At 40.8% G+C, this 142,749-nt stretch overlaps 6 protein-coding genes across 17 annotated transcripts in view; 1 reads left to right on the forward strand and 5 right to left on the reverse strand.

Moving 5' to 3' along the window:
• The first annotated feature begins 2,444 nt into the window (after nucleotides 1–2,444).
• Nucleotides 2,445–65,355, forward strand: uggt1 (UDP-glucose glycoprotein glucosyltransferase 1). Of its 2 annotated transcripts, XM_049596173.1 has the most exons (41): nucleotides 2,445–2,502; nucleotides 9,544–9,676; nucleotides 10,029–10,108; nucleotides 10,434–10,564; nucleotides 10,669–10,781; nucleotides 10,869–11,043; nucleotides 17,912–18,008; nucleotides 18,104–18,182; nucleotides 18,396–18,496; nucleotides 27,539–27,638; nucleotides 27,747–27,807; nucleotides 31,073–31,164; nucleotides 32,520–32,670; nucleotides 33,409–33,528; nucleotides 33,659–33,744; nucleotides 34,209–34,344; nucleotides 34,530–34,661; nucleotides 36,642–36,806; nucleotides 37,835–37,955; nucleotides 39,922–40,020; nucleotides 40,246–40,269; nucleotides 40,800–40,894; nucleotides 43,704–43,910; nucleotides 44,090–44,221; nucleotides 44,351–44,481; nucleotides 44,586–44,681; nucleotides 47,067–47,169; nucleotides 47,311–47,390; nucleotides 50,484–50,673; nucleotides 52,079–52,237; nucleotides 52,326–52,411; nucleotides 52,514–52,598; nucleotides 53,389–53,477; nucleotides 55,125–55,229; nucleotides 55,394–55,478; nucleotides 57,323–57,505; nucleotides 58,690–58,850; nucleotides 58,996–59,110; nucleotides 59,917–60,033; nucleotides 64,355–64,511; nucleotides 64,595–65,355. In XM_049596173.1, the coding sequence occupies exons 1-41, from the start codon at nucleotides 2,472–2,474 to the stop codon at nucleotides 64,612–64,614; spliced, it is 4,623 nt and encodes a 1,540-aa protein (XP_049452130.1). In that variant the 5' UTR covers nucleotides 2,445–2,471; the 3' UTR covers nucleotides 64,615–65,355. The 2 variants fall into 2 exon arrangements, with proteins under 2 accessions (XP_049452130.1, XP_049452132.1); XM_049596175.1 differs by lacking the exon at nucleotides 40,246–40,269.
• Nucleotides 65,356–70,675: 5,320 nt separating this feature from the next.
• Nucleotides 70,676–81,462, reverse strand: LOC125900904 (transcription factor Sp3-like). 3 transcript variants are annotated; one of them, XM_049596177.1, is made up of 9 exons: nucleotides 81,281–81,462; nucleotides 80,898–80,995; nucleotides 80,063–80,293; nucleotides 79,385–79,975; nucleotides 77,662–77,871; nucleotides 76,677–76,881; nucleotides 76,377–76,566; nucleotides 75,434–75,630; nucleotides 70,676–72,662 (listed from the first exon to the last, which is right to left on the reverse strand). In XM_049596177.1, the coding sequence occupies exons 2-9, from the start codon at nucleotides 80,964–80,966 to the stop codon at nucleotides 72,412–72,414; spliced, it is 1,944 nt and encodes a 647-aa protein (XP_049452134.1). In that variant the 5' UTR covers nucleotides 80,967–80,995; nucleotides 81,281–81,462; the 3' UTR covers nucleotides 70,676–72,411. The 3 variants fall into 3 exon arrangements, with proteins under 3 accessions (XP_049452134.1, XP_049452133.1, XP_049452135.1); XM_049596176.1 differs by having other exon boundaries at nucleotides 81,321–81,450; XM_049596178.1 differs by lacking the exon at nucleotides 80,898–80,995.
• Nucleotides 81,463–83,708: 2,246 nt separating this feature from the next.
• On the reverse strand, nucleotides 83,709–93,647 carry LOC125900907 (obg-like ATPase 1). Its single transcript, XM_049596182.1, has 11 exons — nucleotides 93,524–93,647; nucleotides 93,094–93,191; nucleotides 92,846–92,989; nucleotides 92,613–92,740; nucleotides 90,812–90,987; nucleotides 90,595–90,675; nucleotides 88,870–88,967; nucleotides 88,602–88,742; nucleotides 88,317–88,413; nucleotides 85,825–85,947; nucleotides 83,709–85,701 (listed from the first exon to the last, which is right to left on the reverse strand). Exons 2-11 carry the CDS (start codon nucleotides 93,189–93,191, stop codon nucleotides 85,597–85,599), a joined length of 1,191 nt encoding a protein of 396 aa, XP_049452139.1. The 5' UTR covers nucleotides 93,524–93,647; the 3' UTR covers nucleotides 83,709–85,596.
• Nucleotides 93,648–95,483: 1,836 nt separating this feature from the next.
• On the reverse strand, nucleotides 95,484–101,277 carry LOC125900909 (transformer-2 protein homolog alpha-like). Of its 4 annotated transcripts, XM_049596186.1 has the most exons (9): nucleotides 101,088–101,277; nucleotides 100,507–100,548; nucleotides 99,771–99,904; nucleotides 99,482–99,641; nucleotides 99,032–99,220; nucleotides 98,597–98,712; nucleotides 98,322–98,486; nucleotides 96,578–96,648; nucleotides 95,484–96,453 (listed from the first exon to the last, which is right to left on the reverse strand). In XM_049596186.1, exons 1-9 carry the CDS (start codon nucleotides 101,118–101,120, stop codon nucleotides 96,443–96,445), a joined length of 921 nt encoding a protein of 306 aa, XP_049452143.1. In that variant the 5' UTR covers nucleotides 101,121–101,277; the 3' UTR covers nucleotides 95,484–96,442. The 4 variants fall into 4 exon arrangements, with proteins under 4 accessions (XP_049452143.1, XP_049452142.1, XP_049452140.1 ...); XM_049596185.1 differs by lacking the exon at nucleotides 100,507–100,548 and having other exon boundaries at nucleotides 101,088–101,276; XM_049596183.1 differs by having other exon boundaries at nucleotides 99,771–100,548; nucleotides 101,088–101,274.
• Nucleotides 101,278–103,475: 2,198 nt separating this feature from the next.
• senp2 (SUMO specific peptidase 2) lies at nucleotides 103,476–113,354 on the reverse strand. 2 transcript variants are annotated; one of them, XM_049596180.1, is made up of 17 exons: nucleotides 113,031–113,354; nucleotides 110,170–110,231; nucleotides 109,965–110,077; nucleotides 109,516–109,582; nucleotides 109,331–109,412; nucleotides 109,030–109,204; nucleotides 108,291–108,397; nucleotides 108,094–108,176; nucleotides 107,915–107,963; nucleotides 107,758–107,830; nucleotides 107,505–107,657; nucleotides 107,285–107,416; nucleotides 106,973–107,197; nucleotides 106,752–106,831; nucleotides 106,556–106,640; nucleotides 106,376–106,471; nucleotides 103,476–104,495 (listed from the first exon to the last, which is right to left on the reverse strand). In XM_049596180.1, the coding sequence occupies exons 1-17, from the start codon at nucleotides 113,207–113,209 to the stop codon at nucleotides 104,433–104,435; spliced, it is 1,824 nt and encodes a 607-aa protein (XP_049452137.1). In that variant the 5' UTR covers nucleotides 113,210–113,354; the 3' UTR covers nucleotides 103,476–104,432. The 2 variants fall into 2 exon arrangements, with proteins under 2 accessions (XP_049452137.1, XP_049452136.1); XM_049596179.1 differs by having other exon boundaries at nucleotides 107,505–107,660; nucleotides 113,031–113,353.
• Nucleotides 113,355–113,667: 313 nt separating this feature from the next.
• Nucleotides 113,668–142,749, reverse strand: part of pcnt (pericentrin) — a 57,133-nt gene continuing 28,051 nt past the window's right edge. For 3 of the 5 annotated variants that reach the window (XM_049596171.1, XM_049596169.1, XM_049596168.1), the window contains 30 exons: nucleotides 142,245–142,391; nucleotides 138,035–138,195; nucleotides 137,556–137,728; nucleotides 136,728–136,909; nucleotides 136,467–136,629; nucleotides 136,111–136,353; nucleotides 135,400–135,632; nucleotides 135,078–135,185; nucleotides 134,770–134,790; nucleotides 132,941–133,177; nucleotides 132,683–132,856; nucleotides 132,346–132,498; nucleotides 130,769–130,948; nucleotides 129,654–130,667; nucleotides 127,034–127,204; nucleotides 126,703–126,892; nucleotides 126,150–126,487; nucleotides 125,960–126,062; nucleotides 124,803–124,975; nucleotides 124,444–124,719; nucleotides 124,077–124,234; nucleotides 122,773–122,902; nucleotides 121,433–122,224; nucleotides 121,110–121,310; nucleotides 120,772–120,981; nucleotides 120,296–120,522; nucleotides 120,136–120,215; nucleotides 119,889–120,042; nucleotides 119,666–119,793; nucleotides 113,668–116,576 (listed from right to left, as the gene is read on the reverse strand). In XM_049596171.1, coding sequence (XP_049452128.1) covers nucleotides 116,536–116,576; nucleotides 119,666–119,793; nucleotides 119,889–120,042; nucleotides 120,136–120,215; nucleotides 120,296–120,522; nucleotides 120,772–120,981; nucleotides 121,110–121,310; nucleotides 121,433–122,224; nucleotides 122,773–122,902; nucleotides 124,077–124,234; nucleotides 124,444–124,719; nucleotides 124,803–124,975; nucleotides 125,960–126,062; nucleotides 126,150–126,487; nucleotides 126,703–126,892; nucleotides 127,034–127,204; nucleotides 129,654–130,667; nucleotides 130,769–130,948; nucleotides 132,346–132,498; nucleotides 132,683–132,856; nucleotides 132,941–133,177; nucleotides 134,770–134,790; nucleotides 135,078–135,185; nucleotides 135,400–135,632; nucleotides 136,111–136,353; nucleotides 136,467–136,629; nucleotides 136,728–136,909; nucleotides 137,556–137,728; nucleotides 138,035–138,195; nucleotides 142,245–142,391 — 6,561 coding nt within the window. In that variant the 3' untranslated portion in view covers nucleotides 113,668–116,535. The remainder of the gene's footprint in view (nucleotides 116,577–119,665; nucleotides 119,794–119,888; nucleotides 120,043–120,135; nucleotides 120,216–120,295; nucleotides 120,523–120,771; nucleotides 120,982–121,109; nucleotides 121,311–121,432; nucleotides 122,225–122,772; nucleotides 122,903–124,076; nucleotides 124,235–124,443; nucleotides 124,720–124,802; nucleotides 124,976–125,959; nucleotides 126,063–126,149; nucleotides 126,488–126,702; nucleotides 126,893–127,033; nucleotides 127,205–129,653; nucleotides 130,668–130,768; nucleotides 130,949–132,345; nucleotides 132,499–132,682; nucleotides 132,857–132,940; nucleotides 133,178–134,769; nucleotides 134,791–135,077; nucleotides 135,186–135,399; nucleotides 135,633–136,110; nucleotides 136,354–136,466; nucleotides 136,630–136,727; nucleotides 136,910–137,555; nucleotides 137,729–138,034; nucleotides 138,196–142,244; nucleotides 142,392–142,749) is intronic. The other 2 variants (XM_049596172.1, XM_049596170.1) reach the window with 1 other exon arrangement.

The raw sequence follows: 142,749 nt of genomic DNA on the forward strand, positions 1-142,749 counted from the left end.
TAAATTAATTTCTCTGTTCAGTCATTAATTCATTCTTACACAATACATCCTGTGGATGCTCTGGGATGCATCATCAGTCATGTACCCTGGAATCATTGGGTGTTTCAGGTCTTTTCAAACATCACTCTCACCCAGGGCAACCCAGTCGGGCGTGATCAGTCCCCGGCTTGCGTCCCAGCAGCAGTAGACCATGGGGCCTCCCTCCTCAGCCAGAGCGACCTAGTGGCTCTCTCTGCGGCATTGATGATACTCTTGATGGCCCTCTTCATAGCCAGCCCCGCTATCCCCAGCTTTGTGAGGACCCTGCAGAGTGACTGGCCTGCAAAGCCCCGTAACACAACTTTTCTGTCATGTTATCCCTGTTTTCATTTGCTGCCTGTTTTCTTGGTGCCATATTGTCTATAATGGACATGTTTGTGTGTCTCTGTGTGTGCAACAATTACTGCTAATTCTGGACTACTGCAGCTGACATGGACTCACTGCATCATTTTTAATGTGACAAAAAATACTAAAAATGCCTGTAATATTATAGAATGGCACACAATTGCATATGTCATGATTAAAGACACGTGGTGGCCAAAAACAGTTTTGAAAAATGTCCAATTTTGGGTTATTTTTTGTCACATTTTACCTGAATGGATTCAGTACTCACACAAAACCCTTTTTCATAAAAAGTAAAGTACAGTGTGAAAATTTTTTGATTATAAATCAAACATTTAAAATGCAACATCCTACAACCATTTTTGTAGTTATACCCTAATTGTTTTAGCTGCAGCACTCTTATTACCAAAATGAAAAAATCAACATGCCACATGATTTTCCTTGCAAGTTCTGGGACCAGTGATTTTCACTGCACTAGTTTTCTCAGACCTATTTAAATGATTGTTTCATGTAAAGCACATTTGTAGCAACAACTCAATAGCATGTCAGTGACTGGCTGCTAATATTTAAAGAGCCCAAGATGTATTAAGGCATCATAATTGTCTAGTATTGTATAGTAGTTGGGATTGGCCCCAGTGCACACCATTATGACGGGCTCTAGTACCAGATTTAGCGTTAAAACAGCTACCGTATATTCATAGCATTGTCACATGATCCTATACAGACTTGACATTGGATAACATCAACATACATATTATCAGTCATCCCTGCAAATCTATATATGACAAAAATACCATATAAAAATAAGAAATTATTAATTAAATGGATTTTAAAATAGTTTATTTATAGTTTATGTAAAAATAGCATATAATTTTGTTCGAGATTGCTACTGACTATTTCCCAAAAGAAAAAGAAACATTGACGGAGATGGTTTTGCCTTCTGAAGGACATATAAAGGATATGATAGCGTTTGTATTTTAACATGTTCTTCTTTGAATACAGGTGTATTTCTGAGGCGACAAGTTGAGTCACCCTCAAGGGCCCGTCCTCTGCTCTAGAGAGACCCAACCCGGTCTTACTCCGAAGTCTTCAAAATCCGGAGCTTGGGCAGTGACTTGCAGCGTCAGACACTGACGAAAAAAGCCATCCTTTAACATCAGCTTTATATGCATCAGGTTGCTGTTATAGTTTAACAACGTGCAGTGGCATCAGGGAGAAAGTCCAAATAGGAAGGGCAGGAGAGGTGGTGGATGGGTCAAACAAACTCCAATTTTCCAAGAGAGCGGCGTTCATGTCTTAGAAGATTACAAATCCAAACCCTGTTCTTTATTCCTTAACCCAACCGCCGCTAAGTTGTTGGTGAAAAACAAACATCAATTTGCAGTGTTGTACCGATGCAGTGCCTTTATTTTGAAAGAGACTGTATGTAAATGGTAAATTTCCTGTGAAAACGGAAGTGTATTTTGAAAGAAGACAATGCATGTAACAGGCAGAACTTGACACAGCGTCCCAGAACGTCAACAACCAACACACCCAGGGTACCTTTCACGTCCATGACCAAATGTTGATATGTGACGAGGTCGGAGTGAGAGGCAACGTGAGAGTGGGCAATCCAACCACCCCAGGGGCCCCAGTTCAACCACACGACCTGCACTGTCTGTATTTACGCCCCTGTATTTGTCCCGTGTTACCTGGCTTCACCCTGTTACATGGAGCAAAAACAGTGGCTGCAAACCTGTTCCCTTTTGTCCAAATGCGCTCAGCTGCTATCATTATTCTACTGGAAAAATAAAATTATAAAAGTTTTTGTTAATTGAGTAAAAAATAAAATAAGATATTATGTTTAATTATGTTTCTTTTTTTCAGTGTGGGAGGCAGGGGTGAGGCAGTAAAGTTAATGGCCAGATTAAGTTCAGCTTCCTCATACTTCAGTTTTTAATTATCTTTCAGTGAAATTGCCTGTTTTGTGTTCCAGTCACGTTTCAATGTTATGAAATAGTTTAATGCTCGGAGGAGCTCAGTCATTTTGAACAGGCACGGCTGTGGCCACCTAATCTATCAGGAAGGACCCTCCCACTCCCCAGCGGATCATGAATGCAGGAAGCTACGGAGCCGGCTTCGGTGAGCATAAATCATTCATTTTTTATGTGATGAAACTATAATTCACTGTATCCCGGGCTGTTTCTTGCTGCTTTCATAGACACTGTGACATTAGCGGACTGCGATTTAACCGAAATAAGCTCAGTGTAGCAGCAGAGAGCTAGCTTACTGCTACTGCCTTTTTGGCTAACGTTCATTTCCAGGTACTGTTAGCATTAGCTCGCTGTGAGTTTACCAACTTTTAACGGGCTCTGGGTGTAAATGTGATGGACGTTAAAGCTGTTTAGACAACTTAAACATATTTCAAACACATTAACGTTTCCGTACATCTCTGATTGTCATTGAAACAATACCGGATGTACAAACCGGGCGTTCATTGGATGGAGGAGACACGCTGAAGTTCCTCATTGGACAGACATCACGGAGCTTTCTGTTTACTAGAGACGAACCGCGGTGAGAGCGCATTTAACATAGTATTTGGATTTAGGATACAGGAAACTGTCAGAGCATGATGATGATGATGATGAGGAGGAGGAGGAGGAGGAGGGGTTCTCCCTCCCCCCTGCCATCACTTTCATTTTGTATCTTTATATCTGACATTTTACCATGATGCTGTCACTTTACAGTTAAGATAAGAGACAACATAGGAGAGACTTTAGTGAAGTTTCTCATTTCATTTAATTTATTTGACTCACGACCACATTCAATTCAGTTTTATTTATAAAGCCCAATATCACAAATCACAATTTGCCTCAGAGGGCTTTACAGCATGCAACATCCCTCTGTCCTTAGGACCCTCGCAGCGGATAAGGAAAAACTCCCCCAAAAAAACCCTTTAAAGGGGGAAAAAATTACCCTGGAGTTCTCGCGAGAGCACAATTTGAATTTGCTCAGCGAGTCACTCATTACTGGCAATCAGTAATGATGCTCATTACCTATGCCCATGAAACCGAGCTGCACCAATCACATTGGTGTATCTGATATAGGCGGGCCAGAGGCGAGCTAAACAGATGACGACAGCGCTGCGACGACAAAGTCCGGAATCAGTCAGTAAACATTGCAAGATGGCTACGGATCAGTTGTTTGAAACGGCTTTGGCCGCTACAATGAACGTGTTAGACTTGGCTTTTTCTCTAAAAGAGGAACAGAAGATGGCACTCGAGTCTTTCCCTTGCAAGAAGGACGTTTTCGCTGTTTTGCTGACCGGATACGCAAGAGTCTAATCTACCAGTTAGCTTTGCTGGTAGCTAAGCGTATACGTCACCCCGTGTATTGTTCTGATTGGTCGTAGTGTTATCCAATTGCGTGCAGTGATATTTTCAAATGCATGCTTGGTGCCGCCCCTCGAGTTGGTCCATTTTCATTACTCATGGCCAGACCCTAAATCTTTCTAGATTTGGGTCTGGATTTCCAGGCTAGGAAAAAAATGGTAGAAATCTCAAGAAGAGCAACTGAGGAGGGATCCCTCCTCCAGGACAGACAGATGTGCAGTAGATGTCGTACAGAACAGATCAACATGATAAATTAACAGTAATCCGTATGACACAATGAGACAGAGAGAGAGACAGAGAGAGATACAGGGCAGACAGTAATGACAGTAGCCTGCAACAACATTAATTTTAGTAATATTATTATAATGATAATAACAGTAATTGTGGTACAATATGTTGTAGGTATATATTAACATATGATAGTATATGTGTGTTACAATAATAGTGGAAGTGTGACTAATAATAACAGCAGCAGTAGGAGGCATCAGGCAGGACCACGACAGCAGCACAACCACGACAGCTGTGATACAAGTTAACCTGCGAGACAGTGGAGCACAAAGGCTCCAGAGAAGAAGCCGAGTTATAGACATGCAGTAATAGAACGTAAATGTTAGCAAATGAAGAAGAATCAACTTTTCAGAAACTAAGGAGAGAGAGAGAGAGAGAGAGAGAGAGAGAGAGAGAGAGAGAGAAGGTGAGAAGGTGCTTGGTGTATTATAGAAGGTCCCCCAGCAGACTAGGCCTATGTCAGCCTAACTAGGGGCTGGTACAAGACAAGCCTGAGCCAGCCCTAACTATAAGAGCCAGCCCTTACTATAAGCTTTATCAAAAGGAAAGTCTTAAGTCTAGTCTCAAATGTGCAGACAGTGTCTGCCTCCTGGACAGAAACAGGAATATGGTTCCACAGTAGAGGAGCCTGACCACATGTTATGGAACCCAAACATTACATACAATAACAAAATAATGGCACACAGTGTGGCTAAAGTACAACCAATGTTACTTAAACAGAGGAAGGACATTCTTCAAGAAGCACCGAGTTTACAAATTCCTTTTGGCTCATCTGATTGTAATAACTAAATAAATTTAAACATAGATGGACGGTTCAAATAACACTTTGGCAAATACCTTTGTCTTTAAGTCATTAAGCTTACATTCGGACATTCACTCAAAATATGATACTCATGTCCCACATGATCATCATCACGGAGGTCGGAAATCCTCTGGTTTCTGTCCAGCGCTTAATATCTTCCAGTGACTTTAGGAATTCATCTGTACTTTTGGTTTTCATGCAACAGATACTCCAGTTTAAACTCTTGTTTATATTGGCATATATATCACATGATGTCATACTTCTGATCTCACTTTGCCACTTCTGTATAGCTGATCTTTTAGCCTCTGTTCAACAGTTAGTTTGAACCAGTTGATGTTATTACACTTTTGTGTGAGCAAGAGGTAAGACAAGCCACATTCATCCAGTATCTGCTTAACCTGCAGGACCCATGGTGACACATATACACGTGAATTATGCAGGCTGAGCAAATAGTTGCATAGTATTTGACTGAGCTTGGTTTCTTTACTGTCTGTCAGCCTCCCTCAGTAGCCAATAGTTACTCTTCATAGACCATATTATTGCACATTGTCAGTTTAACACAGTACATAGAGGAACAGCTATTATAGTGTCATTTTACCTTTATATACACAACTCAGTGTTCTATAAACCATTTATACCTCTATCAATACAGTATATATTTATTACTCTTGCTATGTATATACATTTACTACATTCCTGTTTACATTCCATTTATTCACTTGGAATGCTGTCCACACAATTTATAACACTTTATATAATTATGTTTACATCTTAGCCCTATTTTTATAACAAAGGAATAACTTCACACATCTATTTCCGAACAGGTGCATAGGAGAGGGGTGAGCAGAACACAACTTGTAGGAAAACTCCCACACACTGTCTAATTTGCAAAAACAATGATTTCAGTGCTGCGACGTTTCAGCATCTAGACCTTCATTATTCAAAAACCTGCTGCTTTACCTGATAAGATCTAATTATGGAAGCATTGCAGCATTAAAATCATTATTTTTGCAAGTCAGACAGTGTGCAGGAGTTTCTCTACAAGTTGTGTTGAGTCCTGTGTTTATGCCTCTGTGCTGGCGGTAGCCATGGCCAGAGGCATTATGTTTTGGGGCTGCCCATTGGTCCATCTACGTATGTCTTTCTCTCTCGTGAATGCAGTATCTCAAAAACGGCTTGAAGTGTCCACTTGGACTCAACGATGAACTGATTTTGGTGGCCATAGGTCAAAGGTCAAGGCCACTGTGACCTCATCCATCTCATTCTTGTGAAAGCAATATCTCAAGAACATTGTGAGGGAGTTTCTTCAAATTTGGCAAAAATGTTTACTTGGACTTAACAGCGAACTGATTAGTTTTTGCTAGTCAAAGGTCAAGGTCACTGTGACCATGTGTCTGTCTCATTTTTCATGAACACGATATATCTAGAAGGCCTTGAGGGAATTGGCACAAACGTCCACTTGGACTTGGGCTAAACAATTAACTGATTAACATTTGGTGGTTGAAGATAAAAGGTCAAGGTCACTGTGACCTCACAAAATTAGTTTTTGGCCATCGCTCAATAATTCATACACAAACTATGGCAAAATTTCACACAAATGTCTGACAGGATATAATGATGAAGTGATGACATTTTATATGCAAAAGGTTAAAGGTCACCATCACAGAGACATAATGTTTTGCAAAAACACTTTTCTTGCCATTATTCAACGCCCTATCTGAGGAACAGAAGGGGAGACATTTGGTCAGATACTGAATTGGTGACTAATCTTTGGTGTTCACCTTGAAACTGTGCTGATTGTATAGATCTTCTGTGCTGCCAAGGGAAAGATGTGTGAGAAACATCTATGTTTTCGCAGACATGGATTTAAACTCTAACTACAACTTGACTGCTTCATGGAGGCGAACTGTGCATTCACACCAAAGCATCATGAGCGCCAGAGGTTGCTCAAGTTGCTAGCATCGCGCTGCCTGGCAGCTCTGGCAGGGCTTGCAGAAGGCTGCCAAGGGGCGGGGCTTTCAAGCTGCACTGCAGAAGATCTCTTTCTTTTCACTGTCCCGTCTTGAGAAAATTCACGGACTGCAATTGGCTGCTGCTCACTGCTGCTTCGGCGGCATCGTTGCTCATTTGCATAAAGTTGAGCTTCTCTCAACTTCACAGTGATGCTCCGGTCGCTGGCATCGCGCTGCTCGCTGCCGCCGATGCTCCAGACGCCCTTCGTAGCAAGCGTACATTGAAAATGAATGGCTGCCGGCCGCTTATGATGACGCTTTTGGTGTGAATGCACAGTTACAACCATGAGGCAGCAGTTCTAGTTTTGTTAACTTTGTTAACTGAGATTCAGATTTTATTTTAACTCGGGGTATTTTCTTCTTTTTAGAATACATATTTATAATAAGTATTGTTGGAGGGACCCTGAGGCCGTAGATTTAACCTGGAAGGGGGCCAAATATTTGCTGTTGGGCCTCTGTTGACCTTTGACCTCCCATCCCCTCTGTATGCATATTGTAGACTAAAGAGCTGTAAAGATTAGTTTATGAATTGATTGACAAATGTGACAATTTGCAGCTTCTCCTTGTCAAAACATTATCTTAGACATTAACTTTGAACTGTTTGACGGATAAAATGAGAAATTTAAAAGTCCAGTGTGCAGATAAAGGGGCATCTATTGGCAGAAATGTTACATGATATTCATAACTATGTTTTCATTGGTTTATAATCACCTGAATTGTTTTTTAGTGACTTTAGCATGAGCGGTTTGTACTTAGGGGGTCCTCTTCTACTGAGTTAGCCTTGCTGTTCTATAGCAGCCCAGAATATAGTTATGATATGGGCCATTAATGTTTTCGCATTTTGTGTTTTTATGTCTTCCACCATAGCTTACGTACATGCTCAGCACATGGGAGAATTTACTGCTAGACTCCGCTAAATCTTACACACTGGACCTATAATGTCGTCACTTTGGGCTCTAGAGATTTGTGTCAGTCATTTTTAATTTTTTCTAATGTTTTAGTAGAGACATTAATCAACAAACTAATTAGCAGGTTGTGAAAATAATCATTAATTGCTCTAGGGCTGCCCAAAAAATTCTGAAGGAAACCCTGAATAGTATCAGTAACATTGTTAACACTGTGCTACATTACAGAGAAATACAAAACCATACGAATGAACCTTCATTAATATAGGCCTATATTTTATCTACAAGTGCACGTCACACACTGAGCGAGCCGCCTGTTAATGACGCTGTGGGCTAATGGGCATGTAGCTACTTCCATGTTTCAGATGATACCTCATGTTTGTAGTCAACCAGTGAAGATGAGTTTACATATCACCTTGGGTTCGTCCTTCACCTTCTCAAAATGATCCCACACTTTGGATTTCCTGCCCGACATGTTATTAACTAGCCTGTGGAATAACCGCAGGTACCAGCCCTGGAAGTTAACCTGACTCCTGTCTGACTGCTGAGCATAGCCACTTCCTGTGTCTGTCCTTTCAAATTAAGCTCCCACATGGTCCAGTCATACAGGTTTTGATTAATTTGACAAGGTGCAGCTCCTAATAGAGTTTTATGTTGTTGTTTTTTTCTGTGATTAAGCGACCAATGAAATCTTGCTGTCTAATGACTTTCTGGTTGACTATTAGGGGGCAGGCCTAAGTTGCAGCCATAATAGGTGATACGTTGCTCCAGGTTCATGTTGCATCAGATAGTTTGCAGTGATTTGATCTAATCTTCATATAGAAATATGCACAATGTGAGCCCAACATAGATTTAGAAGAAATTTGGGCCTTAAACTTGAATCAGACTAAGGATGACAGCAAAATGAAGCACTGTAGGTGTAGGACACATACATTACTTTATCAGTGTAAATTTTCTTACCGCTTTCCAATTAATCAAATCACCACTAAAACTGAATGACACATTCATGGTGCGCTGGTGAAATTGTCCTCTTTTCCCAGTTGGTGGTTCAGCCTTGTTTACAGCAAGATAAGATGGGTTGTACTTTGTACCTTGCATCATAAAACATGCTGAAAGCATCTCCAGGCAACGCTGATGACCAGTTGTTGCCTCCCTCTGATAACAGGATTGCAGTGCTGAGTATAAAGGACATGGCATTCAGACAGACAGCGCACAAACAGCCCATGTTGAAGTTGTTTAGCAAAGGCACATCTGTGGCATCCTGCTGTGTCTGGCAGTGTGGCTGAAATCAGTATCACAGTGTTAATGATATGATATCAATATCACAATATGGCAGATGTATGCAGTATCACAGATTAAATAATCCCACTGATGTTTGAGGAGGGAAATGTGACCCACTGTTATGCATCATGTGGCTCCAGACAGGGCAAACATATGTCAAAAACAAAAATTTAAATCATTATTTTATCTTTTTTTTTTTAATCATATTGATATTATCCGATTGTTGCCCCGCCCAGTTATCCACACACCTCAAAGCTGAATAGTTGATCTCTCTAGTTGTAAGTGGATTGATTGACTGTGTTCTCTCAGAATGCTTTGGGTGCACTCACACCTTTATTTTAGAAGTCCATATGTCACCCAGAATGCTTTTAGGTGCCATAAATAAACAGGGCTGAGCTTGCTCTCTCGCCTCTGTCTCTGTAACACACATTGTTGTTGTGATTGTTTGTCACTCCTGTGAATCACCAACTCATTCGCTGCCACTCCCTCCACTCTTCTCTCAGGCTTGAGGATGTGGCTTCTGTCTGCCCTGCTGCTGTCGCTGCTTTCTGCAGTATCCGGGGGTGCGGACTCCAAGGCTGTCACCACCACCCTCACAACCAAATGGGCAGATACCCCTCTGCTGCTGGAGGCCAGGTACGACACTGCAGCAGCAGCAGCAGCCATTTGGCCGCATTACATCTGACGTTACATTTAGGAAGCAGATAATAGATAAATCAATGTCCTGAGGGCTTGTAGGGTCATTACCGAGGATGTCCTCTGAATGTGTTCAAACTTCTGTCTCTCTGATGCGTCCTTGAGCATGATGCTGAATACTTAAAGGCTTCAGATGCAGCACTGTGTGACCCCGTGCTCTGACTTTGGCAACCTTTTTTTTTTCCAAGTTCATTTTTCATCCAAATGTAGCTGTCTGCACAAAGTGTGTCATACATACTGTACATTACACAGCTTATGTAACTGCCACCTTCATCTTCTTCTTCCTTCTCAGTGAGTTCCTGGCAGAGGAGAGCCAGGAGAAGTTCTGGGACTTTGTGGAGGCTAATCGGAACATAAAAGGAGAGCATGATGGTAAAGTGAAGCTGCTTCAGCCGCTCTAGACCAGTTTTCACTTTTAGTCTCTGCGCTGGGAGCAGCTGAATTTATGATGTGCATGAAAGCCCCTTAGAAACAATTGCAGTGTCAGTGTTTTGGCCAAACACTTATGTAAGCAGTAACATGATAGAACAGAGCTGTGTGCTGTTTTTTTTGTTCTGCTCATTTGTGGCTCTGCCAGTGTTAAAACAGTTAGACCACAACTCCAGTGACAGAGTTAGACAATGTTAAATAGAGCGAGAGGAAGCATGTCAAGGAACACAATGTTGATGAATCACCTATGCTCGTTGCCCTCATTCAGACACAGATCAGGCCTACTATGACCTGATTGTGAAGAAAGCCAGTGCCTTGCTCAGCTCCGTCCAGGTGAACATGCTCAAGTTCGCCCTCTCCCTGAGAGCCTACTCTGCAACAGTGTACTCCTTCCAACAGGTACCAGGAGAATGATTTTGTGTTTTCTGACGTTGTGTACATGCATGTGAGGATGGTCATAGTCTCATGAATGTGTGTGAAAGACCCTGCTGTTCTTTTTTTAGATAGCGTCCAATGAGCCTCCTCCCTCTGGCTGCTCAGCATTTTTCAGCGTCCACGGAGAAAAGACGTGTAATGAAGAAAGTTTAGAAGCGCTGCTGAAAACAGCAGCTGAGAGGTAATTAAAGGCACATACAGTTCAGACATGAAGTTGATGAACCAGTTAAGTAACAACTGATCTTATAAGTGTGTCTCTCTCTTTCAGACCAAAGCCATACCTTTTCAAAGGTGATCACAAATACCCAGGATCAAATCCAGATGCTCCTGTTGTCATCCTGTACGCCGAGTTTGGGAAACCGGATTTCGACAGGCTCCACCAAGTCATATCATCCAAAGTCTACGATGGCCTGGCAACTTACGTGCTCCGCCATTATGTGGCGGTAGGTGTTTCTCACACACTTACAACAAGATTAAATATGAGTTGTGAATGCAGTGATACAGTTCACGTTACATAATGACACATCTAGATAAAGACTACAAGGTTTCACAAGCTGTTAGAAGCTAGCAGGTGGCAGCATATATAAATATATTCATGACACCTTGTGCATTTTTTGGATATTGTTGCACAATGAAATGTTAAAAACATGTGATCTGTATCTGGATGATCAAACAAAAGAAGTGGCGTGTTCAACTCAAATGTTTTTAAAGTATAATGGCACCGAAATTCACAAAAGTAGCAAGCAAAGTTGTCAGCACTTGCAACACTTTTAATGATGTACAGCAGCTGGAGGAACCTCACACGTTTTCTTTTTAATAGGGAACAAATCCTATTAAGCAACAGCTAGGAGCCTGATGTTGATTAACAACCAGCTGACAAAACAACATCATCAGAAACTAAATACTAGTATAAAAAGAAGTTTGCAACAACCAGATAAGTGACCAGTTGGCTTAAACACTAACAGAAAATGCATGCATGTACATATGTAAACTCATCGGGTCTCATTCATGAAACATGAGCAGAACGAATTTAAGTGTACTGTAGGCAGAAGGAAATTTAGGTGTATTTCGGCATTCATCAATATATAAGTAGCTCCGATCTTTTTGTAGGTACTAACAAAATCTACACCTGCTTCTGACTGCTCGTAGTGCTTGTAATAAGATATTGCACAGAAATGTTGCTTGTCATTATGAGAAATTAGAGTTTTAATTCTTATTGTGCTTAGAAAGAGATTAGAAATATAACACATTTAGTTAGATTATTTGGCAGTTAGCAGATTTAAGTTTCAGATTAGGGATCTTAAAACTGTGAATGAGTTATTTAAATCAACTTAATACACAGTGTTCTCTGAATGAATGAATAAAATAAACCGGCGCGCTACTCTTCTGCCATCTTTACGCACCATAGTAAAAAGTGCAGAGGAATGCATTCATAGGCGCGAATGTATGCTAATTGCTGACTTGCAGGAGCATGCTACCAATTTACAATTGATTGGCATTCATGAACATACACATGAGCTTTCGATTAAATCTAAGTTTTCCGCAGCGTTCATGAATCCAGTGTAGGTTTTTAGCACCATGGATTTTTATGTGCAGATCTACTCACAGATTTACCAACATTTCCTCCATAGAAAATACAAATAGATATACAATATAAACAACACCATCAAAAGATAAATACTACTAAGTACAATAGTAGTAAGGGAGAAAAAAAATCACATTCTTTTATTGTAACTCCTCGATAAGTGACCATTGATTTGCGCGCTAACAATATAAAAATGAATGCATGTAGATAGGTAAACCATACACTATAAAAATAATAGTGATGTCTTTGTGATGTCACCCATTGGTTTGTGGACCCCCGTTTTGAAGCCTTGAGTGCGGCACTCTGGCCATCTCCATCTTTGTTTTTTTGGAGCCAGATGTGACCATATTTGGATGAGAGGCTGGTGCTGTTTAGGGGTGAGGGGTGAATCTGACTAAGAAGCTGAGGATACTATCGGCAGACATCCCAGCAATCAAAGTGGCCTTCCCTTAATTATGCGTAACTTTAAGCCTTAATAAAATATAAAAAGCATGAGTTATGAAAAAGTAGTAGTTGGAGGGCCCGCTGTGAGCCAATCGAGGTGGGCTGCAGGGGTTTCCCAGGGCAGTGTGTGCACAGTGCAGGCAGGCTCCTTGGCATCAGAGGGTTACAGGAGAGGAAGGCCACCAGAAACATCAGTGAGGCTGCAGAAAGAGCCTCAAGATGGCTGTGGATCAAGAGGGCAGATCCATGGTGTTGTGTCGCTGCTTGGACACAAGCCGGGGACTCATCACCCCTGTCTGGGTAGCCCAGATGCGGATGTCTAATGATCTAATACCTGAAACACCGTTTGACCCGGGGTTCATCATTGATGATGTGTTCAGGCCACACCATTTAGGTATTAGACACTAAATAACTGTCATGAAAGACGAAATTAGCTATAGAGACTCAAACCAGGATTTTTAGCTCTTCAGTGTGGGCTTCATTTTTCAACCCTGGATGCTGCTGCCTGGTGTAGACTCAACAAGTGCAGAACCTCCATAGAAAATGCAAATACACACACACCAATAATACTCATCTGTATTCATAATAAACAAGACAACAGCAATTCATCATTTAAGCTCCCTGGATACTCTCTAAGTGGTGTATCCAGTGGCTGTCTCTTTGGAGAAGTTTCCCCTCCCTCCCTTTAACAGTGGCATAATAGCCTCAGTACATATGAATCATAGACTGCAAATTCCACCGCCAGCAGAATTTAATTGTCTGGCTACAGGAGACCTCTCATCCATGTTTCGGATGCTACTCTTATGCTCAGAAATCATAATTCTCAAGGACTTCTGTATAGGTGACTACATGTGTGTGGTCCTACATGTGATTCTACCTCGGACTTTAATGTCTTGTGCCTGTGTGAGGATGTAAAAAAATGGTCCCCCTCGATCACAGCGTTCACACAGTTCAAACAAGGAACGTTTCTTGTGGAAAGAGAGCTTAAAGATGTGTACGCCAAACCAAGAGATCTGTCAATACCAGACCTAATATGCTAATCCTGTATCTGGATAACGACATCCAGTCCATTGGTTTTTGCATTTACACCTGGTGTTAATAAGCATTCTCGTTATCTCTGTGCTGCCGGCATTGTGATTGGCTCTTAATATGCAAAATAATTATGCATGGCTGGCGGACTTTGTAAGCAGATGTGTGGGATCTGTGTGTGCAGGCAGAATTGCATTTAATTTTGGTTTAAGAGGTAGAAACGTTCAAGGACCAGTGTTGCTTTTGTTCAGTATAAGATGTGGAGGTTAAACTACATACAGTTTATAACATGTAATAAAGAGTAGTGGAACATTTTTTAACCTGACAGATATACACCCATCGACCACTTTATTAGGTACACCTTGGTAGTACTGTGTTGGACCCCTTTTGCCTTCAGAACTGCCTTAATTCTCGGTGTCATAGATTCAACAACGTGCTGGAAACATTCCTCAGAGATGGTCCATATTGACATGATAGCATCACACAGTTGTTGCAGATTTGTCGGCTGCACATCCATGATGTGAATCTCCTGTTCCACCACATCCCAAAGGTGCTCTATTGGACTGAGATCTGGTGACTGTGGAGGCCATTGGAGTACAGTGAACTCATTGTCATGTTCAAGAAACCAGTTTGAGATGATTTGAGCTTTGTGACATGGTGCGTTATCCTGCTGGAAGTAGCCATCAGAAGATGGGTACACTGTGGTCATAAAGGGATGGACACGGTCAGCAACAATACTCAGGTAGGCTGCGGTGTTTGAACCATGCTCAGTTGGTACTAAGGGGCCCAAAGTGTGCCAAGAAAATATCCCCCACACCATTACACCACCACCACCAGCCTGAACTGCTGATACAAGGCAGGATGGATCCATGACGCCAAATTCTGACCCTACCATCTGAATGTGGCAGCAGAAATCCAGACTCATCAGACCAGGCAACGTTTTTCCAATCTTCTATTGTCCAGTTTTGGTGAGCCTGTGTGAACTGTAGCCTCAGTTTCCTGTTGTTAGCTGACAGGAGTGGCACCTGGTGTGGTCTTCTGCTGCTGTAGCCCATCTGCTTCAAGGTTGGACGTGTTGTTGGTTCAGAGATGGTCTTCTGCAGACCTTGGTTGCAACCAGTGGTTATTTGAGTTACTGTTGCCTTTCTACCATCTTGAACCAGTCTGGTCATTCTCCTCTGACCTCTGGCATCAACAAGGCATTTTCACCCAGAGAACTGCTGCTCACTTTCGGACCATCCTCTGTAAACCCTGGAGATGACTGTGTGTGAAAATCCCAGTAGATCAGCAGTTTCTGAAATACTCAGACTAGCCCGCCTGACACCATCAACTATGCCACATTCAGAGTCACTTAAAATCACCTTTCTTCCCCATTCTGGTGCTCGGTTTGAACCACCATGTTGCTGTCATGTGATTAACTGGTCTGCTATTTGTTACGAGCAGTTGAACAGGTGTATCTAATAAAGTGGCTGATGAGTGTAAATGAATCTCTACACATTCACACATACATTAGATTAACACTTTTCTGATTACACATTATATGTAGATATATTTGATTTGTTTTGTCATTTGCGCATAGTCTTGGAAATACCAACACAACCTAAAGGTACAAATTGATGTATCACTACTGTGTGTAAATTACTTACTAAATTATATTCTAGTTCAGAGATAAGCCGGAGAATGTAAATGTCTCTCCCCCTGCTTTCACAACTGTTGTCAGGGTGTGTGGTAGTACTGCAAGCACACAAGTGAACACAATGTGTGTACCTGTCAGTGAACATGAAGCAAGGTGTTGATTAAAAAGCACCTGTCTTTTCAGTTATCTTAAAAAAAAACTCTGCGGTTTAATTGGGCTCCTCACTTTCACCTGGAATGAAAAGTGCTTCACCAGTTTATCATGTCAGGTTGAAGTTGGATTGCTTCTTGTCTCACATGCAAATACAGCTGAGAAGTTTTTCCCTGCAATTATGCTAAATTATTCTCACCATCTGTCTGTTAGGCACGGCGTCCTGGGCACCAGAGAGGTTGTAACACTTAACGCTTTCTCTTTTTACTTCTAAGCTTTGGGGCCAATCAGGGTACAGTTAATGTCTTCAGCACTTAGAAAGCAACAGCTGGTTGTCTGTACTTGAAAGCTGTCAAAGTAGTCGGCAATCACATGTGTTTTTGATGCAAGTGAGTCCTTTTTTTTTTTTTTTTTTTTTTTACAACAGAGTTGAAGATGAATACAAGGAAGTTAACAGAGCCTTTTACAACAGCAGACGCCACTCAGGCAAACACTTCTTCTGTTTACTTAGTTGTATATGGATTGGAAACATCAGGTTAGCTGTCAGTGCATCTGCAATCAAATGAGGTGGACAGCTTGATTGCTGACTTAAAGAGGACCTGTTACGCCCATTTAGACGTGCATACTTGTATTTTGTTTTTCTACCTGAACATGTTTACATGCTTTAGTATTTAAAAAGCACTTCATGTTCCTCATACTGTCTCTGCTGGAACACCTGTATTCACCCTCTGTCTGAAATACCTGTGCGTTTCCGGATTTTCCACATTTCCGCGTCTTCCGCATCTGCGCCCTCGGCATCTCTCTACTTTCATTTCATATAGTGGGACTTATTACTGTGAAAATCACCAATAAAAGCCTCTGAACGAACAAACAAACAAAAAAATCTACATCAAAAATCACAGAGCCTATTTAAGGGATCATTAGCACATAGTCTAAATTGCATGGTGCAACACAAGTGCATTTAAGGCGTGTCCAATTCCACTTTGGTAGTTAAACAGCACATTATCTGTGTTGAAAGTAAGGCGCAAGGGGCACTGGAATTAATTATGGGTGTGTTTTCGGTGTAACATGAATTAAAAAAATTTGAGTGTCATCTCCGTTACCTTTGAAAGACAGGAGCGCCTGCACCTGGCGTTCTGCTGTTTACATGGTGGTCCTGCAAATAGGATAAACGAGTAGTTTGTTGATGGGAGTGATGCAGTCAGAGCAGTAAGGTCAGTGTAGCAAATATTTTGGGACATTTAAGCAGCAAAACTAAAAACTGTTGTCATAAACCAAAGAGAGAATACTAAACTAAACATTAAGCTGTGCAGCTCTACTCTGCTCTCTGCTACTTTCACATTTTAGAGAGTCTGTAGGCAAACCCTGGAGATCTTGCCTCCGGAAGAAGAGCGGAAGAGCCCTGGTTTCTGGTTGTAGGCTGTTTGTAGTCCGCGTGATATTGATCAGTCACATTTGAGCCGGCTGCAGTTGTTGCCAGGTTATTCGGTCCATGTGGAGAACTAACGAGGCGGAACATAATTGGTGTCACTGCAAACTCTGAATCCATCGCAATGTTTCAGCATATTTACTTATATATAAACGGAAGTCAGAAACGGAAATTCACCTCCTCCGCCCAAATTAAGCCGGAATGTCAAAAAATCGGGGGTCTGCCCCCAGACGCTGTATCGCCGTCTGCCGGAAGTCAGATGCCGAATACAGCTGATGGGTTCCGAGAATGCTGTGTATGTAACAAGCAAAGTGTTTGCGAGTTGTGCTCCCACCAATGAAGGTGCATCTCACTATCTGAAAAATGCCCCAGGAAAACACTGCACCATTCTGACTTTAGGCCAGGCTTCTGTTGGTCGATGGTGCAATCGCAACAATGGCAATACAGCAACAATGCGCCTGACTACACCTCAATTACGACCTTCATGCTCAATCGGCGCACAGATGGGTCCTAGTTCATTTGCTACTTGCACAACGTAGCAGCTGGGCATGAAAATGTCAACTGCATTGGTCTGAAACTACCAGTGACAGTTTGCACTGGATGTTTTCCTGCTGTAGCATGTAGCTACATGTAGCAGGGTATGTAATGTAAACACTTAGAGTAGTGTGCCTGGAGTAGATGACCATACAAAAAAATCTGTATTGTATGTACTGTATTTAAAACAGTCTGAGGCTTCAGGTTTCTGCTCACGGGGATTACTTTTACTTACGTTTACATTATTATTTGAAACTTTGGCTGTGTTTAATATGAACATCCAACATGGTAATAATATATGTATATGATAGAAAACAATGGGGAAGCATAACAGGTCCCCTCAAACCACTGTCGGTGCCTTTTGAATTCATTTACACATGCGTTCCTCTCTCACTGAATATATCCTCAAGTGTTGTGTCAAGGGACATAATGGAAACCTGTGATAGAGATAAAGGTGACTTCACCCTTTTGTCTTATTTTCAAATCCTCCTCTTTTCCTCCCAGGATCCAAGTGGAAAGAAAGTCTATCTGTCGGGGTATGGAGTGGAGCTGGCCATCAAAAGCCAGGAGTACAAGGCAAAGGACGACACACAAGTCCAAGGTGCACACACACTCTATCGATACACACATGCCCACGATGGTGTAATCCCAGAGGACTCCTCATGCGAATAACGAGTTAATTGATTGTGGTTTCAGGGGCGGAGGTGAACGCTACAGTGATCGGGGAGAACGATCCAGTGGACGAGGTCCAGGGATTCCTTTTTGGCAAACTGAAGTGAGTGACTCTGCGTCAGCCCATGATTAAAAACTCAAAGCTAGGATCCGTTCCAGGAACTGGGCTGCACTCACACACCTGCCTTTTTCCTCCACAGTTTGTTCCCTCAAAGCACTGACCATAAGCCTTTATGTCTAAAAAAGAAACAAATCAATAGCAACTGCACTTACTCTCTTCTTTCTCTGTCTGCTTTGTCTGACATTCTTTCACCAGGGCCGTCTACCCAGAGCTGAAAGAGCAGTTACAGGAGTTAAGGAAACATTTGGTAGAAAGCACCAATGAAATGGCCCCTCTGAAAGTCTGGCAAATGCAAGGTGGGTCTCTTCTCCAGATTTTATTCTTAGGGCTGTAACAGTACACAAAAGTCTCAGTTCAATGTGAGTTCTGTACAGCAGAAAAAACAACCGAAATACAGGAGGATCTGTTTCTTTTCACTTATTGTAAAGAGGCAGTGGTACAAGTGTCAAAGAAAGACAGTCCTCCTGCTGGGTACTGAGGTAGCATTTTGTCCTCTGGCAACTTTGGTGAACTATTTCCTAGGCAACAGGTCATGACAGGCTATAAAACTGAAAAACTTATCTTATGCCATGACATCGGAAATACCAAAATACATAAAATAATGATGAAAAAAACTTGTGCATTAAGAGGAGTGTTTTAATCCATTCCATCATGGCTATATTTAAACATTCAAAGCACCCAAACTATCATCTCTGATCAGCACATCTGGGTAATGCTGTCAGATGTGCGTTAGCATGTCGGATATGGCACTGCCCTCAGCTTAGGTCCAGTATACACGGGGCACAGACGCGGTGGGCATAACGTAATTTTGCCAAGTAGGTCATTGGCAAGCTGACTTCTCAGCATAGCCTACCTAGTAACAAGCTAACTCACTAACCCTGCAGTAGCTTTTAAGGTTTTTGTTCAGTGTAACTGTGAATTTTGTTCAATCGTATTAACTTCAATTTGGAAAACTACTTTAGCTCTGAAGAGGCACAAAGGAATTTTGAAAGAAGCACAGGAGCAGCACACTGATGATGTCAGAGGGCTGTGATTGGTTGATTGCAGTGTTGGTCCAGGAAAGTAATGTGGGATGTTGATCCAGGATCATGTCCTACTTGGCAAAATGACATTGTGCGACGCAGCGGGTTGGTCAGGTGGAGCAAGGTTTTTTACCTGCTACACAGACACCATTTTTGCAGCGTGTGGTTGCTGCCAGCTTCACTGTGCGCGCATTGGGTTTTGCCAAGTGATTATGCAGTTGGTTATGCAGCATTTGGAAGTGTATGCTATAATAACTGGTATTGAATTAATTAACTGGATCATTTTAACAACAGGATGCATTGATGTAATTGCATTAATTTAATGTGAAATGTAAAAACACCCAGAAGGTTGCTCTGCTGCTGTACATTACCTCTGGTACAATAAGATATTCATTATAATCATGTTTAAACAGATGGTACTCTATTGTTACACAGCTCTTTATAGTTTTCACCTGTTGGAGGCTGCGCTGCCGCATGTAAAGAGAAAAACAATAGACCAGCTGTGTAAGAACAGAGAAAAGCTGTGCGATGCCTTTATGGACAAACGTGGCTTCCATGGTCAGTGATGCAGCTTCAGTTGATTATAATGGATGCGCTCTGCAGACGTATCACGCTGCATCTGTGTCCTATGTATTTGGGCCATTATACACAGCTCTCTGTCTCTCTCTGCTGCAGTTGTAAATGACCAAGAACCCAAAGATGGTTGTTCCAGCTCTGGCATTTTGCTTGCACTCGCTATAATGTGACTGACTCACACACCAATCTGCTTGTTGCACTAAAGGCCTTTAGAAATTTGTTCTCTCTCGCAGGGCTGCAAGAAAAGAATGGTGCCATTTTATTCTTGCAGCCCTGGTTTGGGAGTTCTTGCAGCTTGTTCTCGACACATCATCTGGGCAGAGCTTTTTTCTTGTGTGGTATCCAAGAACTGTTGTGTGATGGTCAGAAATTTGAAGTGGGTGGGGTTAATGCCCAAAAGCGCGAGTTACATATGCGGCAGTGGGAGGGGCCTATGAGGACTTCCCAGGAGTTCTGCACTTGAGTTTCTCGTGAAGTATGAAATGTTCTGGCCAGAAAGAACTTGTTCTTGTTCTTTCTTTGTTCTTGCGGAGTATGTGCAGGGCTTAACCCATAGACTGGGAAAAAAAAAAATGCACGTAGCTACTGTGACATCACCCATTTTATTGTGGACTGCCGTTCTGAAGCCACGAGTTTGGTATTTTCGCCATTGTCATCCTGGTTTTTGGAGCCAGAAGTGACTATAATTAGACAAGAGGGTGGAGCTGTGGAGGAGTAAGGGGTGGATCTGACTGCGAAGCCGAGGCGCACGTTGCAGACAGCCTGTCACTCAAAGTGTCCACGCCCTTAATGATGCATAAATCTAAGCCTTAATAAAATGTAAAAAGGGTGAGTTCTAAAAAGATTAACTCCCGTACAGTTGTCATGAATGTTGAAATTAGCCGTGGAGACCAGAACTGCTTTTGTACCAGGCTGTTAACATGTTTATTTCTGCTGTAAATTTAGGGCATTTTAACATGGGGATCAATCAGGACTGACTGGTTTCTGAAGTCAGCCTCAGGTTGCTATTTCGAGGAACTATAGTTTTTGGCACTTTGGCGATGGTTTCATTTTTCAGCCTAGGAAATTGCCTCCTGTTCCAACCTCAGCACATGTTGCTAGAAGTGTCTGAGCAAAACTTGTTAATTTTGTTTAATTTTGCGTGCCTCAGTTGACATACTGTGTATCCTGCATGCAGCTATGTGAACCAGACTGTGACCCCCATCTCGCCGTACATATTGTACCACAAAGTTTCAGTTTCTCTTTTCACTTCCTGCTCCAACACAAGAGGATATCTAGATACAAACAGTCCAGGTGAGAAATATGGGTTTGTTCCTTTTGGTATCACATCCGTTATAAATTGAAACAAATATGAAAACCTGACAGACCCAGTGTTTTCACAGGCTAACGAAAATAAACTGTGAGGCCCTCTGAGCACCAAAGCTAAACACTCCACAGCTTACTGTCAGCACCTGCAGGCATTAGTCCTGTCACTTAAATTTTGAGGGAATCGATTTTATGATCCTGTAAATACGCCCCCAGGACTCCGCCTGAGCTCTGTGTCCATTAGTTTCATAGCCACAGTTGACAAAAGATAATTATCTAATGGCAGAAATCCCAGATCTTCATCCCCATCGAAATGTAATCAATTGTTTCTTGACCCAGAAAGGTCTGTCACTCCCCGCAATTTCATAGAATCTGGTGGAACGTTTGAACACATTCCCTGTTTAAAACCTCTAAACCTCACTCTTTATGAAGTCAGACAGTGCAGCCAGACTTTGTTTAAACCCACAGAACTTTACTTTAAAAACAGCTCCACCTTGACAGACTATTCTTAAATTTCACTACTCAGTATTCCAATACCCTAATATGTAATATAACCATATTTATTTAAGAACATTTTGCTGATAATGCTTCTGCAGTGCTACTTGAGTCAGTTAAAGACTGCAGAGTATATGGAACTGTGCAAGGGTGTGTTTCATAAATTATGAATTGAAGTTTTTATTTGTAAGAGAAAAGTTACATTGCCTCGCCTGAAGTAAAAACTTTGAATGTGCCAACATGTACAGTCTGTTTAAAAAGATGTGCAAGACATTGATTAGTTCAATCAGTATAAACATCACATAATTTCAATGAAGAGCTGCAACAAGTTTATGTAGAATGCATCTATAATTCTGTCAGACAGTCTGGAATAACTGGACTTTAACATCCTTAAAAGAAGGACTAAGTAAAAGGAAAACATGATCCCCTTGGTGTAAAATATTTAGGACAAAATTAGATTTAGTTTTCTGTTGATTTTGAAATAGCAATCTGATTTCTCTTTGTATGGTCTTGAAACACTTTCTCATAATCCCTCCCTGACACACACAAAGTATTGGAAGTTAAAGGTTAAGTTTGGTGTTTTTCAACCTGTACACCCTGCATCCTCTTTGCCATGTTTTTGTGTCTAAGTGATTAATGAGAACAACAGTTTTTGAAACTGGTCCAGTATTGAGAGAGTGATGTGGCTGGCAACAGCAAAACAGGCTGCAGTGTACAGACCCAGGGCATGTTCACACTGTCAGTGTACATCCACAAACAAATGCTTGGTTATTTGCCACTGACAGACTCAGATTGTTATTGTGTCTTACTACATTATGGAAAGGATCCCTACAGAAATAGACCTTTTTAGCCCCATTTCCACCAAGCAGTACAGTGTGGTTCAGTTCAGTGCACATTTTTTCCATTTCCACTGTGGAAAGTTGTGGGTGGTACCAATGAAACCGTTCTGTACCGTCCCCATTTTTGGTCTCCCCTCTGTTGGGGTACCTAGCACACACATCTGGTACTAAAAGGTGGAGCTGTGAACACTGCATACTGTTGATTGGTCAGTAGAGGATGGCAGATGTTTTGCTGGCTCTTGCAGCAACTGTACTCTGAGAAAACATTGTAAATTGTAGTGTCACTCAATGCATGGGTTGATGACCTTTATCCATCAACACACCTTAAATTTCAATGTGACAACGTTACTTTAGTTTTTATTGTCTCTCCTTGATGACATACACTTTTAATAATGATTGGATCCTCAAGCATTTAATTATATACATTCATTTCGACCGGGTTATGTGAACTGCATGTATCCCAATCCTCACTCGGAGTAATAAAAAGCGTTGTGGAGTATCGTTCCTGTGGACTCCGGCAACACTAAACCCATGAGCTTGCCTGACAAGAACTAATTGCACAAACCTGCTATTTTTAAGGATCCCATTGAGACAGACTCTCACTGCAGCCTGTGTTTTGTCCTGAAAATGTCGGCATGCAGCGTCGTTCTGTGGACAGTAAACGAGGTGCAGACTGATAAAGGAGGAAATATAGTGAGTGAGTGTCGAGGTACCATGCCTGAAGGGTTACTTTTGGTTCCAAAGGTACCATACTGAAAGTGTTTGTTGGAAATGGGGCTTTAGTTGAGGAGTAAGATCTTGTTTGTTTGTTTGTTTAACTAGAAACAGCCTCAAAATCTCTGTCAGAAACCACCCAAACTCCATTCAAATAAAAAGTAAGTTTAGCGTGTATCTGGCCAGCATATTTTTTGACTGGGTGAATTGATTCAAACCAGAGTTGGTGGTTGTTGCGACAGTGGAAAGACAAAGGAAGATGTTTTTTGTCAGTTTTATTTAGTTTCTGTTAACTCTATTCAGTGATAAAATTACAGTTTTAAACTAAACTAACTAAAAGGATCGTACTCTTTAACCAAAAGGTCTATCTCTGTAGGGATCCATAATGTTGTCTGACACTCAGAATAACAATCTGAGTCTGTCGGTGTAAAAAATAAGCACTTTTAGTGGTCGTAAATTGACGATGTGAACATACCCTGAGTGTTTACATAGCAGCCCTTTTAACGGCTCCCAGCTGCAGCATTCTCTCTCAATACTCCATACTAATTTTAAAAAGACACGAGAAACACATGGGAAAAGAGAATCCAGGTTGAACAATACCAGATTACCCTTTAACTAATTCCAGTGAGAGAATTTGCATCCCTGGGGTAGATGTGCCGTCGACGCAGTTGTTTCATTAGTTTGATTTATTCCTCTTATGTGCTGATCATAAATAAATAAACAGAAATTAATATTGTCTTCTGTTGCTTTAACAGTGAGATTGTACCATCAGTGAATCAAACCTGCAGCAGAAAATTTATCTGTCTACTTCTGTAATCAATGGCGGCGGTCGATCAGTGTCCTCTTGATACATTTGAGCCATAATATCTTGAAGATATGAGAGCATTGTCTGCTGCATCATAAAAGCTTTATTGATCAGGGTTACGTCATTTATTGGATTAGGTATTTGAGCACATTTTCTCAGGTGTAATTATGTCCACTTTGAGTCCACCTCATACATATTTCAAACTTTTTTTATATGTGTTTTTTATAAACACACTTGCATGCAAATGTTGGCAGGATGTGAGTCTGATGAGGCTGCTTTGATTGTGGTGAATAAAGGATGTGAAGGGATGAGAGAGTCGGTCTAGCCCGACTGTCAGCCATGCCATGTGGGCGTCTGTCTTTATCTCCTACCCCACTGGGGCTCATTAGCTCAGCCTGTTTACAAAGAGAGGGAGACCTCCAGGGGCTAATAATCACACAGGCTACAACACCATTACAGAGATGCTCACTGCATTGAAATAGTCTTCACTACGCTCTCCGTCTCAGCAGGCTAAATCTCTACAGTATATGCTCCTATACTGTGTCTTCTCACTTCTTAACATATATGTCTATATATTCTGGTCTGTATTCTTGATCCTGCTTTAAATGAGATAGTTTTAATGAATACCTCAGATGTGAAGCCAAGCATGTTAACATGGGATTATTTGCTTATTAATAAGTTAATTAGCTTAACTGATGACTTTTTAACCACGCTAGCAATGTAGCTCCAGGGATGGTAACGTCTGTCAGTTGGTAGATCTTCAACTTTTGGTCCAGATGGATTGCCATGAAATTTTGTCCGCACATTCATGGTGCCGAGGGCCATTGATTTTTAATTATGTGGATCACAATGATCTGGATTTTGAAATCCGAATGTTTTGCTATCAAAGATCAGCTTTCGTGTTGGTTTTTCAAAGCAACATCGGATTGGATCACCTTGACCCAGATACAGACCCTTTGGGATTATCCAATCCATATTACCCATGCTCTAAATGGGACTATAGATCAGAATGTAGGCTACTAACGATGTAAAGAACAACAGGTAGAATAGCCATCATGGGGTCACTTTAAGCACTTTAATTTGGTGAGACAGAAAACAGCATGAGGGTTTCAGTTGATAGAAACTACTTCTGCTTGTGTTGTAATTCATTTAAATTGATAAATGAGAGTTAAAATGAAAGAAATAATCTGATAAACTGTATATTTATGCTGCCGCTCACTCACAGAACATCTGATGATGGGTTGCACATTCAAACACGCAGGACCCAGGGAGCCGTTTCAACATTTTATTGCAGACGCACGGTACTTGAACAGTTCTATGGTGGTTGTCGGATGATTTTTTAAAAAAAAATTTTTATAACAAGGTATATTAAAAGAAAATATTACTGCCCTGTTTAATGTTGAACAATAATAATTATGAAAATAGTAATTAGTATATTAGGTATCATTTAACTTACCTTAATGCATCTGCTTTGATATTACTTTTTTCCTCTGTTAACATCAGTTTAAACTCAGGAATCTCGGCACAATAGACATAAAACAATCTGTTAACTCAAAATAATACATACAGGATTAACAAAGTAAAACATTATAAAAGTGAAAAGTCCATTTGGACTCCCATCAGTCCTTTCTTTGTTCTACCTGGCATGTTTAGAGGAAATAGAGTCACGGGCCTGAAGGGTGGACTTTTATAGTCCGGGGGCGTGGTCTAGTCAGGAGTGCAGGTGATGCAGGGGTGGAAACTTGTGATTTAACAAAGATTTTAATTTGAATAAATGTATGTTACGTCACTATCAATGGCCACTAATGAAAGCTATTGAACTGAGGATCTGTGGCGACATTATTGAGAAAATATCGGGAAAAATCCTCAATGAGTCATTAGTAATTTGCTCTCGCGCTATCTTTGCTGTTGTAACCCTTTTATCTCGCCAGCTGCCGAGCTCATGAAACAAGCTGATATAAAAAATTTACCTGGTTTGAAGTCGTAAGGCCAGTGAACAGCAAGTCCAAATTTTTCGTCTGAAATTGTCACACATTTAAAAGTAAATAGAACCTCACATTGTATCAATCACGTTTACATGCTAACTCTGCACCTTTCCTCTGTCATTAAAGCTCTCAGAGCAGATTCAGTTTTCTGCATATAATTGCATCTGTCAAAAGTCTAAAGAGAGGGTGTGAAGAAAGAAAAAGAAGTCCTTTAGTCTGCCAACAAACACACTTAAATACCACTTATTGACAGAGGTGCCGCCAAACAAAACAAAATGGATATCTTCCAGATTGTAACTTTATGTATGTTACAATCCCCATACTATCACACCATACATATGCCAGGAAAAGGTTTAGTATGTCCCAGTACATAGTATGTCAAATGCAGTATAGGATGTTCTACTACATCCGGTCCGATATTGCAGTATACAAGCCAGCATGCTTATCCTCTGTGCAACGGACAGTTTGCATTACACTGACTGTCAGAAGTCGAAGTGATGGATGACGGCACATTCAGTTGACTGATGACCAGTCGATTAGTGATAATAGGAATATTAATTGTTTGATTGAATAAAATAATCATAAATATAACCGACAACAAAAGGGCATCAGTCTTAAAATATAATGTTAGAATCCTCAACGTATGCAGTTATTGCTTAGTGCAAAATAACAACATCAGAGTTGTCCAGGTTGACCTCCGTTTCTAGTGAGCTCGGTGTACGGCATTGTGCCTCATCCCCATGGTAACGGATATATGAATAAGAGGGTCAAGGTTCAGGGCGTGTCCCAATTGTGTGCATACTGCATTCAGCAGTAGGGTCTCCTTAAGGGCATCTGCGGTCACTGCTAAGAGTAAAAAGAAAAGGTATGTGATTCGGAACACACCTTATAAATACATTTTGTTAGATTTTGACAGATATTAAGGGAATTTATTTACAGGGATAAAACCCTTCATATTTTACTTTAGGTTACTGAAAGGGTTCATTAACTTTATCAGCTTCATTGCTAACTTAAAAATAAAAATAAAGTTACATATATTTGACCATTTAAAAGTTTCATTACATTTTCTTCCTGAAATCCCTGAATCCACCCTTCTGCTGGGATCAGGATAATCCTAATCCTGAATTTTGAACAACACATACTGAGGGTTTGATAGAAATAAAACAAAGACGTGATTATGCATCTAGTCTGATTTCACAGTGCTGGTTTTCTCTTGAATAACCCATTTTTAGTATTTAATCCAATCCAAAAGCCGACATCTGATGAGATTACTTATGAACGACTGGGCCTGATGTGCTCCAATGACTGGTGATCCACTGAAATCCTCTAGCGCCACCATGAGGTTGACATTTGCAGGGTCTCAAACAGCCCTTGGATATACATTTTGGTATATACATTCAAACATTATGTTTCTTAAGCTTGAGCCTTCAGAGTACAGACCAACAATTGCTCACACCGCTTTTATTTTGTCGAAACTTTCTCCGTACCCTCTTGTGTGTTTCCTCATCTCCTCTCTGCTTTTGTCCACTCACCTCCCTCCCTATTTTTTTTCGCCCTCCTTGCCTACCTTCCCGTCCACCCACCTTTTCTTTTATAGATCTGAGTTTCCAGACAGCAGCTCGCATTCTTGCTGCTCCCGCTGTTGATGCCCTCAACGTTATGAAAGACCTCAGTCAGAACTTCCCCACCAAAGCCAGGTAAAGACGAAACGCTCACAAACAGCAGCTACAGTAAGAAGTTTTGGTTTACACAGATATTGACCAGTCTGCAGTTTTACAGTTCTGCCTGCCCTTTTCCCCTCACAGGTCCATCACTAAAACTGTGGTCAACTCTGAGATCCGCAAAGAGATCGGAGAGAACCAAAAGGTACATGTTTTATTTGTTCGTCCATTCATGTAAGTTTTCACCTATTTATCCTCTTTAGCCCTTCCTCTATTATTTTTTAATGCAATGAAAAAACATTTCTTATTGCCAGTTAATCCACAGATATATAAAAACCCCTTATACAGATGTGCACTGTAGTTAAATCAGAAATCACTCAAACAAGAATAAGAGTGCATTTGTTGGGACTATTTTCAGCTGCAAATTTATACACATTTGGTGGTCTGGTGAGTATTTAGAGCAGCAGGACAGTGTTTTTGGGATTGACTCAAAATAAATTACAGTGTCCACGGTAATAAAGGAACAACACTGTGGCTCACTGATGTGTTTTCAATAGTTTCTGGACAACAATGGAGCTCAGAAACAGCTCAGTAAGATGTGTAAAGCTTTGCCACCTGCCACTATTTATGTGGATGTCCGTCAGTCGGTGTTGTAGCTATTACTTTGTTGGCCAAAGTATAACATTAGGTGACAAAAATACTCATTCAACGGTCATCTGCCCTCTCTGCCCTGCTGGTCTTGCTTGTCTTTTCCAGTTTATCTCCGAGTTAGAAAGAATGTCTCCAGAACACCAACCAAGTGAGGAGTAAAGCTTAAATGCAAAGCAACTCACACAGGCTCTGTCGGAGTTTTGATTAAAGTAAAGGCTTTTAGGAGGCCACCTGCTGTTTTTATGCATTCGATGCATTCAGCTTAGAGTCACCAGTTAATACGGCCGCTCGTTCAACCAAACACTGGCTATATTCTCTTGCACGGCAGCCTCACCCTCTCCCTGCTGCATTTTGTCATCCGTATACTCTGGCTCAAATAAATACAGTTAAATATCCAAATCAGCCAACACACTGTAAAATGTATCCTCGTCTATAACATAACCTGCGCACATATTTTGGGATGCCATTTTCGATGCTGGAAATATAGCTCATTTGTAATATGAGAATTGAGAACAACCCCTGACTACCCACAGGCGAAATCTAGCTTGGAGTTTTTCTTGCCTCCAACTACGTCACGGTTTTCAGATGAAGGTGCTACATGCAGGAAGTCAGACAGATTTTGCCGCTTCAAACTAGGCTTTAGTGGTATCAGGTTCTTTTTTATGCCTTCATACCTTCCTGACATTTCACCAGGGTATACTGAATATATTTGTGTTTAAAAAAACAAACATAAAAGCTAAGCTGCTGATGATATAACACATTGTAACATGCAACTTGGCTCACTCAGACAACTCTTGCTGGGTTGAAATACTTGTGGCCCATAGAATAATGAATAGATGGGAAATGACACTTGCTGCCGCTGCGGACACCCACACGAGTGGGCTGAACAGAGATGATGTGTTGGATAAAATCAAATGGCTAACAAACTTATTTTGTAGTTGGAAGAAGTCTTCTCAAGATAAACTGTATGTGGCTGAACTCCCAAACAGGGCCCAAGGCGTTTTTGTTTTTCACTAGTCCTGTAACATTATCCCCACCACTCACGGCTGCCATCTTTCTCAGCTCCAATACCTGTTTCCACCAGTAGAGACTGCCCTCTGGTGGCACGTTCTGTGCAGTACCTCGTCTCAATACAGCATCTCTGTATCCGTTTAGCAGAAAGAGGAGCATCTGTATTTTTGATGGTATTGAAAATCATACATTCAGGATTTCTAGATACCCCAGCATATCAAAACACCTTGATAAAGCCCAAGCCTTCTGCGAACTCAGCTTTCTTGGCCAATAAAGCATGCACTGAAGACATTTCGGTGAAGATTCTCAATCGTCCAGGTCGTGGCGATCATAAGTGCTATGTCGTAGGCAACTGGCTTGTAGAACTGAAGAAGCCTTTTGGATGAGAGGTGAAACTCAAAGCAAGTCCAGTTGCCTACGACATAGCACTTAGGACATGCACTGACGAATTTATTACTTTGATTGTTTATATTTACCATTAACATTGCTTGTTTGATGGACATCTACATTAAATATGGTGAATTTCCCTTTAAAAGGATCAATATATTGTTGATTGTTGCATAGTCTTTTGCTGATATTCTGTAAATATGTTAAAAATTGACGCTACATTTCGATGGAATCCTGGCTAGTGACTTGACGTCTTCATCCTCTTTCATTCCTTTGTCTTGTCTTTACCCAGCATGCTGCTTCTTTTCTCCTCCCGCTGACTGTGTTGTCCGGTAGTCAGGGATAATTGAGGTTTAGCTGTTTACCAATCTAATCCAATAAAGGAGGAAAATAAAGGAAAACACAAGATAGCATTATTGCATCCAGCAACAACCACAACCTCCACCGCCTCTTAGCCTTAAGTCTTTAGGGAAATATCTCGAAATGAGAACTGCCCTCCCTGTTTTTCCTTTGTTCCTCTCACCTTTTTATTATGTGATAAATTGTAAACAACATCTGACGTGAAAAGCATTCAGTTTCTGACAGTGTGTTTGGCTTCGGCCTGCTAATGGACTAGGTAATCACTCCTTTTTCTTGTCAAATATTTTTTCACTCCCCCCCATCTCCTGCCTCCTGCCTCCTCACCCCCCCCACTCCTCAAGCTGTGCTCACATTATCTTGGTGCGCAGACAGGAGTTTGGGTGGGTGGTGGGGGTGAGCGGCAAACGTCCTAATTACTGAATCGGTGATTCATTCGGCAGGCGCACTGAGTCCTGCAGCGAGAAATGATTATTGATTGAAGTAGTTTGGACACATGCACTTGCACGCAGACATTTCTCTCTGTCTCTCTCTCTCTCTCTCTCTCTCTCTCACACACACACACACACACACGCGCGCATATACACACAGTGTTTAAATGGGATGAACAATATTTGTGTTAATCATGTCTTGTTGTAATTGCAGTGTCTGGAGTATGATTAATCTGATGTCTTTGTCTTTCTGTAATGAGATTTGACTGCGCCAGAACGACTTTGAGCTTTCCTTTTGCATGTGCAGACACACAAACATTCGCACAGCTTCTCACGATCGTACACACACACCCTTTCTCTAATAATTAGATTTGTTTAGTGTGGGGTTTGATTGCTCTAAACAGACTGACTTTAAACAGAGCTGTCAGTGCTTGTTTGGAGCTGCAGGCGTTCCTTGTTACAGCTTTGTGTTGACTGTTGCCTCCAGTTTTATAATATAATTGACTACGCGATGGCCGGCTTTGACGTTACGTGCTGCACGGCCTGGAGATCAGCTCAACTGGAGTTGAATGGGGAGTTTAGGGTTTGATGTGAACAGGGTGTTTAGTCATGTTGATGTTTCTTCCTCCATAGTTTTTCAAAGGAACTCTGGGCCTGCAGCCCGGGGATTCAGCCCTGTTCATCAACGGGCTGCATATAGATCTGGACACACAAGACATCTTCAGGTACACACACACACACATACATCCATAGTCATATATTAAAGGTTAGCTTTGATATTTTTCAACCTGGATCCTATTGTAATGGGAAGAACACGTTTTCAGTTGGTCCAGTACTGAGGGAAGCTGCACTGGCAAAACCGGCTGTAATGGAACCACTCAGGGCATTTGGCATCAATTTACGTCCACTGAAAGTGCTTGTTTTTGCCACTGACAGGCTCAGATTGTTGTTTTAAGTACCAACATTATGGAGATGATCCCTACAGAGATAAACCTTTTGTTAAAGAGTAAGATCTTTTATGTTTAACCAGAAACAGCCCCAAAGTTGGTATCACCAATCACACCAGACTCCATTTAAAAAAAACGGTAATTTTAGCGTGTATAGAGCCAGCATATTTTCACATCTAACTGTGTGAATTGAGGGTTTATTTTAGCCAAACCAAAGCTAGTGATTGTTGACACAGTGGAGAGACAAAGCAAGACTGTTTTGTTTGCTTTCTTTTGGTTGTGTTGATGTTGAATGAAGTGTGTTTTACAGGGATAAAATTACTGTGTTTTGTTTTTTTTTTTTTTTTAAATGGAGTCTGGTGAGTTTGGCAGTAGCAAATTTGGGGCGGTTTCTGGTCAAACAAAGACTTTACCCTTTACCAAAAATGTCTGTGTCTGTAGGGGTCCTTGTAATAATGTTGTCAGACAGTTAAGATAGTAATTTGAGTCTGTCTGTGGCAAACGCAAGCACTTTTAATGGATGTAAATTGAATGTGCCAAATGCCCTGAAAGGTTACATTGCAGCCTGTTTCGCGGCTGCCAGCTGCAGTGCTCTTACTCAGTGCCGGACCAATTTGAAAAACTGTCACTTAGACACAAAAACATGGCAAAATAGGGTTAATCAACTGTGTGATATTTCTTTTAATCTATTTCCAACTGAAACTCATTTGCATTTAACTTATGAAATTAAATACTACATTCAGTCACATGAGTACTACAGTATTCTCATGCAGATATACTCACTACTGTATTTCTGGTCAAAATTAAATACTTATATTAAATACACATGCTTGTAGACACACCAACAGCCCATTATTAAACAATACGTGTACACAAGTCTTTTCTACTGACTTTTAACAAAGAAAAAATACCTGCATGTGATGTTTCTGTTGTTAGTTGTTTCCATATTTTTATTAATATAAAATTTTCAGAATGATACAGTATGACAAAAAACATTTTTATGAAAAATGAAAATATTTACACATTGTCAGATGGCGGGAGTGGTGTTGATGCTGTCATGCTCATGTCCACACACACATACACACACAGACACCCACTATAGATGACCTCACTCTGACTTCTGTCCCCTGCAGTGTGTTTGAGGTGCTGCGCAGTGAGGCGAGGGTGATGGAGGGCCTGCGCTCCCTGCATATCGACACGCCCTACATCCATGACATCCTGAAACTCAACGTCCAGCCCTCTGACTCTGACTACGCTGTCGACATCCGCAACCCTGCAATCAGTGTAAGAAATCACACAACCAAAATCCCCTTCTACAGCAATTTGCACGCTCAGATAAGAACCAATGCTAAAAATGCAGTTGTGTTGTACTGTGTCAGTTCTTTTTCCCACGAGTCTTTGAAAACCTGGAGGTGCTGAATTTCAGTGATACAGCCTTTTTTTAGCTATGGAAATGGAGAAGTGCCATAAATGTCATTAAAAAAAAAATAGGTTGCTCCAAGGAAGATTTTTACTGTGCAACCAACACTGGAGCCATTTCAAGCCCTCCTGATTTATATCTTATTTATGTCTTGAACATCTGACCACTAAAATAACAGCTCTGGTTAGTGATAAAGTCTGAATAGGTTTCTTTCTGTGAGTTTTAATAGCACTCAATGATTAGCTGAAAAATAGATCAGTTGATGGACAGAATAGATTAGACTTTATTGTCATTGCACAAGACGTACAGCCAAATTTGCTGTGCCATGCCTGCATATAAGAAAATAGAAAAATAGACAGTAAGAAATACACAACACATATGCATACTCAATTATCCACAATCGATAAATCTGACAGGGACGGAACAATTAAACGCTTGGCTAAAAAAGATAAAAGAAAGATTAATAGACAATGAAAATAATCGTTAGCTGCAGCCCAGGTTTTTAGCCACAAGCAGTAAAATGTAATTTCTTATTGGCACTGATCTGCTGTTGAGCTCCGGCTTCTGCTCTCAAACATTTCCTCTTAAATTTTCTTTTTTAGTGGATTAACAACTTGGAGACGGACCACAGGTACAGCTCGTGGCCTTACAACGTGCAGGAGCTGCTCAGGCCGACCTTCCCCGGAGTCATCAGGCAGATCCGCAAGAACTTCCACAATCTGGTTCGTCTGTACTTGATTAGTCAGTCGTGAATACAAATGGATCTGAATCCTTGTAGAAAATACCAACATGTGTGTGTATATGTTTGTGTGTGTGTGTGTGTGTGTGTGTGTGTGTGTGTGTGTGTTGCAGGTGATCATTCTGGACCCGACTCAGGAACACGCCACTGAGCTGCTGAGTGTTGCAGAGATGTTTTACGCTAACAACATCCCACTCAGGTTGGTGTTTGCTGGTGTCACCGGGGATGTGTTGGACCGTAAACTCACCAAAACCCATCAGGAGAATACACAAGGATATTTTAGTTGCTGTTAAAATAGATTCCTTAAATATTGGACACTTTAATGTGTTTTCTTGTAAATGTGAGTTACATCAGCATACCGATAATTCAGGGAAACACAGTTTTTATTGCTCCACAGTTACTGCAAAAAACAGAAAAATCATTAAAAAAGATGCCGCAGAGCCGTTGCAGTCAGCTGGGGCGTGTAGTTAAAATCCATTTTAATTTAGGAGTTTTGTCAGGCAGGTTTTGGGGAGACCTTTGATACCTCTCTGCATGTGGCATCTTGGGATGGTCAGCGTGTTTGAATACTGATGAAGCAGGCAGCACGCACTCTGCATTTTAACTGTCCAGTAAACACATGAGAGCCTGTTTCAGAAACTTTATTCTGTGTGTGTGTTTTAGGATAGGGCTGGTGTTTGTGGTGTCAGACGAAGATGACATAGACGGCATGCAGGATGCAGGTGTGGCGCTGGTCCGAGCGTACAACTACATCAGCGACGAGGTGGACAGTCAGAGCGCGTTTGAAGCTGTTATCTTGGTGAGTCGACTACTCAGAAATGCTTGTGAAAGACTTCTTACAACCCCTATTATCTTAATGAGAACACTAAGTTTGACACCAGTGACTCTAACATATGGTAAAGTTGTGTTACTTTTGTCTACCCGACTACTGTTCCCCTAAAATGTTCTTCACCCTCACCTTTACCTTTCCTTATTTCCATCAAGATGTTCAACAGGGTGCCCATTGGTGGGAAGTTGAGTGTTGGTGACGTGGTGAAGGTGCTGGAGAAGAGGTTCCCCTACGTGGAGGTCAGCAGCGTCTTAGGAGCTGACTCCAGCTACGACAGCAACAGGAAGGTGAGAGGGGCTGAACGCCGCCATCAGTTTGTGGGTATTATCAGTAGAACAACAGCTGAGGCCGGAGGCATCATATTTTCAAGTTGTCCATCCGTTCATTCTCATGATTGTGATATCTCAGCAAGGTTTCCCCCACATTAGTTTATTTGTGGCAGCCTGCCGAAGTATCGCCATTTGCTGCCACGCATTGATTTTACATTGTTGAGGCTGCACCGTTAATTAAGAGCGCTGTCTGAATGCATGTACATTTGGTTATTCAGAGCACCACACTCTTAGAGCGCAGAGCATACTCTGGACATAGACGGAGAAGCAGAACATCAGACACTCTAAAAGTGAAAGTTAACCATTTATTCATTTATATAGTAAGAGAACGCTGTGTTTCTGAGAACAACAGCGCTCTCGTTATAGTGTTGTCCATCATTTTCGGAACTTGTGTTGCCATGGAAACCATGCACCTGTGGTCCAGCGCTGGGTGTAAAACTTTGCTTTCACTCGCCTTTGCAGCTGCAGCTCCCCTAATCTTATCCATAGATCTGATCTGATCTGGTCAGTCCCGACTGATCCAACCACAAACTAACACATTAATTCCTCTCTTTGCAACTCAAACTCAACGAACTGCTGCTGAGGGGGAAAAAATGATGAGGAGTTTCGCCTCTGCCTCCGCTACTTTTGATGAGTGCCTCTAAACAATTTTTAGTGTTGCTCGAAAAAAATTCATGTCCGCACCTGGAGAATTTTGTAATGTTGCAGACACTGTCATGTTTTGTCACGCAGTGTGATTGGGTCATGTCACTAACATCACCATGGAGATAGTACTTTTCAATCCACATCAACTCCGACCTGCATTCAGCGTCACTGTCCACAGGAGCAGCTCCTGCAGAGTTCAGAGGACAGCAGTCGGTCAGACTGCCTTCACCAGGCTGACTGACAGCAGACATTTACTCAATCAAAAGAATTTTCATGTCCGCACCACACGAGAACAGAAATAGCCTTTCTATTTATTGATAAGCTTATTTTATTTCCCGGCCCGCCATGGCGAGGGAGGGAAATCTGCTGCTCTCTGACTGGGAGAGAGTTAAAAGCAAAATATACAGTGTTAAATATGTGTGATTTAGAGCTGGAACACATACAGCATCTTTAACCACCTGTACAATACGTGGTTGGGTGCTTGGTGCTACTCTGTGCCAACTTCAAAGGGTGTGGAGGCAGGTTGCGTCTGAAGTTACTAAGTGACCATAACAAGCACTACATCATAGTCTACTTATCAGAAATCACGAGTGCACAGCTGATCTTCCTCCAGGTGTTTGTTTTGTAAGCGTGTATTAGGCCTAAAATGTTGTGCATGGGACGGCTATAGAGCTGAACTGATCAACTTCTCCTCCATATTTACCACCGACTAATATTTACACATGGCATGCAGTGCATGTTGTTGCATTTCAAGAGTCGAACCGTGTTTATCTCGGGGCGCAGTCATGACTTCCTGAAAAACAGTCGCTTGGGAATGCTTGTGTGCCACGATGGCATCGCTTTCGCTTTTGAAGACGCCTTTCAACCAAATGCACTGAAAACAACAGATTTGAGGGCACAACAAACGCAGCATTTATGCATGTGTGCAGGACTTTAAACAGCTGTCTGTGCAGATTACGCTTCACTAGACGTGACAGAAATAAACTTGGAGAGTAAAAAATGCTGAAGCATTCATTTCTGTCCAGCAGCCTTCTATAACTCAGGTTTAATAAGACTATTTAGCTGTGTTATCTTACAATCAGTGTTTTGTAAATGTAAGTTAAGGTGTGTCACTGTCTTAAGGAAAGGGTCTTCAAAGTGGTCCTAAAGTTTATTAAATTTAACTTCAGGATCCCTGCATACACCCTGATAAGTTTAAGCATCGATCAGATTTTTCTTCTCTATTTTAGCATTGTGTTTGAGATGGTAAAAGGTAGATACAAATAAAAGTAACATCTCTTTCTCCTCTTTCAGGAAGGGCGAGCGTACTATCAGCAGACGGGGGTCGGCCCGCTGCCTGTGGTCATGTACAACGGCATACCTTACCAGCGTGAGCAGCTGGACCCGGACGAACTGGAAACGGTCACCATGCAGAAGATCCTGGAGACCACCACCTTCTACCAGAGAGCCGTCTACCTGGTCAGTTAGAGCATACACACACCCCCACACACACTTTGATATACAGTCGCGGTGAGCCAGTGGGGGTTTCATTTTCACGTCACGATTTAGAACTATTGTTTCATGAAGGTTTAATTTTGAAAAAAAGGCAATAAAGATGTGTATTTGATCATCTTCTGTACAAAATCAGTTTTCATTGCAGTCAAGTCACTGCACGAATTTCTGTGAGGACACACTTTACACCTTAGTGATGGGTCTTTTATTTGCTTCGCATAGATGCTGTAATGCATTCTCCATGTCCTCTTATGTACAAACAGCCTGTAAAGATTAGCTTCCCGATTATGCACATTTAACAACAAAAATGTCTTTAAACTAATTAAATAAGACTTAAAGGAACAAGTAACATATTCTCTGAGAGTTGGCCGATACCAGTGGGTGTATTTATTTGTGCTGTTGTGCGTATTTGTTTTTTAATTTTCTACAAAATAGAGTTTAATTAAAAGAGAAATGAAACGAGCAGAGGAGCTCCAGATGATTTCTTTGGGGAAGAGAGTTCATTTTTACAAGTACACTGCCTTGGATTGTAGTGAGTAATCATTTTTCTGTTGAGCTAGATCTTTGTGAGCATGCCATCTGCCGTGCTTTCCTGTTTTAATGTCGTTCCAGCACTCTGAGGAGCCAAATGTTTGAATTGTTTTTTGTTTTGTTTTTTTCTAAAGGCCTCTGCTTTTTGAGCCTTAAGCACAGATACAGCAGCACTGTTTTATTTAGATGCTATACCAGTTCTAGTTGTGAACACTGTGCTAGTCATAAGTCTTGTTTTTTCCTCTGTTTTTTAATGTTTAATCCAAACTTGTTGGAGGAAAAGTTTTCAGTTGATACACAACCTATTCATTCGTAAAGTGGCTGTTGTAACTGTGACTGTAAGGATGAAAAGCGTGCAGACAATAAAGCCTCTGCATCACTTTTGGGTCTGCAGTGAACAGTTACGAATATCCTCTCTGAGTTATTCTTTTAAAATCCTGACTCTGTGCTCGTGTGGCTGGCAGGGTGAGCTGGCCACGGATCACGACGTCGTGGACTTCATCATGAATCAGCCCAACGTTGTTCCTCGCATCAACCCCAGGGTGCTGTCCACCAGCAGAACATACCTGGATCTGTCTGATACCAGTGAGTACACATCAGGGATATGAACGGCACTGATTGACGAGCTGTTATTTTTACCAGAAACTGATGAGCTGAAATGAGTTTGCCATCTATTGGACCACTTTGGCAACTGTTTGACAACAGTATTAAAGCTACAGTAGTAACTTTTTTGAAAATAACTGCGTTATATTTGCTGAAACTGTCCTTATATTCTTAGAGGGAAACATGAGACAAATAGTTCATGAACAAAATCATGTCCCTCCTCTTCTTCCTACTGCCTCTAATGACATTTGCTAGAATCAGACTGCAGCGTGGTCGGCAACAACCAATCAGAGCCGAGACTATAACGCACCTGTCAGTCTCGTCAATCGCTGCTTGTGAACTACGGTCAAACTGATCAAATATGAATCAAGATTCTGTGACTGCATTGCCTGTTTCTCGCCTCAGATGTTTTCAGAAACATATTTTAGTATACTGTTTAGCTGTAAAATGAGAACGTTAGTTTGGCTAATGGGCTTGGTACTCTGTTTAACTGTTGCCTTATCACATGAAAAATATATATTGTGCTATTCTGCGATATTTTGGCTTGTTGACATATTGATGTCATACAACAAGACGTCAACAACAATAAGCATGGCTGAAAGCGAAATTATTACAGACTGGTGGTGGATCCAAAAAGAGGAGTAGCTTCAGTAGTGTGGAATAAACTGTGGCGTCCTGAATGTTTTATGAACAGCCCCGGACTTCTCAGACTCTTTACGCAGCTTACCGCTCAGAGGGAACTCATTCAGCTGCTCCTCTGGCAGCAGCACAGCGTCTCTGCCTCTCCTCTCTCACTGTGCGCACACAGGAGTCAGTGTCGTCAACTCCATATATGTGAATGTGTGATAGTTGTGGTATCATAACAGCCTGTCACAGGTTACAGCGTGATGATTAGTGGAGAAATGGCAGAGCATAAAGGTCCAGGTGGAAAAAAAACAACTCAATCATTTAGGAATTCACTGAAAGAAGGAAATCACCTGTTGATTTATATATATATAGATCCCAGGGCACACTTTTTGTATTTAGGAGCTGTTTAAATTTGTAATTTGTGGTAGATTTTATTTTGTTGAACTATTAATATTGTATACAGAATCTGAATCTCACTCTGAGTTACTGTTGTTGTTCACAAACTAAAGAAATGAGAGATCCTTTTAGTTTTTACTGAATATTTGAAGGCAAACTGTAAAACTATATCACTTATTTTGTTGCAATTCTTTGTTCATAAGTTAATTATATATATATTTTTTAACTAATTTGTCATATTGTCAAGAATATCATTATTGCAAAAATACCCTGAAATATCATGATACTATTTTACGGTCATATCACCCAGCGCTACCACTGGGGATTGGTACTGAAGTCCAGGTGTTGGCACTGGTTCAAACATAACCCCTACCTCACCCTACAACCACAACCTTAATTATTAAAAAAAAAAAAAAAGAGCTTTTATGGTTCGTGTTTCGTTGTTGACTTTCTAATTTTTTAAACTCTAGTCATAATCACTTAAAGACCAACAACACAATATGCAACATGGCTACACAGCATTTTTTTTTAGACTCAGTTAGGACTTACTTTTACTTTCTTTTAAAGGGAAGTTTCAATCGCAAATCATATCATTGTGTTATTTCATTAATTTTGGTATATGCCTAAAATATTTATGCACTTTATTTTCTTTGTATATTTTGCTGCCAGCTAAACTTCTACTTAAACTGTATGAGGAGAGTAAATGGCAGTAAGATCAATTTAACACAGAGCTGGAAGACATTTTGAAGCTTTCTAACAACTTATGCTTTAAATCCTGTTACAGATATTTTTGTGACATAAACAGATGGTAGCTTTGTGTTGCATCCTGGTACACATTGACACTAGCATCTTGGCAGTTTTAAAAATAATCTTTGGTGTTTGCTACATGAGCTACACTTCACTATATTTTCTCTTCTTCATGCAGACAACTTATTTATTGATGATTACGCTCGCTTCTCGACTCTTGACACCAAAGAGAAGAGCACCGCTGTGGCCAACAGCATCAACTACATGACGAAGAAAGGTAAGAGTGTCCAAGACAGCCTCGTTTGATAGCGGTTCATATAAAAACAAAAACTGAATGGGAGAGAAAGCTTGTGGAGGTTTTTTGTTGTCTCTAGTGAAGATGATTTAGTCACCTTCAAGCTTAAACTCTCTCTTCATGTATTCTCCTTCTGTCCTCTCCTCCTCCTCCTCCTCCTCCTTCTTTTCCTCCTATTCATGTGATTTAAAAATGCCCCTGCATCAGGGATGACCTCCACCAACAGGCATGGTAATCACCCTTTTCCTCCACATTATTTCCTTTCCAACTCACTTGCTCTTTTTTCTGTTCTCTGTGAACTGCATTGCTGGCAGTGTTTAGATGTGTTTGTGAATTCACCACCACTCCTCCATCTGTGTTGCTTTTCTCAGAGGAAACAAATTACTAATTACACACGTGATGATTGTGTATTAAGGTCTGAAATACGAATACTAAAAATAACTGCTCACCAAGTTCTAACATTAATTCTTCCATTTTTAGGAGAGCATGTGTCATTTGTCGTAGCTGCATGGAGAAGTTTGATTCATTGTTTGGAAATGACAAACAGTCTTTGCAGTAGATAACACTAAGAACATAGTTTATTTTGCATCTTGTTTTCTTGCAGCCCAGTATGCCACTCACATAGATATTTGCCTAATTACCAAACTTTTATCTTCACTGAAAACAGTATGGCTCGCCTCCTTTGCCTCATCAGTTCGTTGTGTCGCATCACCTCAGTGACTTATTCTGACAGTCTCTGTTTCTTTGTTTGTGGTTGTCAGATGATGGCTACATCCGTCCAGTGACCTTCTGGGTGGTCGGAGACTTTGACAAGCCCTCAGGACGTCAGCTTCTTTATGATGCCATTAGGCACATGGTAAAGAAATCTTTCTATACTGCCTCTTGGGGCCAGACTTTGATTCAAAATTACTGTTTTATTGTTGATAATGTTGTGACGATATGAACATATATCACTATAAAACATTCACATCCAAATTGTATTTTTAATCAAATAAGAACAGGTCTTTTATTGAAATAATTCAGTATTTCAGAAATACACATATCAGATTTTTAAGAATAGGAATCATATGTGAAGATTTATACTTTCATGTTTGTACGATAAACATAAATTAAGGAGATAGCTAGTGTAGCATATATAGGAAACAGTAGGCCCAGCTTGGTTCTTTCGTAGGATACTTTCACACCTGCCCTGTTTGGTTCGGTTTGATTGAACTCACGTTTGTTTGCCCTCTAAGTGAGGTTTGTTTGGGCAGGTGCTCACCAAAACAACCGGACGGAGACCTTCTTGAAGAGGTGGTCTGGGTCTGGTTACAAACGAACTCTGGTGCGGTTTGTGGTGAGAACGTGTTCCGACCTGGATCTGAACCAACTGCAGTCACATGACACATTGTTTGGGTTAAACATGAGCATGTTACAGTCCTGGAGGATTATTAATGTGCACCTCCTCCTGTACTGCCTTAATATGCACATTCAGCACATCCAATGCATCAAAACATTGTTTTCTAGTTGGAGCCGCGCCTCGTTTTCAAACTGTATGGTTTGACTAAAATGAACAATGACAGCAATATAGTCCACGATGAGCAGCGCTAAAATCAACCTGCGTAGTTGTCCCTCCATTGTGACATTAGAAAGTGTCACATTTATCTTGCAAGTGTACTCTTTTTGTTTTTTTAGTTTTGTTTAGTTTTGTTTTGTTTACTTCCTGGATTTTCCCCACATGGAAATTCTGACCAATCAAGAGCAGCTTTCTCACACAAGGCATTTGATCTGGTCCACTTGTAAATGCTGCTGTGAGAACACGAACCAACTCTAGGCAATTATGCAACTTTGTAACAAAATTAGTCCCTGATTCAGACCAAAGCAAGACAACACTAGGTCTGAAAGCACCGTTGAGGTAACAAAATCTGCCTATCATCACCTCCATGCTAATGGATTAACATGTAACGTCTTGTTTGTCAGTTAAAGACGTTAAAAACATCAAACCGTGGTTCTTTAAGTCTCCACTAGTTGCCAGACAAACTTACTGTGACAGCAAGACTTGAGGAATATACTTCGATTGGTTACTGTTTGCAAACAAAACATTCAACCTTGGCCCCTCCTCCCTACACTACTTTTATGTATACTGCAAGCTAATATTGTAGAAACGTTACATTTGTTGTAATGGAAAAGCCGAGACGTTAGCAAGCTAACTAAGCAAATTCCCAGCACTTACCTGTCCAACAGAAAACAGGTCACAAGTCTGTGTCATTCTTTATCTGCATCCTCTTCTTCATGGCTCATCAGCAAAGTGAGAGTGAAAACAAATCCCAGATTCACTCTGGTTTTGTAACAAGCTTTGTCCACTTGGCTTTCGCCTTGCTATATTTTCATGTTTTTAACGCTGTGTCTGCGAATCTCATTTCCTCTTGGAATTCCGCTACCACTACCTGGATGCTACCTTTAAATAAGGTCCCAACACACGACTCAACACAGCAAAATAAGAGGAAAATAAGAAAATACAGGCAGAAGGCAGAGAAGGATTACTTATGCAGTCCATACATTTTTTTAAAGAAAAATCCTGCATACTATAGGCTACCTTTTAAACAAACAAAATATAACACAATAGTTAGGGAGCTTTAGAGGTGCAGAGATGCTGGTAATTTAGTTTGTTGTCTTCGTACACAGCCAGGCTAGCCATTGCCATTTTTTGTGCTAAGCTAAGCTAACCAGCTGCTGGATCAACTTCTCCTCTAACTCTCAGCAAGAGAACAAATTTGCAAAAACATTGGACTATTTGGCAAAGTTTTTGCTCAACACATGAGGAGTTTTGTCTAATGTAAAACGATGCAACTGAAGAATATTTTTATTGAATTTTAAAACACCTGAACAAAATCTACACCGAAAAATTGTAGAGAGCATAACCGATATGTCAGTGTAACAGAGGACATCTGTGATAGAGGAGCACAACATGCAAGCTTGTCCTAATCGGCCCTCGTCCCCCACTAGCCCCATCTACAAACCGGAGTTTAATATATGAAACAGGAAGGGGCTGGAAGTAGAGTATCATATTTCATATTTTGGTTTATAAATTGATGAACTTGCACAGATTGTTTTACTGACAGAGATCAGCAGAAAGACAATACGATAATCGGTCTCAGCTTAACAGAAGGTCCTGAAAGTACTTCAGGAAATGTCTCCACACGTTTTGGAACTTTTAGTTTGAGTTACAAACTGAGTAGCAGATTTTTTCAAGGTTTAGACAGGATACAATGTCCCTCAGACACTGAGTGTGTGTGGGCAGGACAGCATCTTTCTGTCTTAGTCATACTGCATGTCTGGCCCAAAGAGAGGCGAAGGACAGCGTGCAGAGATTAATCATTTTTTTGAGTATTTTATATATACATTTGCCTTTATATTGATGATGGAAATAGGTTTTTATTGTTATTGTGGTATTGATTTTAAGAACATCTCCTACCCCTACTGTCTCAAAGACTGTAGATTACAAGTAAGACTCTGACAGTGAAGGTGAATAGTTGGGATCATTGAAAAAGTTGCACAACACCCTGACCAGGGTATAATTCTGAAGGGCTGTTATCTGTTCATTTTATTTTTGTCTCCGTGTGTTTTGAAACATCTGCTGTTTTGTTACTCTGCTCTGAAAGCGACACTCACTGTATCCACAACAGAAAACCAGCAACAATGTCCGACTGGGGATGATCAACAACCCAACGGCCACTCCCTCTGCCGAGACAAGCCGCGTGGCCAGAGCGATCTGGGCCGCCATGCAGACGCAATCTGCCAACAACGCCAAGAACTTCATCACCAAGATGGCTAAAGAGGAGACAGCCGCGGCCCTGGAGAAGGGAGTCGACATCGGGGATTTTGCTGTCGGGGTGAGGCAGCGATGGAAAGCTTCCCTTATCGTGATTGAAAACGATCATGTTTCCTTTTGTTGTTACTGCTGAAACATTTCACCCTTGTCAGGCTTTGTCACTTAATTAACAACATTTACCCTCATCATCTTAATGTTCCCTTTTATCAGCTGCCTACATGGTATCTTTATTCCCTCCAGGGTATGGATGTGTCATTGTTCAAGGATGCATACGATGGTCCCAAATTTGACTTCCTGCTCTCCCACGCTGCCTACTGCCGAGACGTGCTCAAACTGAAGAAAGGACAGAAAGCAGTCATCAGCAACGGAAGGGTGAGTCACAGTCTTGTTCCTTATTGTTCAGAGAACCTGCACTGAAAATACAGGTACAGGTTCATGAACAAATATAGTTTGTATTTATGGATAAAATCCACCAGTTACTGCATCAATTCTTATTTACAGATCATAGGTCCACTGGAGGAGGATGAGGTGTTTAACCAGGATGACTTCCTGCTTTTGGAGAGCATCATCCTGAAAACGTCTGGAGAGCGAATCAAAAGCAAAGTCCAACAGTTTGGGATTGAGGAGGACAGGTATATTATTTCCAATATTGGGTAGATTTTCACAAGGTTAAGAAAATAAATATATTTTTAGGCTGTGTTGAGTTTTGTAAAATTGAATGCAGGATTTCTCTCAGGGCTAGCGACCTCGTGATGAAGGTGGACGCTCTGCTCTCCTCTCAGCCCAAGGGAGAGGCCCGGGTAGAATATGACTTTGCAGATGACCGCTACAGGTAAGGTTGTAATACATGCACATAATTTGTACAGGCAAGCCTCTTCCACTCCCTGAGGGGAAACCCTGTGTAGCTCAGGGTCAAATGATTTTTGTAAAGTATTTAGCTGTATTGTTTTTAGAATTTTTGGGCTTATTAAAAATGTAGCACCAATTTGAAAAATCTGGTTTCCGTGCCCCTCACAGCACAGAAACTGCCCTCTTGAGGGTGAGTTCTTGTTGGCAGCCAATTTAGGTAGCTGCTCAATCCTGGTCATCCTGAACTTGAGCTGTGCCTTTGTCGCGCTGTCCTTATAAACTGGTGTTGCCCTAAAGTGGTTCACCTCCTGTCTTACTGGTAGACAGTGTGAGTGATTTTGTCATCCCCGGCTCCTACCTACTATGGCATTCCTCAGGGCTCAAATTTAGGTCCCATCTTTTTCTCCCTTAACATGCTCCCACTTGGTGACATCATACGAAACCCTAACATTCAGTTCCATTTCTACACCGATGACACACAACTCTACCTGCCAATGAAATGTAATTACAAAACCATCCTACAAACATTTCATAATTGACTCTTTGCTAACTAACTACACTCCCTGTAGAAATGGTATCATATTTTTGGAAAAATGAAAAAGCCATTGCAGAGGGAAGCAGACAGAGGGGTCTACAGTCTGTGTTTGAAGGATATGTCCACAAAAGGTTAAAAAGACAAAGATAGTTAGAAGCTAAAGCCGAACTACAGGCTACAGATCACAGTGTAAAAGTGAACCACCACATCACTGCTGATCGCCACAGAAGACAATGAATATAAAGGGAAACTTAGCTGATGTTGAACCAGCTGTGTGGCATCACAGTATGTGCAGATCAATGGTGTTTGGTGCTGCTGCTAGCACCCAGACCTGTGCTGTTGGACGGGCAGGGATCTACGGGGGAAGTCAAACAACATTCATCTGCGCACAATGCGATGACACACAGCTGGTTGAATACCAGCAAAGTTTCCCTGCTTCCCTTCGCTGGTTCCTGTACAGCAGGGTCAGTCTTTGTTTCACTGTTATAATCATTAAAAGCAAAAGCAGCATGTGTATACATTCAGTAGTCTATATCTTCAGTAGCTAGCTAGCTAACCCTACACTTTTCAGGGTTTGATTTTGGTTTTGGAACAGAGAAGAAACATATATCTTGTTCCAACCTCTCCAGGTAACGAGTACCATTAATACACGACGTGCCCCAGGCACAACATTTAGCTCCAAATCCACAAAACCAGCCTGAAAATAAAGGAAATCTGAAACGACTGCATTAGAGTCAATGGAGCACAGCTGTGTTGTTGTTGTTTGACCCTGGTCTGAGCCAGCCTGATGCTACGTTATGATTGGCCAGTCTGCGTCCAGGGGCGGGACTTAGCAAAGGGTCAATTGCTTAGCAGAAATTAAAAATTGGATGTCTGACGACTTCCTCCAGCTTAATGATACCAAATCTGATGTCATCCTTGTTTTTTCTGCTCCCCATGTTGGGATTCAGATTGATAACCTTGATCCACAATTTAAAGTTCACTACCAGGAATCTCTGTAAATATTTCACCTTAAACTAGACCTTCACATAAAAAAGTTGTCCAATCATGTTTTTATCAGTTACGGAATATCTCCAAAATCAAATTGTTTGTCATTCTCTGATCTAGTGACGGTTGTTCACGTGTTTATCTCATCATGTCTCGATTATTGCAAATACCTGTACGCACGTCTCTCCCATAAATCACTTTATAGCCTCAAACTCATACAAAATGCTCAGCTCTTAACTACCTTCAATAATGTGACAATACACCTATTTTAGCTTCTTTAAATCGGCTGCCCATGACTTTTAGAGTCAATTTTGAAATACTTTGAATCATTTTTAAGGCCCTGCCTGGTTTGGCAGCTCCTTAGGTCTCTGAGCTGCTCTCCTCTTATGACCAAACGGGCTGCCTGAGGCAAAACTCTGTTATCCGTTCCAAAGTCACAGCTAAAAAAATAAAGACTGTGACTTTGCTGTCAGAGCCTCCAGACTTTGGAGTGCCCTGCCTGAAGAGATCAGGCGTGTTGAATCAGTGCCCTATTTTAAATCACTCCTTAAAACACACTTGTATAAAGCTGCCTGTATTCTTGATTCCATTTTGGTTTTTGTCTGCCTGCTTATTTGTCTCTTTTAATTCATTATTTGGTTTTCACTTTGTGCCGTTTAAATAAAGTTACTATTAGGCAAATACAGTATCAAAAGGTTTTAAATTCTGTAATCTGAACCTTCAAATTTATTGTAAATACAGAATAACTAGTTGAAGTCAGTACATACTCTGCACCCCAGCAACAACACTGGAAATCTTAAGTCTGTGTTTACTTTGCTTAATTATTGATTTGCTGATTTTTGGCAGTGCTGTGAAGATCCGCCCGAAGGAGGGAGATGTGTACTTTGATGTTGTTGCGGTGGTGGATCCTGTAACCAGGGACGCACAGAAACTAGCTCCTCTCCTGCTGGTGGGTTGAATGTGCTCTCTCACTGAACTGCCTCTTTCTCACTGATCCGTCCAGTTGATATATTTGACCTCACTTTGATCTGGTCGTCATGTTATTTCTCACCTGTCTGTCTTGTCCTCTTGAACATGTCTCCACCTGCAGGTTCTGAAGCAGCTGGTAAACGTCAACTTACGGGTCTTCATGAACTGCCAATCCAAACTGTCAGAAATGCCTCTCAAGAGGTGAGAACTCTTTCTGTACTCTGTGAACACTCAGACCTTCTGTTTGGAGTTTTATCAGACTTTCTGCTCTCTCTGGCCAAAAGTTTACCATTCACCTTCCCAATGTCCTTATTTTACTTTAAATAAGGCACTGAATCCCTAAAATATCATAACCCTGTGTACTGTATATCACTGTATCCGTAGAGCTTCAGTTCCTTCTGGAAAAGCCAAGAAATTATTTATAATCCGAGTAACTTTTGATTTAAAAAATATATTGACAGCGCAAACTCTCCAGTATAAACATGGACATGGATAATATGTGGACTGTATTGCATAGTTAGAGGCTCATCTTTTAGGGTGGTAGCATGTCCTTAAAAAGTCTTAAAATGTCTTAAATCCACATTTACTAATAAGAGGTCTTAAATAGTCTTACAGTGTCTTAAGACACATTTATTAATAAGAGGCCTTAAATAATCTCAAAAAGTCCTGAATATACATTTACTCATAAGAGGCCTTAAATAGTCTTAAATGTCTTAAGTACACATTTACTCATAAGAGGCCTTAAATAGTCTTCAATGTCTTAAATATATACTTACAAATAAGAGGTCTTAAAAAGTCTTTTAATGTCTTAAATACAAATTTACTAACAAAAGGCATTAAATGGTCTTAAATTATCTTAAATACACAATCACTCATAAGAGGTGTTAAGTAGTCTTAAGATGTCTTAAATACACATTTGCCGGTAAGAGGCATTAAATAGTCTTAAAATGTCTTAAATACACATTTACTAATTAGAGGCCTTAAGTAGTCTCATAATGTCTTAAATAAACATGTACTCATAAGAGGCCTTAAATAGTGTCATAATGTCTTAAATATACAGTACAGGCCAAAAGTTTGGACACACCTTCTCATTCAATGCGTTTTCTTTATTTTCATGACTATTTACATTGTAGATTCTCACTGAAGGCATCAAAACTATGAATGAACACATGTGGAGTTATGTACTTAACAAAAAAAGGTGAAATAACTGAAAACATGTTTTATATTCTAGTTTCTTCAAAATAGCCACCCTTTGCTCTGATTACTGCTTTGCACACTCTTGGCATTCTCTCCATGAGCTTCAAGAGGTAGTCACCTGAAATGGTTTTCCAACAGTCTTGAAGGAGTTCCCAGAGGTGTTTAGCACTTGTTGGCCCCTTTGCCTTCACTCTGCGGTCCAGCTCACCCCAAACCATCTCCATTGGGTTCAGGTCCAGTGACTGTGGAGGCCAGGTCATCTGCCGCAGCACTCCATCACTCTCCTTCTTGGTCAAATAGCCCTTACACAGCCTGGAGGTGTGTTTGGGGTCATTGTCCTGTTGAAAAATAAATGATCGTCCAACTAAACGCAAACCGGATGGGATGGCATGTCGCTGCAGGATGCTGTGGTAGCCATGCTGGTTCAGTGTGCCTTCAATTTTGAATAAATCCCCAACAGTGTCACCAGCAAAACACCCCCACACCATCACACCTCCTCCTCCATGCTTCACAGTGGGAACCAGGCATGTGGAATCCATCCGTTCACCTTTTCTGCGTCTCACAAAGACACGGCGGTTGGAACCAAAGATCTCAAATTTGGACTCATCAGACCAAAGCACAGATTTCCACTGGTCTAATGTCCATTCCTTGTGTTTCTTGGCCCAAACAAATCTCTTCTGCTTGTTGCCTCTCCTTAGCAGTGGTTTCCTAGCAGCTATTTGACCATGAAGGCCTGATTCGCGCAGTCTCCTCTTAACAGTTGTTCTAGAGATGGGTCTGCTGCTAGAACTCTGTGTGGCATTCATCTGCTCTCTGATCTGAGCTGCTGTTAACTTGCGATTTCTGAGGCTGGTGACTCGGATGAACTTATCCTCAGAAGCAGAGGTGACTCTTGGTCTTCCTTTCCTGGGTCGGTCCTCATGTGTGCCAGTTTCGTTGTAGCGCTTGATGGTTTTTGCGACTCCACTTGGGGACAAATTTAAACTGTACTGTATACTTACAAATAAGAGGTCTTAAAAGTCTTTTAATGTCTTAAATACAAATTTACTAACAAAAGGCATTAAATAGTCTTAAAATGTCTTTAATACATATTTTCGAAAAGGAGGCCCTTAATAGTCTTAAAATGTCTTAAATACACATTTACTAATTAGAGGCCTTAAATAGTCTCATAATGTCTTAAATACAAATTTACTAACAAAAGGCATTTAATGGTCTTAAATTATTTTAAATACACAATCACTCATAAGAGGCGTTAAGTAGTCTTAAGATGTCTTAAATACACATTTGCCCGTAAGAGGCATTAAATAGTCCTAAATACACACCTGTACTCATAAGAAGTCTGAAATAGTCTTAGATGATTCAAATAAACATTTACTAACAAGAGGCCTAAAGTAGTCTCAAATGTCTTAAATACACATTTATTAACAAAAGCCCCAAAATAGTCTTAAGATGTCTTAAATTCACATTTACTAACAAGAGGCCTTAAATAGTCTTAAAATGTCTGGACTAGACACCTACTCATAAAAAGTCTTAAATAAATTAAATACACATTTACTCATAAAAGGCCTTAAATAATGTGAAAATGTCTTAAGGACACATTTCCTAATAAGAGGCCTTAAAATGTCTTAAATTTAGATTGGATGGGTCCTGGGCATGTTGGATGTTTTTAGTCACATCACTGCAAAAAGTTCCGGCACTATGAAAAACATAATTTTCACAAGAGAGACACACTATTTGACAAGGAAACAGACACAACACCTGTATGCATGCAGTGCCCCTATCTTAGCCCCTCCATTCATATCAAGCAATGAGTCTTCATTGTTAAACTGAGGCTTTGCGAGCCAGCATGCCCATTAATGTTTTATTCTTCGTGCACAGAGCACAGAATGTCATCAGAGTCATTTTGAACAGACATCAGTGTCTTTACTTGGAAAGATTATTAGTCACTTTTGGTGTGTATTTCCATCGCAAGTTTGGTCTTAGATTTAAAGTAAAAAACCTTTCATGTTTGCTGCTATACTAAAGGCATCCAGCAAAGGCAGATCATGGCATGATGACTCCTCCACCCGTTATTAAAGTCCCTGTGTTTTCCTCCAGTTTTTACCGTCACGTGTTGGAGCCAGAAGTGGCGTTTCAGGCTGACGGTAGTTTTGCTCCAGGCCCCATGGCCAAGTTCCTTGACATGCCTCAGTCTCCACTCTTCACCCTGAACCTCAACACTCCTGAGAGCTGGATGGTGGAGTCTGTGCACACCCGCTATGACCTGGACAACATTTACCTGGAGGAGGTAAAGTAATAAGTCTGTCTGAGGTCGATCGGCATCTGCAGTTGTGAAATATTTAGAGGTGTTTCTCGCAGTAAACTCTGAAGTGTGTAAAGTCTTAAGTTATCGCTCCACTCTGTCCTGCTCTCTGAGCAAATGTTTTAATCAGTAATTGTTTAAACACCGCCGGTCCCCCTAAAACTCAAACCAAACTGATAGTGTACGACTGAAATTTGGGGCTGTAGAAAGACGCTTTTTTTCTTTGATCCAAAATTTATGTTTTATGTCAGCTCACCTTTGCAATAGAGCAAATAGTTGCATCAAAATGAAAACTTTCACCGACACCATGGGTCATATGAGGACAACAGCTGTGTCTCTATGTCAGGGTTTTATGAATGTGTGTACTAAGATGGTAAAGTTTAAACTGGGGTACATGATTAAACAAGTTGTACCGATTTAACACAACAACACAACATTTTGTTGTTCCGTGCTGACATGTAGTGGAGAGGGTTTGGGCTTTTTATTAGGTGAAACATAAAGTTCATCACCCTAATAATGTTCATATTTTTTCTCTAATCATAATCCTGTCGTATTATATTTATTTCTGTCACTTGTTAAATTTTCTTTTTAAGAGTTACACCCTCACTTGTCCAAAAAATGGTTGTTTTCTTTGAATTCTTGAGATTTCTTCCATTTTTGCTGAGATACTGAGGATTTTTAGAGACCTTGGATTTATTTGGGAATCATTACTAATGTATGTCTGTAAAGCTCCTGGACTTCAGCTACAAAAAAAAAGGACTTCAGTCAGGAACACTTTCAAACACTTTCAGGAGCAAAGAAAACTTTATTTCCAGTTGCAGTATTATACTTGATGGTATGGCTCTGTTTTGGGGCTGCTCTGCCTTTCTTAGGCCTATGCAGAAAGCCTCTTCCACTCGCCTCAGGGAAAGCCTTAAGGCAGAGAGAGCACACCTCTCCGCCCCTCCATGCGCAAACAAGGAAAGCCTGAAGTAGGGAGAGCACACCTCTATGCCTTTCCAGATGCAAACAAGGAAAGCCTAAGGCAGATAGGGCACACCTCTTTGCCCTTCCACGTGCAAACAAGGAAAGCCTGAAGCAGAAGGAGCACACTTCTCTGCCCTTCCATGTGCTTACATGGAAAGCGTAAGGCAGGATAAAGCAAAGCAAAGACCCTCCAGGAACAGAACAGAGCAGCATCAGTGACAAACAGAAATGACATTGATAAGTCAGACACAGCATGAAAAGAAGGAGCTAGGGTGGAGGCGGGTTGCAAAGCAGCTTGCAGAGGAAGCAGCAACAGTAGGAAGTAGAAAGGAATCATGTGATCTATGAGCTGACTCCCTTCCATCAATCCGCTGTCCTGCCTGAACTAACGCTATGCTCAATTTTTCTTGTCTGACTTCTTCAGGTGGAGAATATTGTAGCAGCAGAGTACGAGTTGGAGCATCTTTTGTTGGAAGGCCATTGTTTTGACGTCAGTTCAGGCCAGCCACCACGTGGCCTCCAGTTCACCCTGGGAACCGCCTCCGACCCTGTCATTGTGGACACAATTGTCATGGCGAACCTGGTGAGTTACAGATGAGCCTCCCATCATGTTGTCCTCATATATTATTATTGTCATTAACAATGTGAATCTCTTGTGTTCTGCTCTGTAGGGTTACTTCCAGCTGAAGGCAAACCCAGGCGCCTGGATCCTGAAGATGAGGAAAGGACGCTCTGATGACATCTACAAGATTTACAGGTAAGAGCACGGATAACTGTCAAGTTGAAATGAGGCGTTGTGTCTCTTGGATCAACAAACTCAACCTTCTGTTTTTCCGATCCTTTCTTTCTTCCGTTGCAGCCACGACGGCACAGACTCTCCAGCAGACTCTGATGACATCATCGTCGTGCTGAACAACTTCAAGAGCAGGATCATTAAAGTCAAGGTCAGTTTATCTGTGATGAAGTGATGCGTGTCTGAAACAATAGCTTGGAAACAGTTTTTCGGAATCTGCCTGTCACTCAGTTAGATTTAAGTTTTGTCCCAAAATAAATGAAACAAATCCAGGACCGTTAGAGGCAACATTTTTCAGTTCTGTGGCATTCTCATAAATTTCAAAGAGCAGGAGAAACTGTAGTGTAAGCCAAGTATTTTGAGTTATGCAGAACATTTACAGTATGAACATAAATCATGGGTAAAATTAAACATCTCATTGGGACATTAACATTTAACCAAAACCAAGAAGCACATCCACATCACACCAGTTTCAGCCTCTTAACATTGGCTCCCTGTTTGTTTTAGACTTTTAAACTTACTGATTACTTTTAAGGCTCTTCATGGCCTCGCTCCAGATTACATTTCAGACCTGTTAGTCCCTTATGAACCGCTACGTAGTTTGAGATCCTCAGGCAGAGTCTAGACTGAAGTACAAAGGGGACAGAGCTTTGCAATCAGGGCCCCGAGGCTCTGGAGCAACCTGCCTGAGGATATAAGGCTGTCTGAGCCACTGGCTTCGTTTAAGTCTCTCCTAAAAACATACTTCTGTCAGAAAGCATACCCTGACTGAGCTGTCTGACTATTTTATTGCTATCTTACTGATGTTATTTCCCATTTATTATCTTGATTTTAGTTTTGGCCTTCCTTATTTTATTAAAAGTTTTGATTGCCATGTCAAATAGATGATATTTTTTACAGGGGTTGTTCAACTAACGAGGTTGAAATTTCATGTCACTCAGGTCCAAAAGAAACCAGACAAGTTCAACGAGGAGCTGCTGAGTGACGGGACCGAGGAAAACGACACTGGCTTCTGGAACTCTCTGACCAGGTACAGCTTTGATTCAACATTAGTAGTTGCTGCTTTTATAATAAATGGAGCTGAGAAATAAGTTGAATAATCAATTAGTCGATCAACAGATTTTATTTTAGGAATATTTTATTGCAAATAATTGTAGGATACAGTCCACATGAGTAAATACAAGCAGTGTCATTTTTTGACTTTGCATTCAATAACAGCGCTAGAGTGCCATAAATAGAGCATACAGTTATAGTTACATGGTAGATTTTATACACAACAATTTAAAAATAATCTGCAAAAATTTCAGTAATTGTTTGAGTTGTTTATTAAGCGAAAATGCCAAATATTCTCTGGTTCTAGCTTCTCAAATGTGAGGATTTGCTGCTTTTTCTGTTTTACATTAATGATTATGTTTACATGCACAAAATATTCCAGTTTTTGCCCTTCTTCCAAAAAAGACAATATTCCTACAAAGCTGTTAACACAGCTGATGAAAATTAATATTCCACCAATTTTTCAATTTACATGCAGCCCTGCAGACTCTGATTAGCGTGCTCTAACAGGTAGTTTCTCATGTCAAAATAAGGAGGGTGGAACAGCTGAAGCCGCTTGTGTCATTTTGCCAAAGAATGCTCCTAAAACCAGGATAATCAGAAAATGCTTCATTAGAAAAAAGGCCTAATTGGGAATATTCAGACTGAATATGCTGTTTACATGACCTTTGTCAAATTCAGAATATTGTCATATTGAAAAAATTATTCCCGGTTGTCTGCTGGAAACCAGTGGATTGCCCCCTCTGGGTTGGGAGAGAGTTATTTCCTCAAGCGAAGGAGTTGAAGTATCTCGGGGTCTTGTTCACGAGTGAGGGTAGAGTGGAGCATGAGATGGATCTGCGGTTCGGTGCGGTTTCTCCAGTGATACAAGTGCTGCGCTCGACCATCATGGTGAAGAGGGAGCTGAACCAGAAAGTGAAGCTTTCGATTTAATGGTTCATCCAAGTCCCAACTCTCACGGTCATGAGCTCTGGGTAGAGACAGAAAAAATGAGATCACTGATACAAGCGGCCGAAATGAGCTTCCTCCGAGGGGTGGCTGGGCTCAGCCTTAGAGATAGGATGAGGAGCTCGGACATCCAGAGGGAGCTCAGAGTAGAGCTGCTGCTCCCTCGTGTTGAAAGGGGTCAGTTGAGGTGGTTTAGGCATCTGATCAGGATGCCTCCTGGGCGCCTCTTGTTAGAGGTGTTCCGGGCACGTCCCACTGGTAGGAGGCCCTGGGGTAGGCCCAGAACATGCTGGAGGGATTACATATCTCATCTGGCCTGAGAACACTTTGGGGTCCCCCAGGAGGACGTAGAGGGACTGGGGTGCTTTGCTCAGCCTGCTACCTTCGTGACCCGGCCCAGAATAAGCAGATGAAATGGATGAAAAAGCAGTTAATGGATAATGACCATTATCGTTAGCTGCAGCCCTAACAATAGTTTTGCATCAAAGATTGACGTCATCAGTGAACTGTATCCTGCAAGTACCTGACAGACTGTTTAACAAAACATTAACGCTGACTCCCTCTGGTCAAAGAGGTCTTTTGATTTAATGATCATATCTGTTTTATGCGTATTTTTCTTTTTAAGTTTAATTTTTAAACTTTCAAAAAAAAAAAGAGCTTGTCTTTTATCTTTCAGAGGATTCACAGGTGGAGGAAAGGCCGAAGAGCCAAAGCAGGAGAAGGACGACGTGATCAACATCTTCTCTGTGGCCTCGGGGCATCTGTATGAGCGGTTCCTCAGGTGAGCATCAGAGATATGACGCAGAGAAAGGGGATTGCTGTATCACCCAAAATCCTTAAAAACTAACATCTCGTCTTCTCATGTGTACAAAGACTGTTGATTTAAGCACCTTTGTTCTCCCAGCTCTGTTGCCACTAGTCTTTTCATTCTCCCTTCCCTCTCAGGATTATGATGCTGTCAGTTCTGAAAAACACAAAAACTCCTGTCAAGTTCTGGTTCCTCAAGAACTACCTGTCCCCGACATTCAAGGTAGGATTTTTTACTTTAAGAAAATCAGCCGGCCACTGATCATTGATGTGGAGATTTTCTCTGACGGCTGCAGCTTTTTTCTCTGTCTGTCAGTGATGTGAGCTTCAAACAGGCGCTCTGAAAAATCAAGGTGAAACATGCAGCTGGGAAAAGATTCTCACTGTGGAGGAAAATCGCCGGATGAATGAGAAAGACTTTTGTGCTTTTCTCGGCCCATTCATCATTATCAGCGCTGTTTTTATGATTGTTTTCACTCTGGTTTTTAGTTGTTACGCCTCATTATGCTGCAACACACTGTGTTTTCTTTGTATTTGTAAAAGTAAAAGATTGTTTTGTTACCACTCAGCCTGTTTCCATAGTTAACTCCATAGAGGTCCAGTCTTGCAGTATAAAGGATTGATCTTTATTTTGACATTTACAATATGTCAGGACAAAGTCTACAGACAGCTGTGCTTTCTGTTATCTGTCCAAAAATATTATATTGATTCAGGATTATTTCTACTGTAGATTGTGGTGTTTTTAGATTTATGAAACTTTTTATATGGATGATGACAAATCGATAAGCTCAAACTTTTCTTTTTAGCACCTGTATCTTTACGGACATTGTCGCAGACTACCTCTCCATCAGGGTTTCCACATTCATGACATTCCAGGAAAAGTTATGAGAGTAGAAAAACTGTTTTCCAGGCCTGGAAATGTTTTGGGGAAGTTTTGAAGATACATTGTTTTGGCTGTCATTTAAAATATGATCAACCAATAGTCGTCATTTAGACCCATTAGTCGACTAGTCGCCTGCATGTTTATGATATTAATTAAATTATTAACTTATATATTTTGTGCGGGGCAACACAATGGTTTGAGTTGAAGGTGTGAGAAAGAATAGTATCAGTAACATTGTCAACACTGTGCTTCATTACAGAGAAATACAAAACCGTACTAATGAACCTTCATTAATATAGGCCTATATTTTATCTACAAGTGCACGTCACACACTGAGCGAGCTGCCTGTTAATGACACTGTGGGCTAATGGGCATGTAGCTACTTCCATGTTCCAGATGATACCTCATGTTTGTAGTCGACCAATGAAGATGAGTTTACATATCACCTTGGGTTCGTCCTGTATACACAGAGCAACCAGTCGTCTGTCTCTTTTTCTGCTTGAAGAAAGTCATGGAAATGGGGTAAAATATTATGGAAAGCTTTTGAAAAGTCATTGGTAAAGCGTGTGAGAACCCTGTTTCGTGCATGTCAGTATCAAAGTTTTGATACTTATTCTGGTTTTCAACAGATGGCCTGTTTATTGATCAGTGTATTTTAGACAGTTACAGTATGCATGATTTCACTGTGGAGCTGCAACAATAAGTTGAGTGTCAATTAGTCGATTTCCTAATTTTCTTCTGTTCTATGTCATTTTACACTGAATATTTTAGGGATGTGGATTGGGATGCACAATCATATCAGGACGCAATTGGTATCAGTCGATATCGGCCTTTAAAATGAACTATCAGAATCAGCCAACATGTTTTTTTTTTTATCAAGAATATTGACTGTTGCTACAAATGTGCATATCGGATATTGCCAAAAAATCCAATACTGTGCATCCCTAGTTGTAGACTGACAAAACAAGGCATTTGAAGACACCATCATAGACTTTGAGAAACTGGGATAGATGTTTTTCACTGTTCTCTGACATTTTATCGACCAAACAATTGATGGATTAATCTAGAAAAAATAAATGGATACTAAAAATAACCATTAGTTGCAGCCCTGCTCCATTGCACATTGCCTCTAGCATCCTTTTATAAATGCTGACCGTCCTGTTCTGTGCATGACCATCTTGCAGGAGTTCATCCCCCACATGGCAAAGCAATATGGTTTCCAGTACGAACTGGTCCAGTACAAGTGGCCTCGCTGGTTACACCAACAGACCGAGAAGCAGCGGATCATCTGGGGCTACAAGATCCTGTTCCTGGACGTCCTGTTTCCTCTCGCTGTCGACAAGATCCTGTTTGTGGACGCTGACCAGGTGAGCTCACACGTAGCTGTGCAAACACTGTAATTCATCCCGCCTGTGTCCAAATATTTGTTCTTAATACTGTTCAGATTGTAAGCTGATGATATGAAAGGAACTAGATGAATTAACAAACAGCTGATGCTAAAATTACGGTTTATTTAAATAGAGTCTGGCGCTAAAATCAACCTGCGTAGTTGTCCCTCCATTGTGACATTAGAAAGTGTCACATTTATCTTGCAAGTGTACTCTTCTTCAACGTTTTGTTTACTTCCTGGATTTTTCCCACATGGAAATTCTGACCAATCAAGAGCAGCTTTCTCATGCAAGGCATTTGATCTGGTCCGCTTGTAAATGCTGCCGTGAGAACACGAACCAACTCTAGGCAATTATACAACTTTGTAACAAAATTAGTCCCTGATTCCGACCAAAGCAAGACAACTCTAGGTCTGAAAGCAGCCTGAGAATAACAACCTAAACCCGTCAGTGGCAAAAACAAGCAATTTAGTGTAAGTAAATTGATGGTGTGCAACTGCCCATTAAAGTTAACAGTCTGTTTCTCAGCTGCTGGCTGCAGCGCCCACTCTCAAAACTGGACCAATTTGAAAAATCGTTGTCTCCATTTGTCACTGAAACACAAAAACATGACAGTCAGTTGATGGACCAGAATCATTGCAACAATTCTGATTCAGTTTATGAGCAACAATACCAAAAATTCACTGGTGCCAACACCTCAGATGGTTTTTCTTTTGGTCCAAAATCAAGCAAATATTGACAACAGCTTTCGCTCTTTTCTGAACTGTAATCAGGAAAATAATAATGAATATTAATAATAAGCTTTATTTGTAAAAACACAGTGACAAAGTGCTTTATGAGACAAATATAATAGTATATGACATCAGGATAAAAACAGCAATAAACACAGTGAACATAGGCTGAGACCAGATGAATCGGAGTGTAATAAGAATAAATAAATAATGAAATTGATAAAAGAAGGGTATGTATTAAGGAGTGTTGTAAACGAAGACACTGAGTTTGCTAACTCCAGTTCCTTGGCTGAGCAGTTTCACAGCTGCGGGGCTCTAACAGAAATTGCCTGGTTTCCTTTTGTAACGAGGTCGCTGTAGCTGCTTTATTAATTAATATTTAAAACAAGTGTGACACTCTGACGTGATCCATCTGTATTGTCTCTGCTTCAGATCGTGCGAACAGACCTAAAGGAGCTGCGTGACTTCGACCTGGAGGGAGCTCCGTACGGTTACACACCGTTCTGCGAGAGCCGGAGGGAGATGGACGGCTATCGCTTCTGGAAGTCCGGCTACTGGGCGAGTCACCTCGCCGGGCGCAAATATCACATCAGGTATACGCACTCTGACAGCTCGGCTGAGTTGTTGCCGTCCCTCTCGAACACACTCACACACACAGACACGCTCTCACTCTCTGTTTTTAATACATATTTCACTTTCATGCATATTTCATGTGTTACTGTCATTTATCCCCCGCAGCGCCCTGTATGTGGTCGACCTGAAGAAGTTCAGGAAAATAGCTGCAGGAGATCGACTCAGAGGACAATACCAGGGGCTCAGCCAAGACCCCAACAGCCTTTCAAACCTCGACCAGGTCTGTCTTTTCACCAGCTGTCCATATTTGTCATTTTAATGCACCTTTGGAATCTGATTTTAAACACTAGCACAGTTTTAAAGGACTGTTTGGAGTATCTCTACACAGCTTACATCATCACCCTCAACCTTTTTCCCAAATTACATGTTTTTAGATGTTAATTTCCATTTCATTTCACTGCTTTATGAAACCTAAAAACACTATCTGTGAACATTTTGTTGCCTTCAATTTATTTTTTGTGGTTGTGAGAAAGCACTGTAGTGAAAACGTACTCTGTTGTGTTCAAGGAACCTCTGAAATCTGAGATTTGAGAGTTTTTTTGTTGAACAGCTGCAGTTTAATGTGAGAAATGACACATTTCATCTGATCCTTTTCACAGTGCAGTTGTTTGCTAATTATTTTCTTCTCTGCTCATGAATTTATGACGGCATATCGTGAACACAACACTGTTGAGCAGACAACTTTCGCATTTCAGACTCTCCAATGAGCTTAACACAGCAACAAGGAGAGCCTTTAAAACAGCTCCATAATATTATTGTATTACCACACACCCACAGAGTGGTGCATGTTAATTAAGTAAATGCTTGTCTGCACATTGTAGATCCACCTTTATATCATGATTTTAATGGTTTGAAAAAGCTGATTTAAATGAATCGAAAGCTTTAACATACAGTGTCCAGGTTTGATTTAAACAGAGGTAACCATCACAACTGTTCCCATTAAATTCTCTTTGCAAAAATCTCTGTGAGACTTCCCGTCCCCACCTCCATCACTGTTCTCACTGTCTGTCTTTTTCTTTCCTCCAGGATCTGCCCAACAACATGATCCATCAGGTGCCCATCAAGTCTCTGCCTCAGGAGTGGCTGTGGTGTGAGACCTGGTGTGACGACACCTCCAAGAGGAGCGCCAAGACGATAGACCTGGTAACAACAGTTTGTCTGTGTGTGTGTGTGTGTGTGTGTGTGTGTGTGTGTGTGTGTTGATGTCAGGGACAGGATCAGGAACAAAATGCTCAAAAAATAACAGGGCAATTTCACAAGGCATTGATTGCAGCTGCTGAAAGCACCATGAGTTGCACATTACTCCATCTCAAGGTCTGATTCATAAAAGATATTGTGTTGATGATATTACGGCGCAAACACGGCCGTAAAGTTTTGCAGCTGAGTCCAATTTTCCCTTTTATTGTCTTATTCCAATTATGCGTGTGGCACAGTAAAAATGTCACCTTTGTGCCAGAACAATGGCAGAGAGAAAAAGAAATGGACGAGGTGCAGAGGCGCTGCAGGCGAGGACTTTAAACGTGACAGAGGATGGCATGATTTGCACTTCAGTTAACACCAACTCTCTCAAGACGCAAATAATGTCTCTGTAACTGTGTGTGGCGACCAGCGCTGATCTCTGTGAACTCAACTGGACTGTTTTTGCAATGAGGCTCATTTGCATAGAAAGGAGTCACCAAATGTATTCTTATTACCTTATTTAAATACTTGCAAACAGCACAGGAGCACCGAGACGTTATTCACCCTGCAGCACAGTTAAAGGTAACTTAAGCCCATGTTTTTTGTGTCCAAGTGACGAATGAGAGCAACAGTTTTTGGAATTGGCCCAGCAGTGAGCAAGGTGAGAAAGGCTGAAATGTGACGCCTGAGGCCAATCGACCTCCGCCAATTTTTGTTCACTAAAAGTGGCTATTTTGCTGCTGACAGGCTTAGGTTGTTATCGGAAGTGTCTGACAACATTATGGAACCAGCCCTCGGCATTTTCAAACCCACCAGACTTCATTACATTAACAGTTAGTTTAGCGTGTATAGAGTCAGCATATTTTCACATCTGACTGGGTGAATGAAGAGTTTATTTTAATCAAACCACAGCTGGTGATTGTTGGAACAGGAGAAAGACAAACCAGGACAGTTTGTGAGTTTTATTAATTATTAGTATTATTTATTCTGGTGAGTTTGACTATGGCGATTGCAAGGCTTTTACTGGTTAAACAAAAAACGTACTCTTTACCAACAAGGTCTATCTCTGTCAAGATCCTTTCCATAATGTTTTAGACACTTGGAGAAACATAATAAGCTTGTCAGTGGCAAAAAGGAAACACTTATAGTGGACATAACTTGACGGTGCTTAATTGCTTGCTGGGGTTACATTACAGGCTGTTTTGTGGCGGCTGGCCGCTGGGCATCGCAGCTAAAGTGAGAAATACCTTTGATTAATGGCAGCTTTGCCTGCAGGGGCAGGACGGGGTGATGCAAAACAAGGATATTTTTTCTAAGCATCACCTAAAGTAATGTGACAATTAATCCTGTGTTAGCACTCAGGTCGCAGGAACGTTTACCATTATAGCTAGAAAAAACAATACTTTAGAGTTTTCAGGTGATTTGCTAAGTTGGCAGTAGACGTGCGATCTGCCAGTTTCCTTTGGCACATCTGGAACTCGAATCTTTGGGGGTCATCTTCACAAATTTCATATTATTTCAAATGCTTGCCTTTTTTAACATCAAGCTAGCGTATCTCGAATTCTGTCTCAAGTGGTCAAACTGTCACAAATGATGCCTGTCACTGAGTTTAGATGTTCTTGTCTGAGAAACTAATAATTAATGTTGATGCATAATGAATTATGTTGGATCACTGTTTTTTAATTTATGAGCTGTTTGAGATTTTTTTTTTGGGTAATGGTTTAGAAAATTGGGTACTCAAATAGTGATTTGGACCTTGTTTACAACGTCAACAGTCGAAGCTTTGAAGCACTTGTGTCAGCTGTGGACAAATAGGGTCCAGGTTGAAAAATAACTTAGCCTTTAAGGGTGCATTTCACCCATTAAAGGGTTTATTTTTGCCTTATTTATGAAGGGTTAGTAACCAAAAAAGCCGCACAATCCTTTTGTGAAGTCGCCCAACAGTGTCATAGACCTGTAGCACCCTGCACAGTTCAGCAGTGGGGTTTTCTAAAGACTGCCATGCCTCTTAACAGCCACTAGAGGGCAGACAGGCCAACTGAGAGAAGTAACTGACTGAATATAGAGCACTGAGTTATTGAATGAGTTTGTTCCTGGATAAATTAAGTGATTCTCATATAAAAGCAACAAACACTAAGATTAAACATAATTCCATATTTAAGTTCACAATTTTATTCACAAAAACAGATATTAAAAAAAAAATATATAAGTACAATTCATAAGAAATATTGGAGATGTAAAATGGGACACCCTGATAAGCTTTTGAAAGCTTGATGATAGGCCCAGACATGAAGCAAATCGTATTTTAAAATGCATTTACTAACACTTTGTCTAGATTTAAGAAAAGGAAGTGCTTGTAATATACAGTAACATTTATAACCTACAGAACTCCCAAGACTAACCTAAAACCCAGAGACTAAACTGCCCTACTTTTAACTACTAAATGATCCTAAGACATTTTTCCATATTAATCATAAAGCGTTTACATTTGGGTTTAAACTGTTTATAATCTGTGTTACATTTTCAGTTAAACGCTAATAATTGGAACAGTAGAGTTATTTTTGATAGAATCTTAAAAAAACAAAGTGGGGCTGTAAGAGAGGAACATTGCCGCCACACATGCACACACACACACACACACACACACTTACACAAAAAGTACTTACCCTCATGATTCTGCCATGAACACACACTCTGACTTGTCAGCACAGGAAGTAACAAATCAACACTTCAGACTGAAATAAAAGTGAGCTCTCTGTCCAGATAACAGCTCGACTCCCTTATTATTGTGGTGTTTTGTTTGTGTCTGCTCACAGAATTTGTGACTTAAAGGACAACTTCGGTATTTTTCAACCTGGGCTCTATTTCCCCATGTGTATGTGTGCGTATGATCCATGGGTACCACTCGTTCTAAAATTGGTTCAGTATTGAGCTGCGAAACGAGCTAAAACGGTAATGGGGGCAAATGCGTCCTGTATAAAAGTGCTTTTTTTCGCCACTGACCGGTTCAGATCGCCAGTGCTATCTCTGTAAATAGCATATTGTAGCGGCAGAGGGGGAGTGGTGAGTGTGAATGAGTGGAGTCAGCTGTCAGTCAGTGTTGGAGCAGAAAGGCGGAAGGCGTCCCCGCCTGGTAATGTAAATGAGTATGTTGTTGTGAAGTGTGTGTTACGCTAGAAGAGTCAGAGGACGGAGTCTTTTACGTGCTACCCCCTGGAGTGTTACCGGAGTTTTTGGGGTGCTCAAATAAACAGGCCTTTTTCCTGAACGCAAGAACAGGATGTCGAGCAACACCCCGTACAGCTTTCATAGGCTGCCTTTGTCGGACGGCGAGATGCTGAAGTTGTGGCTAGTTGTGCTACAAATGGATGCTAACACTCCTCTGCAGACACTGCGCCTTGCAGACCATGAGGTCTGCAGTGCTCACTTCTCCCAAAAAGACTACTGCCAGCCAAAGAAGAGAAGACATCCAATCCCGAAACACCTCTTCCTCAAGAAAATGGCTGCCCCACGAGTAGAGAGAGCTACAGACACAGTGGAGCAAAGCTCTTGCGAGATGATGTCACACACAGCCCAGAGGTAAGGGAAAGGCTAATTTACAGAGCTATTTACAGAGATAGCACTGGCGATCTGAACCGGTCAGTGGTGGAAAAAAAGCACTTTTATACAGGACGCATTTGCCCCCATTACCGTTTTAGCTCGTTTCGTGGCTCAATACTGAACCAATTTTAGAACGAGTGGTACCCATGAATCATACGCACACATACACATGGGGAAATAGGACCCAGGTTGAAAAATACTGAAGTTGTCCTTTAAACGTTCCAAATCATTTCCACAGATTAAATAGATATATTTTAATAGATATATATATCTATAGAATTATCTTATCTCAAAACTGACTTAATACATTAAAGATATGTAAAACAAATACTAAAATTCTACCGCACACAGTCACATAATCAAAGTACATTAAGGGACAGCATAAAATAAAGTAGTATATTTAAAGAGTACACCCTGATACCATCATCGAATTCAATCATCTATGTTGGAAGACTCCTCATGAGTCAGTTGAACAGTTTGATGTTACAGTGGTGGTGAGACTCTCGTGATCTGAGTCTGTGTCCCGAGGGGAGCAGCTCAAACTTGAGCCTCTGAAATTTTTCCCTCGTGGAAAATGTGACGCAGATGCATAAATGATCACTTTAACAAGATGCAGCCTGTTCTCTTCACCTGCTGAGAGACCACCAAAGCAAGTAGTAACAAGGCTCATTTTTTCTGATCTCAGTGTAACAACCCCATGACCAAGGAGCCCAAGCTGCAGGCTGCGGTGAGGATCGTGGCCGAGTGGACTGACTATGACCAGGAGATAAAACGTCTGCAGACCAGAGTCCAGGCGGGAGTAAACAACACAAAGAAACAGAAAGGCACAGGCACAGGCACAGGTACTGAACACTCACAACCAGCTACGCTCAAATCTGCTCCCACATTCATCAACATGACTGATGTTTCTTTGTGTCTGTGTCAGATGTTCACATAGAGCTGTGAGGATCCTGAAGCAGCTGTGACGAGGCGGTGAACTGGACTCTGTTTAAAGAGTCTGCTTCATGAAGAGAGGCTCCTCTCCTGCCTTTGGGGACTGCTGGCACACTGACCACAAACCAGTGCGGCATGGTTTTGTTTCTGTTCTTTTTATAACGTGTGAAGGGGAGTCAAAGCAGTCAGGTTGAAGAGGTTTTTCTGTGAGCGTGTGTGCAAGTGGTGAGAATGTGTTTTGTGAAGCGATTCGTGGATATACTGTTTTTTTTCTCTCCGGTATAGATTTATTTCCCCTGTAATAGATGTCAGTCTGTACGTTTGCACTGATGGGATTCTGGTTCGGGCTGTGGTCGGACCACAAAGGGAGGAGGACCTTAGAAATCGTGCTGCTGGTTAACTTGGGTTTTAATCTGACAAACTGAACATTTGGTGTTGGGAGGGGTTTCAGCTCACTGACGGGAAGAAGGGCACGGTCACGCATGAGCATAATTAACTTTAGCAAATATTTGCCCCCGTTCACTTCCATTCAATACGAGTGAAGGCACGAATAAAAGATACACTCCTGGTATCTTTGCGCTGCATGGAGTTCAACTTTAGTGAAGTCGCAGCCTCAACCAACCGCAAACAAGTACGGGTGGAAGAGACGTTGACTGTTGCCATGTTTATCCAGCTGTTGTTGTATGGTAATGGACATGAAAAATACAAACTGCCCCACATGAGATGCTACCTGGCTGACAGAGAGTTAGGAAACACACGGAATGTAAGAAAAAGAATGTACCGCTAACATCATATTAATAGCAAGCCTGCTAACATTAGCTAGCTAGCTTGCTTTTCATGTGCCTCACACCCAGACCTGCCCCCATTCAACACAATTATGGCCTCAGCAGGCGATTGCTCATATGTGACCGTACCCTGAGGTTTTTGGGCCTTCCTTTAAATTTATAACGGGCACAGGTGGATTTACACTTGTATTTTACAGAGTCCATATGGTGAACAGTCATTGATCATTTGCCAATTTTCACACCTTAACACAAGAGCTGGGCAACATGTTGGAAATCAGTATCATGACATCCGTAAGGTTTTTTTAAATCGATACAGCAAGTTAATGCAAAATAACACTGGTGTTAAGGGAAGTGATGGACCCACTATGCATATCTTTTTAATCTCAAACTATAGTGCCCAACTTAACTTGGAAGCACTTAAAGGGATCGTCTTGATTGTTTTTTTTGTTTGTTTTGGAAGTGGAGTTGTATGAGGAACTTATCCAGAGTGCCATTATGGAAGCTAAGCAATGTACTGCTGTTGATGGAGACAGCAGCAAAACATATTTTAACCACCTTAAAAAGAAAAAAAATAAATAACAGTTGAAGTGCACGCTATATTTAGAATATTTTCTCAGCTTTCCTCAGCTCTACCTTGTGGCTGAAAGGGAACGGAAACCGTTATTTAGGCTCTCTTCAAAGCCACAAGACGCCTTTGACAAATCAGTAATTTGACCTCACTAAACACAGGAGCTGCTGGTCTCCCACTGTCTCAATTGGTTCGCTTGTTTGTGTTATTTTGAGTGCAAACTAACCCTTTAAAACACAGAAGTCACACAATAAAACAAACAAACAAACCGATCGAGGCAGTAGTAGACCAGCAACTCCCGTGGTCTACAAGGTGAAATTGCTGTTTTTGTCAAAGGAGTTTTGTGGCTTTGAAGAGCGCATAAAAAACTGCTTCAGTTTCCTGTCAGAAAGTGCTGTCTTAAAGCGGGGAAAATATTCTAAATATAGCGAACACTTCAACTGATATCGCATAGCTTTCTGTCTTCTTCTCCACGCTGCAGGTGTGCCGACCTCCCTTAACTGTAGGTAACACACTGACTATGGATACGTTCCTCATACAACCCTACTTCAAAAGATCCCTTTAAACAGATTGTGTATGGAGTTTAGAAATGAATGGCAACACTGTTAATGATGTTTACACTCATCATTATGAATTTGACATGAAAATTGAGCACAAAATCAGCAGGCTTGAATGACTCCCCTGTTTCTGTGGAATATAAATGTCACTGTGACTCTCAGGGAAAGGTGTTTGAAGCTTGTGTGGGTTGCAGCATAAAATCAAAGAGGGGCGAGAGTTTGTGGTACTGTAAGGGAAGAGCAGCCATGACATTAGAGTTTAGCTGAAAAATATCTGAATTTCTGTTTCTTGGTAACATCCATGGATTTGTCATTATCATCCTGTTTTGGCTGTCGGTTTTTGTTAAATAAAAATCCCCAATTAAAGTGGTCCAGTGTATTTTTACTGCTTTATGTATGTTTTCGGGTATTTGTCTAAATACTATTTGGTTTAAGATTTTAAGTTACATAATGTGTATACATGTGCCGACAAGGCTGACAAACTTACACCAAGTGGTATTTCTGCAGTGCCAGAGGGTACGTGGTAAACAACCGGTGATGAAGTCATAGTATAGTATGCCCATAATGTCATAGTATGGTATGTCAAAAAAATGCCCCAGTATATTATGCCAAGAATGTTTTAGTGCAGTACGTCTAAAACACGTTAGAGTAAAAAAAAAGCCTACTATATACAATGTCAAAAAAACATCATAGTATACTATGTCGAAAAAAGTGCAAAAAAAGTCATAGTATAGTATGTCGAAAAAAGTGCAAAAAAATCATAATGTAAAATGTCATAAAAAGTCAAAGGATATTACGTAGAAAAAAGTGCAAAAATGATCATCGTATAGTATATCGAAAAAAGTCACAATATAGTTTGTGATAACAAGGTGCAAAAAACTTATAGTATAGTATATAAAAAAAAAACCTGGAAAAAAGTCATAGTATGTCGAAAAAACGGCAAAAAAATGTCATAACATAGTACGTCGAAAAAATTGCAATTAAAGTCATAGTATAGTTTGTAAAAAAAAGTCATAGTATAGTATGTCGAGAAAACTTATGGTAAAGTATGTTGAAAAAACTACTAAAAACGACATAATATAGAGTGTCAAGAAAAGTGCAAAAAATCAGTAATGTCGAAAAATCTCAGTATAGTATGTTGAAAAAAAGTCATAGTATAGTATGTCGAAAAGAGTGCAAAAAAAGTCATGTTGAGTCAAGTATGTTGAAGAAAGTGTAAAAAAAAAAAAAGTCATAGTATAGTATGTTGAAAAAAGTGCAAAAAATTCATAATGTAAAATGTCATAAAAAGTGATAGGATATGTAGAAAAAAAGTGCAAAAAAGGTCATTGTATTGTATGTCGAAAAAATTCACAATATACTATACTATATATACTATAAAAAAAGGTGCAAAAATCTCAAACTATGGCATATAAAAAAACTGATAAAAAAAAGTTATAGTATATTATGTTGAAATAAGTGCAATTAAAGTCATAGTATAGTATGTAAAAAAAAAACTGCTAAAAAAACGTCATAGTATAGTATATCGAAAAAACTCACAATATAGTATGTGATAAAAAGGTGCAAAAAACTAATAGTATAGTATATAAAAAAAACCCTGGAAAAAAGTCATAGTATAGTATGCCAAAAAAAAGGTCATAACATAGTATGTCGAAAAAAGTGCAATTAAATTCATAGTATAGTTTATTAAAAAAAAAAAAAAAAAAAAAAGTGCTAAAAAAGTCATAGTATAGTATGTCGAGAAAACTCATGGTATAGTATGTTGAAAAAACTACTAAAAACGTCATAGTATAGTATGTTGAAAACAGACATAGTACAGAGTGTCAAAAAAAAGTGCAAAAAAATCAGTAAAGTATGTCGAAAAATCTCATAGTATAGTATGTTGAAAAAAAGTCATAGTATAGTATGTTGAAAAAAGTGCAAAAAAAAGTCATAGTATAGTATGTCAGCCCAAATCATGAAAAAAGTCACAGTATAGTGTGTCGTCCAAAACCATGAAAAAAAGTCATAGTATAGTATGTAAAAAAAAAAAGGTGCTAAAAAAGTCATAGTACAGTATGTCGAAAAAACTCATGGTATAGTATGTTGAAAAACTGCTAAAAAAACGTCATAGTATAGTATGTTGAAAACAGACATAGTACAGAGTGTCAAAAAAAAGTGCAAAAAAATCAGTAAAGTATGTCGAAAAATCTCATAGTATAGTATGTTGAAAAAAAGTCATAGTATAGTATGTTGAAAAAAGTGCAAAAAAAGTCATAGTATAGTATGTCAGCCCAAATCATGAAAAAAGTCACAGTATAGTGTGTCGTCCAAAACCATGAAAAAAAGTCATAGTATAGTATGTAAAAAAAAAAGGTGCTAAAAAAGTCATAGTACAGTATGTCGAAAAAACTCATGGTATAGTATGTTGAAAAACTGCTAAAAAAACGTCATAGTATAGTATGTAAAAAAAAAGTGCTAAAAAAGTCATAGTATAGTATGTCGAAAAAACTCATGGTATAGTATGTTGAAAAAGTGCTAAAAAAAACCGTCGTATAGTATATCGAAAAAACTCACAATATAGTATGTGATAAAAAGGTGCAAAAAACTAATAGTATAGTATATAAAAAAAAACCTGGAAAAAAAGTCATAGTATAGTATGCCAAAAAAATGTCATAACATAGTATGTCGGAAAAAGTGCAATTAAATTCATAGTATAGTTTGTAAAAAAAATAAAATAAAAAAAAGTGCTAAAAAAAGTCATAGTATTGTATGTCGAGAAAACTCATGGTATAGTATGTTGAAAAAACTACTAAAAACGTCATAGTATAGTATGTTGAAAACAGACATAGTACAGAGTGTCAAAAAAAAAAATCAGTAAAGTATGTTGAAAAATCTCATAGTATAGTATGTTGAAAAAAGTGCAAAATATAGTATGTCAGCCCAAATCATGAAAAAAGTCATAGTATAGTGTGTCGTCCAAAACCATGAAAAAGTCATAGTATAGTATGCCGTCCCAAATCATGAAAAAAAAGTCATAGTATAGTACGTCGTCCAAAACCATGAAAAAAAATTATAGTATAGTATGTTGTCCAAAACCATGAAAAAAAGTCATAGTATGCCGTCCCAAATCATGAAAAAAGTTATAGTATAGTATGTCGTCCAAAACCATGAAAAAAAAAGTCATAGTATAGTATGTTGAAAAAACTGCTTAAAACGTCATAGTATAGTGTGTCAAAAAAACTGCAAAAAAATCATGGTATAATTTATCAAAAAAAGTGCAAAAAAGTCATAGTATAGTATGTCGAAAAAGTGTAAAAAAAAAACAAAAAACGTCATAGTATAGTATGTTGAAAAAAGTGCAAAAAAAGTCATAGTATAGTATGTCGAAAGAAGTGCAACTAAAAGTACTCATACTAGTCATACTATACTATGACTTAAAAAAGTCATAGTATAGTATGTTGAAAAAACTCATGGTATAGTATGTTGAAAAAACTGCTAAAAACATCACGGTATAGTATGTTGAAAACAGACATAGTATAGTGTGTCAAAAAAAGTGCAAAAAAATTCATCGTATATCTTGAATAATGTCATAGTATAGCTTGTTGAAAAAAATGTAAAAAAGGTCATACTATAGTATGTCGAAAAAAGTGCAAAAAAAGTCAGAATAGTTTGTCAAAAAAACTGCTATAAATGTCACAGTATAGTATGTTGAAAAAAGTCATGGTATAGTATGTCACAAAAGGTACAAAAAAGTCATACTATAAAATGTCATAAAATGTCACAGTATATTATGTAGAAAAAAGTGCAATAAAAGTCACAGTCTAGTATGTCGTATATCTGAAATATAAGATCAAGTTACGCATCTATCTGTAAATCTATCGTGCAGACACTGAAGTGAATAGTCGCCTCCAGGAATTCAATTCTCCCCAAGTACAGATTCTGATACCTGAATTTGGCATTTGTCAATACAGAGTAACAATTTGATATTTGTGGGCTTTCAACCAGAGGCTTTCTGTTGGTCCAGTGGTTAAGATGCACACCACACTGCAGTTCAATTCTGGCTTTAATGCAAATGCCCAAGAAGTACTTAAAGAAGAAACCGTACCCCTGTCTGTGTGGAGGAGATAAAATCACTCTTATATGTGTAATGCACCCCGAAGCTCCCTGCGACACAAAACCTGTTACTGGAAGGTTTCATACTTTTATTGTGATCCATTTGAAAAAAGGTTTTACAAAAGGTAACATTCAATTTTTACACCAATTCTTTAAAAAAATCACTTAAAATAAGGTCTTGATACAACAAATTCAGTTAACTAAGTAATGGCTTCTATGAACAATGTGAAAATAAGATAATATACATGTAAATGAATGCTACAAACATGAGGACAAACTGAGGAAGGGATTACATTAATTAAAAACAAAACAAAACAAAACAAACAATGGCATGATTGTTTTCCTTTTGACTTGAGTGACATCTGGCCAGAATTACCAACAGAGCAGTTATTGCAAAACGTAACCGTCATCTGGTCTCCAACTGGAATGTTCGATGACAAACACACCCTCGGGGGGGGGGGGGGGGCTTTCTGATTGGTTGCATCCGTTTCTCTGTTTTCTTCACATGGCAACGCCGGTGCGCATTCTCCTCCTGCAGCCGTGTGCAGACGACGATGGCGAAGGAGAGGCCTGCAGGAACTTAGAGGTAACCACTCTATGCTTCTATGACCTCCATCATGTGGCTTCCATTTAGGCGACACAGATCAGCGGAGACAGTTTCAGATAAAACTGAGATACACTGAATTTACAACAAAAATATGCAAAAGGAAAGAAAAATAAAGATGTGTTTTGACGTGGACAAGCACAGCGGACGGCGTGCTCGTGAGGACAGATGAGACATTCTGTTCAGACTGACCAGATGCTGGAAGAAGTTGCCCCCTTTTTTCAGAGCGGCTTGCATCTATTTCCCCCTTGCCTCCAGGCGGAAAACAACTTCGGATCAGTGGCACTGTCGTCCTACTCTGACACCGGCTGAACCTCCTGCTCTGCTTGAAGCAGCACAGCATGACATCACAGTCGCCGCTGATTGGGCGACAGCTGCTGCGGCTTTATTCAAGGAGAGTTTGACATCGTTGAGGGAACACGCTTGGTTTCTTGCCCAGAGATAGATGAGATTGATTTGTGTCAACTTTCCCATCTTGCTCTCTACGAGAAAGCAAAAGAGCATGCTTCCCAAAATGGTGAACTATTCCTTTAAAAAAAACAGAAGCGGTCGTTATGGCGACAGCAGAGCAACAGTTCGGCGTGGATGCAGTGCTGCTTCAAACAGACCACGGTTCTGTCAGAACTCTCCACAGACAAAAATTCAATCATCCAAGAGAGGTTCACTACTTCCTTTTCTCTCTTTCAGATACTCCTCTCCTTCCTCCTCCTCATCATCATCATCATCATCATCATTTCACAAACACATGTATCTCCATTACAGTTACATCATCTGCAAAGCTTAAAAAAACACATGCACCTCCAGCATTTTATACAAGAGTATGATACAAAATAAGGCATTTCATCGTGTTGAGTATTCATGTCGCGTGTTGAGTGTTAATGCATCTTTCTGTGTGTGTGTGTATGTGTGTGATTGTGTGTATGTGTTTATGCGTGTACATAGCAACCACATTTTAATGTTATTTTTTTTTTGCCCGCCTATAAAAAGACTGCAAAAAACAAACATAAAGTCATGATAACTCTTACTTAAAATATATATATTTGTCATATATATTTACGTATATATTCATATGTAAAAAACAAACAAACAAAAAAAGGTAAGAGGGGGACAGAGAGAAGCCCAAGAGGTCCCTGTGATAGGCCAGTTCTCCCAAAAAAAAAATAAAAAAATAAAAAAAAAAAAAATCACCACCTCAGCCCCTCATTCCATAACCTCACCGGGCGCCACGGTGACCAGCTGCAAAGGGATCTCCTGATTGGCTACGAGGTCATGGGCGGCGGTCTGGAGGATGAGCGTGGTGCCATCGGCGGTGATGACAGCGTCGGTGGTGGGCGGAGACGTGGAGGAGGGGATGCCGCCTTTTTTATTCTGGTGAGTCTTTATGTGCTTGGCCAGGTGGTCGCTCCGCATGAACCTCTTGGAGCACTCTGTGCACACGAACTTCTTCTCTCCTGTGAGGTCAGCGACACACAAACATCAGACACAGAGCAAATAAAACCTTTACTGGTTCACACACACCATCAAACGCTGACTGATAAATAGACTGGACCAATTAATTTGTTTTATACGTTTGCCATTAAGTATCAATATACTGTGGCACAGACAAGCCAAAAACCTGATTAGGGGTCATTTAGAAACATTCACACCTTTGCAAAGTTTGACCACAAGAGAGCACCGATAGGTTTATTTTCTTAACTGTAAAGCGTCTAAAACGTACTAGTAAGTTCATTCACTTTAGAAAGTCTTGTAACACTTTTCCACCCAAATTATTTTGTGTACGCAGGTTTTTTAAAAACAGGTAAACCCACTTTACATAGATGATAGCCTATGCCAGTAGACCACAGCTGTGTACAGGGCTCTGTGTGTGGTTTTTCTTTTTGGTGTGTCATGTTCAACATCACCGACAGGCCGAACAACAGGTTAGTAAACAGTAGAAAGCAGCATGGAGCCTCAGTCTCTCTTTTAAACTCAGTGCAGATTAATTTAAATCAATGTTTGAGAGCTGCTTGAGCGATAACGGATGGTGTTCTGTGATTGAGCGTCATTGCATCTTGCCAGTTAAAGGGGCTAAAATTAGCCTATTCATGCGGGTGCTGTGTTTCCATCAATGACAATCACAGCCTGAGCTGATAAATACCTGTGACTACTGTAAAGTCATTTGACCCTAGTGTGAATGGGAAGTATAACCTTTCCCACTGCATTAAAAAGCCAGGTGCAAGCAGGTGTTAGCGAGTTTTACAGGTTTTATTGACGTGTTTTGTTTTTTTTTTACCACGTTTTTGTTATAGCATACTATATTATGTTTTCATGACATACTATATTATTTTTTAAAAAATGCATGCTTTACTATGATTTTTTTTATGACAAACTAAAATAAATAGATTTTTTTTTATTATGGCATACTATATTCTAAAGAGAAAATGGTGGCATACTGCCATTATACTATGATTTTTTTTTTTTTAATGGCATGCTTTTCCTTTTTATTGCACCTACAGTTTTTTTTTCAGATATTTTTTTGGGCATTTTTACCTTTATAGACAGGACAGTTAAGTGTGAAGGAGGGAGATAGAGAGGGGAAATGACATGCAGCAAAGGGTCACAGGCTGGAGTCGAACCCGGCCACTGCGGCAACAGCCTTGTACATGGGACGCCTGCTCTATCCACTAAGCCACCGACGCCCCCACCTACAGTTTTTAATGGCATACTATAATATGATTTTTTATGACATAATACACTGTCATAACATATAATGACACACTATACTATAATATTATACTATAATATGACATTTGCTACATTTTTATTTATTAAATGACATACTATGACCTCTTTATTACATAATCTGTTATAGATTTTTCATTATGGCGAACTATACTATGATGTTTTTTTGACATACTATATTCTAAAAAAAAAAAATTGGCATACTGTTTTTTTTTTGGTATACTATACTATCACTTTTTAATTACATATTACATATCTATTTAATGGCTTACTATAATGTGTATTTTTTATGACATACTATATATCTATACTACATACGTTTTTAAAGGCATACTCTTCACTTTTTTCATGACATACTATTTTATGAAATGTTTTCGGACATACTGCAGAAGGGGTTCCTAAAGTTCTGATGACTGAGTGCCATGTTGGGAAACCAGAATATGACTGACGAGTAGTGTATTAACTGTTAGCTATTGAAAGTACTGGAATTGAAGTGGACCACAGATGATTTACTCATAATGCATACATTTCACAGCATGTTCAGAGAATGGATTAAGAGTTTCTGGGGGCTGCCTTTGGCCTGTACGCCGCACTTTGAGACACTAATGATGTAGAGCCAAAACAGGTGACTAAGACTGTCCATGGAAATTAGACATATTACATCGTGATAGGGACATTCTGTGTTTGTTCCTACAGGGCTTTAATTAGAACGATTATAATCTAACTAAGGCTTTGTTCATAAATCATCTACAAATACATTTAAAAATAATAAATCTCCATCAGAGATTGTCTAGCAACAGCATCCTAGGATTCCTTTTTAAATCTGGGGGATTTAAAAGTCAAAAGAAAATTTGTCTTGCTGTCAGATGAAACACAATACTTCACAAGACTTTAAACTACACAAAAATATTGACATACATAAAACACTTGCGGTGTTACACTTGATAAATGATCAGTATAATTCTAGTTACTTTCTATTGTAAGCAATTATCAAATCAAATACTTGATAATAATAAATACTGTTCATGCCGCTGGGATAATTTCAGTAATGATTACAGACCATATATTCATCTCCTGTGACGCTGAACACCACCCAACATATTTACATCCTCTTAGAAAGAGGTCTCTACTAGTTACTGCCTTCATAAAACAATCAGACTTCGCAGTGCATATTTCAAAATGTCTGAGCATTTAGTTTTGGAGCTGCTGCAAGTTTTCATTTTCTCACTTCACAGATGATGCTTGACACCTCTTATCACTGAACATTGCGTAACCAAAAACAATGGAAGGGACAGCTGCGGACGAACATGAAAATATTTTGGTGACTGTTACATTTTAGCTGCAAAGTCTAACAACAGGAACATCTCCTACAAACTAAATATGTTCCTTTAAAGTTCATGTTGTCACTCTTCCAACATGGATTCACGTAACTCATCTACACCTTATAACTTGCACTCAACATAAAACCAAAGTGCCGTTGCTCATCTGAGCGTCGTCTCACCTGTGTGTGTCCTCCTGTGTCTCTGCAGCTCGTCACTCCTGGTGAACCTCTTCCCGCAGAACATCCAGTTACAGACGAAGGGCCTCTCTCCGCTGTGCCAGCGCAGGTGAGCTCGGAGGTGGGACGTCTTCCCGTAAACCTTCCCGCAGCCGGCGATGTGGCAGATGTGCTGCTTCTTCTTTCCCATGCCTGAACCTCTGTCAAGTGCCAGAAAAATGCAAAATAAGAAGAAAGCAAGCACAAACACTGCTGAACGCAGAGGCGGAAAATCTGCACTTTAAAGACATACACAGCTTATAAAAGACTCAACAATGCAAGGACTGCTTAATAATAAAAGAATAATAATCCTACATCACTGTGCTCACCAGGGAATAGCCAAAACATTCACATTTTGTATTTGCATGAATGTCTTCTGCATGCAAATACGAATTTGCAACTGAAGTTTTGATGCCACAAAAACAAGATGTAAAACCAGTTAAACTGCTTCGGTACAGAAATGTAAAGCTGGGTGCAACAAATCATTTCCAGTTAAATACAAATTTCTACAACTATAAAATAGCAATAAAAGAGAAGCATATTTGAGGTTGTGAGGCATCAAGAGTTTAGCACAGCCGCTGGAATGGAAACATCTGCGGGCATCACTGACAAGTGTCTTTAAATGGAATTTATGGCTGTATGAAAACTGGCTGTCGCTGAACAAACCTGCATCATATCGCTGTAATATTTTTTTATTACTGTAATTACGATGTTTAATAAAGTTTTAGGGCAACATTGAGTTAGAGTTAATTTTCTATCTTTTCTAATTAACAAATAAATGTATAATAATTTCCCAAATGAGAGATTACTGAAGCACTTCCTTTCCATTTCTCAGAGCTGAGCTGAACATCTACACCTCCTCGTATCTGTGTATCCGAATGTGTGTGATTCCGACAGGCCCACCCACCTTCCTCCAGACTCTTTGCAGTTGGGGCAGGTGCAGGCTACTCTGCGGAGCCTCTTGCCCTCCCCGCCCTGCGTCTCCATGTCCTCGTCTCCGATGGGGACGCGCAGGTTGTTCAGATCACTGGGGTTCAGCGTGGAGTCTCCGCTCAGCTGCCACTCCTCAGAGTCCGGCTCCTCCTTTATCTGGATACCTGAATCAGGGACGCAGACGTGATTTAGCATGGGGAATGTAGCATTTGCTGATTGAAATGAAGTGTAATGTGTGTGGGGGGGTTGTACAGCGTGTGCAGGCGTCCCATACCTGCCGGACTGTTTGCATCCTCCCCCTGTGTGTACTGAATTCCACTTTGTGCTACAGAGTTCACCGTGACTGTCTGGAGGTTGGGCAGGCTGACCTGGCCTGCCTGGCCCAGAGGGAGGGTGTGGACCGGGGCTAAGGTCAGCTGCTGGGCCTGCCCCTGCCCCTGGGGCAACTGGAGCCCCTGGAGTGACTGGACCCCCTGAACCTACAGAGAGAGAGAGGTGGGATCAGGGTTCCTATTAAAGCAAGCACATACACTTTCAAGCTTTTGCAGCACCTTACAGCTGTGGTAAATTACGTATTTATATACAGTACATACACTCATTGGCCACTTTATTAGGTACACCTGTACAATCTAGTTCAGTGGTTCCAAACTGGTCCAACCACAAGGTCCAGATTTGTCCTTAGCCATTAGTTCAAAGTCCACACAGTTTAATATATTCAGCATCATATCTGCTTTTCACCATGTCGTCGAGTGACTTTGTTGCCTTGGTCACACAGCTGTCTATTAATCACTCACTCTACAGCAGGAAATGACACTTCAAAATAAAAGCTCTGTGCTGGAAATTAACTGTACTCTAAAATAAAGTGTGTTTTTTACAAAATTGACATGTTCGTGAGTCATTTGCAGTCCATTCAGAATGGACCTGTGACCTACTTTTGGACCGCGACCCACCAGTTGGGAACCATCGATCTAGTACAATCTGACTTATTTTATTTCTTTAGCTGAAAAGCAAACTACTCGGTCAGCTAGTGATTTATTTCTAACGTATAGCAATTACAATTTCAAACATCTTCGAGGACTTTTTACACCTTGTAAACATCACATTGAGATCCAGCACCTGTGCGAACCATGTGGGATACAAGATTCACAGTGCAAAAACACAACATGCTACTTAAATACTGCCCAAAAACAACTTCTATAGGGCCACTTTGTTGCGTTAAGACATGAAGTTAAACTTCCCACACACTCCTTATAGGTTACCTGGAAGGTCTGCCACTGGATCTGTCCAGTAGCGGTGACAGTTTGGGCCTGGATGAGGAAGGTCCCCGGGTTGACCAGCTGTACGCTCTGAAGAGTCTGACCTGCTGCGGTCAGGTCCTGACCCTGAGCCACCTGGGCCACCTGGGCCTGACTGTCCCCGGACAGCTGCAGGATGGGCTGCGAGATAGTGGTGGCGTTAGAAGATGAGACCTGCGGAGAAATGGGAATAAATTACAATTATTTACAAAGGTTGAGAAACAGTGTTCATGTCTTGTTTCCACAGAATGTCGACAGGCATCCAACACTTACATTTAAAGGACTTTTTCAAGATCTTTTTTTTCAAAGCAGGTTTAAGACACATCATCTTTTTCTTATTCAAGCATTGCAGGTAAGTATTTAGGCGAACAGTATATATGTAGTCCAGTGTAAAGGCAGGTTTTATAAAGTGATAGTCTACATTTTGCCAACAAGTAAGTAAGTATAAGGTAAAAAAACACATTTTATGTTCTGTGGTAGGTTTAATGGTGTGTAACATCAGCCACGCTGAAAAGCTGGACTCATTCTGGCAAAAATAAATTAAAAGATGGATAAATTAAATTAGATTACATTTCTGTGGTGATTAAGGCCTCTCAAATTTAAATCTAAAACCATTTAAAGACCTTTAAGGCCTAATATTTTCAGAACTGAAGGCATTTTTAAGGGCTTTTAAATGACCTGCGGACAGCCTGCTCTACGTCAGAGGTCATGGTTTCACAGCACAGTGGATAGTTAGCTTTGATCATATTAATAAATTGCAAGCTAGAGCATTTCCCACAGGCTAAGAATTCATTTGTGGTTGCTGACCCTCAGGGAGGGAGGGTTGCACAACAGCATTGTATTCACCAGCTGACATTTGATCACAGAAGTACAGTCTGCACTTTAATATGGAGTTATACAGTATGTCAACATGTTCAAGGAAGAGGAAACAAACAAAAGATCCCAGAGTGGGAGGATAATCTAGGTGGATCTGCAAAATGAATTCTGGGAAATTTGGGATTCATATCAGACACAGTGAGAGGCCTTAAAGCAGCGGTTCCCGACCTTTTTGTCTTGTGACCTCCTCAATCATTAGGGCTGGTGTTTTAAATTTCTACATACTAGTGCCGATTCAATACCTGACAGATACCAGAAAGACTCTCACGATGCTCAGTAATGTTAAGTACGACAAGACTACAAGTCTCACATGTCATTGCTTATGTGCTCTTGTGTATTTGCTTTTAAAACCTGCCAGGAAACACAGATAAAATTAGCCTGCGTGGCAAAATCTGGCACATTTACATAATAGGCTTAAGTGTTCATGTTAATTTATGTGCATTGTCTCTTCTTAAATAAAATAAAATAAACACAAAATCCAAGTCTGATCAGACATTTGAAGCCAACATTCAGTAACTGACTGTTTCCAGTACTGACACATTTTGAATAATGATAAGAAAGTATTGTGGTTCAATCGATATCCACAAGACAACACCAGTTATGACCTTTGTGGGGACCAAAGAGTATTTTCCCCTCCCAGATTTTTAGGCCTAAAAAACAGAAAGCATCAAGCACCTCACAAAAAATATATATAATTTTGTGTAACATAAATATGTATTTTCCTTCTCAGAACTTAACATTCTTCTCCCAGATTTATCTTACAGGCCTGACACACATACACATGACATATTGTTAAAGACACAACTCTGACCTGGATTTGCTGCAGGTGGTTGTGGGAGTTGTAGTTCTCTGTAGAGGGGTCAGACACGCCTGCAGACACAGCAGTCGCTTGGGTCAGAACCCCGGTGCCGTCGATGGTTTCTGGAAGCTGGGAGTTGTTGGAGGAGGAAGTGGTGGTTGGCACGTAGAGTTCTTGGTTGGCGCCGCTCACCGTCACCAGCGGCTGCTTGACGCCTGTGTCCTGACCCTGATTGTCCAGCGTCTGGCCGCCCATGATCAGCTGACCTTCGGGTGTTACCCCTGTCGCGATGGGGACCGTCTGCGCTCCGGTCAGCCCTAGAGACTCCAGATCCACACTGTTTATAGGGACGAACGTTATGTTGCTGGGCAGCCCTACAGGCACTGTGCCGGTGTATGCCGACCCCCCAGCCAGTGGGACGCCTTGGATTGACTGTACTTGGCCCGCCTGCGTCAGGAGATCTGTGGTCGCTGTCGTGGCACAGCTGATTCCAATGCTACCCTGGGTCCCATCTTGGAGGAGCTGGATCTGCCCGGTGCCATCATCCAATCCCTGTGTGAATCCTGCAAGTGTCCCATCTGCATTTTGGATTTGGGGGATGACCTAGAAGAGCGAGCGACAGTTTTGAGCAGGAAGACAGAGAGAGTATAACCCTATTGTGTCTGAAAATGTCTTTCTGTGTCTTTTTACCTGATACTGAATGCCTGACACTCCGTTGGCTGCGGCCTCATTCCCAGATGCTGTAACATAAATGGGCTGGCTGGGCAGACTCCCAATAGGAAGCACGTACTGCCCGTTGGACGTGACAATCCCAGAGTTTGGAATGTGAACGATTCCCTGGTCTTCTTTCCCAGTTGAGACAGGAGTCAACACCTCCCATCGGTCTGAACCCGTCAGCTGAATGGCTGACATATCTGTCGTCTGGGAGTAACATGAACACTCAGATTAACACACTTCAGCAACAAGACTCATCTCAGCTTCAGATTACATCACAGAAAAGGGGAAGCAGCCTGGCTATTGTCTGCAAATCAGTAATGAATTCAGAGATTGTGCTGCTACATCAAAGGCAGAGTACATCATGGGGAGTGGAGGATCATGCAGGATTTACACTGATGCAAACGATGCAACAACCACAACCTAGATGCAACCACCAGTGTACAGAGAGGAGATAACAGGCTCGAGAGCATGGTGTGGGGGATGGGTGGCTATTGCAACACAATTGAACGCTACTGTTTTGATTATGGAGGCTATCCCTGCAATATTATCACACCCCGGCATCCTCCCAGCCCAAGGTACACCGGCTATCTTCCAGTGAGCCGACCCAAGTGACTGACTTCAGTGTCCTACCCACTATGGGCGGGTTTTACAGGGGTAAAGTGGGTGGCCGTTATTGAGGGGAACACAGGAAGTGTACGGCTTTCACCCCATGCCATCAAAATTTTAAAACGTGTGAACTTCATGCTCTCAAAAACACAACCAGAAATCGAAAGCGAGCAAGAAAGACGAGCTAGAAAATGTCGGATACCTGTGTTTCCGCTGCGCCGGCGGGTTGCAGAAACTCGCTTTGACTGCTGTCCACGTCCGCGGACGCCATTTCTCCTTGTTTCAGAGGCTGCTCTGGCGCTAGCAGGGAGAGAGGGGGAAACTCAGCAAAACTCTGTAATCTTCAACTCCTGCCTGCCAGAAAAGCCCGCAAAGCATCCCCACTCTCCAGTCCAAAAGGAGCTGACTGCGAAATTCAACTTTGCAGCGCAGATTCTGTGGCGATTTCGGCCCAGATTGACTGTTTACTTTGTCAACTCCGTGGCTAGCCAGCTAGCTCGGTTAGCTAACCATATCTAGCTAGTTAGCAGCAGAGCAAAAGATAAAAAGACGCAGCTTGCTTCGCTGTAGGTTGCACAAACTCACCGATTAGTTGCACGCTTCGATGCGCTAAATGTTTACGTACCAGTCATAGCGTGAGTGGTAGTAACCGGGAGGATTATCTGATAAACTAAACTCCAAACATGATTATTTTATCAAAGGCGGGCTAGTGTTGATCGGTGAATTCGGGTCGATTTTTTTCTATTTTGATTGACGGTGCGGGAAACACAAAAAGGTGGGACTAACAGGCTTGACCGTCGAATTTGCATCACATTACAGGACGTCCCGCCCTTCTTCTCTAACGCGATTGGCTGAGTGAAGGCTTCGCCGCACGCCATTGGCTGAGCGGAATGCCAGTCATTTTTCATGGGACGTGTGTTTCCTGTTTGTTGTGTAGCGAGACAAGAGCTGGAATGCAGTTGTTAAATTCCCAACAGAGATAGTTGTAAAACAGCGGCGTCTGTGTCGAAATTATACACTTTATTCAATCCTTTACATATACAACCAAGCTATATGTTCTTAATAATAGTCGTTGACTTATTTCAGTGCGATTTCTTGTCGTCGCAACACGTAAACATGCCTCAGACCTGCGACGAGAGTTAGTTTTTAAAGTTTCATGTTAACTGTATAACGTCTGCTGGCCTCCATTACTTCCCTGTAACAAAGCAGTTTAAAACTATGTGTTACTGACATGTATTAACCTGTAGCTGATGGTTTATTTCGTGTCCATATTGTCACATTTAACCAAAAGAACATATGCTAACATTAACATCTATAAATGAACATTTTAAATGACAAACTGTCCTCTCTTGATGTGCATCTTCTCACCATTATCACACATATGTTTCAACAGATGAAGTTTGCTCAACAAAACAAATTAACTCTTCATTTATGTTATTGATATATTGGGGAGAATATTAAGGGTTTGGTCCACAAAAAAGCTATTTTGCCATCTGAAATTGATTGTTAATAAATAAAAACTTCCACATGATTACATCCCTACCTGTGTGGAGCATGAGTGTGTCACTGCAGTAATGACTTTTAGTGTTTAATTATAAATTAATGTCAATGCATAAAGCTATATATTGAATTAACTAATGCATTCATAAACAAAGAAAAGAAAACTGCCCTTAAATTAAGTGAGCACAAAGTGTAAACTAATTTAAGGCAGGAAAAAATGTCAAGAATTAGAGTAAAAGTTCCTTTATGATCTCAGAAACAGCAGTTTCAAATATAAAACAGTCAAATACAACTTTAAATCTAAGTCAGCTTGTAGATCTGAAGTTGTTTTAAACGGGCAGACACAAGTAGATAAAATAAAAATACTTTTAAAATGCCTTTTGTGATTCCATTGTAAAACTCAATGAATTTAAAATTTAAATGAGTAAATATATTACATTTGCAAATGAAATTACCTTTATTTCTTCCCCCTTTTTCTTATATTAGTTTGCAGAGTGCCTTTTATTGACCTTGCATAATAGAAGACACAATTAAATTAGAAGTGCTACTCCTGTAAGGTGCTTACAGTTAAAACCACATCCTCCATATCATGGGTGCAGATCTGGTGACAAGTTTGGGGGGGACACAATCGGTTGTGATTTTTTTTTAATTGCATGTGTGCAAATCGTGCCCACAGAGCGCTTGAGATTGCCAGCATATTTCACGATTTCATAGAGGCTCATCACTGTCACCAAGTCATTCAAAAAGCACTACAAAGAGAATCATATGCTTACCTTTACTGTTTATTTCTCTTAAACAGCCAGTAGTACATGGAACCAGCCATCACCCTCCTTTTCACTGCTTCGCTGTTAGTTAATGCTACTTCTAGTTTCAGGGTCTCAGGCATGTTATGTCCACTCACGTTCTCATCTCTTGCCTCTCACGGATTCCAATTTCTCCTCATCATCTTCCCTTTCTCCCAGTATATAGGATTGCTGTATACATTTGTTCAATTTCAATCATTTAAGCTATTTAGAATTGGGGGGGACAATTTGTGTTTTTCAGAATTTGGGGGGGACATGTCCCCCCTGTCCCCCCTGGGATCTGCACCCATGCTCCATATATTCAACCATCCAATCCTCACACTAATAAATATCAGACAATAAATAAGTGCACTAGGTGAAGACCTACATAGCACGTCTGTGAATATTGCACATAAAGTGTAGTAATTACACTTACAAGAAAAGTTCATCCTGTGTATTTGAATTCATTTAATGTCCTTATTGCTGTGAGGAAAAGCTGTGTTTAAGTCTGAATAATCTCTAGCGTGTTGCATTTTGTGATAACTTTAGAGACAGCTGGGTTATTTTTTTCTTACTTAAAGCTTATTAAAGCCTCATTAAAGACAAATAAGAGTTATTAATCTGATAATAGCTTGTTAAAATATATCACTTCATTCATTGATTGTAATTAAACACTGTAAAAACTTTGTGTTGCATTTAACATAATGAGGGAAAATTAGAGACACAAAGCATTGACAGGTTTGTCTCCTTTTATTGACACATGCATATTGATGAGGATGACATATATTACATCCCGGCACCCTCGGGGTGACTGGATTTTCTATCTTCCACAGTATGTGTAATGACGGGATTGTTGGGTGCTTTTGAAAATAAAGACATTCACACTGTGGAGGCAGTGAGATGAAACAAGAGAAATGATGAAGCTGTACAATCCAGATGATCCACAGAGCATTCTTGTAGCTGATTTACAATGAAGCATTGTCTCGTAACACGGGGTTCATAATGTAAATGTCGTCTTGTTTTTTTCTTTTCACTAGCCCAAAGCAAAGTCCATAAAAGCAGCATGTACAACAACGATCTCCACTCAGGTGAGTCATCCTGCACTGTCAGGGATTCCTGCTCTCTTTAAAATAATAGTCTTCTTTCTCAGAATACGGCACAGTACCGACCCAAAGCGCAACACTGAGTGATGGATTTCATTTTCTCTTAACAGTAAACACAGCACCAGTCAAACTTTGATAGACACTGCATATTTTAGCTTAATCATATTACGTATTATGACTTAACTGTAATTAGCACACATCCAGGAATGTTTAACTGAGCAAAAGGCATAAATAAACTGAGAAACTAGTTTGTAATTTTAGGGACAAAGACTTAAACTTACTCATATTTTCCTTTTTTAATAAATGCTGATTAGGCACCTGCAGCAAACAACACATGCTGTATATTACTATCACTCATGGTGGCACTGTTTACCAAGTTTTTATCATATAGGAGCTGATTCACAGATTGAACACACCTGGCTGTATTAAAGCACCAATTCACCCTGTGTTCATGTGGTATCAAAATAATCAGAAAAATTAGTTCCTGACTGAGAAAATTCACATGAACACCTCCCAAAGTCAGAACAACTCGGAAAGATTTAGGGCAAGAGTTGACGTCATATATGCAGAAACATGGCGGACGAAAGTATATGTTCAATTGATAGTAATTATAAATTTACGTGTCACTTTTTTGCTCGCATGTAATTTGTAATATGGTATTAGGTTGTAACCATTAGTTGCAGTCCACGTAGAGTGAGCTAGATTATTTAGAAATGTTTTTTATTAGCATTAATCAGGAGAAGGAATATTTAAGTAGTTTTAGAGGATGTACTGGTGCAGCAACAAGCATGAGACAAAATCACTTTGTGATATAGAGCTTTAAACTGTCATAAATGTGTTGTTTAAATGCTTTGAGCAATAAAATACAGCGTCCATGTTGCTTTTACATCATGACTTAAAGCACATGAACACACCGAAGTCAGAAGAACGACTTTCCAACTCGAGAAATTGGACTCTCAGAGGAGCACATGTTGTTATGATGAGAGTTCGCCAATTTATCAGCAGTTAACATGACGATTAACAGTCAATTAATGACAGAAAGGTAAGCTGTTATTATACAGAGGAATTACCGTCTTAAAGATACATTAACAACAAAATAAACTGTCTCAGCATTGTGGTGTAAATGATCATAAAGCATCTAGAAAAAGAGGACAAGCTCTTATCACTTGATGCATATTAAAACAGGACAGGGCCAGCATCAATAAGAAAACAATGTGCAGCTCATGCTCTATCAAAAATACTATATTTCTCAGTTCAGCTATACCTGTTCTTCATTGAGATCATGAAAGCTTTAATAAAGTGTTTTCAGAGATGTTTGGCTGGTACAGTGTGAAAATTTGCTCCAAATATTACAGATAGGAATAGAATACCTCTGAGTGTAGAATACCTCTGACCAACCAGGCCATGACTTGATCCTCTGAATTCATAAGAGAAGAATGAAAACCAGCAGACAGCGCAGCTCTAAGGGGACCAGCTAAACAGTATTCTGAGTTCTCCCCCTGGTGATCAAGTGGTCTCATGGTTTCTTCTTAGGTGCGTTGGGTGTGTTGAATTTGAAAAAGATAATGTCCCCGTCCTCCACCACGTAGTTCCTGCCCTGTTGCCTGTATTTTCCAGCAGCCTGTGAAAGAGGACACAGTTGAATTGTTTTCAAGGATAGTTGTCAGGAAGTCAAATGCTGTTATTGGCAGAAATTCAACAGTGTGACAGTTTGAGATTAGAATTAGAGTTTATAAAAACTCACCTTCACTGCACTTTCACTGCCCTCCTCTTTGAAGTCATTGTACTTCATCACTTCTGCCATGATGAAGCCCTTCTCGAAGTCAGTGTGGATCTTTCCTGCAGCTTGAGGAGCCTTGGTCCCTTTCTGTTGGAACAAAACAATGAGAAAATTAAATTAAAAAAAAGAACTGAAAAAATAGAAACACATCTGCCAAACTGAAGAATTTTATCACAGACAAGGACAGACATCACAGTAAATGCTGCCCACGCACATTATGGTGTCAAAAAAAACAAACAGTAAATTCTTTTTGCAACTCTCCAAAAACATGCTGCTACAAATGCAGAATGAATTTTCAAAAAGCAAAAAATGTGATGTTAAAATAATGTTCAATGAAGCTTTGTATGGTGGCTCCTAAAGACTAAAGAGTCATGCTGTCGTCTATTTGAGTGTATATTTTAACACACCCACAAACATTTTTCGCTCCTATTTTTACGCCTTTTAAAATCCTACGCCAAGGATGTTTTAGAGTGTACACTTATTTAGAAACGTGTCATGCTGTTGTCTGTATGAAAGTATGTTCAAATCTTTGCTATTTTATTATTAGATTTTTATGATCATTATTATTTATTTCTTTTTATTTCTTTTTTATTTGATTTTGGTTTATTACATTAAATTAAATTTAATTCAGTTTCTTTTTATTATTTGATTTTATTTTATTTTGTTTTGAAATCAGATTCTGACCTCCATGTGACTTCCTGATTAAATACAGTACAGTGAAAATCTACACCACAGAAATGTGCTGCAAAATACTTTAACAACAATACTCTGCAAATTCAGAAACTCTGCAAGTATTTAAACACATGCGACATAAAATGTACAACCAGAAGTAAATAGTAGTCTGGTTTCACAACTCTGAATTGCTGCACACACCTCAGTTCTTTTAGCAGTACAGAAAGTGAACAATGTAAGATTAAATAAAAGAAAAGCCTACATTTCTGGTCAAAAGGAGAAACACACCTAATTCTGTAAATTAATTTAGACTTGGCTGTCAACATGTTTTTGGATGTGTGCAAATATTGCAGCGCCAAGCATTTCAATAAGGTGGCTGAAGGAATAAAAGAGGGAGGCTGTGTTCACACAACAAGTCTGCTGCTGATGGAAAAAAAAAGTCCTGTTCTGACTGCCTGATATCAGAATTTTCCACTCATTGCACTCTATTTCAACTCAAACTCAGTGGAGAGGGCAGATATGCAGGTCTGGACACAGGCAACTATTTTGTTGCAAAAAAGCAAAATGGCACAAGCGACTCCAGCCTTTTCACTTTTCTGTATTTTGACGTGATGAACAACATGTTAGGGCATGTTAATCAGAGTATGCACAGTTTCATGTACATGGGAATATTAGTGGAATATTCATGTTCATTAGCAATCTAATCGACCTCATAGGAATATTGTCTTTTTCACAATAATGGTGATAAAACTGAATATTTTGTGCATGTAAACGTTGTCAGTGTTGCACTTCAGTGACCTACTATACTCACTGCAAATTATTAAGATTATTATGTGGCCAAAAAGAGAGAAAATACAATGATGTGATGACATAATTATTTGTCCCACCACTGATCATAAATATGTAATATTCCCATCTGACAACATGGGCTCTCGCCATTTGAGATAAGTTGATGAATATCTCTCATCTCTATCTTCGATTAAAACTTTGTTTTACAGAATATTTCTTTTGCTTTTAAGAAATTAACTGTTAAAAAATATTGCTGTACTCATGTCTTAGCAAGAGCAACAGAAACTTGTTCATGCCTTTGTTTTTAGAAGACATGATTACTGTCACAATGTCTTTTCAGGCCTCTGTAAACAAATCAAACAACAGAAGCTTATTCAGAACGCTGCTGCCTGAGTCAGCAATAAAACCACAAAACTGGGACACATCAGCCCAGTTCTTACATCTTTGCACTGGCATCCTATGAATCAAGGAATTGATCTAAAATATAATAATCAACTTGCAAAGTACTGAATGGTTTGGGACCAAAATACATGCCTGACATGCTGCTCTGGAACAGTTCTGCTCTGCGTCCCCAGTATCAGAACCAAACCTGAAGAAGCAGGTCTCTGTTACTACCGGTATGCACATCAAATTTGGAATAAACTTCTTGAACATTTGAGGTCTGCCCCAACTCTTTGTTCTTTTAAATTGAGGCTTGAACTTTTCCAGTTGCCACTGCTTTCCCTGAGGCTATTTATATGTGTCACATTGTTATAATTATACGCCTCTTAAATTCCTTAAATCTACCGTTTGTTCTTGTTTTTATTAATTGTCTTATTTTCTTGTTTTTTTTCTTTTGTATGCTTCCTCTTATGTCTGACGTGCTATATAAATAAACTTGGACTGGATCTGATTGAATGAAACCTTCAACTAACAATACAGGTGATTTATAATAAACTTTTTAGTCTAGGATCTATTGAGAGTTAAAGAAGGAATATTCATATCGCAGCACTTACCCTGATGGTCCATGCTCGCACTTCATCTGGTCCCGCTGTGAAGAAGTATTCCAGCTGTAGTGCTGCGTAGCCGGTCTTGATTATTTTGGTCAGACAACTAGAAACACACAGAGACGACATGATGGAGCAGTCAAGCAAACGTGTATCTTTAAAAAGGTAGATTCAATGTGTAAAGCCCCATTTATTTGAACAAATACAGCTCCACTTAAAAAAATCCAAACTATCCCTTTAAACCATTTCGCTACCTGATCTATAATATTCTTGCTCTGTGAGTTAAACTCTCACCTCTGTGTCTTCATTTCCTCGCTGTACTTTTTCCTCTCCTCCTCCTCCATGTCCTGCAGCTTAGACTCGATACATCCACTCACAGGGATGACCAGAGCACCGGGGTCATGAGCATCTACCCACTCCTTGATTTTTACCAACCTGTTAGAACAGGCAGCAGGGTGAGTTATTCTGAGTGTTCACAACAGCAGCCACATACTTAAACAAAATAAATGTATGTGACAAGGACGTGCACTCATGCTCGCTGTGAAGGTGAAAGCCAACCTACCACTTGTTCTTTTTCCTGATGTAATCCTTCTCTGAGAGATTAACCAGATAGATCATGGGCTTCGATGTCAGGAACAGGTATTTGTTCAATACTTCGATCTGTGGAGAGGATTTAAAAAAGGTACAAATCATAAAACAGTTTAGTTCATCAGTTAAACTAATTTCTCAGTATCTACCAAGGAGATAATGTGCAACTTGTCCCAGTGAGTCTGAAAACCTGCTAATGTTGTGATGACCAATTGGACTACTCCATCCATCAAGACAACAAGCTGACCACAGTGACAGAAAAATCACACCACTCACTGGGTTTCAGGGTGCTTTCAGACCTAGAGTTGTCTTGCTTTGGTCTGAATCAGGGACTAATGTTGTTTCAAAGTTGCATAATCACCTAGAGTTGGTTCGTGTTCTCACGGCAGCATTTACAAGCGGACCAGATCAAATGCCTGCACGAGAAAGCTGCTCTTGATTGGTCAGAATTTCCACACAGGAAAAATCCAGGAAGTAAACAAAATGTTGAAGAAGAGTACACTTGCAAGATAAATGTGACACTTTCTAATGTCTCAATGGAGGGACAACTATGCAGGTTTATTTTAGCGCTGCTCATCGTGGACTATATTGCTGTCATTGTTCATTTTAGTCAAACCATACAGTTTGAAAACGAGGCGCGGCTCCAACTAGAAAACAATGTTTTGATGCATTGGATGTGCTGAATGTGCATATTAAGGCAGTACAGGAGGAGGTGCACATTAATAATCCTCCAGGACTATAACATGCTCATGTTTAACCCAAACAATGTGTCATGTGACTGCAGTTGGTTCAGATCCAGGTTGGAACACGTTCTCACCACAAACAAACCGCACCAGAGTTCGTTTGTAACCGGACTGAGACCTTCTTGAAGAGGAGGACTCGGTCTGGTTGTTTTGTTGCGCACTCAAGTGTGATTGCTGTGTTCACATCTGCCCAACAAACCGCATTTAGGGGGCAAAAGAACTTGGGTTTGAGTGAACCAAAACAAATAGGGCAGGTGTGAAGGTAAATTTTAAACTTGCACACTAGAAAAAAAACTGGGAAAGAGGCAAACATTTGTCAAAAAATCCAAAAAAATTATGAAGATGCACAAAGTAAAACTGATTGACATGGAAAAGTTGGAATATCAAACAAAGTAAGAATGAGGGCAATGAGGGCTGATGGACGCAGACTTTGTGATATGAAAAAGAATGCTTCACCCCTAAAATGACAATTTTTATATCAATATCAGTATAATCCAAGTCTTGTTTGTCCAGTTGTATGCCATTTGACATTTATGACATATGACATTTTCCTATGCTCTGTTCAAATCCAGACTTTGTTGACAAAAACATTTCTTTTATCTCGCTGAAATAAAAACAAAAAAAACAAACAAATGTTTTGATATAGTTTTGCTCCTTTACTTTAGTTCATCATTTTTGGATTCTTTGTTCACCATGAAGGCGTGCAAGAAAAACAATGTTTTCTTTGTGAATTCAATGTAAGACGGGGTGAACAACTGATATACAAATGGTCATTAGAGGGTGAAGTATTCCCTCAACCCATTACACTGAGAATACAATGCGTCTTGAGCCACACAGCAGCCCAGTAGTACATTTTTTAAGAATATTAAATCAGCTATACAAGGTAGAACTCCAGGGAAATAGAAACACAAGCCTAACACACAAACTCATTCGAGCACACACACAAACAACATTACCTCCTTGTCGTTCCAGTCGTGGTAAAATCGGATGTGTTTCTTCTCCTCCACTATCCACTGCTTTATCTTCAACATGATGTCCTGAAGCAAGAAGCAGCAGGTTATGAGATGTCTCCAGACAGATGTTAGATTATCATCTCGTGCCCCTTCAGTGATGAATAGTGACACAATTGTGAAACAGGAAAACAGATGCTTAGCACAAACACACATTACTTACATATTCAGGTTTGAGTTTCTTGTCACCTCCTCTGACGGCCGTTTTCTCCAGCTTGTCAAGGATAGGAGTGATCATTTCCTCGTCCTTTAGTCGCAGCTCCTCGTGGATGATCTCAATGTCCCTCACAGGGTCAACGTTACCCTCCACGTGGATGATATCCTCGTCATCGAACGCACCTAAAAGACACCAGCGTTGACAGATGAAGTCAACCCGTTACAAAAATTCACATTTTGAAATCTGAGGGTCTTTTATTACATCAAAACTAAATCAACCATTTTATTTCTAAACCATGAGCAGTTCAGTTAGTATTCATGACCATGCAACTTTTTTTCCTAAAGCCACAAACTTGAGAGTTGATATTAATGGGATGTAAAGTTTTATACAGTTCAAACAGCCATGAATGATCCGAAGATTTTATTTCTCCCTAAGGGCCATATCACACCAAGCTGATGGCTGGTAAATGTTGGGCCGTCAATGAGCGTCTGTCGCCTTTGTTTTTGCAGTGTCCCACACTGTTGGTACTAGTCGGCCTTTGTCGCCTGTTTTTCTGTCAATTCAGCATGATGAATCAGCGTCAGAGCCTGTCAGTGAGAGAGATCACTCTGATCTTCTTCTTGAGAAGATAAACGGGAAGCGAGGAGGGCAAACAAAGGACTAAAGTCAAGAAGAAGTGAGGTCAAAACAATCTTGTTATATCAGGTTTTTTAGCCATTAAGCTCTTTCGCAGAACAGTTTGTAATTGTCTGTGTTACTGTTTGCTGGCACATGGTAAATATGCTTTGTCTTTTCACCATAAGGTTGTGCTGTTAATGTGCTAAGTAGCGTCTTGAATCTGTCCTGTCGGTCTTCAGGTTTCCCTTTTTAAATGATGAAACAGACCATCACTGCCTGCCGCTATGTAAAGTTAATTCCTCTTACGCATGTGCAGAACGTCTGTGCAGGTTGGCCAAGTGTTCAAATGCAAATTTCTGGCTGAGACACAGGCGACATGAATCAACGCAACCGTCTGCCTTTGTGGCCACTAGTTCTGTGTTGTCAGTTTAGTGTGCCTGGGCCTTAAGACTTTTGGATGAGGTTGAGCACCCAGGTAAATGCTACTATTTAAACGTCATCTTGGTCTGAAAAATCAATTTAGCATCTTTCCAACCTCTGATTTTACATACCAGGCAAATAATAAATTAAAATCTTTCACACTAATTTCTAGCTTTCAAGTTGGACTGGATGTTTTTGAAATGTACTTATACTACTGAGTTTTAGTAGCGATACCAAACAATACTTCCACTATACTTCACTTTGAGAAGTGTTAACATGTTTTCCTAGAAAACCCTTCTTTCATTGAAGCTCTCAAATGTTAAAAGTTGTCTATATAAAAGCAGCCATATGACCCACTGCTTGAAGAAAGCAGCCACCCCCCTCTTTTAAACACTGGGTCAGAGAGGCATTACAATTTTTGAAGCTAGAAAAGATAAGGTTTGCTTTACAAGGACTTATGGACAGTTTTATTAGTGTATGGCAACCTTTTATTACATATCTGTTTGATCAGTTGTGAGGTTGTACTGTTGGTTCTCAAAATCTGCTGTAGAACTTTAAATCGCAAAATAAAGTGGAAAAAACAGCCATATAAGGCCACTGGCTTTATTATCTTGTCTTGGGCACAGGCGTATCATCAGTGAATTCTTAAAATGAGCCTTGTTCCCCTTCATGAAGTCTAGTAGTAGGTCCTAACTTGCCCTCTCACACCTGTCCACTCTCCTCAGTTGTTACTACACAGCAGCTGCCGGCCGTAATATTGACAACTCACGGGTCATGTGGAAGATGCCGTCACAGGCACTGATGTGGGAGAGAAAGGCATTTCCAAGTCCCTGTCCTGAGTGAGCTCCCTTCACCAAACCAGCAATGTCCACAACGTTTAGGAAAGCTGGAACCTTACTAAAGAGACAAAACAGCCAGACAAGGAAGTGATCATTGGTGAGACAGAAGTCCATCAATGTTGGACAAATAACAAAAATCAGGACACACAGTCATAACACACACCTGGCTGGTTTGTGGTATTGGCAGAGAAACTCAAAACGCTCATCGGGAACTGGTACCCTGCTCTCATTTGGATCGATGGTGCAGAATGGGAAGTTCTCTGCAGAGGCTTGGCTTTTGGTCAGCACATTGAAAAAGGTGGATTTCCTACAAGGAAAGAGTCAGGGCTGTCAGCAACAGTGCAATAATCAACCCTCAATGATGAACCCAGCACTTTACAAAGACCCACATTAATTATAACATGTACATACCCGACATTAGGTAATCCCACGATTCCAATTTTCAGAGAGGTCCCAAAACGTCCGATTAATGGAGGTGGTTTGGGGGCTTCTTGCTTTTTGGGGGGCATCTGCAACAGTTACAAGTTGGTTACACCATGACAAAATACTTCACCAAGGCCAGACTTGTTTGTGCCAACACGTCACTACTACTAAAAATGATTGGTATTTATCTCCAAATAGCCCCATCCTACTCAACTAGCCCCACTGAAACGTGTAAAGCCTGCCCCAGTCATATGCTCATTCAAACACAGCATGCTAACGCTAGCTTCTGGTTAACTGAGACCACTCCTAGCTACCTGTTAGCCACAATATCTGACTGAACTGACACTACTGCCTGCATTTTACAGTCACTACAAGTAGCTCGAGAGCTAAATAGCGCAGAAAACGTCAGTATTATTACCTTTATATCCTCTTTTAGCCTATGGTCTACGTGGTGTTCACTCCTGGTTTCTGCTCACACCAGCCGCTCCGGTGGAAAGGCAAGTTGGAGAGCAAACCGGAAGTGTTTTCACGCGAGGCGTCTGTGATTGGTCGGAGAAGGAGCTGGAACGCAACGTCAGAGATGGACTAACTGACAGACTACATAAAGTTACGTTTTAACGTTGTCTGTTAGCATATTTTCATTTATTAGCATTTTAATGTAGTATATGTTAACTAAGTTCTACTATTCTTACGTTATTACATTTTTAAATAAACAGGGAAATAACCTCAAAGTTTACGGCCTTTACATGATGCGTTCAAGGACATACATACAACCAATAAATAGGCCTACGTACTGATGTATGTGGTGAAATGGGTCATCCTGATATGCACATACAGCAACATTTTTTCCCCTAAGAATTACTTCCCTAATATTGTCTTTCAATAAATTAAATTATATGGTCTTCTTTATTACCTAAACAAATAATAATGCACAGTATTTTTTTTTAACTTTACTTTATTTTTTACCATGTCCCAGCTTAGATTTTTCTGTCATGTTTATGTTTGTCCCTAAAATCCCACCCTTTTATAATGCAAACCACTTACATATAATTCTTTTTTATCTTGTTTAAGGTATTAAATACACATCGTAAGTGTTTATGTTGATGGATTTTTTTTTTTTTTTTTTTTTAAATCCTTTGTATGTAAAGGCAGAGCATATCATTTTGGAAAAACCTCAAGCTACTCTCAGTCAAGATGAAAAATACATATTCAGAATCTTAAGAATCACAGCACTGAAACAGATGGAAAAGTGACTCACAAAATAAGGAATAGGGAAGATGTGCTTGAGAAAAGGTGGCTTATAGAAGATGGGAGACTATAACTATACTGTCATTGTATTAACTGTGTAATTCCATTTTTTTCTCTTTCATTATTATACTGTGAATGTATTGGTTGTTTATATCTTTTATATAAAAAAAATCCTTTATCTCTGACTGAAAATTTTCTTTGTCATGAATTGTAAACTAAAAAGTACAAATGCTGTATATATGAAAACGGGCTTGAAAAAAAAGTATAAAAAGATGATAATTATAAAATCCCTCCCTTTTAGACTTAATGATGGAGAACGTTGATAAAATTCAAAAAAGCATATGTATATATTTGATATACTTATAAACATTATGTGTAGGTTCACAAGCTAAATCTGTTCCTTTCTGCTCAACCAGTCCATCCATGAGGATTATTTTTCTCCCAAGCTATCACGCCAAAATGTTGCTATGTAATGGGTATGACACAAACCGCCCTAATTACTATATGATCAAATAGTATTATTTTAGAATGAAAGTCTATTCTTGACCTGAGAAACATTAAAATAACAAAACGTCATCATAATGTAGAAACTGTGCTTTAGCTTTTCGTCCTTAGATACTGAATGCAGTTGACCAGTTGTCATGAAAATATAAACTGTTTTTCTTGTCTACGCTGTTTTAAAAACTGAAGTGTATTCTTGACCTTTAAGACAGTAGTTGACAAAAAAAAAATCTCCAACTAGGCCGATTATTATTGCAGTAATATGTCAGTTTTCTTTTGAGCTTAGTGTGAACAATCTTTCTTGTAACCGCTTCACATTATGTTTCATATTTGCATTCAGTTGCACAGTATTTGATCTTCTCCTCTCATAGCAGTAGTCTGGCTGTTACTAAAAACAAAACTTCTGTTTGCAGAATGCATGTTATCCTGTGGGACTTAAACACAGCATTACAGACAGGGCAGCCTGAAGGCATCATTTGCATGTCGGTTTTTTATTTATGTCAGGGAAACAGCAAAAAAAAACACCAAATAATAATTCAAGATGTTTGATACCTGCAACGCTCCTGCCTCTAACACTGCGGGGCACTGTGGCCAGTAATAATGTACAACAATGTTACTAAACAACAGAGCAAATGACCCAAGTATTTCTTTATTGTTTATGTACAACACTCCAAAACAATATTTTCCACCAGAAAAACACAAAATGTAAAAGAAACATGGTATCTGAAACAGTTCAAAATGCAAACTCGGATCTTGACAGATAAAGAAACCAACTACACACAAACAGCAAAATGAGAAACAGTAATTTAACCGCCACAGAAAATCCTGCTTTATAAAAACAAGTCTGTTAAGTCGAGCAGAAACAAGCCAGCCCTTCATGCAATTACCACCACCAAACAACTTGTGCATTTGAGTCCTGTTTGTTAGCTGTTAGGAGGGATACTTAAAAACATTAATTCACAGATTTTCTCCAAAGAGAGGGGAACAGTTTGGCCTTGAGCCGATGAACAAGTGATAAAATCCTGGTGTTGATCCGAACCTTTTTTAATGGCATTTCAGGTTTTTCGTTTTTATGATTCTTCCTACAGGTTTGGTCATCTCTATAAACCTATATCTGCACATAAATGCAGGATCTGCAGGCAACATTACAAGATTTGGTATTGGAAGCATTCTGGTTTCCTTTTGTAGTCCGAGTAGTATATCATGCAAGTTAACAGTCCGTGTGGAGAGCAGAGGGGGGACATATTGAAATGCAATGTTACTGTAGGTATTTTTAATATATCTGCATTCATATAAAGACATCTGTAAATAGATCGTCATGACGCCTGAAGTCGCTTATCAAACTGTTAACAATGACGTGCAGACATAGGAGTATGTCTTGATCCAGAAATCTATAACGATTAATTCACCAATGACATTGTGGTTCTTAAACAGACTGCATCATTACGGACCATTTCTTAAACTTTCTTCAATATATTAACAAATCACATACATAATCTGGTCCAAATAAAAAAAAAAAAAATCAAAAATCAAAAGACGAGCATCTCGACAATAAAACTGAAACTGTTGATGACTCCCCCCTCCCTGCTCAGTAGTGACCTGTGAGAAAAAAGGACAGTATATATCTGTTAGTGCTTCTTAATGTGTGAAGGGTTCATAAAAAAAATCAGTGTTAATGTTCAAATCTCTGCGATCTAATGATAGAAACTTGGTTTAAACATACGTGGCGAGTAGGACCGTGATCGGGATCGTGAGCGGTACCCTCTGCTATAGTAAGGAGACGGAGATCTGCGTCTGTGGAGAGAAAACAACCGCATTACACTTGAGGCTTTTAGTGTTACACATGTTTAGGATCACTTAAAGAACTAGATTAATATGAGCCATAAAATTCTAAAAGCTTAATGTGTTTTCATATTCTACTTTAAATTCACTTAGCCAACTAAATGTCAGTCAGATTTACTCTTGATCTTTGCTAGTACAGGAGTAAAAGTATTCTAATATGATACTCAATGAACCATAACACTAATCAATAGACTAAGGGGCTGCGTCTTTACCCGCATGGAAAACGCGATGTCGGGAGCTGGGTGCTACTGTTGTGGTTTTTTTGGGCTAGCTATTAAGAGCACGGCAGCAGGTTGCATCTGAAATTGCTAAGCAACCTCAGCAAGCACAGTATCATGGCCTATTTACCCGAAATCCTGAGTGCAGAGCTGATCTTCTCCCAGGCGCTACTTATAAGTGTGTAGGCGTATTGTCCCTGGGACAGATATAAAGCTCTGGGTGGCCCTGCACCAAAACTTTTCCATATTTATCACAGACTGATGTTTACAGAAGAAGGTAAAGATATCTGCCAGCTGTGATTCGTTGTTCCTCATCACATGATATGCAGTGTGCGCTGTAGTGTTGTTTTTGGCGGCCTGTTTTAATTTTAGTTTTAGTCTAGTCTTTGTGTCAAACTGTCATTTTAGTTTTTATTAGTTCTAGTCACGTTCATACTCTTTTTTGTCTAGTCAAGTTTCAGTCAACTAAAAGTCTGAGCATTTTAGTCTTATTTTAGTCAGAATAATCCATGACTATTTTCATCTCGTTTTAGTCGACAAAAACTGATGACATTTTAGTGATGATGAGGATGAGGGAGAGTGGAAGCTGAATCCGGCCGTGCCAACATCCAGGTTTGCCAACGTTTCATCAGCCGAACTGGACGAAGTTACACAGTTGCAGATCGATGTAAATACAAAGTAGCTTGTGAGTTCCTGGTGTGTGTGCTGCGTGACTGGGGGAAATGGGTTTTTTTTCGCAGAGCTACATAACACACTTAAATAATTTATTTCATCACCTTTTGTTAACATTTCCTTACTCAGCACTGCTGTTTAAGCTGTTGTTGAACTGTTGTATAAAAGCAATATCACATGAGAGCAAGTGATGTTGTACTGTATATCGTCACGGCTATAATCCGTCTGCGCAGTGCGACGCACAGCCTAGGAAACAGAAATACTGCAAAATAATAATAATAACGCAACTAAAAATTATAACACTATTTCGTCATTTTAGCAAAGGTTTTATTTTGTAAACCACATTTAGTCTCGTTTTTATTCGTCAACAATATTGCATTATATATTTAATTATAGTTATCGTCACATGACCACCATTTCCGTTGCGTCTCATCTCGTTTTCGTCACGTGATAAAGGTTCGTTGACGACGATATTTAGTCATACTTTTCGTTGACGAAAGCAACACTAGTGCACTGCTACGTTCCAAAAGTTGAACTCAGTTTATCTTGGGGTGCAGCTGCTGCACCCTGAAAAATAGGCACTTGTGAAAGTGTGCGCGCCCTGACAATGTTGCCCTGGAGTTTGAGCACGTCTGCCGCAGTTCTACATTGAAAACAATAAATTTGAGGTTGCAAAAAACGCGGCATGTGTATGACCCCTAATGTGTCAAACAGGCTACAGGAAAAAGATCTTACCTGTATGATCTGTACTCTCTGTCGTCATAGCGATCATAGTCACGATCGTAACCTCTGTCATAACCTCTGTCGTAGCCCCTGTCATAGTCCCTTGAGGCACGCCGTGATGAACCACTGCTGCTACTACCACCGCCGCTGCCACCACCGCCGCCACCACCACCACCACTGTGAAAATACACAGAATAAAAGTGGAAGATATCTCTCACACACACAAAATAGCACCTGGAAAATGTCCCTACTGTAATGACAAAGCTGCCTGGTTAAGAAACACTCACTATGTGGGACGACCCATGTAGATTCCAGGAGTGGGCGTATGGGCTCGTTTAGTGATGGAAAAATCCACTCTGATCCTGCGCCCATCAAGCTCCATCCCATTAGCACGCTCCTTGGCCTAAACCCTCCCAGAAAAACACATTTTTTATCTAATAATATAACGAAACAGTTTGCACGTTTAACTTTTGCCCTGATCCCGAAGCAATGCAGACTTCCGACAAATGCTCCTTTCATACAGAGACATGTAAGACGTGGGCTATTAAAAGCATATTCAACCCGCACATAACCCAATTATATCACAGCTATCATTGCTTCATTACTTTCTTACCATTGAAACTCCCAAACTATTTAAGTGTGATCAAAATGTACTGTTGTGTAATGGGTAGTGAGGAGTCAGCATTATAAAAAAAATAAAATCAGTGTCTTATCTTCCGTACCTCTTTGGAGTCCTCACAGTTTTCAAAGTAGACAAAGGCAAAGCCTCTTGAGCGACGCGACTGCTGGTCGTACACGATGTTGACGTCACTCAAAGGGCCGTATTTTGAGAACACCTCCCTCAGATCCCTCTCTGTGGTGTACAGACTCAGCCCAAACACACCCAGACAGTTGTTGGGGTCTGGGTTGGCCTGTTGGAGTAAAGAGAGGAGTGTGAAAATATTGTGAGCAACTGACCTGCCATACCACTGCAATAAATCTGAGCAAATCAGGCCCTGGTTATCTGACAAGAAAGGTTTTATAGTCCTAAAGATCAGACACTATAAAGAGCTTTTACACATGAAGTCAACATCAAATTGTTAAACACAGACTCTGAAAACCACTAATGAGACAATGAAGTCTTGTTAGATAAATACTAAATTGGGCATGTAGAGGAAGCACCTATCATATACCCTGTTGCCGATGTGTCTGCGACGATTTGACATGGGGGAACGGCTATGGCTCCTGTGCCGCCGGTACTCCCAGCTACGAGATCTGCTCCTGGAACGACGTCGGTGGGAGCGAGAACGAGAGCGGGAGTAGCGCCTGCGTGAGCTTCGATGGGAGCGGGACCTGGGGATAGATGTAGGGACAACTCTGAGCATGTGATGCTTTACACGACCTACAGAAATATTTCGCTTGTCACAACCTAACTTTGAAAACACCATCTTCATATGAACAAGAAAACAAAACCTGTCTCACCTGGATTTGGATCTGGATCGAGATCGGGATCTGGACCTGGAGCGGCGGGAGCCATCTTTTGAACGTGCTGGTGAGCGGCTGGTGGATTTTGCTGATTCCCCAGGGGACACGCTCCTTGAGCCATGCCGCGAGTCCTGGACAGACCAGACACTAAGATAAAAACCCTCCAAACCCAAATGTGTGCCACACAACAATAATAAAGGGCCAGGAGGTGACCGCATTGCCTTCTACATGCCCCCTCCAGAAAGAGTTGAACACATTTTGGCATTTATAAAGTTTGACACTACACATTAAGGGTCATATATTGCAAAACATATCTTAACAAGAGATCAAGTAACTTAAGCTAAAAGACAGGTTTTACAAAATAAAGTCAACCTTAAATATATGGAGGGGTTGATCAGTGATGTTTCTGATAGAGAGAAAAAAAAATTGTGCATGCTTAAGAGAAAGAAACAGGATGAAACAGAATAGCATAGCAGGCTGTTAGGAAATTACTCATACCCTGGAAAACTTCTGATCTTAACTTCATAACTTCTGTAACTTCATTACTTCAAAACAACCCTTCATTTCTTCTTTCTTCTGTTTGACCTGTATGACTTCTTTTTCCTCCTCTTCCCCCATTTACCATCTGCCATTACAACACTAGTAGCGGGGACAGATCTTGATCGCTTCTTTTTCAGCAGCCAATACATTAGCATGCATCAACACCATCAGCGCCAAACAATAACAACTTCACATCTGACACGTCTTCCGCCTTTTTCTTTCTTCCAACCTCAACCTTAACAAAGAACAAACAAGGGTGATAAGGCATGTTGGTTTCTGTAAGAGCCAAGAGGTACAAAACATGACAACCAGGAAAACAACAGAACTAACTTACATTAGCTGGATAATGTTGCACGATTTTAAGTTAGCTTGATATGGTCTTGATTGGTCCTAAATTATAATGTACGGAGTCAAATATGAACATTACAACCACTAAGTATTGACTATACGTCATGATTTAACGTTTACCTGTAATATATATGTAAATAATTCAAGTTGAGTAACGTTAGCCGAATGGTGCTAAAGTGGAAGTAGCTAACGTCGTGCTTTGTAGGCTGTTTGCTATAACGTCAAACATTTACGATACACTCTGTACTCTTTATGTTACTCAAAAAAGTGTGTAAGAACATATTTCAGTCAGGTTTGAGGCCAGTTTAAAATGTGTTGCCATCGCCCGACCTGCAAACGCAGCTAACGTCTAAGCTAGCTAGCTAACCTAGCTAAACTAGCTTAACGTCTTTCCAACTGTTATCTTAATTTATAACCGTAACTCACCTGCTCCCTAAAATCTTTTTCGTTGTCACTCATGTTATTATAACTATACTGCAGATGTGTAAAAAGTACGCGGTAAACTGGCTCTAACGACCGATTTCTCTGCCAAATTCACCGTATGTCAAACCGGTTTGATCCAAATCAAGCTAGCATTAGCTACGGAGGTAAACATCAGCAGCTAACACAGACCATTTCCTGTTACGGGGTGACTGTCAAAATAAAAGAGTTTTATTTGACAGAAAGGGCCAACAAATAATGTAAAATTCATAATGTAATAAATAAATAAATACATAAATAATAATACCTCTACATTTTATTGGTCAGGTTCATAATTGCCTGTGTCGGTCTCGATCAGGATGTGTTCCACCTTGATGTCACGTGAAAAATGTTCTGATCCTGAAGATCGAGGGTTGCATCGACGAGCTAACTTATAAAAGCTTCTAAAATCAATTTAAGCCCATAGGTGCTAAAATACTTTTCCAGTGGCATGGGTAATAACCTGTGTATTCTATTTGTTAGGCTGAACTAGGGCTTCTGATTGCCTGAATTGCAATAAATAGATAAATAAATAAATGATTCAAAGGGACGGTTTGGATTTTTTTAAAATGGGTTTGCATGGAGTACTTCAACATAGTCAGTGTATTACATACAGTAGATGTCAGCTAGCATGTCCACAGTTTGAAGAAGCATGCTGGAGTCTGAAGCTAAGCAATCGACTGCTGTGTATGGGTCAGTAACAAAATGCATTTTAGCCCCCTAAAAAGAGTCCCACTTATGATTATCAATATCAGTTTAAGTGTTCACTATATCGAGAGTATTTTCACCACATGTAAAAACATTTCCTTTTAGGGGGTGTCTTGCTTTTGCCTCTCCATTGCACCTGATGTCATTTTTTTTTTTTTTCATTCATAAATCTTCATCTTTGGACATCACTTGTGGAGTCCCACAGGGGTCAGTTTTAGGGCCAAAGGTGAAAAATTGTTTGTTTTGTATCAGGAATATTGAAATTCTTGTTATTTGCGGATGACACAAATTATTAATGCTCTGGGGACAAATTATAGCAGCTTCTGAAGGTGGTCACATCAGAATTTAATAAATTAAAGATGTAGTTTGACTCAAACAAATTATCGTTAAATCTGTGCAAAACCAAACTAATGCTGTTTGGAAATCAAAAAATAAATACACAAGCATTTATTAAGAAAGACAATGTTATTATTGTATATGAAAACGAATTTCTTGGTGTGATAATAGACCTCAAAATATGCTGGAAACCACGTACATTCATATGTAAGAACAAAGCTGAAAAGGAGTTGCAGTTTTAGGTAAAGCCAGACACATACTGGATTACAAAGCATTATACACCTATCAGCCAAAACATTAAAAACCACTGGCAGGTGAAGTGGATTACATCGATCGTTTTGTTACAGTGCAATGCTCTTCTGAGGAACCTTGGGTCCTGCCATTCATATAGATGCCACTTGACATGCTACAGCCACCCAAACCACATGACAGTCCAAGTACATCCCCCTACTGGCGACTGCACTCCCTGATGGAAGTGCGCCCCCAAGGCAGGACAATGCACCATGCCACACCACAAAAAGTGCTTAGGAATGGCACCGTGGATGTGACTAAGCTCAAGGCGTCAACCTGGCCTCCAAATTCCCCAGATCCCAATCCAATCAACATCCACTGGGTATGCCTGTACCTTTCCTCACAACTCACAGGACTCAAAGGATCTGTCAACAAGGCTTTGGTGCCAGACAGCACAGGTAACCCCCAGAGGTCCTGTCTCCATGACTCACCAGGTCAGAGGCTCCACCTTAGATCAGACTTGGCTCTGACCAGTCGAGGCTTGGACAAAGTTCCTCTGGGGTACTGGTTTATCCCACAGATGTTTGATCAGATTGGGATCTGGGGAATTTGAAAGCTAGGCTGATGCCTTAAGCTCTTTGTCACATTCTTCTGTTTTTGGACAGAGAAGGGGGGCACAAGTTAAGAGATAGACTAAATTTGAAACATTGTTTTCGCACCACTCTGAAAACTGTGTATATCAGTTTGTGGGGTGATTTAGTGGAATGCACTGGGTGAAGAAATCAAAGTAAAGAAATTAGAAGATTAGATGTACAAAGACAGGATTTTCACAAGGTACAGAAATGATTAGCGAGACTGTATTCTTAGTTCGTATATTCATATTTGTTTTATACACGGGGTAATATTGGTTCTCAGGTATTAAGAAGTGCAGTGGTAGTGATGTTTTGAGCAGTGCAATATTGTGATGTAACACTGAGAAAAAGGTTACAAGTTACTGAAACAGAGATTTTAGGTGAAGCCATCCGGCTCCAGATGAACCCTTGTAGCATTGCACAAGCCATTTAATGTATCAAACTCCAATTTAAAAAATGAAATACTTTATTACAGGGAGAAAAAAACAAATCACATTTTAAAGCATGAACTCAAACATGCATATGTGTACAGTAGTTTGCTATGCAGTATACTATACTGTAAGTCAATGTAATAGCCCTAAGTAGCCTCTTGCGGTATGCTCATGGAAAAGATTCACAGATCTAACAGCGCCTTATGTTACATATGGGGTAAACAACTATTAATGCTCCAGTCAAGGAGGGAAAACAAACCATACACACAATCTGAAAACACTTTCTCATCCAGTCAAGTCATAAATAATAGCAATACAAACATACTACAAGCGTACAACCATGCATCTTTTGTCTGAAGGAGAGGGGGAAGGAGGTATTTTGATTTTTCATTGTCTAAATTTCACACAGATTGAGTTTCCTGACTAAATCATATTGTAGTGCTGTCTGCTCTGCTGATAATCAGTAGAAGAGGGACGTCCAAATTCCAACAATCTAATTCTATAAATTCTGACTTTTGAGTTGTATGTGACCACATCATTTCTCAAAATATACAAAAGCATTTTCTCAGTTGAGCTCAGCGTCAGAGGGCTGAAGGCACTTCAGGCAGAATGTCAAACAGCAGAACCAACAATCCAATGTCAATTAAAAAAACTCATTCAGTCAGTAGTGCCAAAGCTTGTGTAACACACACACTTCTTCCATCCCGGTAATGTCTCCAATTACAACTCAGAGATTACAATGTGTTAATACGTCCCCCGACAGGAAACAGGACATAATTAAGACTAGTGTTTTGTTTTTTTTATTCTCCAGACCAGAACAGCTAGGCTTGGTTAGGTTTCAGTCAGTTGAGTCCATATCTTTGGCCCATTCGTTTCTGTGTCTTCACCATGTTTCTGTACACACATGCTGCTCCCAGTAAGAAAAACACTGTTGTTGTTGTTGTTAGGCGGTTAATTGAGATTGTTGCGACCCTCTATAGCAGCTTCTGATTGAGGATTTCCCAAATCATTAGTTTCCTGAAGAGAGGCATGTGACACTGTAGAGAAAGAGGAGAATGTTACTTTCAGCATTTATATTTAAAAACAAATGTAGAAAATAAAATTTAACCAAAAACATAAAAAGGGGTTCGAGATACAGTGATTGCAAATTTCTCTGCTGATTCTGATTTCCGATATTTTAAAAGTCCAACCTGCTGTGTCTGATTTGAGCCTATTCCAATTTTACTTCTTTCTAACAACTATAACAGACAGTATACACAAACATATTTGGAACTTTATTTAAAGCCACTAGAAACTTGGCTTGAAATAGTAAAAATGCACATATGCTATCCAAGATGAGAGCCTCACAAAACTCTGAGTGAAACTAAATGTTCATAAGTATTAAAAAACCTAGTTCAAACACAGGTTATCTGGCAGCTCAAACCATTTCTCAGGATTGTGAGGGTGTGATCAGATCACACTTGACTAATAGCTCTGTTTCAGCTCAAGAAATAATACAATTTTATATTCCTTTCAAACCCTAGCATTAAAACATTTTACTACTGTATAAACTATCATATCCTATCAATGGATGCTACTTGGAAAGAAAGCTAACTAGACGCACTGGTAAACTAGGTTAGACCACGCAAATCTGTGTTTATATTTGACTATACCTCCTGAAATATGGCGCTAATTGTTTAAGCATTTTCCATTCACTTACATGAAATTGTTAGCATTAGCTTTTTTATGTGAAACTTTTGAGTTTACCATCAACTACCCCAGTGGTCTAGTTATCTTTAAGACCAGTTCAGACCAAAAATTTGCGACGAGATGAGTTGAAACAGGCGACTGACTACCTGCAATGTGCCAATCTGCAATGCTCTAAAAACCTGCCAGTTCACACCAATGCAACTAGACGAGCTGGTGGATCATCTCTATGCAACAACTCTCTGTACTTCTGTTCTGATTTCCAGCTTTCCAGGCCTATTTTGTGGCTGAATATAATTTGTAGCTTCTTAAAATATGAATGAGACAGTTATAGTGAGATACTGGCTACAGGTGAATTTGTAGTAATGATGAAATGGTGAAAAACAGAAACAAAACAAGCATTAGATGGACTGTATTTATAATCAATATGCCACAATAATATAAGTAAGCAGCACCAATTAATCAGTCAATGAGAATGTGTGTGTGGGCGAGCAGCAGCAGCGACCCACTATCTGACAGGATGGAAACAGAGGGCTTGGCGGGGACAGACAGCAAGCTAACATGTTGCCTGTGGTCATTTTGACTCAACCAACAGGTGTCACTACAAGTCGATTGGCTGTAGAAACAGATGAAGTGCTTTACTTTCTAAAACCAGGCGCTACGATTTGACCAATGGTGTTGCAGGTGACACCATCAGCCTGCTTGAGTTGAGCTCAGATGGCCAGTTCACACCGCTTTAACTTTTCTCTGGAATGTCCTACAATGATTTGGTCTAGTCGCGAATCATTGGTCTGAAGCGGGCTTTAATAATCAGCTACCAGACTAGCTCATCATTTTTGTGTTTTTATTGAGTTATACCTGCCAGAGTGAAATGGTTAGCATTAGCTTTGCTATGCTTCCATTTCGAGATATTCATCAACTCCGTAATTAATACAGATTTGGGTGTTGTATCCCAGCCTGCCAATCAGCTGAACACAGTGGATTTCAAACCATGTGCAGCATGAATGAGAATAAATTACAATTTATGAAAAAGGTTGCAGCATCTGTAGTCAGTTACTGTCTGTTCGGCTGTTTGAAAACATGAACCACTGTGCTGCACGTGCAAGTAAATTTGACCAGCACGAGATTGGCCATGTCTGAGACGTGGCAGATCAGGCTAAAATCATCTGATCAAGGTCACCAGCCAATCGATTAGTGCATCTCTGATATTAGGTGAATATAAAGTGTATACCTGTTTAAAGGTGAGAGGCCTTCCTTTTGCGATATAGTCAGCGTATTTACAGGCAAAAACACCACAGTCACTGCCGTTTTTCTGCTGAGGAATCTCCTGCACAGGTGCAAAACATTAATCTCACAGTAAAAACAAAAATATTCTGTTTATTTATACGTCATTCATCCTAATGTGACTTACAGTGGCCCTCAGGCTTCCAACGGTCCATTTGGTGCAGTCGAGCTCTCTGCCTTTTTTTACTTTGTGCTCCTCTTTCAGGTAGAGTCTGGAAGATGAGCATATTATTGCATTCATGTGCCAGAATACAGGGTGATATGTGGAGAAAGTATTTAAAATGGCAAGATGGACAAAGCGTAAATGAACAATGAGGACTCACAGTAACAGACTACAGATGTCATCGTGTCTCTGGCCCATCGAGTCATACGACCTCACTGTCCTGGACTTTAAATCGATCACCTGGAATGAGAGAGAAGGAAGAATATTATCACCCCCCCAAAAATGTTCTTTTTTCCCTACACTGAACCAGAATGGATGTAATTAGGTCAAAATTCACAGACTAAAAAGCAGGGGTGTGACATCATTGTGGTTGTGACTCACAGCCATTGCCCAGTGGACGCCCAGGTGCAGAGGGACCAGGATGAGGTCGTAGAGGAAAAGGTCCACAGCCTTGGTCCAGCGCTTCACAGAGGCGTGTCCTCCAGCCTGCCCGCCTCCTCCACCCCGCAGCTTCGGGAAGAAGAAGGTGCTGAACGAGTAGATTTTAAATCCTGCTGCTTCGCCAGAGCAGCGCTCCATGACCAGGGACAGGTAGAAGTTCATCACCTTGGTAGAGGAAACATTTTAAGACTTTGTAAGGACCCATAGACACCCCAATAATTAACTTACTCTCTTTGCATTCTTAGCACATACCTCATCGTTGAGCCAGCTGCCTTCCTGCAGTGTGGCCAGGTCTCTCTGTGTGATGCGCAGTTTGAAAGCGGCACTGAGAACCAGGTTTGGATCACTCTGCGCCAGAGCACAGCTCACCTCCGCCGCCATTTCCTGCACACAAACACAGCAATAAAATAAAACAAACTGTATCCATGCTTTCACCAACGCAGTGACTAAACCTCACTCCTGAGCATCTCACCTTAGTCAGCCTGGGTATGTCCTCATCGCTGTGCCTCGTGTGTGGTAAGTGTGCAGGATGTGTGTCAGGGAGACTGACAGCAGGAGTCTCTCTGTCCACTAGATTGAGGCGAGTAGCTACCTCTGTAGAAAGGTCCAAGTCTGCGGCCTGTTTCTGCTAAGAATACAGATATATAATACATTTGCTTTTCTGCCCATAATCATAACTTATTGGGTGCTTTGACATGTCATGAGAGAGTGACAGAAATGCCTACCTTTGCACATCTGACAGTCTGTGTGTCCTCAATGGCTCCACTGAATGTCTTACTAAAAGTCAAGCTACCCCGCCTGGAGATGAATCATACAGAGATTAGTAAAATAGTCAGAATAACACACACACAACAAGTATGACCTCGGACATGCTGCACTGACCTGTCTTTGGTTGCTGGTGCATTCCTCCATGTAAACATACTTGGGGCAGCTGTGCAAATAGGACACATGTCAGTCTAACAGTAGATTCATTAGAACATGTTTCATATTTAAACAATTAGTCTGTTTATCTAAAGTATCAAAAACAAACAAGTCACTTCTAAGGTGAATAAGCGCCTTACCTGTGTATCCCGTCTTCCTGGGCACTGATTCAAAGGCTTTTCCTGAAGCAGCAGTTTTGTGATCGCCCTGTGAAAGCGACTCACTGGGAGCAAGAGGAGAAGAGGAAATGAGAGCAGCTCATGTCCTGCGGTGTCTTGTTAAATGGACCTTGATAAAATTTCCAAACACTCCACATGAATAATGGGGCTATACTCACTGTTGCGGTTTCGTTTGGTTGAAAGGTAGTGGTTGGCTTTTGCTGTATTTCTCGGTCACCATCTCCAGCAAGCGCCTGTAGTGCTCCTTATTGTTCTGTTTAATGGCCTGAAGGGAGAACCCAAATACATGATTACTAACACAGCCTAGTGGTAGAGATTCTTTAAGCATGATTAGTGGTGTTATGGGGTGTTTGTCTTGGTACAGCTCTCTGTGGTCTGGCTACAACTTGCTGTCGTTTCATCCACTGCATGGTGTCATACCACACTGGGAGCATTTTAGAAACAGAGCATTTCGCTACCCTAATTTTTAGTTTTGCTGATTTTGTTCTGTTGTGTGCAACGGGCTGTGACTGTCAACAAAAAGACAAGGCGTGGATTTTCATGAGCTTAGTAGGTCGATTCTGAAACGCGCTGTGGCGCATCTGTTGGAATTACAAAAATTGCGGGGAGAGAAATCTGAACTCTAGTCTAAGGAGTGCGCTTCTCTAGTTTTAAAAGGATCCCTATCAAGATTGTCTGTTATTTGTTTAGGTGAAAAACATATAAGCTCACATTCATTTTTAGACTTTTTTTAAACTCCCAAATATTGATACCAGTGTTGGACTGCCTTTAAATTTAACATCATAATTTAGACACACTTCTACAGAGACTTACAACTTATGAAAAATGTTTAAACAATACTGGATTATGAAGTATCTTTACACAAATCCAACCAATAAAGCCAAATTATTATTCTACCTCTTCCACAGTAAGACTGGGCTTGTAGCAGCGGTTGTGTCCAAAGCCATTGCAGGTTGGATCAGGGTTAGTGGTTCCCACCCTCAGAGCAGGTCTGGAGGGCAACAGCTGGAGGGAGCCTCTCCTCTCTCTGTCCTTCCCCCTGTCGGGGAGCCCTGCAGACAGCCCTGCCCCACTGGATTCAAAAAGATTATGTATATTAGCAAGGGAGCATGTTCAAAAGACACATTGATGGATATGCAGACCTGTAGGTATGTTTACAGCAAACTGGGGGCGTGAAGGTAACTGGATTGCATCTTACCTGTATTTCCTCATTAGAGGAGGTGAGGAGCTCTGAAAGGGATTCTTCCCACTCCTCTCATTCACTCCTCCTACTGGTTTACCTGTGGAGAAAGAACAAAATCAACCAGATGAAAATGGGGATACGGATGAGAGGACTACACAGTTAATTCATTTTCTCCTGCAGTAAAATCTGTCTTTACTTACTCATTCTCCACTCAGTACTGTTCAGCCACGAGGTGTGGAGCTCATCTATCCCCATCAGAGTAACAGGCTGGACCAAAACAGGAAATGCCAGGCAGTTAAACATGGAGAATACAAAGCAGGAGGATTAAATTTAAGTCGTGCTTACATCTTGATCTACTTCTCGAAACTCAACAGGATAAAAGCAGTTTTAAGTATCATTGCAGCTCACACCTGCAATGCAACTTAATTCACCACCTGTGTTCAGATTTTACTTCTTGGATATGACACAGAGGACTCTGGTCACGACGTTACAGAAATAAATACAGAGAAATAAGGACTAAATGTGTCTTCAGTGCATTTTGTATGAACGCCTTTATTCAGAACTGTTTACTTCTGATGACTCAGGAAGCATTAAAGTCTGTATCAAACTTAAAATTGATGTGTGTGATGGAAGGAGTTGAAGCACAAACCTGTGTCTCTTCATAATGTCTAGGCTTCTCAGACTTGGTTGTCAGCGGGCGCCGCAGCCTGAGCAGACCTGCTACCCCGGCGACAGTCTTCTTCACAAAGCTAATGACTACATCTGACACACAGAGGACACCACAAATCAACAGTTGTCTTCATTTGTGGGGGACATTTTGGAATGCATAAAGATTTTCTGCTTCTTAAACCAACCTCGTCTCCGTCTTTTCACCTCGACCTGGTCACTCTGGCAAACACCTTCTGCAACATCAACACTGTAAGAAGAGAAACAAGGTTTGTCAAAACAATGTCATGACACATTTCAGTTAGCTTCGATTTGTGAATATTTTATATCTTGATTATAAAGTTCTTAATGTTTTAGGTTCCCCTTTACGGTTTTAGAAAGCTGTTCAACTTGATGATCAGTCTATGGTGCGTTTGAACTGTTGTGGTTTTACCATTCAAACAATTTATTTGTCACATGAAATCATAAAATATAATTCCAGTGAATTGTAACTCCCTAAGTTCCTTGAATTTATGCTTTACAAAAAAGGCTGTAATAATGAATACATGTTGGCCAGTCTTAGGCAGGGTCTTCATTTAGGATCTTTGTGGCCTGAGGATAGAAGCTCTTCCTGAGCCTGATATATCAGGTACCTCCTTCTTGACCATCACACAGGTTGGGTAGAGCAGCTTCTATTTCATACTCAGTCAAACTAACAACTCTTTGCAGGGCCATGTGGTCATGTTCTGTGCTGTTTCCATACTAAGCTGTGATGTTTACTGCCAGGATGCTCTTGACGGTGCAGGAATAGAAATTCCTCAGTGTTTGAGGGGATACCCAGAGCGTCTGAGGTCAAACAGTCTCTGCCTTGCCTTCCTCACCACTGAGTCAGTATGTAGAGCCCAAGTCATGCCCTGGGTGTTTCAAGTGTTTAGCCTACCAGTACTGATGTGAAGGGGGTAGACAAAATATTTGGGTTGCAACCAATGATTTCTATTGTTAAGCAATCTGTCCAGACTGCAAAATGTAAAAATGTTGTGGAGAAAAATGCCTATCGTACTTTCCCGGGGTCAAATGTGACACTTTAAACATGTTTGGGTTGTCTGAGCAACAGTCCAAAACCAAAAGATACTCAGATTCAGTGATATAAATAGAGAAAAGCAGCAAATCCTCACTTTTAAAAGGCAGAAAAACGGTAATATAAAGTGTTTGCTTAAAAAAATAATCCCAAGGATTACAAGGCAATCAAAGTAATTGCCAGTTAATTATCTGCCACAACAAACTGTAACAAAAATGTATTGTTATACCTCACTAATATAAATGGGGGTGACATAACATTTAAAACACATCTCTCAATACAATATAGTTCAATACTACAATACAACTCATGCCCTGGATGTTTCGACTATTTAGTCTACCAGTAGTGATAGAAATGAGGAAGACAAAACGTGTGGGTTGCAACTAGGGCAGGGCGATATATTCTGAAAATTATATGATGATATTTTTAAGCTTTATCTCCACACACAATATATATCTCAATATGTTTAAATCTCCTCAAAAGCACTTGAATTAATGCTAGGACTGGGAGACAGAATCAAACATAATTTATTATTTTATTATATACTATTTCTGACCAAATACCCTCACTGATGCAAAAAAGTTGTACAAGTACGACTATTGTTTTGTTTTTTCAAAAAATATTACACAATGAGATTTTTGATCAATAATCATCAATATGTGGATATAACTAAGTGGGTTAAGGCAAGTGTTACATAAAAAGTCTGGTAAATTGTGCAATATCACGTTACAACAATATCCAAAATCTAAGACGCTTTATAGTCTTATATCTCAATAACAATATAATATTTTCATATTGCCCAGCTCTAGTAACTAAGGATTTTTACTGTTCTTCAAACATCTTTGAGTTGTCTGAACAATGGTCCAAAATCAAAATGTATTGTTATACCTCACTAATATACATGGGGGCGACATAACATTAACATTTTAAACACATCTCTCAATACAATACAGCTCAGCACATCTGTACCATTTATAACAGCATCCATAATCACCACAAAGTTGAATCAACATCTCTTTAAAATAGTTCAAACAAAAAATGAACATTACATCTGCTGCTGCTGCTGCTGCTACTAATAACATGTCCTGCTAGTGTTGCAATGTTGGTCTATATTGCCTCTAGTGCTTTTAAAAATGGTATGTCCTTTTATATCAACTTTGCCTCAAGTTGTGGCACTGAATCACATGTTTGATAATCATTACATTCTTGTGACTAAAAAATCATGTTAAAATCATTTCTTACTGATGTGTTCGAGAAATGTTTTAACTGTATGCACTGTTTTCTTTTTTTGTGTGTCGCTTTGTTTTGGTTTTTTTGCTTTGTTGTATTTTGGGTAGCCTTGTGTAACATCCTGGCCAAGGGACTACAGATGGAAAATAGCTTTTTGGCTAAGTTAATTCTGGCACTTTTATACCATGTGTATTTATCAATTTGCACTGAAACAACCTTCATGATAGACTGTATTAGCTTGTGTTAGGTATAGGAGTGCACATGATAATACATGTAATTTGTGTTAGCCTAAACATAACATTTAGGTGGCTTCAGGTGCCTTCAGAAAATCATATTAGCATACAAATGTAACATATATTATTATATATTTTATATGAATGTGTTAAGTTATGCTCAGTAAGTTTATCGATTAACTGAAATGGTACCTGTGTGAAATAAAGGAAGTGTTTAAGCTAGCAGTGTGACAGTTTCACAATAACTAACAATACCTGATGATAACTAAGCTAATTTAGCCGTTACTATGTTATGTTGCTCATTGTTAGCTGTGGTCATGTACCAACCGTTAGTTAACGTTAGCTAAAGTTAGCTAGTTAGATGAGTTAACGTTACCGTTAGCCACTCACCTCCTTGGTTATGTTATCGATTAACAGCTATAGGTAACGTTAATCGAAGCATTAAATAGCTAAGGAGATATAACGTTAATGGTGAATTAGTGAACACCTAAACAGAGTACAGAAACAGTTTTAATCTCCAACTACCGACCTCTGGTAGTTCCGTTTAGCCGGTCTGCCGTGGTTCTCCTGCCGCTGTGCTCCCGCTTCCACGCCAGGTCGCGTGGATACTTCCTCGCGAACGTTACCTTTCCCGGGCCACTCGGTGGGGTTTTGCCTCGTAACGGGCTCAAACAGCGACGAGATTCCGTCAACTATCCATCCATACATCCCAGACAAATACGAGAAGATTGTAGCGCGGTCTTCTACGCGGTCCAGGACTAGTTTACCACAGGTAAGATGTCACACAACGATCTACGACACACAGCCTGCCATTAGGTTAGCTTAGCGTTAGCAGCGCGAAGGATGTGCGTCATTTATTGTTGATGTTTCACGAAGAGCGAACGATTTAGACGCGTGCGGACAACGGGTGGGCGGGGCTCTACAGTGCAACAGAAAAATACACGACCGACCACAAGCGGCTTCTACGGAGATAATACACAAACAAACCCCCTGACCGAAAGGGTAAAGAGCGTCAGTGGCGGAGCAGATGATCATTGGCTGCTGCTGAGACGCTCAAACATCGATTATTGTTACATAATAATGATCAGTATCACTGTTACTACATCTCAGCGACTCTCAAGAAGACAAATAACGGGGAAAGGTTATGTGTTGATTGATTTATTTTATTTGCCAAGCTTGAGAGATAAGACAGAATATTTTGATTATGACCGAGCTGTAAAATGTACTGTAATTTTGTAATAAAAATTAAATGTACCTTTTAAATCTTGTAAACCCATGAAGGTTGGGTCGTCTAGTAGGTAATAATATATATATTATATACATATAAATATGTCCTGAATTAATGGACAAAGAATCTAGTTTTGTAGTCACGTATTTTGCTATGAGTAGACAGAAAGTAGTGCAAAACAGCATTGGTGGAAAAAACTGGAGTATTATCTCATTCATTTTAGGGTTGAATATCTGTCTCTACTGCTCGGCTGCCAAAAGACTATACACACACTCCTGAAGTAATTTAACACATCAGTATATATTGCAGAGGCATGCTAGCAGAATTTCATATAACATCACCAGATGAAATAAAAATGCTCCTGCAGTGGAGGAAAAGAAAAGAAAACACACACACACACACACACACGACAAATAGTCCATCATCAGCAGGGCTGCTACACTCTGGTGTCTGAGGATAAATGTCTTGCAGGGTTTGAATCTATTACACCAGGTGTGGCTTGTTACAGGATTATTATGCTTAAAATAAGTGTGATCAATTAAAAAAAATCTATTAAAAAAATAAGGGAAGGCAATGTCAGATAAAGGAAAACATTATGAGATATACAAGAATAAAAATGCCCATGGTAAGTCAGAAATAATAATATTAAAAAACACAAAGTTGAAAATATACGGAAGCCCACATCGGCCATATTCCTAATTAATGTTTTAATGCCTTTATCTTACATTTCATAATCTCGAGAAAACAAGTTCATTATTTAATAATTAAAGCTGAAAATATCAGATCAGTGAACACTTTACCACCATTGCCTTTCAGCTTAAATCAGTTGCTACAGTTGTCAAGATACCATCTATGCACACTGGCATGACACTCCAATCCCCACACTACCATACTATACAGTGTGCCAGAGAAAGATTTCGTATGTCCCAATACATAGTATGTCAAATGCAGTATGCCAAAATTACCAGGATGTTCTTCTGTATCCAGTCTGATTTTGCAGTGTGCAAGTAAGCATGCTTTTCTGGCTATTCTGACCCACAATCATCTACGCTGTGGACGATCTGTCACATTGACTGAGCTGCAAACAGATATCAGCTAATTGACAGCTGTCGGAAGTTGCAATGCAGATGACAGAGCATTCAAGTAACTGATGACTAGTGAATTATAATAGGAATATTAATTGTTTAAGAGAACAAAATAATCATACATATTACTAACAACAAAAGGATGCAACTATAAAAATAACTGATGGAGAAGTCTGTGGATATTCTCATTTATCCAGGTCAATTCCATTCTGGCAACAATTAAATCGTAGGCAACTGGACTTTGATTTTGTCTAGAAGACGTTTCGCCTCTTATCAAAGCGGCTTCATCAGTTCTCAACGCATCGGTCTGACTAGTCCTCACTAGTCTGACAAACAGTGGAGTAAGACTCAGGTTTTTAACCTCTGTGGAGGTGTACACCCACCACCCTCAAAGTTCAGGGCATAATGTTATGACAGTATTTCCTGATCGTGTGCATACTGCATGCAACAGTACGTATGTTTTAAGGACAGCTACAGTACCTAGTGAAAGTAAAAAGCGAAAGTATGTGATTTAGGATGCACTCCTGATCTCTGAACATAATTAGCCTAACAAGAGGAAATGCTTTTCATATTTATCTCGTTATCTGGACAGTACAAAGCTCCTTTCTTTTTTGTCTTCTTTTAAGATTATTTTTTTTGGGCTTTTTGCCTTTAATGAACAGGACAGAGTGACATGGGGTGAGAGAGAGAGAGTGGGGATTGACATGCAGCAAAGGGTTGCAGCCGGAATTGAAATTGTAAGACAGCTAAAAATTGTGACTTCATATTGTCTCATACTTTCAGGTCATAATTTTAGCTATGTAAATAACAATAGTGACAAATATGACGTAATATCTCATAAATCTGACTTGCCATGGGTATTTTAATCATGATCTTTTCATGCATAGTTTGTTTTTTTCTTGGTGAAAACTGGCATACATAATAATCATTAATCTCACTAAAAGGTAGAATAAGCAAAGGTCTAGCTAATCAGGAGTCACTTCGGCTGGCAGAATAACTAAGTCATTTACAGCTTGTTCGAAGAGGCAAAGAACGACATTGTACCATTGATGTGAAAATGGAAGCAAAAACTGAGAACACTGTTTAAACTTGGACTGGAAAAGCAAAGCAGAGCAAATCTGTAAAGATATATTTTAATGTCTGCTCTAAAAAATCATCCTCTACCTGTCTGTGAACATTTTAATGAGCCTGTACATTGTTTATTGTCTGTTACAGCAGAAGAAATTTCTGAGAGCTGCCGTGAAATAAACCCAGTCTGTTTGCTTTGTAAACACATTTAAAATATTTATCAACTTTATGGTAGAAACACAGATAATACAAATAACACATATGGTTCACCTTTATGCAACAATGTGCTCACAAGCTGTGGTGATCGTGGACTTCCAGTAAAAATCAGTGCAAATTTGGACGCATGTACAACGAACACGGGTCCTATTTACATAGCACAAACGTGTATAAAAACATTAGTAGAAAAATAACAAACAGCATTTAAAATCATGAAAAACATTTCTTGTTACATCTCAAGCGTGACCTTCAAAATGCCGTCGTGCAGAGAATAGAAAAATTACAAATAGAAAATATTAAAAATAATTTATGTACTTATAAAATCACATGTCATTAAAAAAAAAAAATCAACATGTGGGATATTTCTTTCTACATATTTCTACATGGGTGTAAGGCATGGACAATTTTGGATATGCAGACAGCAGACGTTTATTCATTCAGTGGTCGGATAACTTCGGGTCGGGCTGGAGAGCAGATGCTGTTCAGACACACACACAAAGAAACAAAATATTAGATGAGGTGATCAGCATCCAGAGTTTAGTGATATAAATCCACACATAAGATATTGTCAAGTTAAAGACAGAACCACTGGTGATGGTGCCACTTTTCTTTTTTTTTGAGTAAAGACAACTGTGCATTTGTTAAAAAATATATTGAGAATTAATGTATGAGCAAAGAATCTAGTTTTGTAATCACACATTTTGTCCTCCTTTGAACCTCCTATATTATCAGCAGATGAAATATTCAGTTCAGTAAAACAATATATGAGAAAATGCTCCTATAGTGGGGGGAGAAAAAAAAAAAAAATCACACATGACAAATAGTCCATCATCAGCAGGGCTGTTACACTCTGGTCTCTGAGGGGAAAAGTCTGCAGGTTTTGTATCTATTACACCTGAGGCCTGTACTATGAAGCTATTTCAACTTACCCAGGATATCTATTCATTACCTGGTTTGACTAGCCCTAACACTGGCCCTTTGGATAACCAGTACTACAAAGCTGGTTATCACCTAGTTCAGTCATCTCTGGGTTTTCTTTTCCAGCCACGTTCATGTGAAAGAGGCGAGGGGGTTAATCACAAGCAACATCATCAGAACCATGAATGAAATGGGCTGCTTCACAGGATAGGCTATGAAACAGTACCAAAAGTCACAGTAAAATGTCAGTGGTGTCTGGTGTATAAACACTTCTCTGTAATCTCAAAATGGCAAGTCTAGAAACATTGAAAACACCGAATTACATCCAAGTAAATATTGCTATTTAGTTGGACGATGATGAATATGTCACAGAAAACACTGACTCTTCTGCTACTGAAGTGCTGGAAAAGTAGCCCAGTGAATGACTGATGAGATCTGTCTGTCTGAAATGTAGCATTTATAGTAACGGGAGCCAATTAACAGTGTGTGGATTATTTTACTAATAAAACGTTATCTTTTCTCACAGTTTTCACGACACAGGTGTCTCATGTTATTTATGAGCTGCAGCGATGGAATCAGAGTGTAAAATTAGTGGCACTGTCACTGCAAACTAAGATAAACTTTGCATAAGTTAAAATGCTGCTAAAATCATGTGTTGAGTGTGCAAACAATCTCTCTGTTTGTTAGAAGCTCTGTTTTAAAACCTGTGACCTATTGGCAGGCAGGCAGAGGATGACCTCTTCTGACCTAGCAGTACAGAACAACAGAACGCATATGAATCAGTGTGCAAGGCTTCTGTGCGTAACAATTTTTTCAGATGATGGATTTAAAAAAACGCATCCGAAAAAATGGACTCAGTGTGCAGAAGCCTTAAGTCAGAGGTTATACATGTGCACTCAGCAGAATATGGGTTTTAATAAATTAACATAATTAAAGGAGGACCATAAGCATGCAGTGCGTATATGTGCCAGACCACAGTGTCATCACCTGACAGTGCACCCAGTGACTGATAAAGAGTCAGCACCCACCCCCACAGGTGCACTGTGCTGCCTTATAATTTGGTGGAGTGAGTACGTTACACTCACACTCACCTGGACCTTTCAGGTAAAGGGGCGACAAGCAGCTCAGGTACAGCCACGTCCTGTTCTCCTGCAGCCAGCGCTGCCGATAACCAATCATATCAGGGGAACAGGCTGACTGTATCCTCCTTTCCTCTTTAGGGGGCGGGACTAAATGAGTCTCGCTTACTAGGTTGGGAGATGATAGAGCACACAGGTTTTGTGGGGTTTAATGACATGCTGTTTTGCAGGAAGTGTTTGGCCGGCCATCACAAAATCACTTCCAGGGAAACGAGTGACCAGATTAGGAGACATACATCTAATGCTGGGATCAGACAACACAATACTGATGTCTTTTGATATAGTCAGTGTGTCACATTAGGCGATCAGGAAACATTACTGTTCCACCTGTAGACTGTATATAAAGATGGATGACATAACAGCTCCCAAAAGTGATGCCAAAACATCTCAAGCGCCCCTTGGAGGCTGGCTGCAGTACAGGTTATAAACCCCGCCCCCTCCTTGTTAGTGGATGGGACATGGACCAAACTAAAAACTCAAAATACGCATCAAATTAAGTTTTTACCAAAGACAGTTTCTATCTTATTAGGTAGTTCTTATCATACTGATGTTTGTTAAACTGTTTGTTTTTCTAAAAGGTTAAATTAGTTATCTGAAATGATAAAAAGGGTGGGCTGATGTCATGATTGACAGCTGTGTGCGCCAATCAGTGTGCTTGCAATCAATGGCGCTGTTCATGATTGGTTGGACCGGTGTATGGACAGGAACTTGATAACCCTGACATATCTACTGCATAGACTTTGGCTCCAAATGACATCACCAGCACAAGACTGCAGCGACTGTATCCAGGATATTTTGGCTTCATTTTTGTACAGTGGGAGAAAGTGGAGACCTGTTGTCCATCTTTATATACAGTCAGTGGTTTCACCTGTCAGCACCGACACGAATTACAGTGAATCTGGGAGCATTCCCAGTCGCTTAGCAGTAGAGGTGGGTTCTGTCTTTTTCCTTCCCGGGAATTAGAAAGTTGTGAATGTGTAGAGGCTGACGCACATTCTTGTGGGCCAAGGGTGAGATCATAAGACATAATTCCTCAATTTTACATGTTTAGAGTTGCCAGTGGCTCTGTCGTTTTCCGCTATGACAGTAAACGGGACATCACAAGGCTGATATTGTGTGGTCTGATTTCTGCATGAGAGCTATAAAATATAAACCCAGTGCCCTGTAACATCTCCCAGTGTGATATCACTTGCTACTGTTTTAACTAGGCAGCTCAGAAGCGAACAAGTTGTGCTAAATATTTGGCTGTTTTTGAGTGGAATGCCTTGAAATTTGTGGGTGCCTTCACCAGTGTAATTTCTAATGTAACTACACACTGCTCAGAGCCTTGTACATCAAACCACTGTTGAATTAAAAAAACAAAAACATGAAGCCATGACGCAAGTGCAGTGAATTAAAGCCAGGAAGTGACAGTGTCCCAATCCTTTAACCAATGAATTCAAAATGTCATCCACCCTGGTGCATTCAACTCCATCCCCATTTTACCTCACATATACTTGGTGTTGCTCACCTTGTCTTGCTCCCACAAGCCGCTGCTGGACTTTCTCTAGATGGTGGATATATTCTGTCAGGGATCGCTCTGGATCCTGAGACGCTCCTCCTGAATGCCCCGAGGCCAGAGTGCTGCTGGAGTGCGGCCTGAGGAGAAAAGAAAATGAAATTTTACTTTAATACCATTAAAATATTTGTGAAGGCTGCTACTTCACAATCTGAAGTTTAAGGAGAGCTCAAACCTGTTGTGCAACCTGAAAGGTGATTTGGCGGGTGGGACGAGAGCTGACACTGCGTCTCTGTGGACGGCACTGCTGTCTCTGTTTGGTGGTGAGTCAAACTTTAATCTTGGCTGTTGTTGTTGTTGTTGTTGCCTTAAAACTTCAGCTTTAGGTCCTGTAAGAGATATTAAGATTAAACATCCAGCCACTCATATGCACATATGGTCAAGTGATGCTTATGATCAGAAAATGTATTCACTGAGCTGACCTGCAGCGTGCCCATTGACAGTCCCAGATATAGATAATCTTCTGATCGCTTTCTGCCATTTCCTGGTCAGGAACCTCATCCTGAAAAAAAAAATGTGGTCAGTTTTATCCACACACAAAGCTTTGTTAGTTAAAACTTCACATCCTGGTACACTCCCTACCTTGATACAGCAATGACAACTCGTACAGCAGCCCTAAATCGTCCCAGGGGTCTGTTCTGGGAGGAGAGTGGGGGTGACGGCCGTGCCCCCATGTGGGCAATGAGACACAGCGTGGCCTGCTCACACTCCTGGAAACCTCCCAGCAGCAGCAGCAGGTAACGTTTCTGGTACACCAGAGCTTTCCTGAAGCTCTCAGCACGCAGGTAGCGCTCGTACAACCGCTGAATCTACAAACCAATAAACACAGGAAAATATATTTGTCAGTGATGCGCTGTATTTAAGTTACTGCTGATGCATACTGAATATTTCCCACTGCTACACCTTCACATTATAAATTCTATCAATAGAAAAGAAAACAATGCAGTGTTAATTTTGTAAAAGCTGTTCTTGGATAGCTGATCACAAAAACTATTATGGCACTCATAACAAATGTGTGTGTGTGTGTGTGTGTGTGTGTGTGTGTGTTTCATACTGACCTTGCTGTTGCTCATCACATCATTGATGGGTCTGTTTTCAGTCTCTGTGGTGACCTTGGCGAGCTCGTTCTCGGTGCGCCGCAGCTGTCGCTCCAGGCAGGTGAGTCTATGTTTGAGGGTGGCTCTCTCCTGACTCAGTGATGTCACACGCTCCGTCAGCTCCGAGTTCTCCTTCAACAACCTTTCCAGCAGAATGGGCGATGACGGCATCTACACAGAGAAAAGTAAATTTATTTTACAACAGTCCAGTAAGTTTACGTTTCTATAACACCAGCCATAAAGTGCAGGGGTCTGTGGCAGAGCACCAAGTTCTAGTTTTTACTGTAGTGTTTGTGTACCTGCTGGTTTTTCTGTATGCTGCCTGATGGGAAGTCACTTTGGAGCTGCTGTGAAGATGCAGCCACGTGTTGCTGCTCTGTGGTTTGTCCAGACAGCCTCTGAGCAGCCATCTCTCTCTCCTCCCTCTGCAGCTCAGACAGAGTGCGCTGCAGCTCCTGCATGCGCTGCTGGTCCTGTTGCCTCAACAACTCCAACTCACACTAAAAGTAAAAAAGATTCATGAGGTGTTTGTGTGGATCCAAAGTTATCTTAAATATGTCAAAAATAAGATGATTACATCTGTGAAATTGGTAATTAAAGAAGTAGGTTGATGATATTTTACCAGTTTGCTGTTGGTCCTCTCGTGTCGCCGCTCCCTCTCGATCTGCTCCTGCCTCCCCTTCCTCCTCTCTCTGTCCCACTGCTCCTCCCTCTCCCTCTCTTTGTCCTTCAGCAGTCGCAGTCTCTCCTTCAGCTCGGCCAATTCCCCCCTTTGGTGTCTGGACCGCTCCTGCTCCACCTCTAAAGCACAGGTGGCCTCCTGTTTCTGCTCCTTCAGCGTCTCCATAGCTACACGATGTCGGGTGGCGGCCTCCTGCTCCCTCTGCAGCTCCTCCCTCTTTGTTCTGTCCTCCTCTTCCCATTTCCTCCTGCTCTGCAGAAGCTCCGCCCTCAGTTTGTCCATCACAGCTGCCAGCTCCTCCCCCTGCCTTCGCTCCTGCTCTAGCTGGGCGCGCATGTCGGAGATGAACTTCCTGTCTCTGGCTGTGTCCGCCTCGTGTCTGCGGCTGAGTTCATCCACCTGCCTGGAGCTACGGTCTCTCTCTTCATCCAGCTTCCTGTGAGCATCCGCAAGCTTGGAGTGGATGTCTGTCAGGCGAGACTCTGCTTCAGTCAGGAGGCGCTCAAGACGAGTCTTATCTTGCAGGCTGAGCTCTTGTTGGCGAGCAGAAAGTTGGCGTTGATCTTCTAGCTCCTTCTGGGTGTCGGTGAGGCGTTTCTCCAGCAGCACGCTGCGGGACTGTTCGATCTGAAGCTCTCGCCTGAGGTTGCTGCAGGCCACCGTCTCCTGCTCCAGCTGACCCTTCAGAGTCATGACCTCTGACCTCTGCTGCTCCGAAGATACATGTACAGCCTGGAGAGGGAAGAGGAGGGTCATCTATTAAGTTTAAAAAGGGAAAGCTAAAGTGCACTCTGGTTACACATTCTTGATGAAACAGATAAAAAAAAAAAAAAAAAAAACCAGGCTCCTCCTGGTGCTCCTAATGGCATTTGCAAGAATCCACCATGCCTAAACAAAAACAACAAATTAAAGCTGAGGAGTCTGTAACACACTGTCAGTCACTGCTCACGCGCACGGCCAACAGGGCAAGAGACAAGTAAGCAGAAGACCTGTGAAAGTGACAACAAGCCTTTTGTTGTCGGTCTCCTTCTATTTACTTGTCTTTGCGGTGTATACTGTTGTTGGGAAAGGGCAATGGACAATGACCGGAGCTTCTCTTTCACACATGTAGCACACAACCGGAAATTGTCTCTGTCAGAAGTGTTCTCACGTACTGGAAATACGCTGTTGAGTTTAGGTGAAAGGTTGTACTTGGGTAGAGCGTGCAGGAGAGTGACACTGTGGTCAAGTAGCCAGTTCACAGTTTGATCTTAACCAACCAAGTAACCAACTCATCTTACCTCTCTTTGTTCCTCCACCTCTCTGTCCTTACGGAGACTGAGCGCTCTCTCCTGCTCCAGTTGTTGTTGGAGCTCCTGGACTATGGTCTGCTCCCTTCTAAGAGCCTCCTCACCCTCCTCTACAGCCAGCCTGAAGGAGAAAAAAGCAAAATTGAAACCTTACATTTTATCAGTTTGGTAGCATTACATGAAGTTTGTGTGAGTGTGACACCATGGTGAAGAGAGAGGAAGTTCATATCAGCACCACCAACACCTAAAACAACACAAAAATCCACTGAAGCTAAAGGACTTCCCTAAATCATGTTGTAACAATACATAAAATGTGATTATTTGTAAATTAGGGAGGTGAGCAGTTACACCAGGCACTCACTGGTTGATGTCAGCGTAAAAAAAACCTTTTATTTATTTGGATTTAATCTAATTCACTAATGTTTAAATATAGTTTGAAGAGCTATGGAAGCCAAGAACAGCCATGTTTGCAATTACCTTTTTTAAATGGCGCTATATCAAGATCGGAAGTTAATCATTTCCTTATCTCAAGAAAATAAGCTTTGTTATCCTCAAGATCCTCTTATTAGACTACTTATCATGTTTATCAGAGAACAGAGGTCCTGTGCCAGCACACATAGATGGCGTCTCGACAACTGCAGCAACTGATTTAAGATGAAATTGTCAGATAAAGTTGTACCCATTATTGATTAACCCTCATTTTCTCTGGTGGTTCTTAGTGTGGGCCTTTTCAGCCCTTTGAAGGCAGCAGGTATCTGTTCCGTCTGCAGTCTCTAACTGAAGTGATGTTGTACACTATGAAGCGCTGGCACCGAAATATGAGCGATGAGACTTTCAGGCGATACAGTAATAAAGTGGGAACACTGTGTCCTCTTGTTTGCAGACACCACAGACTCTATTATCATAAATCACAGTGCAGCCAGATCGAAGTGCGGCAGGAGCATGCCAAACACACTTTTGGTAATGTCATGGTTGGGCTCCCTTGGCGTACTTGTGGTGCATTTGGGGCACGAGGTGGAATAAGAAAGAACACATTATTATAGATGGAGCCATTAGAGGCTTATCACATTAACTACTTTCACCCTCTTTAATCACAGAGCATATGATGCGCTGATAGTTTGTGAATCCTGCAAAGAGTTTTCCTCAGAGGACACTTATTGTTGTCTGGGACTTGGGACAAAAATTGTTTTTTAAGTTTTGAACCTGAACAATCCCTACTACATTACTGATGATCATTTTCCACAACTTGTGAAGACACTGTGCTTGAATGCGGCTATCCAGTGTGTGTAATATACCTCAATGACTGTATTTTGTTCTTCTGCTCTTGCTGAGTGTCATGAGCATATTTCAGCTGTTTATGGCTCTCCTCCAGCTCAGACCTCAGCTGGGATTCAACCTGTCCGTCAGTCCGGAGTTGATCTCTGTGCCAGTCGCCTTCATCTCTGTAGTCAGTCTGAGCAAGAAAGAGCGTAATCAGCACAGATACTCAACAGAACTGAGAGATTAACTCAGATTAAAGGTTGAATCTCTCTTATCTTAAACTTAAATGAAAAGCGGAGGAACTCTGACAGAAATGTCTCCAAGCCAATGAAGTTAAGATTTAAAACAAACTGTCCTTTCACTGGATGATTGTAAAGTCTCATTAACACTACAGAAACTCACCTGTGTGTGTCTCTGGGCCATTCGACAGAGCAGCTCTCTGAGAGCAATCACAGTCTCCTGCAGTGCTCTCTTCTCCTGCTGCCAGCTCATGGGAGGGTTGGAGGATGAATTGTCCTGGCGGTCCCTTATAAAGGAGCTATCTTTAGAGTGATGCTCTATGTGACTCAATGAGAAGGCTCTGACATCGGAGACATGAGGTTGTGTTGAGGAGGTGGCACGGCGTTGGGACAGAGTGAGAATTCTGCAGCTTTCTTGATAAACTTTCTTCAACAAACCCTGAAAAAAGACGGAGAAACTGAGTAAAATCTAAGATGACTGTCAAATGAACAGAATCACTGCAAAGTATAAATGAGGCCTACCTGAAGCTCAGGTGACAACAGGTCATCACTGTAGCTCATACTGCCCGCAGCACTGTCTGTGTTGACTGTGGGGTTCATTCCTCGGCAGCGGAGGTACTCAAGAAACTGAGCATCAAGCCTTTCAGTCTGTTCCAGCTCCACTCTCAGCCTCGCACCCAACTCTGAACTCACATCTGAAGCACAAGAGGAGAGCACAAGGGTTACATTTATTCTTTCATTTTCTACAACCACTTACAACCTGGACAGGTCGCCAGACTATCACAGGGCTGACACATAGAGACAGACAACCATTCACACTCACATTCACACCTACAGACAATTTAGAGTCACCAATTAACCTGCATGTCTTTGGACTGTGGGAGGAAGCCGGAGTACCCGGGTAACACCCACGCTGACACGGGGAGAACATGCTAACTCTGCACAGAGGGGTTTGAACCCGGGGTGGGGGGTTCGAACCCCACTATGCGGAGTTTACATGTGGAACCCTCTTGCTGTGAGGTGACAATGTTAACCACTGCACCACTGTGTCACAGAAGAGTTTACACATCTGGTGGTTATCTATATACAGGGCTCCTACACTTTTCCCAAAGTCAAATTCAAGCACTTTTCAAGCATTTTCAAGGTTTTCCAGTGCCTTACAGCTGTGGTAAATTACATATTTATATTCAGTACATACACTCAGTGGCCACTTTATTAGGTACACCTGTACAATCCAAATTATTTTATTTCTTTATCTAAAAATGAACTATTAGGTCAGACAGTCATTTATCATGGAAGTGGTGCAAGCACTTCACTAATTCAGGCATTCAAGCACTTTGCAAACCTTGAAAACACGACACTAAAATTCAAGTGTTTTCAAGGCTTTCCAGCATCAATACGAATCTTGCCTATCTTTCTTATTGTCAACATACTCCAAAAAAAAAGATCAAAACCAACAATAAAGTGATGCTGCTAACTAATTATCGTCTATCTCAGCAGTTTCCAACTGGTCCAGTCACAGGGTCCAGATTTCTCCTATGTCATTAATATATTCAGCATCATACTTGCATTTAGCCATGTTGTCTAACTAGTTTGCTGTCTATCTCAAATAGCTGTCAGTTAGTCACTATACTAGTCAATATTGTCCAAAAATTATCTAAAAAAATGTTAATACTCACTGCTGCCATATCCATCACTGGCCCATTCTGGTGCTGACATGGAGGAGGTGGAGCCAAGAGGAGATGGAGGCTCTGTTAGATCAAGATCTTCCAACTCATGCACCTGAGAAAAAGAAAAATTAAATATTTAACCACATCTGCACCAAAGGAAAAACCAAAATGGCATGTCTGTAAGTGTAAGACCACGTACTTTATCAGTGTCCAGCGAGTCAAGCATGGAGAAGTTGTCAGACACTGACACAGAGCCTGGGGAGTGGGTACTCTGTGTGGCTGGATCTGGTGTGATGGTCCTGGAGTGTGGTGGAGGCTCCATCAAAACCCTGGGAGAGGTCTTGACCTGGTGGACGTCCACGCCCGTGCTGTTCAGAGCGCTCAACTCAGACAGACGAGAGCCGAGAACAGAGGCGTGGAATCGTTCTGGGAGTCTGTCCTCGGAGCATTCGAGTCTCCTTAAGACCTCTGGAGAACTGAGGGAGGCTTCGTCACGAGAGACGCTCACAACATCCTCAAAAGCTCGGTGAGAAATATCTGACAGATGGAGAACATAAAGTGTCATGATGAGAACATGCTTCTGTTGTTGTGCCTTTGTTTTCAAAGGTTCCCTGTGAAGTTTGAGAGCTCTAATAGTACATAAAAATAATTTGCAAGCTGAGGGTGTGCTGACCACCATCTACTAACATACTGGATAAGTACCTTATGCAACCCCACTTGAAAACATCACAGCTATCCCTTTAAGTACTCACCCTTTTGTGGGTATCCTTGTTGGTGAGGAAGTGCGTCCTGCCGGTGACAGTGTTGTCTGAGTTGCTGTAGTTCTCTTTTCTGATAGGCCAGTTCCTCTTCCTGTACAGCCAGGTCTTCTTGTAGACCTCGGAGCTCCTCCTTTAGCCGCTGGTTGTCAGTTTCCAGGTCGACGAGGGCACGGTCTTTGGTCTGAATGACAGACGTAAGTTTAAGATATTGACACAGACAATCTCACAACAAACGGTGGATCTGTACAGCACACAGACACGTCAAGTCTCACTGGTGTACAGTTTATATCTGATATTCTGTACTCAGTTGTCATATCCCCACCTGTCCTTCCTCATGTAGCTTCTCAGCCCTCTCTGTACTGGTACTCAGACCCTGTTTCACCGCAGTCAGCTCCGCCCTCAGAGCCTGATGCTCTGCTCTCAGTCTGCCGAGCTCAGTCTCTCTCTGTCTCAAGGCAGCGTCTGCTTTAGCCAGGGTCACCTCAGCATGGGTCTGAGACAAAGACATACATTCCTGTTAGGAGCAACATGGTGCCTTTCTTAGATTCATAATCATGAGATCCTGCATCCACATCAGTATTTAAACTTTTGTTCATGGTTTCCAGAGTGCCCTGGAAGAAGTTGCTTACACAAGAGCAACAACCAAACCTGCTTTACAGTGTAAAAAGCAATTTAACCGGTACCACATGTACATGCCGTTTTTATCTGTTACATTCTTTTATATCTACTGCTAGATACCTCTTTGCACTAGAACAATGGCTACATTTGCCTCAAACAACTATCAACTTATCAAAAACAGATCAGACTGCAAAGACATGCAGCAGCTCAACACATGCACTACAGCCTCCATGCATTCTTTTAACAACCACAACTTCTCCTTACCACATCCTGCCAAGATACAGCGTAAAGAAATGAAAGATAAAGTGCATCAGAGCTTTAAAACAACTACAGCTAACAAAGATTTTCCCCTGTCTTCCTCATTTCAGTGTCACTTCCTCTGTGTTAGTAAGATTCTGCTGCCTCAGGAGCGACGCTCTGTTGTGACGTGTTACAGCGGTTAATTATAGCCAGATGTGGTCCCGCCTGCAGCCGCTGGCACAGCTGTATGCTCGCGAAAAAAAGAAAAAGTAGCAGCAAGATATTTCCTGTTTGGACATGGGGCCTGTTGAAGCAGGTTTACTAAATTATCTGAGTGACTTTGCCAGTAGAAACCTGGTTCTTGTTCTGGTTCTTACGACCAGATTAAAAGGTACAATCAGTGCTTTTTTTGACCTCATAAACTTCCAAGTAATGTATATTCAGAGACACAATTACAGCGACTGAAAAATGGTGTGTTTAACTGCTGTATCTTTAACTAATGTACACAAACTTCTTTACACCATTAAAATCTTGGGTAATTCATACCTTACATTTGGTTATTTTCTACATTAGGGTTCCTACAGCATAAGGCAAGTTAGATTTACGACTTTAAGACTTTTATTGCCACCCGCAATGAACAAAAGACCACTTTTTCAATTACTAAAATTATAGAAAAGAAAAGCATGAACCAACATATTTCATGGCAATGTTGCCCATAATAGGTCTCCTACTCCTGCCATTTAACACCAAAGTATCTCTGAACATTCGAGTGTATGCCTACACAGAAAGCAGAGATCTGTTGCTGACCCTGTAGTGGTATCGGAGATGAGGGTGGAGGCGTGACAAAAATGAGGGTAGAACAGAACTGGGAATTTACTGGGGTTTGTTGGCAGGTTTTCTGGATTTTATGTTTCTCACTCTGCATGTGGGATTCCATGACCTTCATAGCCATCGTGCCGAGTTTGAAAAACCTTTTTGCATGAAATACATGGAACCTCATACACATTGTCTTGTATGGGTTTCCAGCATGCTCCGAAATCTTGGTTAAATAACCAATTTTCTGTGAATTTTATGGTACAATGACAACTAGCTGCCAGACAGTGCATCCTCTGCTCTGAGCATCCTGGCTGGACACAAAATACAAGTGTTGGTTCTGCTATCCTGGGGCCGTATTCACAAAAGTTCCTTGTACCAAGAGTTGCTCCTAGTGATGAAATTCTTAGAAAATTCTAAGACTAACATTTTAAGACTAAGAGTTCCTTAAGTAGAGGAGAAAATGGTGGAAACACAAAGAGGTCGGAGAAATATTTTCAGTGGATGACAGCGAATAAATGAAATGCAACAGATTAGACTGTGCAGGGATAATATGTGTAGTAGATATCATTAGGGACACGCACGTATTTCCCACCTAACACAATACAACGATATTTGGAAAACTGGAGAAATTCATCAGTGCAGCAGTGATGACTTCAAGTCTGTCTCAACCTTCCATCAGCAGAGTGATCACACTAACAATGACAACACTGTCACAGTCAGCGGTTCATTTCATTTCCACTGGGTGTCCACACCTTGCAGGCTTACTAAAGGGCATGTCTGTGACAACCAATCACATCTGTTAAAACAATGTGTCACATCTAGCAACAGGGTCAACCACACCTCCTCACTGAGGTAAAAGTTTCTGTCCCTTTTTTGCTCTAAGCTGCTCTGAGAACTTTCCTAAATCACTCCTAGGCTAGAGTTCCTTACTAAAACTTTTTAGGCCAAGTTAGGAGCTCTCGGAGAGTTTTCTCAGAATGTTTGCGAATACGGCCCCTGATCTGTGAGACGTTAATGCACGTGGTAAATCGGTAAATTACTTTAAAAAAAATAGGTGTTACCAAATATTTTGAGGTTTAAAATGCAACGTCAGTTAAAGGGTCATTTTTAGATTCATTAATTCAATGCCTTTTAAGACTTTTTACAGATTTGTGGGAACTCTATAGATATTTATTGCCTTGATTAAAAGGCTCATCATTTAACTGGAATTTTATTTTTTTTGGTTTAAATTTGCGTTTAATACAGTTTACTGTGTAGCTGACACTCACCAGCACTTCCTTTTGAGCCTCTTCTTGACTGTTTTCCCTCTCATCAAGCGTCACTGTCAGGTCCTGAATACGGGCTTTCATTGAGGTCACTTCCTGCCTGAGTCTCTCAATTTCCTCCTGAAGTTGCCTCTCTCTTTTCCTCAAGGACTCACGTTCGGCAGAAAGCTCCCCCTTCACTGTCTCGAGGTTTATAATCTTTGTCCTCTCCTCAGCAACCAGCTCCTCCATGTCTACCACCTCAGCTCTCACCTCCTGGACTTGTCTCTCAAGAGTGAGACTGGTTTCTCTCAGGGCTTCCATTTCTATTTTCATCTCCTGCTCTTTTGTTTTTAGAGTCTCGATGACGCTTGCGCTCTCCTGTTCTTTCTTCTGCAGTTCCGTAATCAGAGAGCTGAGGTGGGCGTTCTCCTCGTGAAGGGCGCTCATCTCTTTGGCTTGACTGTCTCTCTCCTCTTCAGATATTTTCCTCTTCTCCATCTCTTCTTTCTGGGCTTTGATTTCCTTCAGCTCAGCTTCTCTGACTGTGAGGACACCTTGGAGTTCATCTGCCCTCTCCCTCTCAGCTGTCAGCCTCTTCCCAAACTCCTCCCCATGTCCTCTGTACTCTTCCTCCTGGGTGAGCAGTAATCTCTCCAGTCCCTCTTTCTCTGCCACCGCAGTCTCCAGCTGACTCTGGATGGCCTTGAAACGGGATCGAAGGGAGCGTGAGGAGGTGGAATGACTCAGACTGAGCTCCTGCTTCAGGCTGTTTGGTCCTCCCCTCCGCGCTTGCTCCTGGATGGCGTAGTGGTGAGGTTCGGGGCTGGGAGCCGGCGAGGGAGTGATGCTGTCACACTCCTGAGAGTCACTGACTTCATGGAGGTTGGGCCCTAATGTGGCGAGTTCCGCCTGCAGTGTGCTGATGACCTCATGAAGGCGCTCCTCCTCTTCCTGTTTGTCCTGACGCACTCTCACAACCTCAGACTTTAAGTGCTCCACCTGTGAGTGCAGATCCTCCAGCTCAGCCTCCAGAGCCTTTTTATCAAAAAGATCACAATTAATCAGACAGTTACATTTCTCTCATCATCTCTCACTTCTAAACTGTCTACATGTTTCCTGCGTGCACATATTCTGACCTTGTTGTCCTTGGTGTTCTCCAACTCCTGCTCCAGTCTTTGGATCTCTGCGTTGAGGTGGTCGATCTCCTGATTCTTCTCCTGGAGTAAGGCTGAGGGGAGATTCTCTTCCTCTGTATCCTCCACCTCACTTTGTTCCTCCCTCTCCTCCTTCAGTACGGTGAGAGCAGACACATTTTCCTGCAAACAGAGATGTTCATATCAGTTTAATTATGCCATTCATTTTAATTTGTAGGTTTCCTTCTTTGTATTAAGTACTAATATTTTGTATTATCAAGATAATAAATGGAGAATAATAAACAAAATCACAAAGGCCTTTTAAAGATCTGGGAGGAATAGAACAAACATTTGAGGGGAATTATAAAGAGTAAATATTTTAATTTTTTTATTTTATTTCAGTCTTCTTCCAACTTCTACAACTCAAATACGAGACAGTAAAAAAATAACTATAATAAAGTCATTACCTCTGAAGCAGTTACACAACAAAGCAAGTTTATGCTGACAACAAAGGTGTAGGTGAAATCCATAGTTTATTACACCCACCCTTTTTAAATTAATTATTCTGTACATCTGTATATCTGTATCCCTACAGATATATACACTGAAAACAAATAAAGAAACAAAACAAAATGTGTATTAAATGGTAAATGTATTACACATTTTTTATTTCCTTTTTTAAAACTATTTCATAAATTAACTCATTTGACTGTCACATAATTTTTTTTATTTTTTGCATTTTGTTATAATCTTTGATTTCGTTAATGTACACATTCCTCTGACTTCATACTGACTCACTCAATTTTGAACAACTTTTGGATACAATCTGGGCTGGAAAAATCATATATTTTAACTTATTTTTTAAAGTCTGAATCTCTAAATTTAAGAACATGTGAGTTACTACATAATTTGTCTGTTGGTCTGTAATAATCAGCTCCATTTACATTTTTTTTTAGGTCTCTTCTGTTGCAATATAATACAATAGACACACCGTGGAAGGCTACAAATTACACAGCATGGTCGGTTTATGATGCATATCTAAATATCTTGTCTGTGGGACTACACATAATCCATTTTGTCCATTTCTCAACAAATATGTGTTTGGATTCACAGATTGTAAATAATTCTCTCCTTTACATAAATATTGTACACCAAGTCAATACATTTGTCAACTCTAAGTTATCTATCACTTCAGCATTTTGTTATAAATATCTTAAAAGCCACAAGTGCTACTATCAGTCAGTATTCATGCCTCTTCCTTCATTTAAGTTACTAACATTTACTTCAGTAGTTAAGCCCAAAACTAAAAACAATTTTCATATGAAAGATTTTTTCCAGAATGTTGGACTAATGATGATGGATTTCTATTCAAAATGGAGCCACAAAGAGACAATTTCAAAATACATGAAAGTGCTTTGAGTCTTTTGGACAGGGGTACAGAAACAGTCTTCATGCGTAATTCATTTTAAAAGGGAGCACATATTGTTTTTCACTGTCCTATATATAACGCATAAGTTTTGGTTATAAAGCAGTAAATAAAAACCGATAACAAAATGGTATGAAGGTGACATGGTATTTACCTTTAGAGCAGCAATCTCTTCTTGGAGCTCATTAACATGAGCTCCATTCTGATTGGTCAGCAGTTCCAGCTGTAGTGTGAGGTGTTTTAGTTCAACCTCTTTGATGCTCAAGTCTCTCTGCACCGTCTCCAGTTGGCCAAGGAGGTACTCGACCTAAAAGGACAAAGGCAACCTTTTAAGAGCCACCAATGAGACTAGAATTCTGTCAGTCTGCGAACACCTATACATTTGCACCAACAGGTGGCACTGCAGCCAAACGCATTGATCAATAACCACCACTGATCAGCCCAAATCATCTCAGCTACTATAAACCGGCTTTGCGTGAAATCTTACAGACCTCTTGCTCTTTGCTCTGCAGGCTCTGCTGAGCAGCGTCCAGGGCATCACTAAGCTCTTGGGTGGGGTCACGGGCATTGTCACGGTAACAGTGTCTCGTCTCATCCAGTTTGGACTGCAGGGCGGAGATCTGAAGCCTGTTGGACAGGTGCTGCTGCTCCAGTGCCTGCTTATCCTGACAAAAGGTGAGCACGTGTGAGAAAACGAACAGCTGGGTGCAGTGCAGCGATTTAAAGTTTATTTACAGGACATTTCGTACCTGTGTGAGCTCCTGTTCTCTCAACTTTGCTCTGTGGAGCTCTTGTTCCAGTTGACTGATGGATCTCTTACTCTCAGCGCTGTTGAGCAGCGCTTGCTCCAGCTCTCTGATTCGCCCTGCTAACTTGTCTATCTCTTCGTTGCGCTCTGCGAGATCACGCTGGGCTTGCTGATTGGCTGTGAGCAAGGAGGCGTGGTCCTCTGTCTTGTCTTTGATGATGGCTTGTAGACTCTCCACCTGCAGAGACATAGAGGGGACAACATTTAGGATGCCAGGATTTTAGAGTTTTAATTAGCAGAAAGAGATTTGTGAATGGAAAGCTACTGTCTTTTAGATAGAGAAGCCATTCCGGATCTGCAGCCACTGGTATCGAGCAGCGAAGTTGAAGGGATAGTTTGGATTTTTTTCAAAGTGGAGTTGTATGAGGTACTAATCCATAGTATTACAGGAGGAGTATCGCCACGGACGCTAAACAATGTACTGCTGTGGTCAGGGGCATGAGCAAAACACTTTTCAGCCAGCTAAAAAAATATGGATCAGTTTAAGTGTACACTATATTTATAACATTTTCATCGCTTTACCTTGCTTGCAGCCCTTTGTCATGGGGAACTGAAGCCGTTACATTAATGTATGCTCTAATCAAAGTGACCACACTTCTTTGACAAGAACAGCAATATTACTTCACAGAAGACATGAGTTGCTGATCTACCGCTGCCTCTTATCAGTTAGTTTGTTTGTGTTGTTGTGTGACTTAAGTGTTTTAAAGGGTTGGATCGGCCTCACACAATAATACAAACAAACTGACTGAGGCAGCAGTAGATCAGCAACTTCTGCGTTAAATTGACGCTGTACATACTCCGTAGCCTGACATGCACCTTCCCAGAAATGTAACTATACATTGCGGCAACACAGACCTCCTGTCTGTTTCTGTAAGGGAAAATCATTTCCCTCAGTGGAAACAAAGCTTTTATTTACTTTAATTTCACAGATAAGTGAACACTCATTGCTAGGCTAATTTATATCATGTAAAATGTCATAGGCTTGTGCTAATAATGTTAGCATGTTATATTTGTTTGGAAAACGTTTAAAGTATAAGACTGTTTTGTCAGTGAACCTTGTGAGTTGTAATGAAGCCGAATTTTGTAAAATTACCTTTGTTAAATGTTGCTGTTGTCCCTGGCTTCATATGAGTAGAGGAAAAGTCCGCTAGCTGCTAAGCTAATTTATACAATGTAAAATGCCATAGGCTTGTGCTAATAACGTTAACATGTTGTATTTGTGGGGAAAATGTGTCCAGATAAAGACAAGTGTTTGTCTGTGAATGCTGCGAGTTATAGTGAAGCTGATTTGTGTGCTTGTGTTTGAACTGAACAGCACTTCACAGAAACCCTGCCGCCGACTAGTGTTTCAGAGGTGTAACTGCAAAGCGACACAGACTCACCACCGGGCAAGTAAAAATGCTCAACGGCGTAGGCCACGTGCATAGGCTACAACGTAGGGTCTGCTGCACAAGTATAAATCCTCCTTAAGACACTAATTATGGATAAGCACCTCATACAACCACATTTCAGAATCTCCAGACTATCCCTTTAAGGCCATTCCAGAGAGCAGTGATATGAAGGTGAAAGACAAATGAAGTGCGAAACGGAAGCAAAAGAGTATAAACAAACAAGAGGATGAAATGGGAATGAATGTAGAACATGTGACAGGCACATAGAAGCAGTAAGAATTAATCTACGGATGATTGCACGGGAATAATGATGTACGATACACGCCATGCACAAGAGTCAGAGGAGCTAAGAGAAGTATGCTACAGTCTGATTTCATACCTGCAGAACCAAGTCCTCAAACTACAGCAATCCGTTCAGCACAGGGATAAACACATGGCAAAGGTCAGGCTCATCAGCAAACAAAATGCATTCATCACTTCAACCTCTGTAAGTACTACTACTACTACGAATATTTAAGTTAACTAGCTCATAATCCCATCAGCAGAATTAGACACTCATCACAAAAAACACATCAAAAACACACACACTGCAAATGCAATGCACTTTCTTTATCTAGAAACAGAAGCATTTTGTATGATAGATTAGATGTAAGTGTATATACTCGCTAAGAAATGAACGAGCCTCACCCTGTGTCCCTTGTTATCCCCACTGGCTGACTGTCTGAGTTGAGCCTCTAGCCTTCGGATCTCCTGCTGGAACTCGTCTCTCTCGTGTTCACGCTCCACAGCCTGCTCCTGTATACACAGGGAACAAGTGGTGTGAGAGACTGTGTCCACAACATTAAACAGCAACATGAGAAACTGCCTGTGACACTCCCAAATAACACTGAAAAGAAAGTACAGCGAGTACATGAGATCATAACTGTGACAGTGTAAGGTTTAGATAGGAGGAAGCAAATAGATAAGGATCATTTTTAATCTCAGATTATTTTCATTTGTCAAATCTCACCTCTATAAACTGCCGGTCGTGTTTCAGCTGTTTCTCGAGTGCTTGGACGCGCTGGTTGAGGTCTTCAGTGTGGGTCTTGAGGTGCTGCTCCGTCTCCAGGCCCTTTGTTTCCTGCTCCTCCAGCTCCCTCTCCAGGGCCCTGAGGCGCAGCGACAGAGAGCTGTGGTCCTTCTCTGCCTGCCGCTGCAAGTCCAGCCTGTCCTGGGTTAAACGCTCTGTCTCTGCCAGTAGAGCTTGAAAAATAAAAGAGGAAGATTAGGGAAACTGTTTCAATGCAAATGCGTACACACAGAGGGAATTGAAAAGCGAGCAAGACGTTGGAGAGGTTAAATACTCAACTGTTATACATACTGTCCCTTTCGTCCTGGAAAGGCACTGAATGCATTGACAGCTCTTGTTTAAGAGGTAAAAATGACACAGCACTCACAGAGCCTTTGCTACACGCTACTGGCAATGGCAGTGTTACAAACAGCAACCTCACACAACACTGCAAACATACTGCATATTCATCCCCCACCCCCTCGTCACACACACTCATACTCCACTCTGACCCACAAACCTGTGTCAGGATCTAAATTGAGCCAATGGCCTACGGAGAGAAGACACATCTGAGCACAGACATTATTATACGTGCGTGGTCAAGCTCGCTAAAGAGGTCATGTAACGTTTTATGCCGACAGAGACACATGATGTCATGATGTCTCTCCTCACCTTTCTCCCTCTCCCCAAGACCAGTGGTGAGATGCTCCTTCTGGCGCAGCAGCAATGCGTGCTCCTCGCTGAGCTCCTGGTGCTTCGCTCTGAGGTTGTCCAGTTCCGTGGAGAGGCTCCGCATCTGGTGCAGCTTCACCTTCAGGCCCTCCAGCTCCTCCACTAGCCTCTCCTCTTGGGCCTCCTTCTGCTGCAGAGACTCCTCTAGGGCTGCTTTCTCAGCCACGTAGCCCTCCAGAAGCCCTTAACACATTATGCAAAGTGATGTTTGAGATATGTTTCAACTTGAATCCAAGTGCGGAAGAGCAAGGCATATTAACAGTCAGTTGATTGACTATTGTAATTTGGCAGCTCACCCTCTGCCTTGTGGAGCTCCAGCTGGAGTTTACTCTTCTGTTTTGCCTCCTGATCGAGCTGCTCTAGTACGATCTTGTGCTGCTTCAGGAGTTGGGCTGAGTCCTCTTTGCCCTGAGAGAATTTCTCCTCCAGAGAAAGGTGGACACCATGAGTCTGCTCCAGCTGGAGGAAAAAGTGACAGCAAACACTACTATGAAACAGAAAAAAACATTTGAACAGAAGGTTTTGTTGAGATATCAGTGGGTCTATGCATCATTTACCTGTGTGTTTGCCTGGTTGAGCAGCTCCAGCAGTGTGTCAACAGTGTGACGCAGCCTACTGCAGGCGTTCAGGGCCGCTTCTTCTCCCCCAGGACTGAGCTGACTATCTGAAACCAGCAGGCTCTCACAGAGCAACTGGGTCAGCTCCATGTCCTCTGAAGACAAGTCTGCCACTGAAATACCTGTGACAAGAACGAGTCAAAAATAATTTGTTATATTGATGCAAATAGTTAAATAGCAAATAGAAGAAAAGCCCTTTCTAACATAAACTAGACTAAGCCAAAAGAAAGCAATAAGGGCTTAAGTCACACATAAGCAAATGCAGGAGAGTGACCATCGCCTGCCGAGGCAAATGTGGGCAGCGCCAGATGTAACACACATAACTAGCCCACTAGCTAAGAAATTATGTTAGGTAGCTTGCTAATAAACACCAGAAATATGATGTTATTGGTACATTTCTTATGTTCCATGCCCACCTCCAGACTAACTGGCAGCTGAGCAGCATCTCTCATGTGGGATAGTTTGTATTTTTCATGGCCAACACAATAAAATATTGGCTGGTTACACAAGGAAACAATTAATGTCTCCTCCATCTTGGCTCACTTGGAGAACTACAGCCAATGACAGTCACATGGGGTCAGCTACACATGCACAACTTTGCTGGTCATACAAAGATGCTTCGGCACCGGAAACAAACGTTTCATTTCCCCCCCTTTAATTGCACTAAATGGAAGTGAACGAGAGGCAAATATTCGCCAAATTTACTTGCACACGTGACCGTAACCTAACATGCCCTGCAACTTCAGAATGAATGAGGGGCCAACAGACCTGATTCTTGTGCATCTTTGCTCCCTGTTGAGCTCTTCTGAAGGGTCGTCCGCTCAGGAGTTTTGGCTTTGGCACTGATCTTGTGTCCAATCAGGTCTTCTGTTGCAATGGTGCTGCGGATCATCTCAATCAGCACCTTCTTCAGCTTTTCATTGGCCTGGTGCAGCTTACGTCTGGGAATACCAAAGTGACATTGACACTGACTAAAGAAAAGAACATAACTACAACATAATTTCAAGGTTAACAAACAGGAAAATCAAATAAAAATGTGCATTTTAAGCCACAAAGTCACAAAGAGTATTCACTAAATATACAGCTCATTTATTCTCCAGGTTGGGAGGGCAAACTGAGTCTGGAGTAGTCTGTTTAGTCTGAAAAAACCCCCAACACAGATCATATTACCTCATGGCTGGGGTTCTTGCCATAAAGACACATTTCAAAATATAAAATTCACTTAGCTGTAACTGAACATCACTTACCTTTCCTCTTTAGCTGCCTGCAAGTCATCAGTGAGCATCTTCAGAAGGTTGCCTCCCTCCTGACTCTCTCGCTCCCTTCGCTGGAGGAGAGTGTCCAACGTCTCCATCTCTGCACGCTTCCCTTCTAATTCCCCCTGCAGACAGCCAACCTCTGCTCGCAGCTGGAAAAACAAACACAGAGAGATAACTTTTTAATTCTGCTAACTCTTGGCACAAACCCATTAACTAACTCTCTCCCATCTGTGCTATGACTTATTTAAGAAGTATGCATATGTGCAACTGAGTGCCAGGGAGGGGAGAAACAACTGAATGACACACAGTTATGGCAAGAAAGTTTGTTGAACAATGAACATCTCAAAGACTGGCACACTCAAAACTCAAGAGGTAGCCCAGCTTAGAACATAAATACTATGCACATGTTCACGTCCGTTATGTTTCACCATCCAGTTGGTTCAGCTGTAAGGACGACAGCCTGGTCTTTCACAATAATTATAAGCGACCATAATGGCAAGAATTGTGTTTTAAATTAGTACTTTTCTGCATCCAGACTTAATCTTTTCAGAGAGAATTGAAATGCATTCAGAAATCTGCATTTCCCCGTCTCCTTCACAAGAGAAACAACACAATCACATGGCCACAACATCCCGTCAGTGCCAAGAGCATGACAAAAGCAGAAGGCATGTTCTGTATCCAAATGAAAATCAAAACCAGATGCTGATTGTTAGAAATCCTCCTTATCCAGAGAAAACAGCTAGCACCACTACCTAAAATACATTGAATACATCCACTATAAGACAAAAAACACATTCCTCCTCCCTTACAACCAGCCTAAACCAGCCACACATACACACACACACCAACTGTAATCATCAGGCATCCTTGGCAGAAGTTCTCCAGCTAAGAGCCAAGTCAGTGTTGGATTGAGGCGAGCTCAACTTCTGGATACACTGCTGCACTTTTTCTCAGAAAAGCCTTCATCAGCGTTTTCTTACATGTCAGTAGTAGATTTTTCTTACCTTTCGTTCGTCAGCCTCTTTATTCTCTCCCTCTCCTCTCACCACATCTTCCCTCTCTTTTTCCCTCTCCCTCCCGTTCCCTCCTATCAAACACGTCTCATGCAGCCACCTGCCTCGACAAAACAATGCTGTTGCCCTGACAACAGCACCCTCCCAACCTCTCTTTGCTAACCTCAAGGGGGGGTGAGTGTGTGTGCGTGTGTGTGTTAATATCACACTATCAAAAGCCAAGCTGGGAAGGTGCCATGGAAACAAATGTATACAGACATTAGCCACATTTATGCTGACTGTGCCAAAGGGATTTATTATGGATTTACTGAATTAGTGGAAGCAGAAGAAAGGTATGGACCTGCAGACATCACACATTTATGTTTTTATTATGAAGCCAGTCCCTATGCAGCCAAAATATTTTTTTTCTTTTTTTTTTTTTGGAAATAGAAATTTAGGCCTTTGGTGGTAGCGACCATCTTGTTAGTAACCAAGGGGACAGTAAAACATTAACATAAAAGTTTCAGGATGCGTCATATCTCCACAACAACCACCAACGAAACAAAACTTTGCTTCAATTCCTTCTGACAGGACAGGCAAAATCTGATCAAATAAAAGTGAGTTGAAAGAAACAGAAATTTGAATGAATGCAATGCATGTTCCTGTGCATTTGAGTTTACAGATTGTTCTGCCATCAAATGTACAATGAACTATTTTCTGCATGACCATTAAAGTACCCATGAACTCTATTAATGTTAATTTTCTTTTAATCACGTTTGTCTTGCACTGATCTTCCCTATACACCACTATCAGGCCCAATGATGACAAGTAAGTTGTTTTGATGGTATTCTTAACGGTATTTTAGAGTCAAATTGTTATGTCCCTCTCCCATGACTACAAATTCTGCCAGCTACCGACTAGTGTTCATGAGCTACAGGCTAGCTAGCAGTTATGGAGCACTGTCGCACGGTTGGGCGCTTACCGCTGATTAACACTGTCCTAGGCCACAGCGGAAGGACAGTGTTGTCTTGGAACCTTAACACCCACTCTCTGGGTCACCCCCATATCACCCCCATAGAGTGCTGAGGGATAACATTTTGTAGTGGGCTGACCCAAAGGTTAGCATCACTATGGTTATCTCGACAAAAAGCCAATGGGATTCTTCCATTGGATTTTGGATCATTACTGAAAATTAATTGTGCCAACAAAATTTGATACTAACACATTTTGTTCAACAAGACAATCCTAACAAATGAAGACCACTTTTATGATTTTTGAAGCCTAAATGCAACCACCATAAGTAAAAAGCAAATGTTAGACTATAAACGAACTACATCATGGTTGTATGATTTCAACTTCACCACCATAACTAGAGTAAATTAGTGTAAAGCCGTGGTCTGTATGATGACGCTCTGTAGTCTCATTTAGCCACTTGCTTAGCGCTTCAAAATTCCCAAGTGGGGTTTTTACTGATGTATTTTTTGTCGCAGAACAAACGTGAAACTCTCCTAAACTTGTGTTAACCACAGACATTATTTCAGGCATCTATCCAAAAACCGATTCAAAAATCCCACTGACTTCAGGATGAGGGAAGCTGGAGTGCTAAAATGCTGACTCATTTCCAGGTTTAAAGTCCATTCTCACTGAGGGCGAATATCCGCGTAGATTATTCTCGCGGAAAAATATAAAAGTTTATTTCATGGGTTCTTAGGAAGTTTGCACACCGGGGCGGAACTTTCATGCGGTGAAAAAAGTTTCCGCCCAGAATTTGACCCCCCCCACGGAATTCGCCGGCGGAACTACACAGCTAGGCCAATGAAATTGTTTGTTTATAGTCACGCAGACCGGGAAAGTCCGAAATCCAGTCAGGCAGGACAGTATGGGGGAAAGGTTGATAATTTCACAGCACCCCATCCTTTTTGATAAAAGACGGGATGATTTTATGAACAATGAATTAAAGGACAATGTCTGGCAGTCCATTGTCCAGCTTGGTGGCTGCAGTGAGAGTGGTAAGTGCTAAAGAAAGTTGATGTTGACGCTTGTTAAATGTTAGCTTGCTAGCCCGCTAGCCCGCTGCCGCTGCTGCTGGTACTCTCGTCCATGTTCATCCGCACCCATTCATGCAGCGTAGACTTGGAACACAACAATGCAAAATTCCGCACTGCGTCCGTACCGTGCCTGTGTGTATGGTTTGAGCGCGGAGAGGCACTGCATTTCCGTATCGCAGCAGTGAGAATGAACCTTTAGGACTCATTCCTTCACCACTCTATTAACATCGTTAGCTTTGTCAGCATGTTGTCATTGTTAGCACAGTTATCACTGTTAGCACCATTAGCAGCCGCCATTTCAGCTCAGCCACCTCCATGTTTGCTTGTGACATCAGATTGACTACTGTAAACGCCAATCAATATCCTTGACATGTCACTCTCTAGCTTCCCATTAACACAGGAAACACATAAGTATGCTGAATCAAACAGCACTCTGCTAGCTGTTTTGAGGAAACTTTAATCTGCCAATTATCATCTCTAATTAATCTTTAAGTCTACAAAAAATAATTTAAAATATTTTCTAAAGCCCAAGGTAACATCTTTAAATGTATTGTTTTGTCCTACCAACAATCTAACACCATAAAACATTCAGTTTAATCACACAAGACAAGCAGCAAATCTTCACATGAGGGAGAAGTGACCAATTTTTTTAAAAAGTTGCTGATTATTTTTCTGTCTATTGACTCAATGATTACCCAACTAATCATTTCAGTTCTGCTGCACGCTTTAACCAAGAGAGCATGACTACACGACACACACATCACACACACACACACACACACACACACACACCACACACATGAGAGATTAGTGTGGCGATTCATTGATATGATAATCTCTTTAACAAGATGTAATCCCCTGCGAAGAAAAGAGGGAAATCTAGTCTATGGATGCCATGCAGCAATATCCTCTCTTCACTCTCAAAACCCAGACTGTCTTTTATCTATTTACACTTTCTAAGTCACCATAACGTCTTGATTTTGTCCTTTGAGCCTCAGTACCCATGAAACACACATTTTTCTCAGGCCTGTCTAATCTTGTCCCAAGCAAAGTGAAGCTGCAGGTGTCATTTTCATTTGCACAAAGAACATGACAATGTATAACATGTAAAGACACGACACTAGGCAGGGATTTTATGTATGCGTGTGTGTCCAGTACCTGGGCCACCACAGCATCCAGCTGCTGCAGCTGGATAGTAAGCTGGCTCATTTTGCCCGTGTAGCTCCGCTCCTTCTCCTCCTGTTCAGTTGTGAAGCTCCGCCTCAGGTCCTCGAGCTCCGCCTCCTTCTGCTCTTCAAACTCCGTCTTCAAAGAAAGCAGTACATCAATTAAAAAATGCAGATCACCATCTTAAAAAGCCGCAGTAAAACGTAGGTCTGTTTGCTCTTCAGCTGAAGAGATTTCCAGCCATGTCTCACTGGCTTATGGCGGACTACCGGCTTGCACATTTCAGATGGTCAAATGCCAAATGTCTGGGGAAAAAAAAGTACCTTCAGCCTTAAAACCTTCTGCATCAGAGGATAAAAAGCTTAGGTCCATCCCATTTAGCCACTGTTCAGATGGCGGCAACACAAACACACCCACAGCACAGCAACAGAGAGTCAGAGAGTAGAGAGACAGACGGACAAGGACACTTCTACATATATGATGATGGTGGGATTAT

Source organism: Epinephelus fuscoguttatus, linkage group LG14, assembly GCF_011397635.1.
Source record: "Epinephelus fuscoguttatus linkage group LG14, E.fuscoguttatus.final_Chr_v1".
NCBI lineage: Eukaryota > Metazoa > Chordata > Actinopteri > Perciformes > Serranidae > Epinephelus > Epinephelus fuscoguttatus.

Excerpts from the sequence above, each read along its gene's own strand:
- uggt1 (XM_049596173.1), top strand. The coding sequence starts at position 2,472 with ATGAATGCAGGAAGCTACGGAGCCGGCTTCG. Across the intron at positions 32,671-33,408 it reads TCCGCAACCCTGCAATCAGT|TGGATTAACAACTTGGAGAC; the intron begins GTAAGAAATCAC and ends TTTCTTTTTTAG. Across the intron at positions 40,895-43,703 it reads ATGATGCCATTAGGCACATG|AAAACCAGCAACAATGTCCG; the intron begins GTAAAGAAATCT and ends TATCCACAACAG.
- LOC125900904 (XM_049596176.1), bottom strand. Across the intron at positions 76,882-77,661 it reads TCCAGTGGCAGACCTTCCAG|GTTCAGGGGGTCCAGTCACT; the intron begins GTAACCTATAAG and ends CTCTCTCTGTAG. Across the intron at positions 76,567-76,676 it reads GGATGCAAACAGTCCGGCAG|GTATCCAGATAAAGGAGGAG; the intron begins GTATGGGACGCC and ends TCCCTGATTCAG.
- LOC125900907 (XM_049596182.1), bottom strand. The coding sequence starts at position 93,191 with ATGCCCCCCAAAAAGCAAGAAGCCCCCAAACCACCTCCATTAATCGGA. Across the intron at positions 88,968-90,594 it reads ACGACTGGAACGACAAGGAG|ATCGAAGTATTGAACAAATA; the intron begins GTAATGTTGTTT and ends TCCTCTCCACAG. Across the intron at positions 88,414-88,601 it reads GAGGAAATGAAGACACAGAG|TTGTCTGACCAAAATAATCA; the intron begins GTGAGAGTTTAA and ends GTGTGTTTCTAG.
- LOC125900909 (XM_049596183.1), bottom strand. The coding sequence starts at position 99,991 with ATGCGGTCACCTCCTGGCCCTTTATTATTGTTGTGTGGCACACATTTG. Across the intron at positions 99,642-99,770 it reads CGATCCAGATCCAAATCCAG|GTCCCGCTCCCATCGAAGCT; the intron begins GTGAGACAGGTT and ends ATCTATCCCCAG. Across the intron at positions 98,713-99,031 it reads ACTGTGAGGACTCCAAAGAG|GCCAAGGAGCGTGCTAATGG; the intron begins GTACGGAAGATA and ends GGGAGGGTTTAG.
- senp2 (XM_049596179.1), bottom strand. The coding sequence starts at position 113,209 with ATGTATGGATGGATAGTTGACGGAATCTCGTCGCTGTTTGAGCCCGTT. Across the intron at positions 109,583-109,964 it reads GACATTATGAAGAGACACAG|CCTGTTACTCTGATGGGGAT; the intron begins GTTTGTGCTTCA and ends GTTTTGGTCCAG. Across the intron at positions 109,413-109,515 it reads CAGTACTGAGTGGAGAATGA|GTAAACCAGTAGGAGGAGTG; the intron begins GTAAGTAAAGAC and ends CTTTCTCCACAG.